General features: G+C 35.5%; 1 protein-coding gene across 1 annotated transcript; it reads left to right on the top strand.

Moving 5' to 3' along the window:
• The first annotated feature begins 35698 nt into the window (after window positions 1-35698).
• On the top strand, window positions 35699-143678 carry LOC145668607 (3-hydroxyisobutyryl-CoA hydrolase, mitochondrial-like). Its single transcript, XM_081736640.1, has 5 exons — window positions 35699-36087; window positions 59419-59948; window positions 62095-62517; window positions 122526-122668; window positions 142445-143678. The coding sequence occupies exons 1-5, from the start codon at window positions 36074-36076 to the stop codon at window positions 142523-142525; spliced, it is 1191 nt and encodes a 396-aa protein (XP_081592766.1). The 5' UTR covers window positions 35699-36073; the 3' UTR covers window positions 142526-143678.
• The last annotated feature ends 501 nt before the right edge of the window (window positions 143679-144179 follow it).

The following is a 144179-nucleotide window of genomic DNA, read 5'->3' as shown; positions in this document are numbered from 1 at the left end:
TTATTATTATTATTATTATTATTATTATTATTATTATTATTATTATTATTGTTATTATTATTATTATTATTATTATTATTATTATTATTATTGTTGTATGATTAGTATTATTAATATTAGTAGTATGACGAGTAATAATAATAATAATAATGAGAAGAGGAAGAAGACAACAAAGGTATTCTTGGGCCTGTTCAGTAACGAAAGACTTCGGCCCGTCTTGATTGTCTTCTAGCACTGCTATGATGGGTGTAACATCTACAAACAATCATACCCCAGCCGGTACCTCGAAATCACTGGCTTGACTCCTTAACCAACACGATCACCAAGACGAAGACGAAGACAATAATAATAATAATAATACCTTTGTTGTCTTCTTCCTCTTCTCATTATTATTATTATTATTATTATTATTATTATTATTATTATTATTATTATTATTATTATTATTATTACTCATCATACTACTAATATTAATAATACTAATCATACAACAACTAAAATAATAATAATAATAACAATAATATAAATAATAATAATAATAATAATAATAATAATAATAATAATAATAATAATAATAATAATAATAATAGAAGGCCAATTTTGCGTTGTTGTTTCAGCATGTCCGTTTTATCCACCGGGTAAACGTGTTCGTTTGGAAGTTACGGTCGTGTATTGTGTTCCATTCGACATCGATTCGCATTAATAACGTACCAGAGATCACAGTCACCATCGTCTGTTATCGTCTTGATTTTGCAACATTTGCCTTCGTGCGAAAACAAGTTCCAAGTGTACCAGATTCATATCCTATCCAAGATATGTATGACCAGAATACATAACGTGCAGGGGCTATGGGGGAAAAAGTCATTATATTTCTTGTTCAATTACGGTGCGAATCGTCGGAAGTAGCATGTTTTCATTTTTCAACATGTGTTTTCACTTGTGCACGTTTCAATGCGATACTCGTCGAGGAGTTGGATAGCTTCCCTTGTAAGAGAGAAATCTTTAGGTGCGATTCAAGTGAAACAAATTACTGGCGTACATGAAGTCAGAAGAAAAAAAAACCGTCGGCATTACAAAGAGGCTGAGTAACATTTGTATATACAAATACAAAATTAATAATATAATTACTTTGTTAAAGAAAGTTGCATACAATTTTGAATTCTAAATTTGGTGATTCTAAGGAAACTGAAGTTGTTCAGATTTTCTTTAGCAGAATTCCTATGAAGCAGGCACATACATATAAATTTATTTTGGGATTGTCCAAATTCAATATGAAGATAAATTATATTAAAATTTGTAAAATCGTCCCTAAAATTAGCCTAAAGTTACACAAAAGTCAGGATTTCGGTGCACACCCAGGACCTTCCCTCTCCTGTAATTCAGTCTATAAGTAGATTTTTGAGGGATGTTGTGCAATAGTTGTGCAATAGACCGATTTGTTGACGCTGAATACTTTGAAATAAATTTGAGTATTATTGTTCATATTATTATTACTATTTTGTTGTAAGTTGAATATACGCGTATTATCATGAACACATCTCATTCTACCATGAATCCACTCCAATATAATTCTATAATTGCCTCAATAATATTTTAACAGTTTACGCTATGGCACGGTAATTACACTACGTCCCTTCGAGTATAAGATCAGAGAATTGAAATTAGTTTTTCTTTTTAAATCAAGTTTTATTTTCTATTTTCTATGTGAACTAATTCTCCCTTTTTCTTCATTACGAGTATATGATTAATGCTCTCAAATATTTTTGCATCGAAACATCCCTTACAGCCAAACGTTCTCCCACCGAAACGTCCTAGACTCATTTGGAGTATGTTGTAATAGAATCGATATGTATAAGCAAAATAAAATCAACATACTGTATATCGCTAGACTTACAACACACAACATATGCATGAACGAACATATATTCATTCAAGCCAAAAGTTATCCCATGGGGACGCGACTCAATGTGTTACTAATGAAGAAAGAAGAATGATATATTTCAACTTTGAGTAACTTGACAAATAGATATTCAAAAGCTGTTAAGAAAACAAACTTATATCAAAGAAAAAAAAATACAAAAAATTCTAAAAATACCATTTCTACAAGTATGTAATGATTTGTTTACATTCTCCAATTTTGGCCAATCACAAACAAACATTTGTTTACACCTTTCAGATGGACAATTCTTTTACCATTGAGCAGTATATTTTCTTCTTGATGGTAAAATACTATATATGGTAACACTTAAATTCCACGTAACTGAAGAGATAGCACCTTACTGTGCCTATAGTAATAATTGTTATTTAGGTACGGACAGAGTTCGGTAAACTAACCATACAGTAAAAGAATGGTTGTCAGTAATTGCTTATGCAGCCTAATCTGTTAGGCCCTATTGTTCCAATTTATATATTTATGTTACTATTATTCTTAATCCAATTTCTGCACAAGGAAATGTTGACTGAATTACTTTAATATCAAAAGTCACTTGTTTTTTAAATATAATTTTTTAAAATTTATTTTGGTGTGATGTAGGTATTGACGCCTTAACCTGGCATCCAACAAAGAACAAGAAATCTCTTCCAAAACAGAATGTTTCCAATCTTAAGATTATAGAAAACAAACTTGCAGATGGTGACATCCGTGGAGCAGTCCGTCTACTAATGTCAGATGATACTGTTGCAAGCACAGACATTTCTGTGTCTGAGACGCTATTGGAGAAGCATCCAGCCCACCCTGGTGAATTTATTTTACCGAATCTTCCTGATGACCCAAAGAGCTGTCAAGGAGTTTCGATTAATGAAGTTAACGTAGCTATTAATTCTTTTCCATCTGGTAGCGCGGGAGGTCTTGGTGGTCTTCGCCCTTCGATCCTCAAAGATCTCCTATCCTGTCAAGTACTTGAATCGAAGGAAAAGCCCGTAAAATCATTATGCGATCTGTTCGATTTAATTATTTCAGGAAAAGTCCCCTTGGAAGTTCGGCCATTGTTTTTCGGAGCCAAACTTACTGCTCTTAAAAAGAAATGTGGTGGAATTAGACCTATCGCAGTTGGTAATGTCTGGCGCAGAACATCAGCCAAAATTATATGCTTCAGAACACGGGAGCATTTTAAGAACTTTTTGTCTCCCCACCAACTTGGTGTTTGAATTCCCAACGGAGCCGAAGCAGCTGTAATGCAACCCGAGTTTATTTTTCCTCCATTCACAATGCTCCTAAGGCTATCTTAAAGCTGGATTTTCGCAACGCATTTAACGAGCTTCGCCGGGACTCCATGCTCACTACAGTGTTGAATGAATTTCCTTCAATCTATCCATATGTTTACCAATGTTACGCTCAACCCAGTGATCTATTCTTTGGTGAAGACACTATTTCATCCCAGAGAGGAGTACAACAAGGCGATCCCCTGGGCCCAGCACTCTTTGCTATTACCATTCATTACTTAGTGAAATCAATTAACACTGAATTAAACATCTGGTACTTGGATGATGGGAGTATTGCTGATGAACCTGATATAGTTCTTTCAACTCTAGCACAAATAAATGAGAAGGCATCTGCACTTGGTCTACATTTGAATTTTTCAAAGTGTGAAGTTGGATTTCTTGGGTCAGACGAAGCCAAGTTTGACCTATGTTTTAAAAAATTTGACGAATCTGCCCCAGGAATACATCTTCTAACTAACCAGGATGCTTGTCTTCTAGGCGCTGCTCTCACAAAGGAAGACTTTACCAATGTCCTCTTAAGCAAAATATCGAAGTTAAAATATTTTTTGTCTCGCCTCCCCTCGATTTCTTTCTTCTACATGCCTCTTTATCGTTCCCTCGTTTAAACTACTTCTTAAGATGCTTTCCGTCTTGGAATGAGACTCCACTACTGGAAAAATATGATCTTATCCTTAGAATGGGTCTGGAGTCAATTTTGAATTGTTCCTTGAGTGACGACTCTTGGATGCCAGCATCCTTACCTGTTGGATTAGGAGGTCTTGGTATTCGACGAACCGTTGATATGGCGATTCCTACCTTTTTAGCGTTCTACCACGGATCTCTTCGTTTAATCGAGGCTCTCTTCCACAAGATTACCACCTGGACCCAGATGAAATAGTTCAAGAAGGCTCAAGTAAATGTATAAATATAACAGATACGGACCTTCCAGAAATCAGCAAAAGAGGTTTTCAGGCATCTTGGTACACACTAATAGCAGCACATTTTCATGAACTTTTTTTACAATCCGTTACTGTTCCAGAGGATAAAGCTAGACTTCTTGCTGCGTCATCCCCCCATGCTGGGGCATGGTTAAATGCGTTACCTTCCCCCCAATTAGGTCTTCACATGTCTAATGAAACCTTTCGAATCGCAGTAGCCTTAAGACTAGGTTCAGATGTTTGTGAGCTACATCGCTGTCCAGCTTGCGGGGATCAAGTTACCCAACGCGGCCTGCATGCCTCTCATGCATGAAGAGCATTGGCAGGAACACCAGACATTCATCTGTTAATTACATCATTTTGCGAACCCTCACAACGGCAGGAATTCCTTCCATTCGTGAACCATCAGGCTGTTGTCGTTCTTATGGTAAACGACCTGACGGCATGACATTAATACCTTGGATGAGAGGCAAATCACTAGTTTGGGATTTTACATGTTCGGACACATTTGCCTATTCAAGCCTCCCATTGACTATTATGAATGCTGGAGAATTTGCTAGACGTAGAGAGGCAGAAAAGTAAAGGAAATACAACAATCTCCTCGACAAATTTATTTTTGCTCCAATAGCCATCGAGACCAGTGGGGCATGGGGTTCTAGAAGCCTTGATTTTATCAGAGAGGTAGGCAGACGCATATCTATCGTTTCTGGAGATGTTCGTTCAGCATCCTTCTTAATACAACGTATAACCATTGCGGTCCAACGAGGCAACGTTTCGTCAGTTCTTGGTACGTTGCCGCCTGCAAGGGAACTGGAGGAGATATTTCTTCTCTAGTAGAGTAAAGCTGGGCAAAAGTCCGCACTTAATAAACAGCACAGTTATTGATATAATGCAACCTGCAGCAACATAATAATTTCAGATCATAATAATATTGTGTGGATGATAAGGACGCCACGTCTAAGACGAATTATTAGTAATATTATTTTTCTATAATGACAAATGTTTAAATTAACAGACTAATGTATGTATAATAACGTGAACTATTTTTAAAATTGTTATTTTTAAGAATTTTTCATTAGAAGAAAGTTTCAAATTGCAACATTAATAAAACACATTGAATTATAGGATGAACTAAATTTTGTTTTCAAGTAACCAAAGAGGTTACCATTTTCTAGTCTTTTCCGAAGATGTATCTGTTCCGAACACTCAGCATTGTTTTCATCTCTTTCGGATATAAGGTGATTTGCACAGATAGAATGCACACGTTAAGAGCTCAAACGGATCATCGTGTCAGTCGGATAATGTAGAACACCACTGGGTAGAGGATTGAAATCCGTAGTGACCCGGTAAATCGACTGAGACTCGGTAACCCAGAGAATAGAAAAGACATTTTACTTATTTCCTTGCGTTTAAACAGCATTTCTGTCAGAGATGACCAGGACTGGGGATGTTATCCCCAGAGCACGAAAAACACGACGCCGAAGTACCCAGTTAATTAGATTCTCCAGACCAGCTCTTGCTCCGTTTTAACTTTGGGACATGAAGTGTGTGTGTGCGTGAGAGATAAAGAGGGGGAGAAGTAAAAGATGCAAAGACAGGATAGAGAACGTCAAGAAAGAGAGAGAGAGGGACGAATGTAAATATGAAACACATTTATCATTGCACTGTATGATGTAGAACGCACACGCTGTTTACTCTAATTATCGCCAGTGATGCTTTCTAAGTTCTCCATCACAAGATGAATCTCTGTTTGCAGTCATTATTTTATGCGAAAAAAATCATACTACCTGATGGGGAATCGATCCAATATTTTCCACTTGGAAGTCTAGCACGCTACCACTACAGCACCGATTGCTGGAGCTAAACTTTGTTTAACAAATGGTATAGTGTTTCTTTCTGAGAAAGATAACACGAAAAGTGTATACTGCAGATCAATGATGTTTTTCGAATGATCTGGTAATTCCCTTGTCCTTTCCTAACCAGCATTCGTTAATAGTCTCTATCATGATACATGTGTTTGTTTCCACATTCTTACGTATTGCTCATCCAGTATGATGAGTCGAATCTTCACAATCACTTTGTAAGAAATTTACTTTGGCGTGAACAGGATTTGAATCTATGCTAGATAGCTGTATCATTCATAAGGCCATTACGTTACCGCTGCACTATCATACCACCTGAAACTAAAAGTTAAATATTACTTACTTTATCCTTGATCTTTGGTACGAACCCGCTTCTTCCTATAACGTTATTTGCACCAAAGTGAACAACGAAATTCATTTATTCGACGGACTAGAGAGAAATTAGTGCCCAATAATAAAGGAAAATGAAAAACATACAATTGAGGAAAAATAGAGAAATAAAACATACTTTGCAGTAATTTCACGGTACGGCCCTGGCGCTCATGTACGTGCCTGGGATTTTCACTCACTTGTTGTCCAGCAAGTTATTAGCGGTTGCAGTAATTAAAATGTAATTTTGTTTCATATATGATAAATATGTTTCCTATACGCATAAATTAAATATATTTACTGCTTTTCGTGAAAAGTGTCGTCTTTTTTCTTCTTCATAATTTTAAGTTCGTCTTTCACAAGATACACAGGTGCTCCATACAACGTCATTGAAATTGCCTTAGCAACCACCATAACAACAGATTGTTTGTAACCAATATGGCTGCGCCCAGTAAAATTCACAGCAGACGACTTCAGTAGCGTATTGAATATATGAAAAAATGATAAGAGACAATTTTGATTGCCAAGTGTGGATTGTCAATCTAAAATGGTAGAATTTTTGTAATCGGACCAACCATTTAAGCTCGACATTAGTATAGCACCCAATAATAAACAAAAATGCAATGTTGCCACGTCAGCGTACGACAAGATGGAATGAAATAATCTGGAGCATGAAATAACCTGGGCCAAGGTGAATAGAAAGGGGAACAATTAAAGAACAAAGGAGCAAAAGACCTATTGGCAGGGCCCACGACAGTGGCGTCACCATCACAAGGGGGAAGGGGCAGGAGAGAGGAGGTATACGAGGAAGACAAACAAACGAAAATAAGTCGTGTCGTTTTCTGACAGGTTTACTGTGAGAGGTGAGCGTGCGGAAGCCAATATCCCAACTGAAGTCGCCTGTTTCTATGGCCGGTTCCTACCCTTGATTTGTTGATTTAGATATGTGTGAAAGGAAAGGGCTAAGTGAATGGTTCGGGCCGCAAATGCCAATTTCACAGCAGCTCTGTTAGGTAAGATGAGGAGTGGCGAAGGCAGCAGCCCTGGGCAGTGTAGAGACGGTAGCATCCCGGCATTCGCCTGGTGGGACTGCGGAAGGCCATGAAAAATCGCAGTCGGGATGACTGGATCGTGTCATTTTTTTGTGTCCATGTAATTGTCTATCACTGGTGTTTGCTTATATATATTTTTCTATATGGTTATTATTATTATTATTATTATTATTATTATTAGTAGTAGTAGTAGTAGTTTTAGTAGTAGCAGTAGTAGTAGTAATAGTAGTATGGTTATGTGAATTGTGATTCAGGTCTAGCCATTGATTTATGCGTTGCTGCTATTGATTCTACGCACTAAGCTCTGTCAGAGCAGTATATCACTGTTCTTTACTCAAGAAAAAAAAACAACTGGTCAGCAAATCCAATTAACTGGTGGTATGTGATACACTTGAACAAAGTTGTCAAGGCCGCAACCTGTACGTACACAGATCATTTGTCTGAGTGAATTTGATATATATTATAACCAGAGTGCAGTGGTGGAATTAGTACATACCAATCGGAGCTACCGTGACACGCGGCTATTTGTTCGTGGGGTGTCTAATTCGACCTCTCTGGATGAATTGAGAATAGTTCTGTGTCATCGATTTCATCTGTGATATTTGTGTTTTGAGAACTTGAAATGTATTCAATGCAAGAAAAAGCTGAAATAGTGCTCCTTCGTGCAGCTGGAATGAGTCAACGGGAAGCAGCAGCAGAGTATCATAGACCTCATTCAAATCAGGTAGCACCGTCCGATCAACTCTTTTCGATACTCATGGCACGCTTTAAAGCCACAGTTAGCGTGGCGGACAGGCCCTGTAGTAGACGACCACGAACTGCAACTTCCTGTGACATGACTATTGATGTGCTTGCAATGGTGGTAGTTAGTCTTGAAAGATCAAGACGAAAGATTGCACAAGAGGAGCCCATATCTCAGAAGTCGGTATCCAGAATTTTAACACGTGAACGGTATCATCCTTACAAGATACATTTGGTACAAGCGTTACATGGAGATGACACAGACAGACGAACAGAGTGGTTTCACCGGACACGAACACAACATCCTATGCTAGAGGCTGACATTCTATTCAGTGATTAGGTACTTTCCACCTCAACGGCACAGTCAACAAACACAACGAGAACCCCCACATAGTTGTTGAAGCGCATAATCAAGCCGATCCGCGAGTGAATGTGTGGTGTGGAGTACACGGCAACGCCATATTAGGGCCCGCGCTTTTGCCCGACAGGTTAACATCAGACCAGCACCTACATCATCTGCACACCACATTACAGCCGTATCTGGATGAAATACCTTTGGTATCGTGGCGTGTATTTTATTTCCAGCACGATGGAGCACCGCCACATTACGGACGCACAGTGTGACAATGGCTCAACGAGGTGCTTCCTGGTCGATGGATCGGTCGAAGGGGTCCCGTGAAATTGTCGCCCAGATCACTTGACCTCACGCCATTAGACTTTTACTTCTGGGTATATCTAAAGCCCGTTTTGTATCAGAATAAACCCAGAACCGTGAAACAGCTGCAGGAGAATATTCGGAACGTGTGTAGAGCAATAGCACACCAAACACTCCGGCGTGTGCGTGGTAGTGTGCAACGCCATATCTGTTTGTGCCACCAGCAGGAAGGACACCAATTTGAGCACCTATTGGCATAATGCCCAGGACTATTGTATCTGGAAGCAAGTGCCGTGCCTTGCATGAGGTATGTACATTTCTTCTCACTAACATGTACAGTAAACCTGTCAGAAAACGACACGACTTTTCATTTGTTTGTCTTCCTGGTATACCTCCTCTCTCCTGCCCCTCCCCACTTGTAGTGGTACGCCACTGTCGTGTGCCCTGCAAATAGGTCTGCTGCTCCTTTGTTCTTTAATTTGCTCCCCTTTCTATTCTCCTTGGCCCAGGGTATTTCATACTCCAGATTATTTCATTCCATCTTGTCCTCCACTGACGTGGCAACGTTGCATTTTTCTTTATTATTGGGTGCTATACCATGTCGAGCTTAAATGGTTGGTTCGATTACGAAAATTCCATCATTTTAGATTGACAACCCACACTTGGCAATCAAAATGCTCTTTTCATTTTTTCATATCTTCAATAGTTACCGAGTTGGCCTATGGCAAGGGACTTTTGACTAACCTGGTATATATATATATATATATATATATATATATATATATATATATATATATATATATATATATATATATCGATAAATAACATCGACATAAACAAGCAGAGGTGAACCGTACTCAGAAACTCCCGTCGTGTAAAGCTGTGGAACAGCCTCTGTTTGCGAGCCGAGCCTGTCCTTGGCCGAGCTCAGCCACTAAATGTGGCTATCTCTTTCCTTCATACGATGGGCTACTTTCCCTCCAAATTTCGTTCAGATCCAGACAGTAGTTACCAAGAAATAAAGTACCACATACACACACAAACACCCTGGACTGAATCTATGAGGTCCCGTATGCTTATATAATGGCATACTTGAGGGTAAATTTCATGAGCCACATGAGGAGATATAGCTGTTCTGCAATTTTACCAAGTCAGTCGACGATCGAATCTCTGACTTGATGCACTGACGTCAGCGGTTTTCTCTTTTTTACTACTCGCGGATGGCCGACGAGTAGCTGGAGTGATAATCCTGTACAGCAGTGTTGGGCAAAATCAATTGAAATCAATTGCAATTGGTCAATCAATTGAAAGTAATTGCTCTGAAAATCAATTGCAATTGATTTCAATTGCAATTGATTTCAATTTGTAATTGACAATTAATTTCAATTGCAATTGAATTCAATCATAAAATTTGCAATTAATTTTTCGTCAATTGTTAATTGTTAATTGGTCACCAGGCAATTGAAACTTTTAATTGTTAATTGTCAATCGCAAAGAGTGCAATTGAAACATTTAATTGTTAATTGCAATTGACAATTGAAACTTGTAATTGTTAATTGTAATTGTTAGTTGCAATTGAAATCAGCAATTAAAACTGAAGATAAGAAGATGTGTGTATATTGTGTTGTCCACTTGTTACTGTTTTACATATTTCAAAAAAGGTACTTATAAGAAATGCTGGATAACTACCATCCCTTCGCCCCCCTGGGAAGAAAGCCGTGAAACTAAGCATTTTTAAAATATATTATGTTTATAATTCTATCCCCCTCGAAAGAACTCTATATGCCCGTCATGCATACAATAAGGATGGGCACGAGCGAGTTCGAGCGAGTTTTTTTTAAAAACTCGACTCGACTCGAAGCAGATATCTTTGAGCTCGACTCGAGAACTCGGCTCGAAAAATTTCCCCCAACTCGACTCAATTCGGATCGAGTTTCCAGTCGAGTATAGCCAAAACAAGCCAATTCGAGCTAAATCTTTTCTGTAGTTCCAAGTACTACTGTCTTCAAGTATCCCACATACACAATATAATTATCCATGATATTACTACTACTACTATAACTAATTATTATTATAATACCGTGTATAAACATGGAATATAGGCGGTTTGTATCTGAATACTAAAAATTAGTTGACTGTCGAACTCGGTCGTCAAGAAATCTTCAGGAGGCAAGGACATCGGTCACGGGGTTCTAGGTTTGAGTTGAGAAGGAGCAAGTATTCGGGCTCGAGCCAAAAATTGTTAAAAGTTATAGGACTCCAGCCAAACATGTTCAAAACTGCTCGACAAGGGTTTAGGGTTGTTAACGACTCAAGCGGCTCTCTCACAGCTCATTAACTTATGGAGCCGAACAGAGAAGTGAGCCGAGCCAACAGCTCATCCACCGAGCCAGCTCGAGCCGGTGGCTCACACGAGCTGATTGCTTACCCCAACTGAGCCGGTTCGAGCCATCGGCTCAGTTGAGCTGACTCGAACCCAGCCTATGGACTCGTCTCAACGGAGCTGGTTCGATCTATTGGCTCCAATCGAGTCGAGTCGATGACTCGTCCCTACCGAGCCGGCTCAAGCCATCGGCTCAATTGAGCCCAGTCGATGGGTCATCCCAACCAAGCCAGCTCAAGCTGTTTGCTCAGTTGAACCGAGCCGAGCCGGTTGACATCACTATCCCGTTTGAGCTTCTACTTTGGCTGAAAAAAATTAGACCGTGCAGTTCTCAGCCTTGATGGTAAGAACTACAGACTTATATTGGTGCTCACGGCGTCATTAACTTGTTCCGCCATCAACGAATTTCGAGGTACTTTGTTTTGCATTTTTGTGCGTGTTTTGTGTCGCTTTGTGAGCCTATTGCCACATTTTGTGCATCACCGGAAGTGGGTCAAAATGGGCCTACCAATATGGCGGAACAAGTTATTGCTGTTCCGCCACCAATGAATTTCGAGGTCGTTGCCTTCACATTATTTTGTGCCGTTTTGTGTGTCTACTTCCACGTGTTGTGCGTCATGGGAAGTGGGTTAAAATGAGTCCCCAAGGTGGGACGAAAATGAATCACTGTTCCGTCACCAACGAATTTCGAGGTCGCTTCTTTCGCATCGTTTACTGCCAGTTTCTTGCCGTTTTGAGCGCGTATTTTCACATTTTGTGCGTCACCGGAAGTGGGTCAAAATGGGCTTCCAAAATGGTACGAAAATGACCAAGAGTTCCGCCACTATCGAATTTCGAGGTCGTTAATTTCACATCGCGTAGCCTTTTGTGCGCCTATTTCGATGTTTTGTGTGTATCTGGAAGAGGGTCAAAATGGGCCTCGAAGGTGGGACGAAAATGACCCACTGCTCCGCCACTACCGAATTTCGAGGTCCTTCCTTTCGCATCGACTAGTGAATTTTCGTGCCGTTTCGTGCCCCTATTTCCACGTTTTGTACGTCAGCGGAAGTGGGTCAAAATGGGCTTCCAGGATGGGACAAAAATTACCAAGTGTTCCGCCACTATCGAATTTTGAGGTCGTTTCTTTCGCATCGTTTAGTGACTATTTGTAAAAAAGTTTTCTGTGCCTACTTCCTCGTCTTGTGAGTCACCGGAAGTGAGTTAAACGGGCCTTCAAAGTGGGAGTTAAATGACTCACTGCTCCACCACTACCGAAATTGGAGGTCCTTCTTTCGCATTGACCAATGCCTGTTTTGTGCCGTTTTGTGACCCATTTCCACGTTTTGTGCGTCACCAGAAGTGTGTCAAGATTAGCCTCCAAGGTGTGACGGAAATGACCTACTGTTCCGACACTATCGAATTCTAGATCGTTTCTTTCGCATCGCTTAGTACCTTTTTTATTTAAAAAAAGTTTTCTGCATCTATTTCTCGTCTTCTGCATCACCCGAGGTGAGTTAAACGGGCCTTTAAAGTGGGAGTAAAATGGCTCACTGTTCCACCACTATCGAATTTCGGGATCGTTTCTTTCGCATCGTTTAGTGCCTGTTTTGTACGTTTTGTGCGTCACCTGAAGTGGGTCAAAATGGACCTATGAATATAACGAAACAAGTTAATGCTGTTCCGCCACCAACGAATTTGGAGGACGATTCCTTCACATCGTTTAGTGTGTATTTTGTACCGTTCTGTTCGCCTACTTCCACGTTTTGAGTATCACCAGAAATGCGTCAAAATGGTCCATCAAGGTGTGACGAAAAACAGCCATTGTTCCGCCACTATCGAATTTGGAGGTCGTTTCTTTCGCATCGTATAGTGCCTGTTTTGTACCGTTTTGTGCTCCTATTTCCACTTTAGTGCGACAACAAAAATGGGTCAAAATGGCCTACAAGTATAGCGGAATAACTTAATGCTGTTCCGTCACCATCGAATGTCGAGGTCGTTTCCTTCACATTTTTTATGCATGATTTGTGTCGCTTTGTGCATCAGTGGAAGTGGGTCAAAATGGTCCTTGAATGTGGGATGAATATGTCTTTTTCTGCCATATTTGTAGGTTCTCTTTGACCCACTTTCGGTGGCGCACAAAACGTGAAAATATACGCAGAAACGGTACAAAACATGCACTAAACAATGCGAAAAAAGCGACCTCGAAATTCGATACTGTTGGGGGAATGGGTCATTTTTCTTCTCACATTGAATGTCCATTTTGACCCACTACCATTGATTCACAAAACGTGGAAATAGGCTTAGAAAACGGTAGAAAACATGACAAGACGATGTGAAGGAAACGACCTCGAAATCGTTCCTGACGGAATAGCATTAACTTGTTCCACCATATTTGTAGGATAACATTGACCCATTTCCGGTGACGCACAAAACGTGGAAATAAGCTCAAAAAAGACACAAAAATGGAAATTTAGCATAATTACATGGAAATTTTAAGTTTGTACGGTACGCTTAATTATATGGAAAATTTTATACATTTTTCCTTTACGTTGGTCTGTTTACGTTGATTTGGGACTTTCAAATTTTATTCTTTTTTCAACTGAAAAGTATCTATAATTTAACAAGGAAATAATTATCAATGATAATTATAATAATTATCTATATAATTGAATTCATTGTAATTTGGTCCATGACAAACACTTTACCATTTCGTACTAGCTGTTATGCCCGTTCTTCGCACGGATCAGATAAAATATCAACGTAAACAAACTGAACAACAGGAGAACAATTGAGAAACATTTCTAAAATTGGATATATTTTGTGTGAATATATATCCAACAACGTACATGTGTTTTCATTGGGAAGGCCGATGGGGGCTGAGTTTGAACGTAAACACTATCGGGGGTGTCACTATACATCTGAGCAACCCTGATAAATATGGATTAGACACAAATATTGGTCATTTTCTAGCACTTTTACATGTCCTGGTGAACGCCCCCTCAGACCTCCTTGGTTCGAATTGTGAAAAAAATCTCCTCTGGCCCCCAGCCGATACCGCGAAAACTATGATTGTGACACTAACATCTGCCATTTTCTACTACTTTTTACATATCCCGGTAAAAGCCCCTATGATTCTCTGGTTCCAATTTTCAAAAAACAACGCCTTTAGCCCGCAGCCGATGGAGGCTGCATTTAGAAGTCAACGCCTGTGGAAGTATCACCATTCATCTCAGCGACAGCGAAAACTATGGATTTGACACTATCTGTCATTTTCCATTATTTTTACGCCTCGTAATTCTCCATCCCCTGAGACTCCCGGCCCGCATACAATGGTGGCTAAATTTGAAAATCATCGCTAAAGAAAGTATCACCATTGATCTCAGCGACCGTGAAAACTACGGATTTGACACTAATATCGGTCATTGTGGATTATTTTTACATGTCTCTTGATCCCCTTTATAATGCCTCCGTTCTTTAGCTAATGGGAGCTAAATGTGAAAGTAAACGCGGTCTTGAGTTTCGCCATTGAGCTCAGCGACCCCGAAAACTATAAATTTGACATTAATATCGGTCATTTTCGGTTATTTTTACATGTCTCGGAATTCCCCCTCTGGTGACCTAAGGCCCGCATACAACGGTGGATGAATTTGAAAGTCATCGCTAATGGTAGTGTCACTATTGATCTCAGCGACCGCGAAAACTATGGATTTGGCACTAATATCTGTCATTTTGGATTACTTTTATGTTTCGGTATCCCTCCCCCCTCCCCGTTGACCCCCGGCCCGCAGCCGAATAGGGTGAATTTGGAAGTTAATGCTATCGGAGTTTCACCATTGATCTCAGCAACCGCGAAAACTATGAAATCGACATTAATATCGGTCATTTCCTACTACTTTTACATGTCCCGGTAAACGCCCCCCTGAGATCCCCTGGTTAGAATTTTGTCAAAAACGCTTTTCCTTGGTGTGGGACCTGGACCAAGGTACCCGTGACCAAAACTTGGTTACTCTCGGTCAACTTGTCTGTCCCTGTCAACTTGTCCTGAGACCCCCCTTAGTTCGAAATTTGAAAAGAAAAACTCTTCGTCTTGATCTGGGGCCTAGACCAAGCTACCCGTGATCAAATTTTGAAAAGTTTCGGTCTACTCGTCTGGTCCACAGGCCACACAAAGATAAACAGACAGACACAAACAAACTCTTATTTTATTTATACTAGAAAGGTCAGATCCGCCGTTATTGTAATAGAGCGGTGCTTGAGCGATTGATAGTAGAAATTCAAACCGATGAGTGATAATTTCATAGGCTTGTTTTATTACAAATTTAAACTCTTTAGTCAGTATAGAAGAGGGCGTGGATCATAAGTCAGAGTTGATGACAATGGGCTTTGGTAGTTCTGTGGGTCACAGTGGGTGAGAGTGGTTCATGGTGGGTGGTGGGTCAGAGTGGGTCACGGTAGGTCGTGGGTCGCGATGGGTGGTGAGTCAATTGGTCGTGGCTAAAGTTTTCATTTTCCCACGCCCTCTCTGAACTACAGTGTTGAAAATTAATCAGTAAAAATCAATTGCAATTGATCAATCAATTGAAAGTAATTGCTGTGGAAATCAATTGCAATTGAATTAATTGCCAATTAATTTCAATTGCAATTGAATTACTGAATTCAATTGCAATTACTTTCCACTGCAATTACTTTCAATCAATTGATTAATTGCAATTGATTTTCCATTATTAATGGCCAACTGCAATTAACAATTAACCATTACTTACTTCAATTGTTAATTGCAATTAACAATTAAATTTACAGATTAATTGTTAATTGTTAATTCAATTGAAATTTGCCCAACACTGCTGTACAGCAGCGTTTCCCAACCTTTTTCAACTTGCGGCACACTACGGGTGTAACTTGAATTCTCGCGGCACACTCATAAATATTATTATTACTATTATTACTATTATTATTATTATTATTATTATTATTATTATTATTATTATTATTATTATTTGCAAATATAAAATATCATGGTACTTTTTTCTGTGATTATTGATCATCTTCTCACAGAGATGAAAGCTCGATCATTGGTTTCCCCCCATGCTAATTCATTATGCTTATTTTGTTTATTCTTATTTCAAAATAGAAAACGATTGCAATGAAATATAGGACTGATTTTTAAAAATACGCTTTCTTTTTCGAAAAGTGTACCAACATTTCACTAACAACGAAGATTACTAAATAACGAACGAACAAACAAATGACTTGTACTTTTAACTTTGCTGTTTTAACCAAAACCGGTGCATATTATTGCAGTCACACAGCTTGCGATGCGTCGAAGTCAAAACACAGCTGTTGAACAAAGTGTTGTTCTGTCATTGACGTGTGAATGAGTGTTCCACGAACGTTCACTTGACGCGTACCGTACAAGTACTTCCATTTCTCGGTGTTAGTATGACTCTCAATTGAAGCGTAACATAACAGCTAACCGTGGAAACGTGTACGAGCCGAAATACTGTCTGCTACACAGTAATAGATGTAGAATAATATATTGCAATTACAGTAATTTTTTCCATGGTAGAAATTCATAGTAATGTGAAATACAAAAATATACATTTTTTCCTATGTCCTGCAATTTGGTTGCTATAGAATTAATAATTTTGTTTCGATTTCCTCGCGGCACACCGGTTGGGAAACGCTGCTGTAGAGCATTCTCCTAGCTTGGAAACGCACATACCACTGAAAAGTCGTTGCAATGTTCATTGGTGCACTACAGAATTCTACTCGCAACATTTCGAACGGCACGAAACAATGAATCTATGTAGCCGTTTTTTCAAGTTTAGAACAAAATTTAATACAAATTAACTGTTTCGTTTTTCTACCACTCATTTCACTATCCGACATGGATAGCAACAAACTGCATGCAATTATATACTCAATGCTGTTTGAAATCAGACTGTTATATGAGAGATAATACTATAACGTCATGATGTGATAAACCTGCATATACCTTTATTGAGGGTTCCGAAATACAGTTTTTTTTTAAAAAAAAGTCAGAAAATTTAATGAACAATTTTTGTGTTGTCACCCTTGTTACTAAAGTTACTTAACAAAATGAAAATTCCAATTCTAACGAGGAAGTCGAAACAGTTAATGATAACCATATTTCTATAGTTTATTTTCTAATATCGACGTAAAACAATCTCTGTCCTTTTTTACGTACTAACTAGGAACGGACATGAACGTGTCATCCGGACATCCGAATCAAACCTAATCCATTTGATAAACATAACAAAAATATGTTTATGCACAAAAAAATTAGATGCCATGGACAACGGAGTAAGTCCCTGGGGCCCCGTCCCTGTTAGTATAAAGAAAATCGTAGACCCGTAGTGAAATAGCTATTGCATCAACACTGTTCATCGGAAAGTCATGGTTTATAGTTCATTCTCTTCAGCATGAAACAAGCTTTCCTGAGGTGTTATATATTGGCGCTCATAACATACCTGAACAGGGAAAATTGAGAGAATGTCGGGAAAATTCCTCCAAAAATCCTTCCCATCAACTTTGGCCTCCTCAGGAGTGGCCCTGGGTAAAATCACATAGTCCAAATGTATCTCTACAAATACTATAGGGGTTACGAAATGGGTTTATCAAGTTTTTTTTTTTATTTATTGATGGAATAGGTATGAGGGGAAAGGTTGTATACGAATGCGCTCTATACATACAAAACCGAACTTATGACATGACCTATAAGGAAAACATATCTAATATAAAAAATGAAAACGCTTGGAAAGCTTGTTTCATGCTGAAGAGAATGAACTATAAACCATGACTTTCCAATGAACAGTGTTGACGCAATAGCTAGTCTACGATTTTCTTTATACTAACAGGGTCAATGGGCCCCAGGGACTTACTCCATTGTCCATGGCACCAAATTTTTTGTGCATGAACACATCTTTGTTATGTGTATTGAATGGACTAGGTTTGATTCGGATGTCCGAATGACACGTTCATATCCGTTCATTGTAAGTAGAGGGTAACATTCCAACATGAAATACGAGTGGAATGTTTACAAGGATATGGGACCAATTAGATAATCCCAGAGCATTTTTTTTTTTTTTTTTTTTTTTTTTTTTTGCCGAGGTAACTCCATGTTTTGGCACTTTAGTAATTTATCAGGTGCATATTGCAGAAAAATACCTCTTCTACGTATATGGATTTTTTTTAAAAAAATTATAAATCACTAAAGTTAAATGCATTTCTTCATTATATGTATTGTTATTTAAACGACAATACTTCCACCTGTTCTAAAGTCGCATTTTACAACATGTAATTTTGTTTGCACGAACAGAAGTAATTTATTCTCATTTCAGCTTTCCTACAACTACGTCTTTTATCATGTCGTCATCCCTTAGCCTTGGAAGATTAACAACAAAAGGACAGAAGTAAATAGTAATTAGCCTAAGATGAAAAGGAAACTGATAATATGCAGTAGTCATTGAGTAATTTAAACTCAATCATTTCGTTCTTTATATCAAAAAAAGCTAAGTAAGACTAGACAGACTTAGAATAACTGATGTTTATTTGATGTTGCATATCTACTTTACATTAAGCCAGTGGTATCTAATCTTAATTTTTCGCGTACACCCAGGTTTATGTTGATCTTAATGCAAATAATGGGTAACTATACCAAAAATGAATTCTAGAATTCATTATTTCGTAACTAAATAACCCTGTTTTACTATGAACAAGAGAATCATGTTAATAATGTAACTATGTAACTATGTAGTATGAAATAAATTTTTACTATAACATAACATATTAGTTGTATATATTTTTTTACATATCCCTAAAAAGTCATAGCGTACCTCCTGTTGAATACCACTGCATTAGACTATCGTTTAATTCTGACCAAGAAACGTATACTATGTTTGCGTCTTCGTACTTCTTAAACCACCTGACCGATCTCGATCAATTTGAGCATAGATGAAGTTCGGGTCTGGAATGTTTTTTATCATTTCAATTTGACAATGCACCTTGGGGGAGGAGAGGGAGGAAATATTTTAAAATAATCGAAAATAACCGATATTCGTGATGAATCCATAGTTCTCTGGGTTGCTGAGATTAATAGTGACACTTCCGATACCGTTTAAATCCAATCTCAGACCTTTATGACCAAAATAAAACGTATTCTCCCCGTGCGAAGAACGTGTATTCTGCTAGTATAGGATAAAAATAAAACAAATGAGTTTCATGTCACATTGCTAAAGTGAGGAAAACTTCCAAACTTTAGGATTCAAAATTAAAACATACAGCAATTCTATTAGTTAACAGTCAGTAGACATAAAAGGACATAGATGGAACCTCTTATGGTAACGCTCAATCCATAGCCCACGACCACCAGATGGATCACCCTTTATGAGGTTTTACGTTATAAGTGTCTTCCCCAAATCACGAAAAAGGAAGATTACGAAACTCGGAAACAGTGGGACATGTGTGTCAGAACGCAGAATCAAAGAAACAGAGGATGTATTGAGAGTTAAACGTTGCGCTTTTTCTTTCATATGCATGGACAACAACGATACCCATAAGAACTTTAAAACTGTTTCATCGACTTACTGCCGAAGTTGAAAATCGAGACAGAAACTTATTATTTGAAAAAGAGAAAAAGAAGTGATTCCACTGATAAGTCGTTACTTCATGTTTTCCTTCATTACACGTTTCATTTTTTCAATGTTTCGTAGCATATACTGATCATGTCTAATCATTATATCGTCAACACATAAGATGGTGATCTCGCTTTATTTTCAAATTATATGGACGAATATATTTTTGTCTATAGGATTAACGAGCAAGGTAATATTATTTAATGTATGTATTCTCATTTAATTGCGTGTATAGCAGAATTGTTTAATGTAATTCAATGGGTTATAAGTATTTTCCTCATTTCTGAGTGGTACTTGTACCGCTAAGCTGAATGGCATGCGTAATCCATGTTGATCCAGTTCTTTAGTAGATTGCCATACGTTTGGCAATTCCAGATTGCAGCTTATCCACAAAAAATGCTAAATATAAAATACCGGGAAACGTTGCTGTTCAATTAAAGAGAGAGACAGAAGTTCGTATATGATTGAAGAAAGTGGCTGCTCAAAAAGTGTGCAGATTATGAGTACCATTGTTTACGTTAATCTCGTCATGAGAGGTCAATTTTAAATTCGTATCAGGAATATAGATTGACTAATCATACACTCATATTCTAACAACAACAAATGCTGAAATAGAGATCAAATTCTGGAATATATATTTATATACACTCTCTTGTCCTGTATTAGATGTTTGTTATTATTGACGCTTATTTTGAATTCAGAGAGTAGAACTTAGTATTACTTGACCAGCGAACGAGTGCGGGCGGCCGGTTTTGGAACTAAAATGCTAGCAGTAGTGTTTCTAACTGGATTACTTGTAATCAATCTATCACAGTTCTTTTTGTCCTGTTCGTAAAAAAACCACTTCACGCATATGCTCAAGTCATGGGTAGATCCAGGGAGCGGGGCGATTCCCCCTCAGAATATGATATTTTTTATTTTAAAAATAAAACCTAAGAATTTTCACCTTTATATTATAAATTTAAAATAAAACCTAAAATAGGTAGGCCTTTGGTTTTGTTTTACGTTGCGGAAGTCAAATAAAGCAATAAATTGCAAGAAATTACTTACATTGGCGTTCTTGCTAAAAAAAAAAAAAAAAAAAAAAGTCCATCTTCGAAATCGTAGGTGACCATTTCTGTTCTAGAAATTGCAGACAATAGCTACTTCTCCTATTCTAAAGTTGTTTTACTTTTTTTTTTTTTTTTTTTTTTTTTTTTTTTGCAATACACTCTTACCTTGATTTGACTTCGAACGACTGCCCCCCAAACATTCAGCCTGGATCCGGCTCTGGCTCAAGTTAAGACACACAGTTTCAAAACTTATTTGCAGAACATCTGAAGCAACAAGTGAAAAAACAACTACAACAAAAATACACCCTCCATATTAACTTGCGAACAAACTAGCGAGCAGCGTTTTACAGGCTACTCCTGTTTTATAATGACATCGAATAAAACGTAATCATTTTTTATACAATCTGCTTAATACACGGTAGAAGCTCACTGAATTGTCAATTGTGCTATGTTGTTCTTAAATTGGTAATTTCCATTCGTATATCACCATTCACAATACATCTGCATTACTGCAGGAATGGTTCACTACAACCACATAACTTACGGTGTTCTTTATTAAGCGGAAAGAGATTAGACTATGCATAACATCCAAACTGCAACTTTTAAAAACCGTTGGATACACTGCAGATTGAAACTCTCCCCTCTCCTGTCCCACCGCGCTTACCAAGAAACTGATGTAAACACAACAGCAGCGCCATCTTCCCAAAACCGCACTGCTATCCTGGTCAGGTAATAATAAAGTGTTTCCTTTCAAACAAAAACTAAATAAAAAGTGGTAGACTTAATGAAATTGTAATTTTTACCTTGTGTTAGAGATTAGTATATCCTAACCAACTTCGTCTCAGTTTGTGTGTCACGTTAATCCTAATAATAATCAGTCATGCTAATAGATGTCGCTACTTGCGCCATGAGTTGCCCGTCTGACCAGGGGCGGATCCAGGGGGGGGGGCGATCGGGGCGATCTCCCCCCCAGAAGAGGAAACTTTCTTATTTAACATATATAAATAAAACCGATCCCAAAGTTTGAAGCCCTTAAAAGTAGCAGTATGACAACCCACCGCCCCTCCCAGAAGTCGGTCCTGGATCCGCCCCTGCGTCTGACCTTAATAGGTATTACTACCTGCGCTGTCTGCTTAGCGAAGTCTTGAAAAAATCTCCAAAGGCTTTATGAAGTCTACATTCGTTCCAAAGTAGAATATCCAAGTACTATTTTGAGTCCGCTCTTCAAAAGTAATATTGCCAAATTGGAAAAAAATGCAATCAAAATTTTTAAGGTATCTAGTGTACAGTACAAAGCAACACGCATATACCCACAGACAGATAGCAGGGACTTTCTAATCATTAATTTTGGCATCATGAGTTTACAACTAAGAAGAACTCTGATATGGTATTTCTTTATAAAATATTTAATGATGAAGTTGACTGTAACGAACTTACTGCATCCCTTCATATTCATGTCCCACTTCGAAACACACGACCAGATAACTTTGATTTACTGTATTTTATCTCGGAAAACCAAGATCTAATACACTCCAGAAGTCGCCAACATGGAGAATGAGTGCAACTTATAATAGTATAAGCAAAGAAGTCAAAGACATTTATTTAGGTTGTAAGATAGAAACTTTTAAGAAAAATATACTAAAAGGAATTTGTAATAATGTATAGCAACTGTAAAAATGTCGTAAACAAGGCATGAACACTGTAAATAGATTATAACCTGTTGTATTCAAATCTCATAAAATAAAATAAGGATCGCGAAAATTTTCCGGAATCCGAATTCCAGAAAATTTGGAAATTTCATTTTCCAGAATTCGAAAAAATCCGAAATTCGAAAAAAATCAGGAACTTAGAAAATTTTAGAGTTCCGAAATGCGGGAATTTTTCCAATATCCTGATTTTTCAGAACTCCGGATTTTTTCGAAATCTGAAATTTTTCTGAATTCCGGAATATTCTACATTCCAGAAATTTTCCGAAGTCCGTAATTGTCTAAATTCAGGATTTTTTCCGAATTCCGTATTCTTCGAAATTCGAAATTTTTCCGATTTTGTTTTTAAGATTCAGGAAATTATAAATTACGAAATTGGCCATCCCTAGTCTTAAATAAATATGATATGGTGTTTGGGGTGATCGGTGGGCACACTAAAAAATGTTGAATGTAAACAATTAAACTTTTCAGTTAGTAAGTACGACTTAACTTAATGTACAGCACGCCGAAGGCTTAAGCAGAGCAATTAATAATTATAAACGACTATGTGCTAATACGAAACATCCTTTCACATGAGAAAATAAGCATTTTAAAGTCTATTTCTTTAAAGTATTTAAAAACTTAAGTCTTTTCATTAAAAAAAATAGTCTTGAGTGTGCGTAAGTAAATGAATATTCATTTTACTTTCAGAAGCGTTGACGATGTTGAAGGAATTAACACGACTTACCACTTGCAGAGTGATACTTGGGCGTGACGTACAGCTTCATCGATTAGGGGATACTGGAGTAATAATGCTAAATCGACCCGAATCTTACAATTCCCTTACCGTACATCAAGCAGAGTGTATCCAACAAATACTAAAAGCATGGACGGGGCAAATCCCACTGATATTGCTATGTAGCAATGGACCCATATTTTTTGGTGGAGGCGATTTACCTTTCATCCTGAATTACTTACTAAAATACGGAAACTCGCTTCACATGGCGAGCACTACTCTAAAACTGTTAAGAGTTTTCATCCCGGCGAAATTAAAATACCGCTAATTTTACAGTAATTATGTGATATCTTCAAATAGATAAAATATAATCGAAATGTGGAACAAGAGCACCCTACACAATATTATTTTAGATGAGAAACCGTTATCACGACTCACTTATCTGCTTTCGATTTCATGCCATTTTGAAAATCGGCATTTATTTTCGCGTTTCTAAATAGCTGAAAACGGAAAGCCACTAGGTGACTTGTGATAACGGTACCTCACGCAAAATAATATTGTCTAGGGCGCTCTTGTTCCATATTTCAATTATCTTTTATCTATTTGAAGATATCACATAATTACTGTAAAATTAGCGGTATTTTAATAGTTTCGCCGGAATGAAGACTCTTAAGATGTTGAAGGACTACCCAGGAACTGTTGTATCCTTTGTTCACGCACCAGCAATTGGAGTTGGTTTCAGCTTATGTCACTCATCAAAGATATCGCTCGTTCAAGAAGGAGCATAGTTTTCAAAACGAGAATCATTAATAGGGCTCTGTGTAGATTATGGAAGTTCATACGTGTTGTCACGGCTACCATATTGTATTGGAACATATCTGGCTCTCACAGGATTGCCGTTATCATCACACGACGCTTTCAAGTTGAAACTTGTCGACAGAATATACACGAAGAACTCATTTAATACTGTGTTTGAAGCGTTAAGGAACCTTTAATATTATTTTAAAGACAAACTGTCTAAAATTATCTCAGACCAAAGTGAACATTATCGTGATTTAACATGACGCTCCCATGGAGAAAAATAAATGAACATTTTTCTTATTCTTCGGTACCTGAAATAATGGAGTCTCTTAAAAGTGAACCTACGCAATGGGCTCAAGAAACACAATCCCATTTCTCATCTTCAGAAACAAAATCCCATTTCTCTAATTATTATTTCTAAATGTTTGTTGGATGATGCTCGTAACAGGAGCTTCTCAACTTGCTTATATTATGAGACCTTATGCGAAGCTAGGCTGCTACGAAGACAGGATTTCTTGACAGGTAAACGTATTTGTTGCTTTTTCTTTGTATGGTGTCATGAATGTAATAGCTTAAGGATGCTGAGTCATCTTGATTTATTAGCCTATTCATTATATATATATATATATATATATATATATATATATATATATATATATATATATATATATATATATATATATATATATATATATATATTCTATGAAATGAGGTGGAATTTTGGTGTTATGACCGTGCTGATTCCTTCTTCATGTCTAAATAAATATTCTTATTTTGTAAAACTGAGCTTGCATTTGCTTTTCACGAAGAATGTGATATTCAAGTAGTTTTGAAGAAGGGATCATTAAGCCAAGTTACTAAAATTTCAGTTCATTATGAAAGAAAAAGTAACATGTACTTCCCCATACATATCCAGGGGTGTACCATATAAAGGGTGAACCACGTAAACTGACCCCACCCTATTACTTGTTAACTAACTGACAGAAATGGGGACGCGACAGAAGTCCTAAACGGCACAAGTCCTAAAAATCATTTCGCATCACAAGTCCTAAACGGCAGAAGTCCTAAAAATCTCGCCGAGCACATCATATCTCGCTACGGGTAATCTTCAAGCGCTTCGACTTCATGGACAATACCTTAGAATTACGCACACTTATATTGTTGCATATAAGAAACGCTATTGGATTAAAACTTGCAACCAGGGCTAAAAAAAAAAGAAAAAAAAACAGTTATTTTGAAAAAGAGCAAAACATGTGTTTAAAACTTAAAAAAGATGTTTAAAATGTTTTAAACATATTTCAAAACAAACGAAAAAAACATGTTTTAAACATTTTGAACAATTTAAAACATGATTTTAAACATATATTTCAAAATCGTGTAGTAACTTATTTGTTAAGATTTCTTGCCCTTTACTGGCAACCAATGATGTTACTCTATTTTTTAACAACCGGTTACATATATATATATATATATATATAGAGAGAGAGAGAGAGAGAGAGAGAGAGAGAGAGAGAGAGAGAGATAGTAGATGGATAGGTAGATAACTTGATATAACTCTCTTAGGAAATAAACCGTACAAGGTAGACAGAAGCAATTTTTTTACTGGATACCACAAGTGACAAGAAGTGGCCTACACAGAATTCTAATACAAGGTGGTGTGACGAAATTAGGTACTACTGCAAATATCTAGGAAACAAATTAAACAACATAGATGGTTGTCAAATAGTATTGGAAAGACCTTAATATAGCAATGGATCAGCAAGTGTTGATAATATGTATGCGTTTCAAATATACGCCACCCTCATCACTACACTCATGTGATCCCAGTTTTCATTCTTGATATCTGAGCATTTGAGATTAAGAAATAAACCGCTAATACTTTGTTCTACAGAATCATTTGTTTAACCCTTTGAGAATTTTTAAAAACAAAGATAGTGAAACAAAAATTTACTGTTCCTGGGTATAACTGGGCAAAATTTACTGTTATGTCTGGTTATAACAAACGGTTCTGCGAACTCGAAATATTTAACAACCGGTTTTAGCGAACCGGTCGGACCGGCTGAATAGCACCACTGCTTGCAACCGACTTTTTAATTTATTTTACCTGGTTAAGACTACTGTGTTGGGTACAGATTATTTCAGTATAGATTAGTAATTCTCAACTTATTTCATATCACGACCCCTTTTTATTACACCCTCTTGCCAGTAACTCCCATAAGTACTTTCTTGGTTGTAATAAGCTTTTTAGGTAGATTTTAAAATCTACTTACTATGGAGATTTCACACAGTCTATCGATATACATAGTGAAATAAAAGTCCTCAGCATCCTTGTGTGTTGAAAACGGGTTGAGGGAGGATGATGAAACTTGAAAGTGGTCTGATACATCAGATGGTGCGATGGCAAGTATCATTGTGGACATCTTTGATTGCAATTCGAAATGTCAAATGCAAAGGGAGTCATTTTACATGTTTTAGGGCTAGAATTTTACCAGAAATATGCTTGTGCGGCTATTTAGCCCTAAGACAAGTCATTTTGTGGTTACTGTTTCCTAGTCATGCACTTAGGGGCTAAACTCATGTTTCGTGGAGGCGGGTGAGATTTCAGTTGCAAAATGATTACTCTTTCAGAACACTGATGCTAATAAAATTATTTTAAAATAATAAAATTTCGAAAAGTAATATTTGAAGCACATTTCACGTTGTGTTAACTTTAGAATATTTTCTGCAAGCCTATGTAATTGATTGCTTTTTTTCAAGTCAATAATTTGTTGAAGAAAAGTAATATTTGGGGCGTTTAGAGCACAATGAATCCAAGTCCATTTTCAATAAGGTTCAGTTTTACTCAGCACATGAATTCTATTTCAAAACGTAATATCTTCGCAGTCAAGAGTCCGAAATAAATGAAACTAAATCCACGTGAAAGGGCGTGGAATAGTTTCATATGACTGCCACTAGACAGCGGCGTCAGTGGGGGCAAGAGAGCAGCCTACCATAAATCCAGATCTTGGGGACAGTAAACCAGTTTTAGAAACCTTTTGATAAGCAAAGTCCAACAGAACAAGTTTGGGGACCTTACACCGAATAAATACGGATGAAATATAGATGATCAAAACTGGAAAGTTGCTTAGGCCCAATTTCCAGAATTATAAGTAGGCCCGAAATTCGAAACTAGTAAAAAACTTTGGAATCCTAGGCCAAAAATTATACAAGAGAGCATTTTAGGTCTATAGTTCCTTATGGTCAATAGATATGGTGATCAAAGTTCGTATTTGTTTAGTATAAGGATTTCAATTTTTTTTTCGTGGGCTTTGTTCAGGAAATCTGCATTACGCTCCCAACATCTGAAATTCAGGGTAGGGGGCAGATGACCTCTAAACGGACGCCACTCTCCAGCGGCAATCATAAAACTCTAGATTGCACCTTGTCACGTAGTTTTTCTTTCTTTCATTTCAGATTTTTTCTTGTATTCTAAAGTACATGTATGTATGTATGGAAACTGAGAGCCAACATGTACTGTCTCAAGGTCAACGAATGCCTGCGATATTTCAGAAGCACAATTTAGCAAATAACCCTTGGTTTGTTTTCTGAATGCAACACAAAAACTTGTTTCTATGATAATTCTTTTATTTGTTTTTTTAATATCAGTTCTATAAGTAGTCTAACCTTCGACTATGACACTTTCTCGCAGGTTACCTGATAAGCATTTAAACAATACAAGAAACGTTAAGAACAAAAGGAAAAAAAGAGGCAAAATAAATTGTAGATCACCACATTGAGCTGCTGTAGCTACAAGAAATCAAAACATTCACATGGGAAGAAGCACTCAGGCCAGTAGCCAGCCTGATTTCTTAGGGGGGCTGAAGTGAATGCTGAGGGGCAATGATTAAGGAATTAGTCTCAGAAGCGACAGTCCTATTAGCGACAGGGACTGTTATCTGTCCTATGAGCGACCGGTTGATTTACATTGAGATGATGGAAGATGATATGATTCCATCTCGTAAAGTATGTTCTCCTCTGGCGTTATTAGCACTCGAACAACCTTGGTATGAAATATGTACGTGCCAGTGATATTGTTCGTCAAATATATTTTTCCTGTACTGTGAGTGCAAATTAAACTTATTTTAATTTTGAGTTAGATTTGACATAAAACCTATATCAAATAACTTAACGAGACAACAGGGATATTTCCATGAAAAGTATATTCCTATGTGATTATTGAAAATCCAGTTGTAATATCCCCTTTCTTCAAAAGCTCTCTTTTCTGTATTTAATTTGATTCAAATCTAATTACTCACTAAACCCAGTAATATATTTTATTTTGAAAAAAACTTAAGCGTGTAACAGTTTCGCCGTGAATAAAATGAAAAAAAAAAAATGTCAATGACAAGAGACACCTTTTGAGATTCCTTATATCTGATTGGCTATTCTCAACCAATCCCACCAATTACAATGCCGTTCACTCTAAACAATCCAAAAGGTAAACAAACTCTTTAAACTACCTTCTTCCCTATTGTAAGCTACTAAAACGTAAGCTACAGTAATGGATTAATTTGCCTTCCTCTATTGTTTTGACTTATACATAAAAGCTTGTCGTGTAGCAATCTGAAATAATACCTTATAACTAGACGAACTGTTAAGTCCTGCAAGAGATTTGTAACTTGTGTAATAACTTCTTCGAATACACCGTCTTTTTAGATTTCTTTGATATCCTCAATTGGTGAACACCCTCTTTCCATGGGCGCCCGATGGGAAAGCAGGGGTTACCCCCCTGGCTCACAAAAATGTATACGTAATATAGCAAACCACATATATTAAATATCAGATATACAAGACGTGATACAGCAACCATGGAGATGCCCTTCCCTAGAAAATTTTCTTCGAGCGACCCTACCTCTTTCTGATTTCTTTTTCATGCCATAAACATATCCAATCTAAACTTATGCTCCGTATCATTTTAACATGAAATGTTTAATTATATTAGAATCATAGACAAAGGCTATGCTACTCTAATTATTTAGTTAGTTTTTATTCCCTTTTGATACAGTCAACGTATTCATAGAAATTAATTCAAAACTATAATATTAGGGAAAACGTATAAAAGATGGTTAATGTAATGAGAGCATTCTCACGTATTAAATTCAGGTAGAGCGAAATTTTTCATAGTACATTTTGTTAGGTTCTAAATCACATTAGCATGAAACAAGTCAAAGAAGTGAGAACCTTATCTTCTTCCATTATCTTAGTACGAACGAATCGGTGACTCATAGGGCAGTTAACAGTTCCTGTCGCTAATAGGACTGTCGCAAGTGGGAAGACACCATGATTAAGAAATGACACAACACCATAAAATTGCATACTTATTTATTATTCATAGTATCTGTAACAGCTATAGTTTCTTTTATACATAATATCCTGTATTGACAAAATTACAGTACACAAATTCAAGATTAAGAACATTGATCATTAACATACAAAGACAAAAAAAAAAAAAAAAAAAAAAAAGGATGCAATACAATTGAGATGCTTGGAGCAATATAGTGTGTTAACTATTGTTAACAACGTTTAAAAAGATCTATGAAATATTAAAAAGTCGTTCTCTTCGTTATTTGATACATGAATTATACAAATAAGAGAACTTTAAAACGAAGAGAGGGCTATGTGTTAACTATTGTTAACAACGTTTAAAAAGATCTATGAAATATTAAAATTTTTATTATTAAAATTAAAGGCATCAAAAACTTTGATCATGTATGTACAGCAATTTTATATATGGTGTATAGATAGAATGTGAAGAAAACTTTCAAATACGAAAACAACTTAGAAATAGAATTCAAGGATGTATGACGTCCGAGTTGTTTTGTAGTAAAAGCCAGTGAAAGTACTTCATGTTTCATATAAATACTTCCCAAATTTTACTATCGGGGAGAAGCGACGAAGCGACAAAGAAGCTATAGGGAAAACACTGACGATAGCTACGGATGAAACATGAAGGACTTCTGGCTGACGAGATTTGAGAATTATCCGTTCTCGATTTATTTCATGTAAGTTTACCTTTTCTTTATGTTGAATTTGTTCTTGATATGAGAATGTATTTTAACAGTTCTCATGGAGGTCTCCTGATAGGACAATTCATACTACCAGATCCTTCAGATATTGAAATGAAAATGAAATGAAATTTTTGAGTTTTACGTCCCACGGTTATGCCGGTTAGGCTAAAGGAGACGGTGATTATGAGAGATGAATGAAATGGTGGAATGAAGAAAGTGGGAGGAAACGGGAGAACCCCGAGAAAACCCACGCACACGGTGTTTGTCCACCACAAAGTTCACTTGGTGGGAGCAGGGTTTGAACCCGAGACCCCAAGCACCAGAGGTGAACGCTCTACCACTGAGCCACCGCGGCCCCTCCTTCAGATCTTGGTGAAGCTTTATTTAATTTTGTAATTATTGATAGCAGACATTTAGTGTACTAAGTTCAGACAATATACAATTACCATGTCTGCAACTTCTGTAATATTTGATTTGTCATTCAATAAATCTGCATCTATTTGAATTTAATTTATGAGGCATTTAAAAATCTAAAATTAAAACAATGAACCACTACACTACTAATATCAGGTTTCTACCAATATTAAGTCAATAACTCTCTTTAGAATATCATGGAAATAATGCTAACTCCTTTAGTAATCTTTTAGTAATTATATTTAAAGTTAAACCATTCGTTTTAGAAACCAACCCTTAAAGAAACCCCCTTTTAGAAACCGACACAATAGTGCTATGGTAAACGTAGATGAGGAACGCCATTGTACGTCGCACCAAAAAAAAAAGAAAAAAGAAAAGAAAAGAAAAAAAAGAAAAGAAAAGAAAAAAAAGCTAATTAACTGAAAGAGTGAGCACACGTCCCATTAATCAGGATTGTTCCATTTGGAAAACAAAATATCATAAACAGAATATTTTGACAGAAATTTTTGTCACAACACAAAAAAACATACTATTTTCCTTCACATTCTCATTTTGTAGAAGGCCAACTTGTTTGTTTGTTTGTTAAAATTTAGCATCTTTTTTCAGTACCGAGGTTATAAAAAACGCGAAGCTTGCAGTGAAATACGAACCACCACATTGCTCTCAATTTCAAGAATTCCACGTGTATTAAACCCCGAGATCACATTCAAACAAGCGCGCTCTATTCACTAGGCCAGCGGTAAGGGCTATTTTCTAGTATTGTTTTACAAATTATTAATTTCTGGTAAGCCTTTACTGCAGCTTTTTGTTTGTATTAACTCCTAAGAATGATGAGATAAAAATACTGAGACCAAAGCAGCTGCATTTATTAATAGAAAAATTTAAAAGAGAATATTATTATATATGTATAATCGAACGTATTTTTGTTTCATTTTTGTGTGTCTAATATGAGCTCTTTGCGAGGTACTTTGTTTCATATTAATTAAAATTAAAGTATTTATTTTTTAAACATTAGAACAAAATTATATTACAGCAACTTTAGATTATATCAATACAAAATACAATATATGTTTTATTGAACGTTTGTACGCAATTTTCTACATTCCAAAATAAGAGAGACATTACACTTTATTTATATTCACAACTAACGTTGTGGATTATGATACTGTTGTTTGGAAGTGCACCTGGTATTCTTGGATGCTTGTCGTGGTTGCAATAACATGGCATGGTTTCAAATTCTTGAAATGGGAAAAGGCAGTTGAAGATGTTTGGTGCATCTAGCAAAGAAACATATAATTTTACACATAAATGGATAGAATTCGCAAAGTTGAATTTAATTTGGTAAATATAATAGCAAGTATTTCACTGCTTTTGTGTCCGCTTGAAAATTCTCTTCAGCGTGTTTTTTAGAGGGGGCAAAAATAATTTAGAGGGGACAGTGCCCCCTCTAGCCCCTCCCTGGCTACGGGTCTGGAAGCACTTTTTGACCATTTTCTTCCTCTAGCAGATTGTTTTTACAAAAATAAATTAAAATAAAAATAAACATATGTGTAAAACAAGTTTTTAAAAATACGTGTGTTTAAAACAAAATGTTTAAAATGTATATAAAATTTGTTTTAAACAAAATCAATTGTTTAAAACAAGTTTTAATATTTTTTTTTAAACAAAACAACCCTGCTTGCAACACACTTGCAAGTGAATCACACCCTTGTAAATATTGCCGCAAATTCCATCAACTGACCGGGACAGTATCCTGCACCCATACCCCATTGTTCACAATAATAAGGCAGGTATCACTGATATAGATAAAACTAATACGTTTGCTTAATTTTTTGAAGGTATTTTTACACCTCTCCTTGGTTGGCATAAACCACATCATCTATAAAATTCAATAAACCGACGTACAGATCCAACATCTCCTTCTCTGCGCACATCTACCAACCACTCTTTAGAATCCAATAATCAACTTACCACTCCGATCCAACCAGACGATATTCGCCAAACATTGCTCCGTAAACGAAAGATTGCCCCAAGCTTTGATTCTGTGACCTATGTTATCATCAGGCACGCATCACCAGCTTATCTACTTTTTCTCAGCACCATATATACTTTCAGCTTGCGAACTGGATTTTTTCCAATAGACTGGAAATATTCAAAAGCTCTTCTATTTCCCAAACCTAAAAAAACCTCCACCTGACGTACAGTCTTATCGCCTATTCACCTCACCAAATGCTTTTGCAAAATATTGGAACGCATTCTAGTCCGCTGCTTGCACGCTCATCTTGCAACTCGTGACCTACTTCCTATTCATCAAGCCGATTTTCGATCACAGTTTATTACGCTGAATCAGTTATTACGACTATCTACGGCTGTTTATAATCAATACAACACAGGTTTTCTTTCTTGTCTGGTATCCTTTGATCTAGAAAAAGCATTTGACAAAGTCTGGCACCCTGGTTTACTATACAAACTCTATAACTATTTTCTACCATCCTCATATATCAGATTCATCCATTCTTTCTTAATAGGACGATTAGCATATATATCTATTAACGGAACACTTTCTCACCCAATCTTCCTCCAATCTGGCGTTCCTCAAGGCTCGTCACTATTTCCTTTATTATACCTATTGCATGTCGGCGACCTTGTTGTTTCAAACAACATCAAGATATTTCAGTTTGCTGACGACACCGCCTTTTTCACGACGGCCCGCACAGTGCAATCCATCAGTAAAACAATACAAATGGCAATTGACGCATTCGTCCACTGGTGTATAGGGCGATTAAGTATTAATTCTACCAAAACTGAGACTATTGTCTTCCTGCCACGTAGACACCGTTCACGAATATAAAGGAATCCAAGTCGATTAAGCCTCCAAATAGATCATACACCTGTCCTGGCGTCAAATACTCTTACTTATTTTGGTGTCATATTTGACTCCAAACTTACCTGAACTCCACACCTCACCAAGATCATATGCCAAGCGCAAAATAAGTTCAACCTCCTCAAGCGCTTAGTCGGTACAACCTGATGGCTAAAAGCATTTATAGTCCTTAATTGATATACAGCCTTTATGCGCAGTATATTAACATATGGACACACTGCCTGGACATCCGCACCGCCAAAATGCTATCAGAAATTGGCTATCCCAGAGCATCATGCTCTACGCCTAGCACATCATATCAGCTTACCGCAACCGACATGGTAACTTTACGAACTGGTTGATTTTTCAACTTAATTGGATCATCTCGAACAGCTTCGTACTCGGTACATTTGCAAGCGAATTGACCAACAGCATTTTATGTTACGATACGATCGGGATCACGACGCACCCTCAACTTACGTCGATACGCCCCTACAGCACTTCATGACTCTTTATCATTTGTAACTAGATGATGCTGTAGTGGATCCCGAAATCTTTCACATCTACGAATCATGTGAGCTTTTATGATTCATATTCCCATCATATGCACTGTAATTATCTATTAATATGAGCTTCCTCTGTCTTCATCAGTTCCTGAATCATCCCAGGAACAGCAGATAACTTGCATTTGTCAATACTAACAAATCCCTGTGATGTGGCGTTCAGAGCACTGCATTCCATCTTCATCTACTTCTCCCCCACTGCATCCTGTACTATATTCATTCCAGTTTTGCATTCGTCATAACTCAGTACGGCATGCAAATAAATGTATTTTTTCTACAATATTATTGTCACACACTTGGCCACCCATAATATTATGCTTGTACCTCATTATATGTTATTTTTCACCCTTCAATCACCTCTCTGTATGTATATGTACTTAATAAATGAATAAATATTAAATGTATGTACACCTGTTAGACCAACCACATTAAATTGCAATTTAACTTTTATATATAAAGCACTTACCCGAAGAAAGGGTAAAACCCTTTAATCGGGAAGAAGGACAAAAAAAAGTATTACATAGTTAGAAATAAACAATAAACTTAGATAGTTGTTACCTATTCTAATATTGCATTTTTTGGTGTTCTCACATCATCAGAGATGAGATTGAAAGAATAATATTAATTATTGTTATTAATTAAATATGTTATATTAATCAAAGTACGTGATTAGAAAGTTAAAGCACCCTGTATCGTTAACCCAGCAGTCAGTTGTTCTCACATGCTAACTAGGTTACCGGTAACAGGCTATGATCGGTAGTGGTAACTACGTGATCGGTTAGCGTACCCCTGAGAGTTATTACACTGTAACCTAGCAATATTAACCTGTAACGCATGATTGCAATCACCTTTTCTCGTTAACCTTTTTGACTTGGCGGCTGGGACACACGGCTTGGTTGTCATTATATTGACAAACTAACTTGGTTACTGTCCATCTTTTTCTTGTTTTACTAGTAACCGTTATTTTTTTGTGTGTACCCGCTGCACCAGTGGTGGGCATTCTACTAATAACTGAAAGGAAAAATTTCCAGTTTATCGTAATTGTGTTTCAGATAAATACAATACAATATTAATACAGTTCTTAATATATTGGAGATGTTATGCAGAACGTTTTATCGAGAAGAAAATAATATATTTTTCATATGTTAGTCGTTTCAGTGATTTCCAATAACAATACAAAATCAGGTCTAAGAAATAGAGTAACTGAAATATTGATGCTATACGAACAGTGATTAGGCAAAGGCATACTTTGTATGTATTAATTTTTAGTATCATATTGCTACGTCAAATTACAGACTATGCTCTGCGAAGGAATTATTTACAAACAGGTAATATAATCATACTAAGACAATAACCTGTCCTACAGAGTATAAAGGTATTTCGTAAACATGTATTGTTAATTTTCCATCATGTGAATATCACGTTTATACATATATAGCAGATGCCTAATTAATTTGTCAGAAATGATTTCAGTTCGTATCAGTATCAGATTTCGCTTAATACCGGACACGCCACACTTTATACTGGTCATTATTAGCACGGTATATGTGGTAGTGTGCTGCACATGTAAGTCATATGATACACGAGTGTCGTTATGGAATTAGGAGAAGATTCAATTGATAGGTTCTTCCTGCCTAGCACACACATATACAGTATACTGTTATTATGTAATCATTTTCTTTTATCACCCTCTGTTCTTAGAGGAGAAGCAATTATTGGTTCTTGAGGCTTTGTTTTGTTAGCAAGAGACGATGATGCTGTGTGGACGCCGGATCTTATCAGTTTGACCTTACCCTCTGCAGGCTGATAGAGGAAAATCATCATCAATTTTGGTGTCTATGCGTGTGAGTGTAAGTGTGGTTTAAAACGCGAAAGGACATCTTCTAAGCAAAAATTCATTTCTTTAATGTGTGAACACTTCGTCGTTATTTTGATTAAGTTATTATTTTCTTTTTGAAAATAAGTTGTTCATTTGTTCTAGTTGGTTGTTAAATAAGATTATTTATAGTAAGTGCGTGTGGACTTCAATCTAAAAAAAGAAATTTATATCTGGAACCATCTCTTATTTGTTATTCACAATGCAGCTGATGAGGTAAGTGGTAGCTTAATACATTACATCTTTCTAAGTTTGTGTATTGTAGTTTAGTGCCTTTTCAGCACTGAGGCTCTATGGGACGTAAACCTACAATATATATATATGTGGCCGTCTCTGGCATGTTAAAATTGGGAGGAACGACTAGAACGCTACCAGTATAGCCGTAGCTACATACTACTGAGACTAAATATCTTCAGCATTGATTCATTTCATAACTACACAAAATATTGGGAGGAACGTATCCCCCTGTCCCCACCAAGGGTGTCGATCCTGGGTGGCCAGGGTTCCCGGGCCCCCTCATTGTATTTCTGAATATACAATATTTGGCATAATTTGAGTGTAATTTGTCTTAAAATATTCATATATATACCTTTTGCGTCTGAATGCCCCCCTCAAATTTACAGAGAAATCGGCGCTCTTGCCCCCCACCAGAGACGCCGGTATATATATATATAGCACAATATACTTTATATGTCTGTTTTAACGTAGATACGGTAGTAAGTACCGTATATCTATTCAGTTTAATACTGCACAGAAGTTATTTAAGAGGGAGCCACATAATTCCCTCATTGCTAAATGGTTCGAGTCTTTGGTACGGAACATTTGGGTTCAAGTTCGGGTCATAGCTCATGTGGTTTGTTTCCAACGTTAGTTTGTAAAATCCCTGTTTTACGTACCCTCGGCACTGAAAGAGATGTTAAACACATAAAGTTAATTAATAATAATAATAACAATAAAACAAAAATAGTGCTATAGGTTTCAAGTCCTGCACCTGACTGATTATACAGTAATCCTTTATCCAAATTTAAACACAACGACGTTTTAAATATTGAAAAAGAAATTTAATTGCAATATTTGTATTGACAACTCTATAATGCGTGTTGCCACGTTTGGCCTATTGACAACTCTATAATCCTCGTTTCGCCTAACCAATTATCTGACACTTTTATGACAGATAAATGATAAGATTTGTGTCCGCCATTTTAGGCGAAAAAAGGATCCTCGTTTGGCCTAATCCTCGTTATGTCTAAAATGGCGGACAATAAGAAAAAATCGTGGAAATTCAACCAGAGGGAAATTATATAAGAGAAAATTCCCTAGTATATAAAGAATTAAGAAATGCAAAATATATAGATTAATATTATATTAACTACTTTCGAGGAGTTAGGATTACGAAAACTCCTTTATGTATTTATTAGGACCATGGATATATACGAATATATATGAGTAGGTGAATAGCAAAACCCGTTAAATTCACATTTTAAAATTTGTGACAAATCGAGAAAAACTGTTTAAACACGTCATAATTGTAAAATAACATTAGAAACTAGAGAACATTAAAAAAATAAGAATAATGTGAGTTTTGGTCTGTCGAAAGCTGTATAATTATAATCACACTAGTCTGTGAATTGCGTTATTGAAGAAAGTAGTTTGGATTTAACAGGTTTTGCGTATGTACATGGAAATAATAGCTTTTGCATCTGAACGACTGGTCATTTTTGTTGAGGCTCAAGATACAAAACCTATCAAAAAGAAAGGGAGTCAGAGTCAGAAATCAGTATTATGCCTACTAAAATATTGGGGGGGGATGTATTATCAACTATATATTGCACAATATTGGCACAAATGAATATGGATACATAAATGCTACATTAATTTTGTTCTAAATTGAAAACAATGGATCCAAATGTGCAAAAAATTGAATTATGTAACCTCCTCTCCATCATCATCTACTAAATGGAAATCCATTTCGTCGGCGTCCTCTGGTGCATCACCATTTTCTCAGTTTTCTATTCCTCAAAAACCTCTTTGTAAAATGCGAGCTTTGAGCTGCTTTCAATCGTCAAACTCTTCGTAACTACAAGCAGAACTAATTATACCTATCCGTATACATTTCTAAACTGAATGACTATATTTTGGAAGAGTTTGTAACCTTTTACGGATTAACATAGGGTGAATATTAATTTGCCAATTATTCCAATATATGGATTTGAAATATAGCAAAACAAAATGTGCAAATGTTGAGTTTGAGCAAAACAGTGGCAGAAAGAGAATCAGAAATGGTAAATAAGTGGCAAAATTTTTTAACATGTTGTACCAGAAGAATGTTATAATTTTGAATGATAATTGACACGAGACATTTTAAGAAAGAGGTTCTGTTGAAGCTGAAGAACCGTTTAGAGAAGAACCTAATCCAACAATGTTTTGTTCAAAGTAAAGACTTACCCTGAAATACAAAACAAACGACTTTTAACCATAGATAGTCCACTCACCTTGTCTTTTTGGCTACATTTCGTTTCCAGTTTTCCATGTGTCTTGTACGTTTTCTAGACAAATTTGGTGTTGTCTGATAACAAAATTATGATCATCGCTGCTTAGAGTATAGTTTTATTTGTGCATTTGTCTAGTAATTGTTAAAGAAAAACAAATAAGCAGAGAAAAGTTTCACGAACAGTTAGGCTAAGACGTATAGTGTCTCCATTTGCAGTCCAGGGTGCGCGGTGGCTCAGTATTAGAGCGTTCACCTCCGGTGCTTGGGGTCCCTGGTTCGGTCCCAGCTCGCGCCATGTGGACTTTGTGGTGGACAGACACCGTGCTTGTGGGTTTTTTGGGGTTCTCCCGTTTCCTCCCACTTTCTTCATTCCACCATTTTATTCATTTCTCATCATCACCGTCTCTTTTAGCCTAACCGGCATATGCGTGAGACGTAAAGCTAAAGATTTCCTTTTTTTTATTTTTCAGTCCAAAAATTAAAAAAAATAATGAAAGCACACACGTCAAATTCTGCCAAATAAAATTTCGAATGATTTACGAAGAGTTGCAATAAATATTCAGATTACTAAACTAATCCTATACAGTACGAAACCTCAAATTGTTTGAAATATGGAATTAACCGGGTTTGATTTTACTTTTCTCATTATGTTATTTGCAGGTTTGGGATTTAACAGTTTATGAAACTGAATATGGAAGAGGGATTTAACTGGTTTTGCATCTGTATTTCTCAGTTCTTCACATAGTAGGGAATATTTTTTTTTTCGAAAAATGTCCCTCCAGTTTTATCTCACCATATAATCCACCATCTTAGGCAAAACGAGGATTAGGCCAAACGAGTATCCTTATTTCGCCTAAAATGGCGGATATAAAGCTTATCTTTTATCTGTCATAAAAGTGTCAGATAATTGGTTAGGCGAAACGAGGATTAGGCCAAACGATGCAAGGTCCTATAATGACAACCATAAGCTTTGAACGCATTCTTCCCTGCAGTGTCGCTCCGGAGAGAAGAGAAACTTGTTAAGGAAAAAAATACAATACTAAATAATAATAATAATTTATAATAATAATAATAATAATAATAATAATAATAATAATAATAATAATAATAATAATAATAATAATAATAATAATAATAATAATAATAATAATAATAATAGCAGAAATGGCTTAACTTTGAAATATCCTAGCTCTACTAGTTTCGTTGTGTTTTGTGATACAATTATTTTAGGAAGTATAGTTTGTATACACAGTAGGCGAACAGGGAAGAAAGTATCTCCTCCAAACTGTGAAAATGAATTTAAATGAAATCTTTCAATTTAATATCTCACAATTCGCTCTGTTAGGATAAGGGAGATTATTAAGGGAAATGAATGATGGCTAGAAGAATTTGTGGAATGAAAATGTGGGAGAAAACGGGAGTATTTCGAGAAAACCCAGGGACACGATGTTGTCCACCATAAACTCACTTGATCTGGGATCGAACCAGTGACCTAACGCACCAGAGGTAACCGCTTTACCACTGATCCTCCTGTTCCCCTCTACTATTGTGGCATCGTACAAGAATCATGTACAGCACAAGTACAATTTTAAACTCAATCAAAGCTTTTTTTATCTTTCTTTTATTTATGGAGTTTGAAGCATAATTAAATTAAATTTTTTATTTTAAAGACAACGATTGTGCCCTTTAGGCTACTTAGGTTAAAGGAGACGGATAATTAATATAACTAAATAATGACAAAGTAAATCAGTAGAATGAGAATGTTGGACGATATGGGAAAATATATGGACACGATGTTCCACCAACCATAAACTAACATGACGGAGATCGAACCAAGGACTCCTTGCAGTAGAGGCAAGCACTCTTCCACTTTAAGAAACATTTATTTCAATTAACTATTATAGTACATTGTAGTTTATAGCCTAATAATATTATTCTAGAATAAACATCAAATATAATAAATAAAAGTGAATAATATACAAACATCATAACACATGAATCATAAAAGATATTATTACTCAAAACAACTTTGTGGTTCGTGATGAGTTTTGGATTAGTGATAGTTCATAACTTGAGTTATGTTTACACTTGTGGAAACTTTGAAAATTCTACCCCGAAGGAAGTCTTTATTGAATTTTCATTTCAAAGAGTATGGCTAAATCTGTCAGTGTATTTACATATTCCGTTGAGTGATGAGATGAGCAAATGCAAGACCAAGACCAAGACCCGGGTGGTCTTGGTCTTGGTCTTGCACATCCAGTCTCGGTCTTGGTCTTGCACTGCAATCCTTGGTCTTGGTCTTGGTCTTGATCTTGTACACCCAGTCTTGGTCTTGGTCTTGGCCTTGCTGCAAGAGTCATGCAAGTCTTGCTTTTAAGAAATTTTATGCTTTTCATAGGTAAATTTTACTCTGGATAAATTCTACAATGCGTCAATAGTAAAAGAAATACAATGTATGTTTCTAAATGTAATATAGTTTAGCTTCGTGTAAGTATGATGAAGTTTCTCTTCCAATTAAATATTGAGATTTTGTTTTACTGATTCCAATATATACTCTATGGAACAGAAACATGGACATTACGCAAAGGCGATAAAAAAAAAAAATAGAGGTTTTCGAAAAAAGGAGAGAATTAGCTGGGTTGCACGGAAAACGAATGAGAAGGTGTTAGAAATAGTAGCAGTAGGGGAGAAAAGAAGAATTTTAGATGTAATTAAGAGGAGAAAAAAGAACTGGTTGGGACATTGGCTGAGGAGGAAACGTATTATGAGGGACGTGCTAGAGGGGAAGGAAAGAGAGGGAGGGAGCAAAGGAGACTGTAGTTGAAGGAAGGTATTAAAACAGAAAAAATGCTACGTCAAGTCGAAGAATCTATCTGAGGACCACCGTACATCGAAGTTTCTGAGTTGCAACAAGTAACCTGACAATAATGGCAGAATAGCTATGATGCAGGGGTGGATCCAGGGGGAGGCGATCGGGGCGATCGCTTCCCCCAGAAGAGGAAACTTTCTTATTTTATATATATAAATAAAACCCATCCCAAAGTTTGGAGCCCTTAAAAGTAGCAGTATGACAACCAACCGCCCCCCCCAGAAGTCGGGCCTGGATCCGCCCCTGCTATGATGATGATGATATGCTAGCAATATTGGCCGACAAAGAGGAGAAAAATTAGAATAATAACGATTATAATCAAACATCTTAATATTTTAGAATAATTTGAGTGAAAACTGAAAAAGACCCAACTATCCATGTCTTTTGTGTAAATTCAATTTATACAAATACTTTTGACCTATATTAGAAATGCAAAAACACAGCATCAAACTCCAAATTATTTGAAATAATTGTATAAAATCACTCACGCTTGTGAATATGGATTATTTATTGTTGTATAATGTTACCTCGCTCAATTCCCGTGTGTCATATACCTGAGGAGGACTAGCGGTCACATACAGTAATTTTTTGTCAATGTCATGAAAATGTTATTTCAATATTAATTTTTTGAGCACACATTAAAAATGTCTAACAGATGCTTGATCCTTGGAGCCAAGGCCATACCCATGTACTTCGCAAATAAACCGGTGCGCCCTCTGAAATATCACAGTATAAATAAAGGTACAAGTTTTTAGTAATAAATTCTTACAGTTTTATTGGTAAAGAACCCGTGAACGGTGCAGTGCGCCCTTTACATTAGGCGCCCTTCCGAGACCACATCAAAGATGAACGATTTTATTTGCTCTTCTGTATAGCACAGTTCTGTATAATAAATACACACAGTTACTATTGGCGAAGAACCCGTAAAAGATACAGTGCGCCCTCTACATAAGGCGCCCTACGAAACATCACATTATATATAAGTGGTTTTGGTTATCCTGTATACCAGCTTTGTATAATAAATTCAAATACTGACTGGTAGTACAGAACCTGTGAAGAATACAAGGCGCCCTTTTTTACATCAGATGCCCTGCGAAATATCACATTATTTTTTAAAATTTTATTCCTCTGTATTTCAGTTTTGTATTATGAATTCATACAGTTGCTATTGGCAGAGAACAGGTAAAGATTATAATCACTTAAAAAATATTATGAAGTTATATATCTATAAAACGAAACAATGTGATACATCAAGAACAGTTCGGATAGTCAAACGTATGATGCATTTATGTAATACTACACTAACACTATTCTCTAATTTACGATTTTTATGGCATCGAAGCTTTCACAGTCTTAATATGCATCCATATATCCGAGCATATTGATTGTTATAGTGTGTTTTAAAGCAGTGTTCGGATAATCAGTACCTGTTGTATTTCTGAAATATAGCTGTATTAATTTCCGTAAAATGTGGTCTTCCTGTCACCACGGCACGGCGCGTCCTCAGGTTGTGGATCGAGGAGGAGGCGTCTGGGATATAGAGGTTAGCTGCGAATATACTGAGCAAGCCAAAGGGTGATAATCCAACTTGAGAAATTGGTGTGAGGGTAACAACCTCATCCTGTAGAAAAAAGGATTGTTCAGATAAGTTCGCAGAATCCTCGGATCAGAACTGATAACTTGGCACGAACTCAGCAAAGTAAAATCGACATGAGATTTTGAACATGGAATATAAGAAGACTCTATGGGACAGGCTCGTTAAAATTTGTAAAAAATGAGTTTAGAAATAGAGGTTGGACCTAGTGGGATATCAGGAAATTAGATGAGAAGAAATGGAGGAGTCAAGTCGGGAAATTTTAAGTTTTTTTACGGGGAAGAAATTAAAAATTACCAGAAACAGGGCTTTCCATTCACAAACGAATACGTAATATCAGCAGTTACATAGGTTGAATTTGTTAACGATATATTTTCTTTTACTTCTCTTAAGGGTCGGTGGTGTAATATTATTGTTTTAAATGCACATGCCCCAACAGAAAATAAGGATGGCGATAAAGAAATACAGTTTTTACGAAAGAATAGAACGGGTATTTGATCATCTCCTGCAATACCATATGAAAATTCTGTTAGGCGGTTTCAATACGAAGATAGGACGAGAGGGTATTTTCAAACCGATTATAGGGAATAAATGATTGCATAAGGAAGGTTGTGACAACGGCGTTACACTCGTGAACTGTGCAATATGCAGAAACCTTATCGTGAAGATTACAAAATTCCAACATCGTGAAATTCATAAATATACTTGGACTTCATCAGATGGAAAAACACATATTCAAACTGATCATGTTTTAGCAGACAGAAAAGAAGAGTCTCGCACAACTGATGTTCGGTCGTTCAGAGGAGTTGATTGTGATAGTAAGAGAGAGACTATCGTTGAATAAAGGAAATATTCAATATCTGAAAACAGAGCGGTTTATTATTTTTTTAAAATAGAGGAGAGTCAGGTGAGAAGGGAGCCAGATTGAAGTGTCGAATAGATTCTCGGTTTTAGAAAGTTTGGAGTGCACTAGTGTTCAAGATACTTAGTTGAAATTAGAGATAACATTAAAATTTCAGCAAAAGAAATATTCGGGCACGCAGAAATACGTAGGAACAAACCATTGTTCAACCAGGAATATACTAAAGTCGCAGAGAAGAGAAAACAGAAGAAACAGCGTTGGCTACAAAATCCGAACGAAATAACTACGTAAAATTTTATTGTCATCTGGCAGAAAACTAAAATTTTTAGAACAAAGAAACGCGACTTTTGAAAGTTAAAATTAATTAACTTGAAGATAATAGTAAAAACAAAAAACATTCGGATGCATCAATAAAAACATTCGGATGTATAAGTGCATCAACGAACTTAAGAAAGGCTATCAACTTCCTGCTTACATATTAAAGAAACCTAAAGGAACAGTTCTCACTGATACAGATAGCATCTTAAATAGATGGACAGATTTCTTTGACGATTTGCTTAACACATAGCTAAAAACTAATGCACGTGGAGAAAGTGAAATGCATGCAGCATAACCGTATATTCCAGCATCTAACCAGACAGAAACAGAAATCGCTATTTAAAAAATTAAACACATATCTCGTGTGTAGACGAAATTCTGGTTGACTTAATTTTAGCTAGAGGGGAAAAATTGTATACCAAGATACACAAACTCATTCTCCTTATCTGGAACAAGGAGGAATTGCCACAAGAGTGAAGAGAATCATTTCTCTTCTGTCAACATCCAATAAATCCTCTTAAACATTGTATTAGCAAGATTGACTCCATACGCAGATGAAATTATTGGAGATTATCAGAACGGATTTAGGTAAAATCGATCAACTATCGACCAGATATTTACCATTCGACTAGTACTTGAAAAGAAATGAGAGAATACAACATCCTGGCACAACAATTACTGACTTTAGACTCTGGTAGAAGGGAAACATTGTACAACATGCTTACATAATTTGCAATACCGAAAAAGGTAGATTAATTAAGATATGTTTAAATGAATCCCAAAGTAAGGTTCGAATAGAGAAAATCTTGTTCACGAGCTTTCACGTTGAGAATGACCTGAAACAATGAGATGCGTTGTCGTCATTATTATTAAACTTTATTCTGCAGAACACTTTAAGGAAAATAAAAAGACAGCAATCAGGTCCTAGAGCTGAATTGTATTTGCCAGGTTATGGCGCATGCTGATGATGTAAATTTAATAGGGAATGATAGAATAATAGAAAGGAATGCAGAAATCTTAATTAATGCTAGCAGGGATATAGGCTTAAAAGTAAGTGCAGAGAAAACTAAATAAATGGAAGTTTGTCGGGATCGTAATAGTGCATTTTATGGATGCGTTAAAATGCAAAATAATATTTTCTTTTGACAAAGTGGATACTTTCAAATATCTAGGATCATTATTAACAGACCAAAACCATAATCACTAAAAAATTTGATGTCAACTGAAAGCAGGGATTTCGTGCTATTATTCAGTTAAAAAACTTTTGTTGTCGCTAATTCTGTTGAGGAATTTGTAGCTCAAAATATAAAACGATAATCATGCCTGTTGTGCTGTATGGTTGCGAAACATGGTCACTGACTCTGAGGGAAAATCCAGACTGAAAGTATTTGAAAACAAAATTCTTAAACCAATATTCGAACTCCAAAAGGAACGGGAATTTGGAAAGGGGGTAACTTCATAAGGAGGAACTGCATAATTTTATACCGTTTACCAAACATTGCTAGGCCATCAAGTCTAGGAGGCTTAGGTGGGCGAGTCATGTAGCTAGAATGGAAGAAAGTAGAAACGCTTTCAAAGTCTTGACTGGAAGACCAATCGGAAAACGACCATTAGGAAGACCTAGGCGCAGATGGGAGGACAATATTAAAATGGTTCTCAAAGAGATCGAAGTATAAAGTAGAAACTGGGTTCAGTTGGCTAAGGACAGAAATCAATGGAGAGCTTTTGTAAACGCGGCAAAAAACCTCCTGCGTCCATAGGCGTGCTATATTAAGTTGTTGATACATTTAGCTTCTTTTTATTAGACAGAAATGTTATTACAGGAACTAAAAAGTTTTTCTGTAGTAAAGAGGATTTCGATTCGAGGTTAGCTATTTACGTTAATACTAAAACAAATTTGGTGGTGATTTTGATATAAAATGGCCTATACTTTTTGTCAAAGTCTCTCTCTCTCTCTCTCTCTCTCTCTCTCTCTCTCTCTCTCTCTCTCTCTCTCTCTCTATATATATATATATATATATATATATATATATATATATATATATATATATATATATATATATATATATATATATATATATATATATTCCCGTTTGTACGGGCGCCCTTTTAGTAGACTTGTCCACCGCCCTCATTAGTATCCCAGCACGGCCCTGATAATATATATAGTTTAAATGCTGTTATGTCGCACTGTTCGTGGGTCTCTCGTGAAGTACAAGAATTCTGATAATTGGTCAATGAAATTAAGTGGCAAATCAGGGCATAATTTTTATATATAAATTTTCCGAGTGAGAAAAGTAAAATTTCCAAAGACGAGAAAAGCGTTGCGAGAATTCGACAAATATTTATGAGATAAGATGAGAAAACTTCATAAATTGAGGACGGTAGGAAAATATTAAAGGTTGTATGTAAATTGCATAGTGCATACAACGAGAAACAGGTGGTATTCTTATATTGCGCTTTGTTTTTTCGTTTTTTTTTTAAATAAATGATGCCAGATCGTGAAACGTGATTCAATAATTCTTAGGCTAATTAGTACATAACTAGTGGGGAAAATTTATCTTAACGAACTTAGTATAACTTAACTAGCTGAACCTGTGCTCTCTACACAAAGCATCATTCACATATGAGCATGAATCTCCTTGTCATTTCTCACAACATATGTACATGTACCTTTACAGACACAAGTGAAAGACGTCTTGATAAAAAAAAAAAAAAAAAAATCGACAAGGGGTATCATAAACGGGAGATTTCTTAGATTATTTTTTTTCTATATCTCGCACCATTTGCAAGATGTGAGAATACTTCCTATTGGAGTTTCTAATTCATGTATGATCAGTGTTTTCTTTCTTCTTACATGCAGGATGTAATAAGCAAATACATTACATACACTATTAATTATAATGTCAGTGATATGCGGTCTTTATTGGGCAAAACACTCCACAGAATGAAGATTCATCTTAGCCTGAAGAAATGGTTATTCTTCGTTTTTCATTATAATTTGACCATGAAACAAACGCCTGAGAGGTATGCAACCCATGTACACAACTATGTTGTGTTGGATGTGTAACTCATATGATATGATGCTTTACTTTTTAAAAAATTCAACATTTCCAGTGTACCCCTAGAAATGTAATAATGAAATAACTTCCATGTTTTTTAAATATTCAATTAGAACTGGACAATCTGCACAAAATTTAGAATCGACCAGGAAAAACTGAACGATTCTAGCACTTGTGGTTTTCGAGATCTCATTGTCGAAAGAATTGGAGATGAACATACAAACTTTTCTTTGGTGACCCGGCGGGAGCTCATGTGGTTGGGATTCCACGTTAATCAGTAGGTCCACGTCTCATATAGCCTCGCTGCTGAAAGGGACGCTAAACTAAAATCAACTCAACTCAACTCAATTTTCTTTGGTGACAAACATATAAACGTAGCATTTTAATATATAGTAAATAGTTCTTTTTAATATTAATTCCCTTTTAATGCAAATTAACATCTTTAGCCACTAGCATGTATTAAATCTCTTGAGAGAAAAAATTATATTGCAAGTAAGAAATTTTCTTAATACAGTAAATCTAAAGGCTTTATACAAGGCTTATGTATTGCTTAGTCTATCTATATTTGTATGATCACTGTGCTCATTGAAGGTCAAGCTTTATTTTCTATCTTAATAACCTTTGTAACGGGACGTTTTGCTTTGACACCAGGACTTTCACCTTACCTTCATAACTTATCTTGCTATGTTGTTTATTATCCTTCTTTGATACAAAACAGAGTGGATTAGGATTCAGGATTTTGCATTGACAAATAATTTGTAAATTATGCTGAACAAGCGTACTCAGAACAAACATGTCCAAACTCTGGAAACAGGGTCTTGGGCTAAATTGAGCTCTAGCTCAGCAATTGAGAGTGAGCCAGTTTTCACACATTTCTAACAAGGTTCATGTGTTTTTTGTTCTCAAAAAATCAATTCATAATCTCTTTTAGGGAAACATAGGCTTTCATTAGCTCTTGAGGTGAGATTCTCTCCGTCCTCCTTACAATTTTCAGCCCTTGGAACACTAGATTTTTAACGGGATAACGATATGTTGCAATTTTATTCGTGTATTAGGTTAAAATTCGGTGTTATTGTGACAAATCGTCCATATTTGCGTTATTTCAGATACAGCAGTCAACTACTGATCAATGTTTCTAGACGCATTTATAAAGTTTATTTTGCTTTCTGCAACTTTTCGTTATTAACGTTTAAACGAAAAGTTCAGGTTTTTAGTTATAGCTCATTAACCATACGATGGCGTGTCGTCATGCTAGTGTAATATTGAAGGGTATATTTCAGTATTAGGAAGACATTGTCTAGTGGTTAGAACGTTGGGCTCAGGTCCACGTAGTCCTGGGTTCGATTACCAGTCGGTGCTTCCCAATTTTCGGTGTTCATCCATCGTCGTGAGTCAAACTGGGGAATCACGTGAATAAAAGACGTGACGGTCACTATGTCTAGAAAGCTCTCGATACGCCTTGTTAGAGACAGGGTGACGCAGCGCGCTGACTACGTGAACGTAGTTCAGCCAGTCGCTAATAGATGGCGTTGAAGTGACTCAAGCTCATAACTACTCTTATGCCAGTGGTTAGTCATATTTCAGTGTTAAAGCCTGTTGCAAACATCTTGTGATTTCAGCTAAACGAATAAAACGTAAGCTCTGATGCGATGTTGCCGAGTGCTAAGGAGTGTGGCTATGGCTAAACAGATGAACTACAGCGCGATCAGGTGGCAAAGGATAGACGTGGATGTGTACAAAATAAACGTGGCAATACCGCTGGACTCTCATTTGCTAGCAGCATTTAAAGGGAACTTGGAGCGCCGCCTTCAAATACCAAGATGTTTGTCACGCCGTTTACTTTCATCGTGGTAACTGGCACGGTTTTTTGTACAGCATCAATCTTTAGATTTACAAAGAGGTCCTCGATTTTCTCAAAAACTACGCATGAGATTTTACACTTATTCCTGTAATTTTATTTAACTCAAGAAGATCTATCACATGGTATTTGTATCATTTTTCGACTTTTCTCGTTAAACGCTAACAATGTTGTATAATTGTATACGTAATAACTCATTTACACATCTATCATATATAGAAAGCGTAAGTTGGTCTTCCTGTGTACGTACAGCACTTCACTGCTAACCTTTGACTTCACAATGTATGATCATGACACCAGTTGAATTGGCATTCACAATTAAGACACTATGCCATTCGACAGTACATGACTGAATCACATGTTACAGATGCAATGATCTTTAAACGTGAAATGGTTGTTAACCAGTTAGAACGTATCCATGAACCACTGCCATGAACTAAGCACGAGTAATTTATTTTTATGTGTAAAAGGCAATTATCGATTCTTCAATGATAATGGAATTAACTGGGGAATTATCTTACACTTCAGGCACTTGTATGCTATCTTTAGTATTTGTGAGAAAACTAAGCGGCAATCATAGCACTTTCTGTTTATTTATTTAACAAGGCTGATAATTAGATAAGTGTTTCGTACTACATTTAGTTGTTCAAGTCAGACTCAACAGCTTCCTAGTTGATGGAAGTATTATAATTGTCACAGTGCTGTCGACAGATTGACACTATCCAGAAACCTTTAATTGATTGATAGGTGTTTGGAATAACAGCAGGTTTGTTTAAATCTTTGCTAGCTACACAATATGATAATAGGTAACTAGTCCAGATAGAGATGTAAAATATAACGATCATGTTTAGTTATTTAAAATGTTTATTTTACAATGCTTTTATTAGTTTTTTGTTTGTTAAACTCAAATCTTGCAACTTGGATTCCATATACAGGGTGTTTCAAAACAACACCGACAACGTTTGGGAGGTGATTCCTGACTAACACCAAGATAAGATAAGAAATATATATATATAGACCAACCTCGGAACACAAATGCTTCCTTTCGGAGTTATGGGCTGCCGAAAACATGAGAAAAATAACTTTAAAGGTATATAGCTCCAAAACTATGGGACATACCGATGTCGGGTCAAGATTTCACTTCGGAACTAGTATGTAAACTATCCAAATATTCAAGTTTCAGAATCCTCAAGTACTTCTGCAACAATTTTTATAGAGGTAGTTGGTGAGTACTTCCAACTAAATGCCCATAGCCAAACTGCCGCTATAAAAATTTTGTGTGAGTTTCTTAGGATTCTGAAACATGAACGTTTGGGTAGGGTACATATTAGTTCTTAAGGAAAGTCTTGACCTGACTACGGTAGGTCCCATAGTTTTGGAGCTATGGATCTTTAAATTTAATTTTTTCATGTTTTTGACAGCCTATAATTAGGAAAGGAAGCATTTGTGTACCCAGGTTGATCTATGCTTATCGTCTTATCTTGGTGTCAGGGATCACCTCCAAAACGTTGACGGTGTTGTTTTGAAACACCCTGTATATAGGGCATATATATATATATATATATATATATATATATATATATATATATATATATATATATATATGGTATATAGTGGTTTTTACACAATCCTATAGCATTTTGTAACGTTAAACCTTCGAAATTATATAACAGACACTATAAGTAGGTTCATTACTTAATTAATAAATATACTCTAAATAAATCTATCGTAAGCGAAGAAGTTAATGACAACATTAAATCGCGGAAAATGTTTTAAGTCCTTGTCCTTTATTCATTTTATACCACCTCAAAAATATTTTCTTCTTTTTAGTGTACTTTTTTAAATAATTAGTTTTAAATATTTTTTACGGTTATTACCTATTTTTTAGTAGTATTTCAGTATCCACCAACCAATTATTTACGCCTAACTTCCTTAAGTTGAAAACATTACCTGATAGACTACCAGGAAAATTGCATAATTTCAGAGATAGGGGTATCCTAAATCGTGGAAAAACTAAATTTCAATACAGCCTATTTCGAATTCGAAAAACCGTGGAGTGGCGGTTGTTATCCATAAAGGAAGTCATACATACATTATTCAATACTACATATTACTTCAATGTGTAATGAATATGCATCTGCTTCTCTACAGCGTATGATTCCCGGGCAGGTTCTCAACAGAATATTCCGATCTTATTCTTATTTTATGGTTGGTTCAAAGTAGGCAAAGAAATCAATACGGAATGCTTCTTCAGACGGGGTGCTTCTTCAAAAAGTGTTAGGGGTTCGCCAACTCCATGGTCCCTTGTGTTGAGAATACTGCATGCTGCGTTGTTTTGTTTCATGTTTATAGTCTAGATCCTACGTGGAAAAAAAAAAGTGAAATGTACCGTGACAAAATACATTCCACGAGGAGCCATTTAGCTGGTGGTTCCTAATATTTCCGACTACCAGCCGAAGCATTCCGCATCCATTGTTGTCAGGGCTTACGTTTCGTTTACTTTGGACGAACCTTCAAAATAGAGCATATCTGAAAATTCTGTTGAGAGCATGTCTTGAAATTATACCTTGTAGGGAATACCTTTCAGACATTGTACATTGATGAAATATACATTTTTGGTTTGCAATGTAGATTTCATTTACGCTGAAATGAATTGCCACCTTCACAGTTTCTCGAATTCAAAATAGCGTGTGATGAAATTTACCTTTTCCACAATTATGGGCAGCCCTAGTTCTGAAACTATGCACTTTTCCCTAAATGTCCATATGAGCTTATTTTGCTGATGTGAGGATGCGCCTCTCACAGTTCGTCGGTATAGTTTATTAATACCCTGTACCGGAGCCGGCTCTACTATATGTACAACACATGCATTTGCACGAGGCGGTAAGTTTCGAGGGATGGCCAAATTTGTCATAACTATATTATTTAAGATAAATATTTCTTGTTGAAAACATACTTGATGGTAGTTGGATGATGGATGGAAACTACATGATGGTAATTAAATGTACTAAGCTGACTTTCTATTTGAATACTACATTCATAAATCCTGTTTGGGTCGCATTAGTTTAAAGTCATATGGAGAGTGCTAAAGCAAATGATCAAACAAATCCGAGCATAAATTGCTTGATTGTTATCAAATACAACAACTCAATTCTCGAACAGTAGCTAACACCTGTTCCGTGTAGTTAGCTATCATACTTTTGTTATGAAAACTAGTCTTATCTTTGTCACAAACTAGTCCCTTACCATTGAAGGTGGAAACAAGTTTTTTTTTGTTAATATTTTTTAACAGATGTAGAAGGAAAATCAAGAAATAAAGATAAAAGAGCTAGTTGCACTGGAACTGCAAATTGATATATTGAGATTGAAGCTCGATATGGAATTCTATAAAAAGGATTACCATCTTTCCTGTGGAGGTGTATTTGCTTTATGTTTCACTAACATAGTAGATTATTTTTAAAAGAAAGAAAAAACACACAACAAGATTCTATTTGTAGTGTTTATACCTTTCTGAGTGCAAGTACACTTTCCCTCCCCTTCATTGTTCATGATGGGATAACATATTTAAAATCGTGGCTTTTAGGATTTGTTCTTTCTGGAGAAAGGGGCAGGGAATGATGCCATTGCGCGGGGCAGCCAATTGGGTAAGGGGAGTGGGTGGGGGTCAAAAAATTTTTTGAGGTAGTTTTAGGTCAATGGTAATCTTTTGGGTCAATAGCGACCCAATTTGGATCAAGGGCCGATTTCACTATCTTATTAGGAAAGATCCTTTGCAGTTAATTGTTCAAGTCCCTAGCTTATATACTTACAAACAACAAACTCCGTTTTAGCTTAAATACTGATTGTCAGATTATATTTACATACGTGTAACTATGATATAGTTGCGAGTTACATTACACTATCCGAAAAAGGCAGTTGATAATCATAATGTCGGATTCCAGGTAAAATTAAAGTAATAATAATTTCTGTAGTATATCCCACATGGAACGTAAACTCATCTCACAAAATTACAACGATAACTAATTATCTAATATTGATTGATCATGAGAGCCACCTATTCCCTACATAAAGTGAAGAAGAAGAAAATTGAAAATTGAAAAAGAGTATTCATTTGATAGCGTTTCATGATAATCTTGTTCTTCAGAAGATATTTATAATATATAACTTACATGATAAACCGTCAGGTTCCTCTTATAAGATATTTTTAATCTGTGACCTTCAATCCTGATAAAGACTCTGTAAATAATTTGTGAACTTAAGTCTTAAGTGGAAGTTATTTATTTTACAGTTTAGGTCGAAATTTATGCTATCACTATTTAGGGTGGAGCTCTATTTAATAGGGTAAATGACCGGTCATCATGGTGGCCAGTGGTGGTTCTTGAGGGAAGTCACACCAGTAAAAATTTAAACTTTGTTGTTACAAGATAGGGGAAAAAGATCACCTAATATATTAATTCTTGTATACAGATCTCTAAATTTGTATGAAGCTTTCTCCTTTTTTCTTGCAGCAGCGATTATATATATATATATATATATATATATATATATATATATATATATATATATATATATATATATATATACAGTGGACTCCTTTTAATTGGAAGTCCAAAGGGACACGAAAAAACTTCGAATTATCCAACAACATTCATTTTCACATATGTAACAACAAACAAATCAAAGTACTGTGCATCAAAAACATATTCATATGGTGTAGATTTTACTTAAAGCAACTTATTATTTGCGTGATCGAATAACGCAAACTAACAAACGACATTGACTCCACATAATTTAAACTACGTGTACAATGGAAAATATATTTACGTACAACACTACGACATACATTGAATAGCCCAAACAATTAAACACCAGTAACAATTTGAATATTCTGTTCTCCTTTTAAGAAGTCGTAAACCTCATTTGCTTAAATTTGATTGTTTTTGTACGGTCAATAAATCTTGAATTTTATGTATTGCGTGGAATACGATATCAATAACATTTGGTTGACTTTATCAATAATTTATCTTAAATTTTCAATCAGTTCTGAAACAAGATGAGATTGGCACACGTTCTCTATCTTTACTTCTTCCGCAATTCACCTTCATCTTTATCATTACATAGATTTTCTATTTATCTTTTGTCTTACTCTTCCCTATGGTTGCATCTGGATAACTGAAAACACATTAAAACTGTATTTCTCTGTTTACATCTATCCAACATTAAAAATTTTCAACTGTACTTACTTCGAATTATCCAAAACATAGGCTCAAAAGTTCGATTTATCCACGATTTTTTACTATTGTCTTCAGTACAGTTTTCAAGGGAATGGACTTCTGTTCGAATTACCCAATATTTCGAATTATCCAAGTTCGAATTAACAAGACTCCACTGTATATATATATCTATATCTATATCTATATCTATCTATCTATCTATCTATATATATATATTGCTGTTAAATTTCCTCAAGAGTCGTCACTGATGATCTTGAAGTCCGCCATCATATTGAATTCCCTGCCTCTTTCTCCAGAAAGAACAAATCCTAAAAGCCACGATTTTAAATATGTTATCCCATCATGAACAATGAAGGGGAGGGAAAGTGTACTTGCACTCAGAAAGGCATAAACAATACAAATAGTAGATTATTTTTAAAAGAAAGAAAAAACACACAACAAGATTCTATGTTAGTGAAACATAAAGCAAATACACCTCCACAGGAAAGATGGTAATCCTTTTTATAGAATTCCATATCGAGCTTCAATCTCAATATATCAGTTTGCAATATCAATGCAACTAGCTCTTTTATCTTTATTTCTTGATTTTCCTTCTACATCTGTTAAAAAATATTTTTTTTTTTTAAAAAAAAACTTGTTTCCACCTTCAATGGTAAGGGACTTGTTTGTGACAAAGATAAGACTAGTTTTCATAACAAAAGTATGATAGCTAACTACATAGAACAGGTGTTTGCTACTGTTCGAGAATTGAGTTGTTGTATTTGATAACAATCAAGCAATTTATGCTCGGATTTGTTTGATCATTTGCTTTAGCACTCTCCATATGACTTTAAACTAATGCGACCCAAACAGGATTTATGAATGTAGTATTCAAATAGAAAGTCAGCTTAGTACATTTAATTACCATCATGTAGTTTCCATCCATCATCCAACTACCATCAAGTATGTTTTCAACAAGAAATATTTATCTTAAATAATATAGTTATGACAAATTTGGCCACCCTTCGAAACTTACCGCCTCGTGCAAATGCATGTGTTGTACATATGGTAGAGCCGGCCCTGGTACAGGGTATTAATAAACTATACCGACGAACTGTGAGAGGCGCTTCCTCACATCAAAATACGCAAAATAATGTCGCAGCTCCAGTGCGCGAGCGGAACGTACTTTATAATTTCAACTTTAGGATTAACAATATGCGAGCGGTCACACGTGAATAAACAACAAACATATTAAATCCCTCTTATTCTTTAGCTGCAGACAGATCCGGGGGTGCAAGTACACTTTGAATAATAGAGACGAATTATCTTGCACAGTTTATTGTTAAAAAGAAAAAGTAAAGTTACAGTTGAAGTCCGTCGGTTAATTTGGAGTTACAATTGCCGAAAAAGAGATTGACCGACGGACTCCCGAGCTACACAGTACGACGTGTGTCTACGAAGTTACAACAGTTTTTGGAGACACATCACATTTATAATAAATGCTAAAAACGTGACAAGTTTCTGCAACTTACGTCAGATCTTATGACTATTTTGTACTTTGGTCACCAATGTTAACTTTCCATATACACCCTTTTGTGCAGCCAACACTATAGCTGCATGCGCACATAGACTCTAAGTATTTTCCCTTTTCGTACACAGTTTTTGTTTTGTTAAAAAAAATTGACACATTGATATTCAGTGCTTAAGTCCTCATCACGTGTAAGGCCTGGTGACCATTTCCTAACAAACATCTCCAAAAACCTTTCATATCCTGTTCTGAATTACCCCTTTGACTTTGTCTCACCCTTGAAGTTTCTCCTACAATATCCACTGTTAATAGGAATTTTCCATTGAGAATATCCTATTTGGATTTAGGAACACACAAAACACACATATTGAACAGATGAAATAAACGAAACAGACATATATATACAATATAAACAAATGGTAACTTCTCAATTAAGAAGGGGAGATCGGCCGTCCTTTTAACATCCCATAGCATAATTAAATATGATTAACCAACAATAACAATCACATAATATTCAGTTAAAGAAAAAAAGAAAGATACAATAATAAGATGTACGGCTGTGACAATAAGTTCATATGGACATTTAGGGAAAAGTGCATAGTTTCAGAACTAGGGCTGCCCTAAATTGTGGAAAAGCTAAATTTCATCACACGCTATTTTGAATTCGAGAAACTGTGAAGGTGTCAGTTCATTTCAGCGTAAATGAAATCTACATAAACCAAAAATGTATATTTCATCAATGTACAATGTGTCTGAATGTCTGAAAGGTATTCCCTACAAGGTATAATTTCCAGACATGCTCTCAACAGAATTTTCAGATATGCTCTATTTTGAAGGTTTGTCCAAAGTAAACGAAACGTAAGCCCTGACAACAATGGATGCGGAATGCTTCGGCTGGTAGTCGGAAATATTACGAACCACCAGCTAAATGGCTCCTCGTGGAATGTATTTTGTCACGGTACATTTCACTTTTTTTTTCACGTAGGATCTAGACTATAAACATGAAACAAAACAACGCAGCATGCAGTATTCTCAACACAAGGGACCATGGAGTTGGCGACCCCCTAACACTTTTTGAAGAAGCACCCCGTCTGAAGAAGCATTCCGTATTGATTTCTTTGCCTACTTTGAACCAACCATAAAATAAGAATAAGATCGGAATATTCTGTTGAGAACATGCCCGGGAATCATACGCTGTAGAGAAGCAGATGCATATTCATTACACATTGAAGTAATATGTAGTATTGAATAATGTATGTATGACTTCCTTTATGGATATCAACCGCCACTCCACGGTTTTTCGAATTCGAAATAGGCTGTATTGAAATTTAGTTTTTCCACGATTTAGGATACCCCTATCTCTGAAATTATGCAATTTTCCTGGTAGTATATCAGGTAATGTTTTCAACTTAAGGAAATTAGGCGTAAATAATTGGTTGGTGGATACTGAATAACTACTAAAAAATAAGTAATAAAAGTAAAAAAGTATTTAAAACTAATTATTTTAAAAAGGGCCCTGAAAAGGAGAAAATATTTTTGAGGTGGTATAAAATGAATAAAGAACAAGGACTAAAAACATTTTCCGCGATCTAATATTGTCATTAACTTCTTCACTTATGATCGATGTATTTAGAGTAAATTTATTAATTAATTAATGAACCTGCTTATAGTGTCTGTTATATAATTTCGAAGGTTTAACGTTACAAAATCCTATAGAATTGTGTAAAAATCACTATATATATATATATATATATATATATATATATATATATGCCCTATATACAGGGTGTTTCATAAACAACACCGTCAACGTTTCGGAGGTGATCCCTGACACCAAGATAAGACGATAAGCATAGATCAACCTGGGTACACAAATGCTTCCTTTCGGAATTATAGGCTGTGAAAAACATGAAAAAATGAAATTTAAACATACATAGCTCCAAACCAATGGGACCTACCGTAGTCATGTCAAAACTTCACTTAAGAACTAATATGTGCCCTTACATACAGTATTTGAGAATCCTAAGATACTCACGCAATATTTTTATAGGGGGAGTTTAGCTATGGGCATTTAGTTGGAAGTACTCACCAACTACCTCTATAAAAACTGTTGTAGAAGTACCTGAGGATTCTGAAACTTGAATTTTTGGATAGTGCCCATACTAGTTCCGAAATGAAGTCTTGACCCCACAACGGTTATGTCCCATAGTTTTGGAGCTATAGACCTTTAAAGTTATTTTTCTCATGTTTTCCGCAGCCCATAACTCCGAAAGGAAGCATTTGTGTTCCGAGGTTGGTCTATATATCTTATCTTGGTGTTAGTCAGGAATCACCTCCTAAACGTAGTCGGTGTTTTTTGAAACATCCTGTATATGAAATCTAAGTTGCAAGATTTGAGTTTAACAAACAGAAAACTAATAAAAACATTCTAAAATAAACATTTTAAATAATAAAACATGATCGTTATGTCAAGGTGATCGTGAGATCGAGGAGTTAATGATCGTGATGTCAAGGTAGACTCGCCCATTTTGATTGCGTTTTCCTGCTAAACGTCAGGAGTTCAAAAATTGGGATTAGAGTAACTAATTTGCCCATAAATAGCCCATTATTTTTTAGATATGTTTCGGTTGTTTTAGTGTTGGTGGTTGGCCTAACTTGACACACGTCAAAAACTTTGATTTGCAAATTAACAATGAACAACTGATTTACATATATTAGTGCAACGCAATTTCTATGTCTATTTATGAAACGATACCCCTACTAATAAGTCTTGGCCTTTGTAAAATAAACCTTCCACTCAAAGAAGCCTTAAAAAATCGAATCAATATAGGAACAATTTCTAAGATACTTATTACTGTGGAAATAAACAAGGTACTCTTCAAGGTTTAACAATTACCAAAATCTAGTGGAATAGTTTTCTTCTGTCGAGAAAAGATGGACGTGGCATCTATTATGTTCCCTCTACCAATTACCGTTCAGTACAATGAAACAAAGTTATAAAATAAAATTCAGTCCCCCATAAATAAATTCGTCCTTGCACACCATTATTTCATTTGCTCACAAAATTGTAAATGCTTTCAACATGACAGTTACTAGATACTACAAGAATGTATTCGTTACATGACTCATTACTGGAAGCAGGATATAACTTCGATACTTTTTTTTTAACGAGGGAGCAAAAAATTAATAGGGTAAAAATTTAAATAATAGATGATTCTAGGCACTAAGAAATTACAATGAGACATCAGTCTAACTCGTAAAGTTGATAATAAAGGAAAGCCTTGAAGAAACCGTGTTTCATGAGACGTTCCAGTGACACAGGTGACATTTTAATAAATTCGCTAAAGCCAAAATAACATTGCTTAGCATGTGTCAGATTTAGTGCATATTGTAGCGAAATGCCCATGCATTTGGATGTGCAATAACTTAGCAAATAAGACTGGGTCACTGTTCGATATTCTTTCCAACCCAAGGAACCCAATTGTACTTCAGCAATTTTCAAAATCTAAGGAACAATTTAGACAAATTTCGTATAGAGTACCAAACACGAGCGACAAAGTTGAAATTATGGTCCCCCGAAGCTGAAAATTTCTACCTCCAACTTTTATATATAACTTGTCGTTGCTTATATAATCTATTTTTTCCATAGTTCTAAGTTTTTTTTTTCTCTAAATGCTGCAGTACTTTTTGAGAACTGTTTCAGATTCCAAATTGGAAACATGTTAACTCACATTTCTTTCTTTTTCTTGCAGTATGATGGCCGTAATGAGACCAATGTCTAGAACATTGGTCCGTGCTTTCAGCATGACTTCTGATGTCATCACGGAGCGTATTGACGACAAAGGAGTTATAACGTTGAACAGACCAAAATCACTGAACGCTCTAACTCCAGCCATGATGGAACAGATACAGAATGCTCTAAAAATATGGAGGAAAGAAGTGTCGTTAGTAATAATCAAAGCCGAAGGACGGGCCTTCTGTGCCGGAGCAGATCTAATATCCATGAAGACGATAGATAGAAGGTATCATATGCACATGGCTTCACTCTTGGCAAAGACAGTTCTTATGATTAGAGAGTTTCCAAGACCTATTGTTTCTCTTGTACAGGGCCCAGCATACGGTACTGGAACAGGACTTACCATCAATTCTCATTGTAATATCATGGGTCCTCGCTCGTTCTTGTGCTACCCAGAAGTGTCCGTTGGAATGAGCCCAGATGCTGGTAGTACATATTTGTTTTCCAGAATGCCACCGCCATTAGGAACATACACAGCACTCACAGGTATGATATTAGAAAAGGAGAAAGTGGAAAGGAATTAAGGAAAACCAGGCTTTAATTTACTTTTTCCCAAGTCTTAATCTACCTTCAAATATTCTTCTCCAGAAAGTCAACTAAAATTTTCTTTTTACTTTGAAATGTATTATTACTATTTGAGAAGTAGAAGTAAGACCTATGTCTTTGTTTCACTAAAAGTGTGGTACTGACATAATTACTAAAGAAAATAAAAGAGGATGACACGTCATATAATTCATATTTACAAAATATATTAAAAATCTATATTAACATATTATTGACATTAGCAATCCTCAAATAATTCACATATTATTGATAAAAACCATAAACTTAAGTGCTGACCATCTTAATTAAGTTTGAAATTTATTTACATAGTTATTTACTCTACTAGGAGATTTTTAGTTGATATAATTGCTACACTAGATCTTCGGAATACAACATTACATAAATCCGCTACTTTTCATTTTATCGTATTAAATAAATACGATTAAGAAGTATTTTTTCAGTCATGATTGTCAGTGGCGGATCTAGGCCAGGGCCGGGGGGCCTAGATCCCCCAGTTTTTTCAGTGACAAAATAATTTAAGCTATTATTTATATATTTTTGAAAGTTTATATATACCTATCATAGTCTGTGTACTTGCTGGCCCCAAATCCGCCACTGATGATTGTAAGATAGTGTGATTTACAACCGAGAAAATATTAACACCAGTCATTTAAGTAAATCGAGGGCCCAAGAGCACGTGGTATGTTCTGTCAGAATTCTGGGGTAAAAATTATTTGAGTGGGGGCGCACTTTTATCTGTATAATCTTCAAATACACTCTAAATAGTTTCTCGTTCAGCAAGTCACTATGGTATATCACACTTTACATCTCTCCACAACTGGTAGCTCATGGTTGAGTGAGCTTAATGCGAAAAATTCTTTTATTATTACCGGTATATGTAATGCAGAACACAGCATGATTCAAAAAATGTGTGAAATTGTTCCAAGATATTCGTAGTTTTTTTTTCCTTTTTATCAGATTGAGAAGACGATATTAAGATATCGTTTATTAATGATACATGGCATGCTACTTCGATCAATTTTAAAAATAGATTAATTTAGAGTATATAAAATAGTATTATTTATTTAAAAGGATGTATTTTGATTCCATTTACAACTGTCCATTTTGTTAATACATTTTTCAAATTTTTCCAGTGTTGTAGTGCTGTAGAGCGTAACTCATTTTCGAAACATAAGTGTCTTGTTTTTTGTGTATTCACAGTTAGGCCTATTACGCTTAACGTTAAGTATGAGTGATTTGAAACGAATTAAAGGAAAGCATTCTTTAAAATGCAATTCAAGATAAAATATATTTCTGTCCTTTAAACTATATCTATCTAACTTTGCACTTCTTATTTGATAATAATAATAATGTAATTGCATTTTTATGATTAGATTATGTAAACTTTTGAATTACATTAGGTGTAATCTTTAAGTTGATGGTGTGTTGTAACTTTCGATAACAGTACAAGGTCCTTGCAGTGTCCAGGTATACATCACAAGCAGCGATAGGGATTTTTCCTAACCTTCATCCTTATCTGACTCAATTTTTTCACACTTATACTCACTTACCCTCAAATATTATTTGTGCACTCAACCTTACCCACACTCAATTCCCTCACCCTCACACTCAAATAATACAGAAACCCTCAACCGAACTTACATACCCTCTTAGTCACACTCACGCTTATTCACACTCAAGTAACTCACACTCGCTCTCCAAATATATTATTGACGCTCTCACGCTGATCTTCACTCACACTCACTGATCCTCACTCTCATCTCCAGTCACTCTCATCCCCACTTAGCTTTCCTCATTATCATGTATAGGAGAGGACAATATCATTTGAGATTGAGGTTGAAGGTAAATTATCTTTGGTCAGGGCCAAAGCTGATATTTTAAGAAGTTATGATGTAATGTTTCTATGCTATCATCCTTGCACAGGGACTAACAAATCTTCCTTGAAGTGCACTAGTAATATGATCTATAATCCTTATTAGCTGCCTTCTTACTAGAGAAATATCTTGTAATTTTTCATTTTTATGTGAATTATTGTGTTGTAAATTGAAGTATTAATGTTCCCTTGCAGCTTACCCAATTTATCCGACGGACGCAAGGCGCTTAGGTCTGGCAACTCACGTGTGCACCCAAGAAGTATTTAATGATATTTATGAACAACTGTTGATGCTTACTAATCCCCATGAAGCTGCTATTCGAGACTTGTTACGTAGCTACGCCAGTATAAAAGAGGACTCAAGACTAGAACCAGTATCGGATGAAATCAAACTTCACTTTTCCCATCGCACAGTCGAAGAAATTATGAGAAGTTTGGCCAGAAGCGAAACAAAATTTGCATTTGACACTTTAAAGCGAATGCGAGCTATGAATCCTTTGTCCTTAATTGTAACAAAACGACTGATTGACGAGGCCGATAAGTGCAGCTTTTTAGCCTGTTTATATAGAGAAGCTTTAGCCTTGGGAAGATTTGGGACTAGTTCAGACTTCGAGCAAGGTATGTTCATAAGGCTTTATTTCTTTGATTGTTATTAGTTTCTTTATGTACGTGTTCTAAACAGTCGAATATTATCTATAAGCTATATCCAAATATAATATAAATTAGTAATATAATAGCCTTAGCAGGTGAGAGTCAAAATTATAGTTGAGTGAAATCAGTATAAAATGCTTTTTCTAATCCTTTGTAACACTTTAGGAAGGTGAATGATAGAAAGTGATCTTATTGTAACTGCTTAGTTCTTCACTTGAGGAATATTACTTGATGACTAGCTAGTTAAGCAATGAAGCGATCAATACTAACAAGGAATGGACATGAACATCCGAATCAAACCTAGTTCATTCGATAAAAATAACAAAGATATGTTTATACACAAAAAATTAGGTGCCATGGACAACGGAGTAAGTCCCTGGGGCCCATTAACCCTCGCGGTGAAATAGCCATTGCATCAACACTGTTCATTGGAAAGTCATGGTTTATAGTTTATTCTCTTTAGCATGAAGCAAGCTTTCCAGAGGTGCTATGTATTGGGGCCAATAAGGTACTTGAACAGGGAAAATTGGGAGAATGTCTAGAAAATTTCCTTAAGAAATCCCTTCCATCAAATTTGGACCCCTTTGGAGTGGCCCCAAGTAAAAGCACTCAATCAAAATATATCTCTAAAAATAGCATAGGGGATAAGAAATGTGTGTACCAAATTTTGTGTTGATAGGCGGAATAAATATGAGGGAAAACTTTCTAAACCAATGCACGCTTTCCTCTCATACTTGTTCTGTCTATCAATACAGAACTTGGTACACATATTTCTTATCCCATATAGTCTTTTTATTGTGTGCTTTTACTCGGAACCACTCTAAAGGGGTCCAAAGCTGTCATAAGTTTTGATAACAGTATCAGTCAGTTCGAATCAGACGGTCCTAAGCCACCAGTTTGTTCCTTTCAATACCTATACGTAGTATTGTCCACGGGGCGAGACGGGACGAGTCGTCTCGTTCCATAAGGTTGTGTAGAAAATTTATGTACAGCTTTTTCCTTAGATAGATAACTTTTATCTCGAAATTATCAGAATTCTTCCGACACGAGAAGTCCACAACAGGTATGATATAACAACGTTTATTTATTATTGGAGTGATTTGCGTATCTTTAAACGTTGATAAATGTACTTCATTGTACATCATTTTATCAGTTTATAGTTTCTCTTATGAACTACAATAGAGTCACGCTAATCCGAACTAATTGGGACCGAACCCTGTTCGGATTACGTGATTGTTCGCATTATCCAGAATAACAGTAAAATCACAGTTTGAAGCGGGTGAACGGATCTATTGACTTGTAATACGCAGCGTATAGTATTTCAAAACACGTTTTCTGACTACAGTATATGTACTGTACTGGAAATGTTTTACAAATGTTCGAAAAACTTGATGCCGTTTGACTGAAGGCCTAAATACAGGTATTAAAAAAATTAGATTTAACGAAAGTTTACTTTGTTTCCTTCGAAAACATGCACCCAATTTTATCCTTTTAGTTATTAATTTCCTAAAACTGCGTATTTTAGCCACAAAAAGTATATAATTTTCCTTCCAGACATGTTCGAATTAACTGGATGTTCGGACTCCACTGTATATAACACTAAAACAGTGTTTGGGGTCTAAGACTTGTATGAGTTAATATTCCCCACAAAATATGCGAAAACGAGACGAAAATTGTTGTTTCCCGCCTCATCTCAAATTCAGAAAGATACTTCTTGTGTCTCGTCTCATTTTCGATACAAGAATTGAGACAATATATATATATATATAATATTTTATTTCGTGTATATATATATATTTTATATTTTATTATAAATATATATTTTATTTCGTGTGCAACACTACCTATATGTAGCAGTACCTATAGCATCCTTATGACACACACAGCTGTTTCGAGTTGTATGTCCTTCCTTATCACAGAGGCTATGTAAGAGGAGCTTACCCTCGGATTTAATCCGAACTATGTCTCCACAAGGTATCGAACCAAGTGTCAGAATCACATTCTTCCCAAGCGTATTTTTACCGAGGTAAAAAATATGACAGCACATTTTTAGCCCCCGATAAAAAAAAATATGATAGCATATTCCTACTCCCACGATAAAATTTATACCAGCCCACTAAAAATGTGATGCTCCAATTTCATGTAACAAAGAGAAAGTTAAATGTTAAAATAAGATTTGATCGTGAAGACCCACATTATCTACATACATAATTACAAAGTAGGACTTGCGATCTCAAAAAGCGCGGAATACATAATATACAAAACCAGATTTTTAACAATGCACGATGAAACCAGCATACATTAATTTATATCAACAAATTCCATAATCTATTATATAAAAGAGAACGCACAAATCCTTTGTTCCCTCATCACGCTAATACGGCTGAACCAATTTCTTTTATTTTTGGGGGGTTATTAGGATTTGGACCCTAGATGGTTTTTATCATATCACTTTAATTTTTAATTACCAGTGTCTTGAGATAATTGACCATTCAAGTGTCCATAACGTACAAATCCTTTGTTAGTTCATCATAGGTAAAAATAAACGTATTTATATGCAACCCGCATGACCGTGTCACTCGGCGGGTTAACATAAATGACAGGCGATATACAGCGGAAAATAGCTTGAATCTTCTGTTTAAAATTTTTTAATTGATTTGCTTATTTTTACAGACACTTTTACAATATGCCAGCACGTAAGACCAGTAGATTAGGGCGAAGAACAAGAAAGGCTTCATACATGCGAGCATCTCGACAGTTAGTTCATGTAAAAAAGTTACCAAAGTTATACGTGGCCCTATGGCCAAAGTTATAAATAAAAACTTTTTAACTTTTTGTAGTCTATGTTTCATTAATAGATATTTAACGCAACTTTCGATGCTAAATCGTTTGGTGACCCAGGGCCAGAGGGGCAATTTCGCGCTCAAGCTTCAAAGCGAAAAAGTAAAAATTATCTAATTAACAAGGTTTATTGCGTTACGGGGTGACCCCAGCGAAGCGGGGTGAACGCTGCTAGTATTAATATAAAACCTGAAACTATGTCGAGCAATCTCTGAGAGAGATAAATAAATAGAAACATTTAATTACTTTTCAGAAATATTTAAACAAATTCTATCATATTCTTACTTTACATACGTTTCTCCCATACTATGCATAAAAAAGATACACGAAAAGTTAACTAAACGTCAGGACGTGATCAAATCATTCCTTTTTTATACACAACGGTCATCTATTGGAAATAGATGGTGGGTTAGATATATTTCAAAAACCCCTATCATATTTTTACTCACATTCGTTTCTCCTATACTATACGCAAAAAAAAAAAAAAAAAAAAACACTAAAACCTACAAAATATTAGTACGTAGTACAATCTTACCTATTTCATATAGAACGGTCATCTCTTGGCAGCAGATGGAGTATTAGAGATATTAAAATCGTCTATCATATTCATATCCTCCACCGCGTTTCTCCTTCATCATATTTTAGACGAACACTACAAGTCACTAAAATTTAATACCTAACAAATTACTCCCTTTTTTACACAAAATTGTCATCTTCCTGCAAGAGACGGCGAGTTGAAGATAGTTCAAAAACTTCTATTATATTCTTACACCATATGTTTCTCCTGTAGGGATGCACGCGAGACGAGACGAGAGGATACATAGAAAAGTCTCGTCTCGTCTCGCAGACTCAAATGTTGGTCTCGTCTCGCAAGTGTGAAGTCTCGTCTCGCGTCTCGCATAAAATTTTGAGTCTCATCTCGCGTCTCGCGCGAGACTTTCTCGCATGGTCTCGCAGTCTCACATATATTCCGGATCAAATTTTGAAATGTGTTATTCTATGGCTGTTAAGGAATGATGATGTGATATTCTGTCCGAAGGCAGGTATTTGACCTAAAAGTCCCTTGGCAAGGTGAATGCATGGTGGTTTGTCATTGCTTTCCATGGGATGAATGTTCATAACATCCTAAAGAGACGGAACCTACAGTTCAACATGGTATCCGAACTTGTGTACCCTCCGCTCCAAATTAAAAGAAAAGTTGTGCTGAAATTTGATTGCTGGACCATTAATTTTCGTCAAATTAATAGCATAATTTACAGCAAAACTAGCATAAATTGTTGCTGGATTCAACATTGTTTTCCAGCTTAGAGGTCTCCAGCAATATTTTCCAGAATGCCATGCGGGCACATTTTTGCCTCGAAAAAAAGTCGCCAATGTAATTAGGATATAAAGAATATAACGTTTTCGTATATGTTTTTCTGAACTCATTGAACCAAACCCGGATCCTTTTACTATATCTATATGTAAATTTCTTCGTCTTTATTTAACTGGATTTCGACCTTGTCTTTGCCTGCTTCTAGTCCGAGGAATGCTCTAACGTCACAATATCCAAAATTGACACTGATTGTTCCCTTCGAATAGGTTTGAACTTTCTTTTCAGAAAGTTCAAACTCTCTAGCATTAAATTTGTGGAAGCAGCAGAGAAAATATAAAAATACGTTACTTATGTAGAAGAACAGTGCTGCCATCTATTGTCGCCTATCTCCCTTTATACCAACCACCAAGGAATAACATTACATGTGTCAACGGACTTGTGGATAACGCAATATGTTAACAATTGCGAGAATCAAAATATCCAGCAAACTATTCTTGATACGAAAAATGCTTTCTGGATTAATTTCCAGATCATACAGTTGAACTAACTGCAGTGTTGCCAGAATTCGCATTTTATCAACTTTCGCTTTCAACTTATATAGTGTTGCCAGATCTAGAAAATAAAATTACTGACAGATATAGGGCCATTCCTAACATCTCCCACCAAACCTATAGGGCCATCCTACCAAACCAGTGTTTGAATTAAACTTCCGAACTAGAGGGGGATGTTTTTGACAAATATATAGAAAGAAAATACTTATTCCATGTGAAAATATCATGTTATTTCTGCGAGCCAGGCCGGGGATAAACTTTGACGAGAGGGGATTTCCTCGCCATCCCCCAACATTAATCGCTAGTAGTAATGTGAAAAAGACAGAAACAACAGGAATATCACATTTCGAAGCAATAGGGGGTCTTATTCGCTTTTCAGACCAAAAACAGAAATTCATGTATTCGTGCGCGCCCGCGTGTATGTGTTTGTGTCGCAAAATAAAGTCCTAAATCGATGCTGTAATAAATTTCTAATTTACAAAGCTTTCCTTCTTTAATGATGTTTAGAAACTAAAAAGAAGGCTTTAATTCTGAAAATCAACCTTGAATAATAATAAATCTCATAAAATGTCTATTGCCCCAATCACTTTTTTGTTCCTGGAGGTATTAACGCTCAACTTAGAAAACTCAATAAATGTAAACTCACTAAATATACAATTAAATGTAATTCATATGTGTTGCGAGACTGCGAGAAGTCTCGCGAGACTTAACCGAGTCTCGTCAAGCGTCTCGTCTTGCGTCTCACATAAAATTTTCACTCTCGTCTCGTGTCTCGTCTTGCAAATGCGAGACGAGACGAGACTTCTCGCGTCTCGCGTGCATCCCTATTCTCCTGTACTATACATCAGAACGATATTAAAACTCACACAATATATTAGCACGTGACAAAATTTTCCATATTTGATACAAAACGGCCGTCTCTTTGCAAGATATGAGAAATTAAAGCTATTTTAAAAAATGCCATCATATTGTTATCCCATAAATGTTTCTCTCATTCATTACTCCAGAAGAACATTGAAACCCACAGAATGTTGGTACATGAAACATAAAAAGCCTCCCCTTTTCATAGAAAATTGACATTTCTTTCAAACAGATGACGTGTTAGAGATATTTCAAATAATCCTATTATTACCCCAGCCCAGCACGTTTCTTTTACACTATACACCCACTGAACATTAGTACACGATTAAATCTGTCCTCTTGTATATAAAACGGTCATCTCTGAGCAATAGACGGTGGGGTTACAGATATTTTATGAAATTCTATCATATTAAAGCTGCCACACCTCTTCCGCCATACTATATACCACAAGAACAATGAAAGCCACTAAAATATGACCAAATAATTCCTTTCTCAAGCAAAAGTGCAATCTTCATATGTCGGGTTAGAGATATTTCAAACAATACTGTTATATTCTCATGCAACACAGGAATACTAAAAGCCTGCAAATTTTACTACATGACAAAATCTTTTCTTTTGTGTGCAAAACTGTCATCTGTTTGCAACAGATGGTGGGTTAGAGATATTTCAGAAACTCCTATCATAACCTTACTTCAATACATTTCTCCCGTACTTACGCCACTAAATCCCACTAACAATTACTGCATGACAAACTACGTTTTCAGTTTATAAAACGTTTGAGATATTTCAAAAATTTCTGTCATATTTTTGCGCCCCACAGATTTCTCCTATACCATACGCCAGAGGAATACTAAAAGCCATTAAATTTTACTTCATGACGAAATCCAATATTAATATCTAATCGATACTTTTCGAAGTTGTTGAAATGAATAATGAGACGAGACACAGAAGTTTCTTTTTGAATTCGAGATGAGACGAGAAACAGCAATTTTCGTCTCGTTTGAGAGATGAAACGATAAATTTCGCAAATTTTGTGAGTAATATTAGTTCATACAAGTCTTAAACCCTACGCGCCTTTGGCGTGGGAGACCCGGGTTCGATTCCCGGCAGGAGCTCATCTGGTTCGGATTCCAGGTTAATCAGTAGGTCCACGTCTCATATAGCCTTGCTGCTGAACGGAACGTTAAACTCAAAATCAACTCTTAAACCCCAAACATTGTTTTGGTGTTATATACAGTGGAGTACCGGTAACCCGAACACGTTTAATCCAAACATCCGGTTAATCCGAACATGTCCAGAAGGAAAATTATATACTTTTTTTGTGGCGAAAATATGCAGTTTTAACAAAAAGGATGAAATTGGGTGCATGTTTTCAAAGGAAACAAAGTAAACTTTCATTAAATATATTTTTTTAATACTTGTATTTAGGCCTTAAGCCACATTACGACAATTCACAAAGTTTGAAATAGAATAAAGGCAACAAGTTTTTCGAACATTTTAAACATTTTTTCCTGTACAGTACATATACTGTAGTCAGAAAACGTGTTTTGAAATACTATACGCTGCGTATTACAACTCAATAGATCAGTTCACCCGCTTCAAACTGTGATTTTACTGTTATTCCGATGGTGTTTAAGTGTAAATTGAAATGGGTCCGTGGGATAGGATGAGAGGTTGAAATCATTTTTATCATTACGCCTACAGATTTCTATCATTATAACTACTTTAATTGAAATGCGCATCCTAAGGTAATAAATGCAAAATAGGATTTGCTATAATGATAGTGATGCTGCACGTTATACAAACAAACGACCTCCAACTTTGCCCTCTCTAATTTCAACCTTATATATATATATATATATATATATATATATATATATATATATATATATATATATATATATATATATATATATATGGGTTGTATTTAATCTCGAACAATACACTCATTATATTTCCATAAAAAATATTAGCATTTTCATTTAATTTTTCGGAACATATTTAAAATCCGTGAAAGTATTCACTTCCTCAACATTGACATATTTCATTTCGAAGCAGTAAAAAGAAAATTGGAGATTTCTGGAATACCTTATAGAATTATTATTGTTATTTTTTAAATTGCAGCAATAATTCTGGAACATAACTTTTATACTACATCATGTAGTAACCGACTTATTTTAGAAGTTTGGAGGAAGACATATACCGCGCTTCATTATTACCGGGTAATTTCATGACCTCCCTTACTATAGCGCGTGCCCTCTAACGTACATGACCCTGGATTCAATTCCCGATAGGAAAGCACACAATTTTAATTTTACAATAATATTTTCATTAACCATTTTCCTTTAGCTTAGCCTAAAGGACATAACCCTGTAACATCAAACTAAAAAAAGAAAAAGCATTTCATTTTTTCGGATAATTCTCATAAGAGTTATCGTGCAAGACATAGAAAAAGAACGGATAAATGAACACCCGAGCGAATGAACAAAGAAATAAGGATTGAATTGAACGGTAAAGGGTCTAGAGGCTAGTTACCTTAACAACAACCACCTCCGATTGTGCAGCCCAAACGACTGAAAAAGTAGGTTGCATACTTTACGCAAGTTTACTTATGCCATTATTACCGGAGGCTAAAATTATGACACATTTATACCTCCCGGTAAAAATATGACGACTTATAAATATCTCACGAATATCTGTAACAATCCTTCCCTATTTTATACACTGGAGGAACACATACACAAACTTTAAATATAATAATAGACGAATTCTTACATTTTGCATACAATGGTAGTTTCTTTACAATATGTGGCAGATTAAACATATTTCTAAAACTTCTATAATATTCTTACCCCTCATGTATATCTTACATATTAAACGTCAGAAGGTCAGAAACTACTGAACGTTAATATATGACAAACTATTTCTTTCTGCACAGTAACCAGTAATCTCTTTCCAATAGATAGGAATCACCTTTTTAGTTTAACGTCACACAGTTATGAACCAAGGCTAAGGGAGATTATTATGATGAAGTGTAATCACGAAAATGGGAGGGAGCGAAAGTACCTCGAAACAACCCACGCACATGATGTTTATCCAGCACAAAATCCACTTAGCGGGAGCTGGGATTGAACCAGGGACCCCACACGCAATAGGGACAAAGATATTTTCGAAATTCCTATAATGTCTTACCGCCCACCCGCTTCTCCTATACTATAGGCCAGATGATAATCTAAAACTAATAAATAGCTATAAAGACACGACAAGATTCTTCCTTCCCATGCTAAATGTAAAATTTCTTTCCAATAGATAAGGAGTTACTTTCAGAATCATGTACATTCATTATTACTTCCATCACTCCTAAAATAATCTTATCCCCACCACTTTCCCCTATACTAAAAGCAGGGGTGCCCACAAAGAGGGGCTATGACGCAAACTGCGTCATTGAAATATTTGGAGGAGTTAAAAATCTATATAAATATGTTTGAGGAGGTGTAAAAATTAATCGCAAAGATTTTTTTTTTCATGGAAGAACACCTAAGGATAGGCAATTGAGGGGGGGTTGCGTCATGGACATGAGGGGGGTTGGGCACTACTCCTAAAAGTCATTTGAACACCAACCAGCACTAAAAATCACATTGGACAAACTTGTTTCTTTTGTATACCCAGTGTTCATTATTTCTGGGAGCCGAATAGAGATATCTCTGACACTTCTGTAATATTAGTACCCTTGAAATACCTCTAATCCGCCATCTGTTGCAAAAAGATTATTATATATATATATATATATATATATATATATATATATATATATATATATATATATATATATTTTATGAAAAAGGAAATATTTAATAGGTCTTAGTGTCTCTCTGCCATGTAGTACAAGAGTAACGTTTGGGGGGTAAGAATATAAGAGGAGATCGATGGTGGAATCCACCATGAGATCTTTAAATATCTCAAACCCACCATCTGTTACAAAGAGATGGCTGTCTTGTATGTACATGAAGATTTTGTACTAAAATTTAGTGCGTTTAAGTGTTTCCCTAATGTATAGGTCTAGTATCATAGAAACTTGTGGAGAGTAAGAACATGATAAGAGTTTTTAAATATCTCTAATCCAACATTTTTTTTTTTTTTTTTTTTTTTACAAAGAGATGATAGTTTTGTATAAAACGGAAAGATTTTGTCGTGTGCTATACTTATTAGGTTTGTGTGTCCATGTGGCGTATAATATGAGAGAAACGTTGGGTATAAAAGGATATTTTTAAATATCTCTACCAGCCATCAGCTTCAAAAAGGTGCCAGTTTTGTATTACAAAGGATAGAATTTATAATGTACTAACCTTTACTGGATCTGAGTAGATGTGGAGTATAGTAAGGAAAAACGTGTGGGAGGTAAGTGTATTAATTTAGTTCCTCTTAATATCTCTAATCCTCCATTTGTTGCAAAGAAATGACCTTTCTGCATAAAAGACGAAAAATTTTGTCATGCACTAACATTTAGTGGGTTTTAGTGTTTTTTCTAGCTTGTAGTATGGTGGAAACGTGAGGAAAATTAAAAATATGATGAATATGGGAGTAGTTGTTGAAATATGTCTAACCCTCCATCACGAGCCAAGAGATGACAGTGACAGTTGGCTATAAAAGATGAAATATTTTATCATGCATTAATATTTAATGGGTTTTAGTGCTTTTCCTAGTGTGTAGTATGGTAGAAACGTGAGTGAAATTAAGAATATGATAAATATGTGAGTAATTGTTGAAATATCTCTAATCCTCCATCACGAGCCAAGATATGACAGTTTGGTATAAAAATGAAAGATTTTGTCATGCTCTAATATTTAGTGGGTTCTAGTACTTTTTCTAGCGTGTAGTATGGTAGGAACGTGAGTGAAATTAAGAATATGATGAATATGTGAGTAATTGTTGAAATATCTCTAATCCTCCGTCACGAGCCAAGATATGACAGTTTGGTATAAAAATGAAAGATTTTGTCATGCTCTAATATTTAGTGGGTTTTAGTACTTTTTCTAGCGTGTAGTATGGTAGGAACGTGAGTGAAATTAAGAATATGATGAATATGTGAGTAGTTGTTGAAATATCTCTAATCCTCCATCACGAGCCAAGATATGACAGTTTGGTATAAAAATGAAAGATTTTGTCATGCTCTATTATTTAGTGCGTTGTAGTGCTTTTTCTAGCGTAAGGTATGGTAGGAACGTGAATGAAATTAAGAACATCATGAATATGTGCCTAGTTGTTGAAATATGGATAACTCTCCATCACGAGCCAAGAGATGACACTTTGGTATAAAAGATGAAAGATTTTATCATGCATTAATATTTAATGGGTTTTAGTGCTTTTCCTAGTGTGTAGTATGGTAGAAACGTGAGTGAAATTAAGAATATGATGAATATGTGAGTAATTGTTGAAATATCTCTAATCCTCCATCACGAGCCAAGATATGACAGTTTGGTATAAAAATGAAAGATTTTGTCATGCTCTAATATTTAATGGGTTTTAGTGCTTTTCCTAGTGTGTAGTATGGTAGAACCGTGAGTGAAATTAAGAATATGATGAATATGTGAGTAATTGTTGAAATATCTCTAATCCTCCATCACGAGCCAAGATATGACAGTTTGGTATAAAAATGAAAGATTTTGTCATGCTCTAATATTTAGTGCATTTTAGTGCTTTTTCTAGCGTGTAGTATGGTAAAAACGTGAAGGAAATTAAGAATATGATGAATATGTGATTAGTTGTTGAAATATCTCTAATCCTCCATAACGAGACAAGATATGACAGTTTGGTATAAAAGATGAAAGATTTTATCATGCACTAATATTTAATGGGTTTTAGTGCTTTTTCTAGCGTGTAGTATGGTAGAAACGTGAAGGAAATTAAGAATATGATGAATATGTGATTAGTTGTTGAAATATGTCTAACCCTCCATCACGATCCAAGAGATGACAGTGACAGTTGGCTATAAAAGATGAAAGATTTTATCATGCACTAATATTTAGTGGGATTTAGTGGTTTTTCTAGCGTGTAGTATGGTATAAATGTGTGTGAAATTAAGAATATTATGAATATGTGATTAGTTGTTGAAATATCTCTAATCCTCCATCACGAGCCAAGATATGACAGTTTGGTATAAAAATGAAAGATTTTGTCATGCACTAATATTTAGTGGGTTTTAGTGCTTTTTCTAGCGTGTAGTATGGTAGAAACGTGAGGGAAATTAAGAATATGATTAATATGTGAGTAGTTATTGAAATATCTCTAATCCTCCATCACAAGCCAATAGATGACAGTGACAGTTTGGTATAAAAGATGAAAGATTTTAACATGCTGTAATATTTAGTGGGTTTTAGTTAGTTTTGTAGCGTGTAATATGATAGGAACGTGAGTGAAATTAAGAATATGATAAGTATGTGAGTAGTTGTTGAAATATGTCTAATCTTCCATCACTAGCCCAGAGATGACAGTGACAGTTTGGTATAAAAATGAAAGATTTTGACATGCTCTATTATTTAGTGCATTTTAGTGCTTTTTCTAGCGTGTAGTATGGTAGAAACGTGAGTGAAATTAAGAATATGATGAATATGTGAGTAGTTGTTGAAATATCTCTAATCCTCCATCACGAGCCAAGAGATGACAGTTTGGTACAAAAGATGAAAGATTTTATCATGCAGTAATACTTAATGGGTTTTAGCTTCTTCTATCGCGTAGTATGGTAAAAACGTGAAGGAAATTAAGAATATGATGAATATGTAATTAGTTGCTAAAATATGTCTAACCCTCCATCACGATCCAAGAGATGACAGTGACAGTTTGCTATAAAAGATGAAAGATTTTATCATACACTAATATTTAGTGGGTTTTAGTGCTTTTTCTAGCGTGTAGTATGGTAGAAACGTGAGTGAAATTAAGAATATGATGAATATGTGAGTAGTTGTTGAAATATCTCTAATCCTCCATCACGAGCCAAGATATGACAGTTTGGTATAAAAATGAAAGATATTATCATGCACTAATATTTAGTGGTTTTTAGTGCTTTTTCTAGCGTGTAGTATGGTAGGAACGTGAGTGAAATTAAGAATATGGTAAGTATGTGAGTAGTTGTTGAAATATCTCTAATCCTCCATCACGAGCCAAGATATGACAGTTTTGTATAAAAATGAAAGATTTTGTCATGCTCTATTATTTAGTGCGTTGTAGTGCTTTTTCTAGCGTAAGGTATGGTAGGAACGTGAATGAAATTAAGAACATCATGAATATGTGCCTAGTTGTTGAAATATGGATAACTCTCCATCACGAGCCAAGAGATGACACTTTCGTATAAAAGATGAAAGATTTTATCATGCACTAATATTTAGTGGTTTTTAGTGCTTTTTCTAGCGTGTAGTATGGTAGAAACGCGAGGGAAATTAAGAATATGATGAATATGTGAGTAGTTATTGAAATATCTCTAATCCTCCATCACGAGCCAATAGATGACAGTGACAGTTTGGTATAAAAGATGAAAGATTTTAACATGCTGTAATATTTAGTGGGTTTTAGTGATTTTTTCTAGGGTGTAATATGATAGGAACGTGAGTGAAATTAAGAATATGATAAGTATGTGAGTAGTTGTTGAAATATGTCTAATCTTCCATCACGAGCCAAGAGATGACAGTTTGGTACAAAAGATGAAAGATTTTATCATGCATTAATATTTAATGGGTTTTAGTGCTTCTTCTATCGCGTAGTATGGTAAAAACGTGAAGGAAATTAAGAATATGATGAATATGTGATTAGTTGTTAAAAATATGTCTAACCCTCCATCACGATCCAAGAGATGACAGTTTGGTACAAAAGATGAAAGATTTTATCATGCATTAATATTTAATGGGTTTTAGTGCTTCTTCTATCGCGTAGTATGGTAAAAACGTGAAGGAAATTAAGAATATGATGAATATGTGATTAGTTGTTAAAAATATGTCTAACCCTCCATCACGATCCAAGAGATGACAGCGGCAGTTTGCTATAAAAGATGAAAGATTTTATCATACACTAATATTTAGTGGGTCTTAGTGCTTTTTCTATTGTGTAGTATGGTAGAAACGTGAGTGAAATTAAGAATATGATGAATATGTGAGTAGTTGTTGAAATATCTCTAATCCTCCATCACGAGCCAAGATATGACAGTTTGGTATAAAAATGAAAGAATTTGTCATGCACTAATATTTAGTGGTTTTTAGTGCTTTTTCTAGCGTGTAGTATGGTAGGAACGCGAGTGAAATTAAGAATATGATAAGTATGTGAGTAGTTGTTGAAATATCTCTAATCCTCCATCACGAGCCAACAGATGACAGTGACAGTTTGGTATAAAAGATGAAAGATTTTGTCATGCAGTAATATTTAGTGGGATTTAGTGCTTTTTCTAGCGTGTAGTATGATAGAAACGTGAGTGAAATTAAGAATATGATGAATATGTGAGTAGTTGTTGAAATATCTCTAATCCTCCATCACGAGCCAAGATATGACAGTTTGGTATTAAGATTTTATCATGCACTAATATTTAGTGGTTTTTAGTGCTTTTTCTAGCGTGTAGTATGGTAGGAACGTGAGTGAAATTAAGAATATGATAAGTATGTGAGTAGTTGTTGAAATATGTCTAATCTTCCATCACTAACCAAGAGATGACAGTAACAGTTTTGTATAAAAATGAAAGATTTTGTCATGCTCTAATATTTAGTGCGTTGTAGTGCTTTTTCTAGCGTGTAGTATGGTAGAAACGTGAAGGAAATTAACAATATGATGAATATGTGAGTAGTTGTTGAAATATGTCTAATCCTCCATCACGAGCCAAGAGATGACAGTGACAGTTTGCTATAAAAGATGAAAGATTTTATCATGCACTAATATTTAGTGGGTTTTCTAGCGATAGCATGGTAGAAACGTGAGTGAAATTAAGAACATCATGAATATGTGCGTAGTTGTTGAAATATGGATAACTCTCCATCACGAGCCAAGAGATGACACTTTGGTATAAAAGATGAAAGATTTTACCATGCACTAATATTTAGTGGTTTTTAGTGCTTTTTCTAGCGTGTAGTATGGTAGAAACGTGAAGGAAATTAACAATATGATGAATATGTGAGTAGTTGTTGAAATATGTCTAATCCTCCATCACGAGCCAAGAGATGACAGTGACAGTTTGCTATAAAAGATGAAAGATCTTATCATGCACTAATATTTAGTGGGTTTTAGTGGGTTTTCTAGCGATAGCATGGTAGAAACGTGAGTGAAATTAAGAACATCATGAATATGTGCGTAGTTGTTGAAATATGGATAACTCTCCATCACGAGCCAAGAGATGACACTTTGGTATAAAAGATGAAAGATTTTACCATGCACTAATATTTAGTGGTTTTTAGTGCTTTTTCTAGCATGTAGTATGGTAGAAACGTGAGGGAAATTAACAATATGATGAATATGTGAGTAGTTGTTGAAATATGTCTAATCCTCCATCACGAGCCAAGAGATGACAGTGACAGTTTGTTATAAAAGATGAAAGATTTTATCATGCACTAATATTTAGTGCTTTTTCTAGCGTGTAATATGGTAGGAACGTGAGTGAAATTAAGAATATGATAAGTATGTGAGTAGTTGTTGAAATATGTCTAATCTTCCATCACTAACCAAGAGATGACAGTAACAGTTTTGTATAAAAATGAAAGATTTTGTCATGCTCTAATATTTAGTGGTTTTTAGTGCTTTTTCTAGCGTGTAGTATGGTAGGAACGTGAAGGAAATTAAGAATATGATGAATATGTGATTAGTTGTTGAAATATGTCTAACCCTCCATCACGAGCCAAGAGATGACACTTTGGTATAAAAGATGAAAGATTTTATCATGCACTAATATTTAGTGGTTTTTAGTGCTTTTTCTAGCGTGTAGTATCGTAGAAACGTGAAGGAAATTAACAATATGATGAATATGTGAGTAGTTGTTGAAATATGTCTAATCCTCCATCACGAGCCAAGAGATGACAGTGACAGTTTTCTATAAAAGATGAAATATTTTATCATGCACTAATATTTAGTGGGTTTTAGTGTGTTTTCTAGCGTTAGCATGGTAGAAACGTGAGTGAAATTAAGAACATCATGAATATGTGCCTAGTTGTTGAAATATGGCTAACTCTCCATCACGAGACAAGAGATGACACTTTGGTATAAAAGATGAAAGATTTTATCATGCACTAATATTTAGTGGGTTTTAGTGTTTTTTCTAGCGTTAGCATGGTAGAAACGTGAGTGAAATTAAGAACATCATGAATATGTGCCTAGTTGTTGAAATATGGCTAACTCTCCATCACGAGCCAAGAGATGACACTTTGGTATAAAAGATGAAAGATTTTACCATGCACTAATATTTAGTGGTTTTTAGTGCTTTTTCTAGCGTGTAGTATGGTAGAAACGTGAGGGAAATTAAGAATATGATGAATATCTCGAATCCACCGTCAGTTGCCAAGAGATGTCCGTTCTTCATAAAAGAGGAAAATATTTTGTCCTGTATTAAAATTTAGCAAGATTGGTGCCACAATCGATCAACCATCGACAACTTATTTACCGTTCGGCAAATACTCAAAAGAAATGATAATACAATACCCCGGTACATAAATTATTAATTGATTTTAGAAAGGCTTACGACTCAGTTAGGAGGGAAAGTATTATATAATATTCTTACAGAATGTGAAATACCGAACAAAACTGATGTGATATAGCGATTTGTTATATGTTTAAGTGTGAAAAAAAAGTTCGAGTAGAAAATTTCACGTTGAGAATAGTCTGAAACAAGGTTATGGTCGCCATTAGTGTTTCTTACAAACATGTTTTCGGGAGCACTGGCCCCCTGAAATAACGAAAATACAATATAGTAATAAATAGAATAGTATCATGTGAAAATATGTGCCCCTCTGAATATTAAGTGTGCCCCACCGGCACATTCTTTCTGGAAGAAACACTGGTTGCCATTATTATTCAACTCTCTTCTGGAGTATGCTACAAGAAAAGTCAAAAACAGTAACTATGGCCTAGAGCTGAGTAGTATTCACCAGTTATGACGTATACTGATTATGTAAATCTGATAGGGAAAGATAGGAGAACAATAAAAAGAAATGCAGGGGGTGTTATTAAACGCTTGTATTGACGTGGGTTTAGAAGCAAATGCAGAAAAACCTAAATGCATGGAAGTTCGCCGGGATTGTAATACTACAAATTATGGATGCAGTAAAATATCAAATAATCCTTTCGACAAAGGCCCTACTTTCAAATATCTAGGAGCAATTTTAACAGATGAAAAACATATGTAGGAAGTAATTAAATGGGGTTACATGCGTAGGATCGAAACTGCGTAGCATCGAAACTGCGTACGATCGAAACTGCGTACGACCGAAACTGCGTACGACCGAAACTGCGTACGATCGAAACTGCGTACGATCGAAACTGCGTACGATCGAAACTGCGTACGATCGAAACTAAAACCGGCGTAGGATCGAAAACAGATAAGGTCTTATGATCGAACAATAAAAAAACAATTATTTTATAATCACAGAATATTAAGTAATAGTATTTTTTTGAAGTTATATAGGGAAAAATCGGAGTAGGATCAAAACTGTATACGACCGAAACTGCGTAGCGTCGAAACTGCGTAGGATCGAAACTGCGTAGCGTCGAAACTGCGTACGATCGAAACTGCGTAGCGTCGAAACTGCGTAGGATCGAAACTGCGTACGATCGAAATTGCGTACGGTCGAAACTGCGTACGATCGAAAGTGCATAGATACGAAACTGAGAAATAAAATAGTGACAAATATAATTAAATAATCATACAGGGGTGTACCCAGGAAGTTTTTCTTGGGGGACTATGACTTATTCAGGAGGACCAAAAAAGCTAAGTCTTGTCTCAGCAGGGAGAAAGGAGAATCCTCCCCCCAAAAGCCATTACTTCTGATCAAGTTGGCAAATTCCTTGTTCAGAAGATTGCCGTTAAGTTCAATTGACTTAGCTTAACATTTTCTTAGTTACCTAGTTGCTGTGAATTGTCACTTCTTTTATAGACTTTGCAGGTGGCACAATCGAAGGTTCATGTAATTAGTTCAAGTTTTTGCTAGTTTGGGCTTCGTCCCAAATTTACTAACTTCCAGGGTTGTTTTGTTTAAAACAAAATATTTAAAACAAATGATTAAAACTTTTTTTTAACAATTGATTTTGTTTAAAACAAATTTTGTTTATGTTTTAAACATTTTGTTTTAAACACGTTTATTTTGAAGACTTGTCTTAAACATATGTTTATTTGCATTTTATTTTATGTTCGTAAAAAAAAGAAATCTTCCAGAGCAAGAGAACTGTCCAAAAGTGCTCCCCAATCAGAAGACTATTTTCTTCCCATGTGAATGGTTTGATTTCTCGTGGCTACAGCAGGTCAATGTGGTGATCTACAATTTATTTTGTCTCTTTTCCCCCTTATTTTTAACGTATATTGTATTGTTTAAATGCTTCTCAGTTAACTTGCGAGAAAGTGTCGTAGTCGAAGGTTGGACTACTTATAGAACTGATATTAAAAAATAAATAAAATAATTATCACGGAAACAAACTGTTGTGTTGTATTCATTGCGACGTTGAGGTTCTGAAATTAAAATATCGCAAGCATTCGTTTGTACAGTACATGTTAGTTCTGTCTCCGTACAACATGGAATCGTTTAACATGGATTATGCGTGAAGAAAAGAAGGACATGATTTGATACAAATTTATTAGAGTAACTCAAACTCAATCAGGTAAGTAAACGATCAAACGAGTTTGTCACAAAACGTGTAAGAAAGAAATGGGTGGTTTAGTTCCAAGAACGAAAATCATTATAAAAAATGCAATGCTTGGTAAAAATGGAAACCCAAACAAATGGTAAAAATGTTGATCCGAAAATTGCTTCTGATGAATCTAACGTCAGTGGTGTGGCTGAGATGCAACTGGAAACTTCAGGTAACAACTAATTTTGTATCAACAATATCTTTTTCATTATATTATGAAAATTTTATTTCGTACCTCTTCCCCACCACAGTTCTAAATTTTCTTTCAAACTTTACAACTTGGCATAGCTTGTATGAAGAGACCAGGTGAGAAACGCAAGGTATGGCAGTCGATCACGTAACTAACCAAGTGTGATACTTATTATAACGTTAGTGCTGAACGTCAAGGTCTGGGACAATTTGATCTCAATTTGTTTGTTTGTATGTATGTACCACGCTACAGGGTGCAATATTCAGTCTTTTAACATTAATTTTTGAGGATAGAGACACGAGGCGTCGGAATTTGTTGTATAGATTTTGACTGCGATCCCACGTAAAATTTCAAAATTAGTGGGTCAGATCCCACTTTAAACAAAAAGCCCTGTCTAATATAGCCTTGCTACTGATGCAAGATGTAATCAATCAAACTAAACAAACTAATTTTATATGTTTCGAACAAACTTGGGTTGCAGGATAAATTTGGCTTCAACTCAACATTTAGAGCACAAGGGACCCAAGTTCATTTTCAGAAAGGTTCACTTTTGCTCAGCAAACGTAATATCTTCGTAGCATAGGGTATGAAATAAATGAAACAAAAACCACGGGAAAGCGTGTGGACTAGAGTTTCATAGGACAACCGCTAGACAAGGGCGTTGACGGAATGGGGAGGAGAGCTAATTTTCCCTTCCCCCTCCTTGCTCATACATTTAAGATAATAACATTATTCTTGTATTGTGTATGTTGCAGCGTTGGAATGATTAACAAGTCAAGCTCCGAATGTCATAGTCAATGATGCATAATTACGTTACATAAATGCAGAATGTGTCCAAAAGAATACATCGACGTAAAATGTCATATTTTCACAACCACGAATCCGAGATGAAAGAAAGAAAAACTACCTGAAAAAAAGGAATCTAGAATTTTGTATGATTGCCGCTAGATAGGGGCGTTCGTTTAGAAATCATCCGCCTTCTACCCTGAATTTCAGATTTTTGGGGCAGTAATGCAGATTTAGAAACATTTTGCTTAGCAAAGTCCAACATTTAAAAATTGAAGTCCTTGCACCGAATAAATACGGATTTTGATCATTGGCCGTAAGGAGCTATAGGCCTATATTGCTTTCTTGTATAATTTTTTTACCCAAGGATTTCAAAGGTGGCTCTACTTTCGAGTTTCGGGCCTGCTTAAAATTCAGGAAATTGGACCTAAGCAACTTCTCAGTTTTAATCATCTGTATGTTCTTCGTATTTATTCGGTGTAATTACCTCAGGCTTATTCTGTTGGACTTTGCTTATCAAAAGATTTCTAAAACTGTCTTACCGTCCCCAAAATCTGAAATGCAGGGTGCGGATGAGGGTGGTTGCCCTCCTGTTCCACTGACGCCCTTACTAGCGGCTGTCATATGAAACTATCCCACGCCTTTTCGCATGGTTTTAGTTACATTTGTTTTGGATTCTTGACTGCGAAGTATTATTTTTTGAAATAGAATTCATTTGCTGAGGAAAACTGAAGTTTATTGAAAATGGATTTGGATCTATTGTACTCTGAACGCCCCAAATATTACCTTTCGTCAATAAATTTTTGACTCAAAAAACAACCAATTACATAGACTTGCAGAAAATATAAAGTTAGCACAATATGAAGTGTGCTTCAAACATTACTTTTCGAAAACGTAGCCCTATTATTATAACATAATTTTATTAGCACCAGTGTTATGAAATAGTAATCAAATTTTGCAACAAAAATCTCACCCGCCTCCACGAAACGCTAGCTTAGCCCCTAAAGGCATAACTACAAAACTTTTAGAAGCGGTAACTCGAAATGATTTTCTTTATGGTTAAAATAACCGCACAACAGCATTTCTGGTAAAATTCTAGCCCTCATGTAACATGACACCATTTGCATTTGAAATGTCGAATACTAAGCACAGATGTTCGCCATGATGCTTGATAGCACCATCTGATGTGTCAGACCACTTCCAAGATTCATCATTCTCCCTCAACCCGTTGTCAACGCACAAGGATGGTGAGGACTTTTGTTTTGCCATGTATATTGATAGATTGTGTGAAACCTCTATAGTTGGTAAATTTTAAAATCTACCTTAAAAGCTTACTATATCCAAGAAAATACTTACTGTATGAGAGTCACTGGCAAGAGGGTGTAATAAAAGGGGTCGTTATATGAAATAAGTTGAAAATTACTAATCTATACGGAAATGTTCTGTACCCAACACTGTGTAGTCTTAAAGAGAATAAAATAAATGAAAAGATCGGTTGAAAGAGCAAAAAGTCTTAATAAATACGTGATTACACGATTTTGAAATATGTTTAAAATAATATTTTAAACTGTTCAAAATGTTTAAAACATGTACTTTTACTTTTTTGTGTGTTTTTAAAACATCTTTAAAACATTTTAAACACTTTTTGCATGTTTTAAACACGCGTTTTGTTCTTTTTTTTTTTTAAAAAAAAACTGTATTTTTTCCAACCCTGCTAACTTTTGACCAAGTTGGAAAATTAGAATGCGTTGCTGCCAATATTTACTTAAAAGACTTCCGTTTCTTTCAATTGACATTTGGATTAGCATTTTCTTACTTACCCAGTTGCTGTGATTTTCAATTTCTTTATGAACTTTGGCAATTGGCAAAATTGAATGTTTATATAATCAGTTTAGTTTTAAGTAGGTGGGAATTTGTCGCCAGATACAAAATTTCTCATCCTACGGCCTCGCGCCTCATAAACCTACTAACATACCAAAATTCCTAGTTTTTATTCCGATTTCAATTACGGTACCTAAAATATGAGATTTTGTACATCCAAAAAGTCTATTTAAATTACACAGTTTTTTGTCTCTTTAAAGCTGCTAAAAATGGAAAATATTCACTTTTGGAAATTTTCTATATAGTCCCAGGAGGCTAAAAACTTTGCCAAATTTAATCCTTGTAGTTCTACTGGAAGGGCCTATACTGTAAAAAATCGTTGTATTATTTCAACGACATGCCTATGTGTTAGCACGATTGTGTTAAAATATAACACAAACAAGTGGTTAGAACAACTCACTCTCCGTTTGGAGTTGTGTGTCAAATGCCGCTAGTTGAAATGACACACAGCCTGTGTGTTAACACAAGTGTAGAATCTTCGGTGTTGTTTTCTGCGTGATTGCCATATATGTTGGGTACCTAATTATAAAGGCTTATGAACTGAAGCTACAGGCAAACACAGTAGAAAGAAATACTTAAACAAATCCAAGTATACGCAAAATTTCAAAATACAAACCGCGCGATGTGTTTTCAATTGTTTTACAAAATGTTTCTGAAGAAACCCTAACAGCACAAGATGTGCTAGGCATGTATCCTCGTCGCCATAAGTGCCTTTACATCGCAGTGACGGGTATGTGACCGCGCAGTACTCCAAGGAAGGGATGGTTGTATAAGAATTTTTTATTAATTTTGAAGAGTTTTTATTTTGACTAGGGAATTAACATAGGTATAGGGAGTAAAGACACAGATTTGAAGCATCAGTGCACGAAAAGATTCATATTCTCAGTTTTTCTATTTATTGTTTTATATGTTAAGTTAAACACCACAATATGTATCACTGATATCGCAGATCGTATTATTTTGTAAAATCGTGTCTGTAACCTATTGTCAAAACATTCATCTCAAGACATGATGTAGAGAAAAGAGAAAGAGATAAGGCATCTGTAATATATGTATAATTACTCAATAAGTAATTATAAGTAAATTAGACTCAATAAGTAATTGTAGAAATTAGTTAAAGGACACGTAAGAGAGCGAAAAGGAGGTCTAGAAGTCTGAACTTTTTAGAAACGTCCTAGATAGGTGAAAATATAGTTAAAAATTGCAAAAGGTATCATGTAATTTATCTTTCTTTTCTTATATCCTAGTATACTTTTTCTTTCACATCCAAACATCTCTATTCAGAATTACGAGATAAAGATGAAGAGAGAAACATTTCAATCTCAAGAATTATATCAGAAAAAAACTTTTGACTTAGGCTAGATTCGAACTCGTAACCCTTGAATCCATAAGTCTGCGCTCTACCGATTGAGCTAACAACTTCTGTTGTAAAGGCCTGATTTCTACAACTACCGGTTGCTGAATGGTGTGTATTAACGAAATTGGCCGAGATAATTGCTTCATATAGCTATTGCAATAATAATAATAATAATAATAATAATAATAATAATAATAATAATAATAATAATAATAATAATAATAATAATAATAAAGAAGATGATGAACAGAATTTAAAAAGTCGCATTGTTAAAAGTTTGGTGTGCGAAGTTAGTCCTAATATGAGATTTTATTAATTATATATAATAAATGTAAGCGTGGTTTATTCGTGCGTGCTACTCAAACTGCGCAACTCATAAGGGTTGTACGCGTATGGTACAGTAGCATTGCGTCCTCCAACCGTGAAGAAAGATTCGGTTTGAACCTATGCGTGTCCTAAGAGGAAGGAGGAGATTCAAAGAAAGAGAAGTGGTTTAGAAATTATGCAAAAATAGAATATCTCACGAGGTGAGGTGATATAGAGTTCAGCGTGTCTTTCAGCTGTGACTCTATACAAGATATGCATCTACGACGTAACGTGGAACCCGAACCACACGACTCCTGCCGACACAAGGGCGCCCATATTGTGGTTTTCAAAGGGGTAAGTATAAGCGACATTTCAAATATAGTTCCAAATTTTGGGGTAAATATTCAAACAATTTTTGGGTTTTTGATCTTGCAAAGTATAATTTCCTCTAGAGGGGGCAATCGCCCCCTCTTACTCCCTTAATGGGCACCCCTGGAAACACAGGGACATGCAAAAATAATCGAAAATAAACAATATTAATGTTAAATCCATAGCTTTTGAGTACATGAATTATGAAACCTTCTATATCGTTCACATCAAAGTTTAGCATTATCGGCATGGAGGTTTAATGGGAGGGGTGAAAATTTAATAATTCTTAATTGAAACATATGAGTGTCTATTCAATAGTTTTCGGGGTTGCTGAAATTAATAATTACACTCCAGATACCATTAAAGCCCAAAGCTTTACTCTTTCGTTAGCAGGAAGGTTATTCATTTACTTAACTCAGGAGACCTTAAAGTTAAGGATATGAAACTCGATGCATATATTTCTAATTCAAAATTATTAGATACGTATTGTAGCTTAGACTTCTAAGGAGGAGAAGGGCCAATTTATGCAATGATTTCCTTCACATTCGAATAAAATACTGTTCCATTATATTGCGAAAACTCCTTTAGAGTAGTGTCATTGCTAATAGTTTTCCGTATTTGTTTAGACCCCTACTCATTTATAACAGAATCTCACTTTTCCTCTAACACCTAAACAAGCACTTAGTAAGTAAATGCCATTAAAATCTATATTCATAGGACAGTGGTGCAAATGCAGTTGAGCTCTTCGGCAATCTTTAGCATGGAAAGAGAAAAAAGCCACCACATTGATATTGGAAAAGTAGCTAATGAATTCCTCCCCGAAAAAGATCACCCGCACATTTATTTTACAGATGGTGGTTTATAGCTATACGTAAGTTTGTTGAAATTGCTCCATAGTTGTGGGGGCGAGACACTGAAGCCATCCGTAATAAGGGGGGAAGTGGCATGTAAAAGTACTCAATATGAACAATATTAATATCGAAATCGTTATGGTATTAGTTTTCGTGGTCGCAGATGAATAATGACGCTGTCGGTGTTGCTTAAGTTCAAGTTAAGCCTTGGTTGGCATGGAGGTCAGAGTGGGAGGGTGACAGGCAAATAAATAAATAAATAAAATAAAATAAAATCGAAAACATCCTTTATTTGTGTCGAATATATATTTTTCGGGATCTCTGACATAAACGGTAATATTGCAGATGTGGTATATGACCAAGGTTGGCCCCATTCGCATGCGGTTTCAGAGGAGAGAACCGGTGAAGATTTCAGAACAGTTCCTTTGACTTAAGTTTCAATACACTTAGAGTGAGGAGTGGTAATACACAAATACTGGTGTCACATCCGGACCTATCAGAGGTATGATTTCTGGGGAACTGTCGTTGCTCCAGGGAGGCATTACCCCATGATCAGTCCCTAAAATTCTTACTGCTTTACAGGAGCGTAGGCAGGAATTTATTTCAGTGATCGAAAGCATTTTTAGGGTAAAATTGTTCAGATGGTAATGTATACGTATACTAAATTCGTTTGAAATCCCTCCAGGAGCCCATGTTGCATCGTACGTTCAACTGTACTTTTTTCTGAATCAAAACTTTCTCTCTCTCTCTCTCTCTCTCTCTCTCTCTCTCTCTATATATATATATATATATATATATATATATATATATATATATATATATATAAAACAGTTAACAGGATCGGTTGTAGACATTTTGTAAGTGTAAATAAACAATATTTAGTCGCCCCCGCCTAAATGATAATAAAAGAATAGAATGCTGTAATGGACAAAAATTCTTCAGATAATTGTTACAATTACAAATTTCTTCAATATATAATAATTCAGTCTTCCTGTGAGTATTAAAGGAAAATGGCGAAATTAAACCTAATTAACTGTGGATGAATCATGACCAAAGTTCCAGTTTTAATAATTTATATATTTTTTTATTAAATAAGCACAGGAAACAACTAAAATGTATACCTAAGATGTATTTTGACAAATACAGTTGAAACATAAAAGTCGAAACAGAATAAAACTAATGAGCTTTAAGTTTAACATTATCACAGGTTTGATTTTGACAAAGAGATATGCTCTTACACTTCATTAAAAGCATATTTAAGTAGTGTTTTCCAGTGATACAAATATGGTAGTTAGCTTAATTTCTCGTTTTCTTTGTTACTGTAAAGTTCATGTTATAAAGACACTTTTCTGGCTTTCAATTTGGCAAAATCTCTTATTATTGCATCAATATCAATTTCATTCAGAATGTAATTTTCAATGGCCATCAAAGCTAATCCATTTAATCGTTCTTGAGATATACTTGATTTCAAATAATTCTTTATTAATTTTAGTTAAACTAGTTCAATACACAACAAATGACAAAAGTGTGTGTCTTAATTGATATTTAATTTGTCCTCGATCCCGTGGCAGCACTTTAAAATCAGGTTCCTTCGCAAAAATTCTTTTCAGGGCCCTTTAGGCCTATAGAACAATTCAATTCTTTCATGTTTCTTTCCAACATAAACGTACGAAATCAGGCAGTAAGACAATGTAAACACAAGCAAAGATGCACCCAAGATTTTTCTTTCGGGTTCGAAGATTTTTCGGAATAGCCTACAAATGCAAATAATTTTGTGTATCTGCCCCTGAAATTGTGCTAATTGAAGGATCCAGACTCTCAGACTACCTGTGCAGTGTTTCGTCCACACATATTTTTAGGGGGCCACTTTCCCCCGGGAGGAGATCAAAATAATACGTCTGTAATATAATAATAAATAAAAGAGTAGCAGCAGTGGCCCTCTGAATACTAAGTGTACCCCCCGGAAGATTTTTTCTGAAAGGAACACTGCACCTATTAGGGATGCCCACGAGACAAGATGTGTAGCTGTCTCGTCTCGAAAATGTGTTGTAAAAGTGATGTCTCGACTCGAAAAATATATATTTCTCTATTGGAAGAACCGTGTCGCGACTCGAATTTTGTCTGGAAAATCCTGTCTCGATTCGTCTCGTGCGCATCCCTAGCACCTATGTCGGTTCATCCCTGAACACAAGTAACTAATAATCAAAACTCTACTTTGCATTAGAATTATTACTAATTTAAAATATCGCTCCATCTAAATTTAATAACAGAGAATGGATTAATAATTATTGTTATACTGTTATAATAAAACAAGCATCTGTATATGCTGCTGTGATTGAAAGTGAGAGTACAAAAAAAAAAAAACTACTTATCATCCAAATGACCGTTCATCGCTTTCGATTATATCCTTTCAAGTTCTATACTTATATGCCACGTGAAAACTAATTGTAATCAAACATATTTTGAAATACATGAAATTTAATTCAGACCCGTAACAGAAATGACCGTATCGTCCCATTTTAATTCAACAATTAAATTACTGCAATCAGGTAAAATAACCTTACAGTTTCAAAAGAATGTCGACCTGCAAATGCTTCGTTAACAGTGACTGGTATTGACAACTCCCCACCTCAACATTTGTATGATTTTGTCCAGAACGCGAAAGAAACCTTTTAGAGCCTTCGGTTGCCTCTTATCTTCTTTCATGTTTTGTAGCTTTTTTTTTTCGATAAAATGCTCACTTGGTTTTATATCGTTGCTCATTATTATTACATGAAAAACAAAGTACTATTAAAAAGTGAAAGCACACATCATTATAAATTTAAAAAATAAAACAAAAACGAAATGACTTAGGATAGAAATGAAAATCTTGACGAACGACAAATGAACTAATAGATATTAAACAAAGGGAGCATTAAGCAGTGGACAGCGATTTGAGCCATTAGGAACTTAAGTTAAAATTTCCCTCATAAATGATTTAAAAAAAATCCATTTGTACCGCCCGTCTTTTCTTAGTATTCGCTCCACTCCCTGGGCGAATGGACAAGAAAAGCCTACTTGCTTGCATGGGGGCCCGAAGAATTTTTTAGAGGGGTCATCTTCCTGGATGGTATATTACGTTTGGTATTTTTATTTGTATTAAGAAAATCTTAAGAAATTATACATATATATTATACTTGTCGTAAGCCAGGTGGGGCCAGGTGGGTAGTGTAGGAGTTCCTTACACTAAGCATTCATCTACTATATTTTGTTTACTAAAAATATTTTCCATGCAGCAAAATGCCATTTCACACTGAAACATTAACAACATAAGAACAAAGATTTCAAGAAAATTTGCCAAAGCTTATGTATTAAAGGTATCCTGGTATTCGCCCAGTGGTACTGCAAAATCACTAGTCAGGATGCCTCGTATCGAAATTTGAACCGGGAGACTCTCAATTACGAAGCGTCAACACTAACCAGTAACCTTCGTTCGCCCAGTAAATGTATTCAAATTACTTTTCTGTAATTATTTTTAAAAAATGTTTATTATTTTCATGAAGCAAAGAGTGCATCTTCTACTTGGGTTGAGAACTATATCTACTATCCTTCTAACAGTCAACTAAAAGTTGATGTTCATTATTTCTATCGATTTTCTACGTCTACTAAGTTATTTCAATTTTTTATAAGTTTTCCCTTCCGTTTATGACAATGATTAGAAATGAAGGCTCCTCTTCTTATACAAATCTTGATCATTGTAACATTTTTAGTCAAAATTCTGAATTATTGAAAATATTTAAATTAGTTAGAATGAAGAGGATAATACTAAGAAACATGGTTAGAAAAAAAAGAAACATTGTTGTTTAACGAATTGATAGAATCAAGCTTTTTCAAAACATAAAAAAATACTGTATGGTATGGGATGATCATGGAAAAAGTAAAAATAGCCATCGAGGACACACTAGCCAACTACTGTACGCGGATAAGTCTAGGTTTGTTAACTTGGTAGACGTATATGAAGAAACCACTAACAGAAAATAGCTGATAGCTTTACGCCTAATCATCTCAGCGACCTCGAAACTATGAACTCTACATTAACACCGGTTGTCGTTTTCGATCATTTTATATGTTAGTCCTTTCCATTGTCCGAAGGTATGCCTTACGCTTACCCCTTATCCCAATACATGAAAAGCAAATAATATTTTCGCAAACACCGCGAGGGGCAGGGAGGGAGTAACAGAACGCACACTGCTCGCTGTATGGCTTTAGGGCAAATACCTAAAGGCATAAGCAATAGGCCACTTGACCAAGAGCAATGTTGCCAAACGTAATACAATGTAAGCCCACGCGCAGCCTGTCTCTTCGCGTGACATTACCTTCGACACAAAATCACTGACCCGTCGAACAAGATAACATTGTTGCGCTCTCAGAGTCAGGTTTTAATTGCATTTGTGTTAAAGAAATGAAATGAAATCTTTAAGTTTTACGTCCCACGATTATGCCGGTTAGGCTAAAGGAGACGGTGATGATGAGTAATGAATGAAATGACGAAAGTGGGAGGAAATAGGAGAACCCCGAGGAAACCGACGCACACGGTGTTCGTCCGCCACAAAGTTCAATTGGCGGGGGCTGGGATCGAACCCGAGGCCCCAAGCACTAGAGGTGAAAGCTCTGCCACTGAGCCACCGCGGCCCTAAAGGAAAAGAAAAGAAAAGAAAAGCGCACCCAAGACAATACCTCTAGAGTTGTGGGGAAACTTGTCCAAATAGACTTTTCTTTTTTCCTTTTATCTATACAGGATTATGCGCGATCAACATTATAACTGTTACATTTTTCATTCTCTGTTGCAAGAAAATAATTGACATAAGGATAGGACCTGTACTTAAACGCAAAATTACATAAACGGTCTGGTAGTTTTAGTTAGAACGATCCGTCAAGTGGAGGTGGGGTAAGTTCTCAAACATTTAAATATACGACGTCTTATATATTGTAGGTGCACTACGCAACCAGTTACTAGAGAACAAACCCCGAAGTAGGACTGCTATCAAAACGAGACAATACGAGACTATTTACAGTATTAGTCTCCTTTCAACCGACAAATAGCGGTCTCAGTCTCGTCTCGATAGTTTCGAAATAAATTATTTGAAATTATTCCACACTAAATTCGACAGTAGATAAATAAAATACACCTCCAATAGTTCACCCTATTGCTTCAGAATATATAATGGATGCACCATTTTCTACTAGATAAAGTATGAATTAGCAATTCATATACAACATTCAAAAATACATATGTCTGTTTCCATTAAATATACTCATTGTTTCTTAAATTACTTATTTACTAATTGAAATACCCGGCGTTGCACGGGAAGAATAGGTTTATATTTCAAAGATATATTTGAGATTAGTTTTCCCAGTAGAATACATATTTGAATCGGAATGAAATAGTACGAATCCATTTCCAGCAGGAGGAAATGAATTAACTTGCCGCTAACGAAGAATAAAAACTTTGGCTTTTATGGTATCGGGAGAGTCATTATTCACTTCAGCGACCCCGAAAACTATTGAATAGACACTCATATCTTTCAATTAGGAACTTTTAGGACCAGGAAAGCTATGGATTTAACATTAATATCGTTTATTTTCGATTATTTTTACATGTCCCTGTGTCTCCCATGATAGAGCTAGAGGTGATATGGGTTTCGATTCCCGGCAGGAGTCGTGTGGTTCGGGTTCCACGTTACGTCGTAGATGCATATCTTGTATAGAGTCACAGCTGAAAGACACGCTGAACTCTATATCACCTCACCTCGTGAGATATTCTATTTTTGCATAATTTCTAAACCACTTCTCTTTCTTTGAATCTCCTCCTTCCTCTTAGGACACGCATAGGTTCAAACCGAATCTTTCTTCACGGTTGGAGGACGCAATGCTACTGTACCATACGCGTACAACCCTTATGAGTTGCGCAGTTTGAGTAGCACGCACGAATAAACCACGCTTACATTTATTATATATAATTAATAAAATCTCATATTAGGACTAACTTCGCACACCAAACTTTTAACAATGCGACTTTTTAAATTCTGTTCATCATCTTCTTTATTATTATTATTATTATTATTATTATTATTATTATTATTATTATTATTGCAATAGCTATATGAAGCAATTATCTCGGCCAATTTCGTTAATACACACCATTCAGCAACCGGTAGTTGTAGAAATCAGGCCTTTACAACAGAAATTGTTAGCTCAATCGGTAGAGCGCAGACTTATGGATTCAAGGGTTACGAGTTCGAATCTAGCCTAAGTCAAAAGTTTTTTTCTGATATAATTCTTGAGATTGAAATGTTTCTCTCTTCATCTTTATCTCGTAATTCTGAATAGAGATGTTTGGATGTGAAAGAAAAAAGTATACTAGGATATAAGAAAAGAAAGATAAATTACATGATACCTTTTGCAATTTTTAACTATATTTTCACCTATCTAGGACGTTTCTAAAAAGTTCAGACTTCTAGACCTCCTTTTCGCTCTCTTACGTGTCCTTTAACTAATTTCTACAATTACTTATTGAGTCTAATTTACTTATAATTACTTATTGAGTAATTATACATATATTACAGATGTCTTATCTCTTTCTCTTTTCTCTACATCATGTCTTGAGATGAATGTTTTGACAATAGGTTACAGACACGATTTTACAAAATAATACGATCTGCGATATCAGTGATACATATTGTGGTGTTTAACTTAACATATAAAACAATAAATAGAAAAACTGAGAATATGAATCTTTTCGTGCACTGATGCTTCAAATCTGTGTCTTTACTCCCTATACCTATGTTAATTCCCTAGTCAAAATAAAAACTCTTCAAAATTAATAAAAAATTCTTATACAACCATCCCTTCCTTGGAGTACTGCGCGGTCACATACCCGTCACTGCGATGTAAAGGCACTTATGGCAACGAGGATACCATTTTGATGTTCTAAATTCATCTCCCACATTTGATGCATTTATTGCTTCTTTTTCAAAGCGGTTGTGTACTAGAAGCAACAAACGCATCAACTTTATTAGATGGCAACTGGCGCCGATCATTTGAAAGTGAATATGGAAGAACTACAAAATAAAGTAAATAGACAGTCGTCATTTTTTAATAAAATTAGGTCTACATGGCGAGCAGATTTTATCCCGAACGGTTATCGTCGAATATACGCGGGTTAAAGGAGCACTCTGATTAGCCAAATTCAAAAGACCTTAAGAATTTATCCCTCTACAAGCGACGGTTTACGTGTTATAGGCTGCCAAAAACATGAAAAAAGGAATTTTAAAGGTCCATAGCTCCAAAACTATGGGACCTACCGCAGTCGGGTCAAGACTTAACTTAGGAACTAGTATGTGCCCTATCCAAAAATGCGTATGTCAGAATCCTGAGGTGCTTCCACAACAATTTTTATAGAGGGAGTTTAACTACGGGCCTATGATATAAAGTATTCTCCAACTACCTCCATAAAAATTGTTGTGGACATCTTAGGTGAATTGAATTTTGGACATCTTAGGTGAACTTTGGACATCTTAGGTGAATTGAATTCTGTATGGAAATGGAAAACATTTCAGTTTTATTTAAATCTTGAAAAAGAAACATTCTCTGTGTGCAAGAGGTTAATCTATACACATGACGATACATCACTCCAAATGTTTTAAACATATTAACTGGCAGAGTATATAGTTATCCTGGGGGCAAGAAAACAAAGGGATTTTTACTGAAATTAAAAATCGTAGTATGGTGGTACGTACCATACGCATGAACTTACTTTGGAGGAGGGGTCCAAATTCAATGCGAAGATAAAGTATTTTCAGATTTGTCAATTTTCGAAGTTTATGTTTATAATTCCGTACCTATACGTCCGAGCGCAAGTGAACTACGTCAGTCAAACATCGGTCCTTACTGAACAAACTTGGGCACAGATCGTTGCAATTGCGTAATTAGGAGGCGCACCATAAATTCGTATTTAGGTTCTAAACATCGTGTGTGTGGGTTTTATCGGGGTTCTCCCGTTTCCTTCCACTTTTTTCATTCCACCATTTCATTCATTTCTCATCATCAGCGTCTACTTTAGCCTAACCGGCATAACCGTAGGACGTGAAACTAAAAGATTTCATTTCATTTCATTTTCGTATTAAGGTTGTAATCCTTGATTTTTCTCACTTTTATATTTACCATAATCTATTAATTTTTAATTACTAGCTTCGTTTATTCAATATCGACATGATACTTTCAGGATATATTAGTGGTGGGCTAAGGTTTATTTGAAGATAGTTGCATCTGTCTCTTAGCAGTATTTCCAGCCATAGAACTATTTATTTCCAGACTTTTTTTGGTAAAAATTTCCTTTTTTCCCTTCTAAAATTTGCCTCTTATTTCCTTCTCTTCTATTGGCTACATTGGAACGAACATACCAGATTCTGGAAGCCTCATCCTTGACTTACACAACGCACTATAAAAAGTTTCACTTGGATAATTGGGGACACTACAATTCCGGTCTTACAGTATACCATATTACATAATTTTAAGGATAATAGTGACTTTCTAGGAAAAATGATATACTTTTTAAAATTACATGCTTAATTTGAGAGATATCATCATGATACTAGCTGAATATATTATTGGTGGGCCAAAGATTACTTTAAAATTGTTTGCTTCTGAGTGGTAGCAATGTTGCCAGCTACAGAAAATGTTAATTGTAATTGTTTGTAAAAAATTTGGGAAGTTTATCCTTTCCCCCCTATTATTTCAGTGTCCTTGGCTATATTCAAACCAACGTACAACTGTCTGGAATCATTCTTGGCCTACAAAACGCACCATAGAGGAGCACGATTGAATAATTAGGGAAGACGGTGAACCACCATGTATGCTGATTTTTGCTTCTGACGCGTAAGAAGTGCCAAAATTTGATGTGTATTATGAGAGAGTTTTTTTCTTTCTCTCTTTGTATGGCAGCCAGCGACTTCAGGTTTTTACTGTACCTTGTCAACATACCAGAAAATTCTTTTTAGGTGACTTGAACCCCTGTGGCTTCGGTGTTCCCAGCTAGAAAAAATCATGAAATTCGGCTAGGGATTTTTTTTTTAAATTTCACTCCTACATTTTTTCAATAATCCCTCCCGTTAGCAACACTGCAATCTAACTTACACCAAAAAATAGCCATGTCCCTCTTCTAAAATACAAGACGTAAACGATATCAATCGGGATAACAGTGTTTGGGCAATAAATCATTAACTGAAAGTCTACCAAAAACCCCAAAATCGATTTTGTCCCGAAAGGGTTAATGAGATATGCGCGCCAAAGATTTCGGGCTCTAATTTAACGTGAGCCCCCCCCCCCCCCCAAAGTTTCTGGGCTGGTCCAGAGAATGAATGGCCTACATAGTACTGTCTACGGGCTGGATAGGCTACCAAATTTCAGCTTTCGTTCTCCCATAGTTAATGTGATATAGGCGCCGAAAATTTGGGGGCTAACTTCACCAGAGCCTCCCAACTTTCTGGGCTAGTCGAGATAAAGATCGATGGGTTAACAAATTTCATCTTTTGGGCCAATATAGTTAATAAGGTGTGAAAATCAAAGTTTTGGGGCGTTAACTTAACGTGAGCCCTTAACTTTTTGGGCAAGTTGAGATAATGAGTGTACCAGGTACTAAACTTCATGGGCCTTCCAACCCATTATTATTTAGCATTTGGGGCACTCAAGGAACACAGATACAGGGTCTCCAAATGTGAAAATGAAAATGCAATCTTTAAGTTTTATGTCCGACTGTCATCCTGGGTAGACTAAAGGAGACGCAGATGATGAGAATAAATGGAATGGTGAAATGAAAGAGTTGTGGGAAAGGGAAACTCCAAGAAAACCCTCACACACGGTGTTTGTTCACCACAAACCCCACTTTGCGCAAGTTGGTATAGAACCAGGGCCCCGCAGCATGTGTGAACCCTCTGCCACTAAGCCACTGCGGCCCGGAAGTCCTCGAGACGAGACACATAGGCGTATACCTAACGTGTAATTTGTTCGTAGCGGGAATTTCTGTTATGGTATAGTTAATTACATACAATGAAAAACCGAAAATGTGATGTGGACAATCGCGAACAAGCAATAAACAATCTGCGTGATTTGTTTTAGATTTCGGAAAATAGGTTCTGCCAGATTTACGCTTATCGACTGTAATCGTTTATTTATTTATTTGGGAGGGAAGCAAAGTATAATACATTTCAGTCATTACACATGCAAAGAGATGTTTTATGGTAATTGTTTTTTGCTGAAATATAACTTCGGTATCTTTTATACGTGTTTAGGAGCTGAGATTATTATCTAATAATTATAAGGAAGATACAAGTTTTTTTTTTTTTTTTTTTTTTTTTTTTTTTTTTTTTTACGAAGATACAAGTTTTTCACCTTCGTACAACAATTCATGTTTAATAGGCGTATAGAAGGGGCTCATGCCCAAAACATTGGAACTCCATTTCTGGGGCCCCATGTTGGGGGCCCGGTTCCTGACCACCACTGTGCTGAGGGGAATCGGATCTTTCCAACGTCACCATCTGTATGCAACAACTCCATGCTGAAACGAGAAATAGAGTGGACTCAAGCCCAACATTTCGGAACCACATTTTCTGGAGCTTCGAGGTCAGGGCCCAATTTCTGACATTACCGCTTTCGTTAATCGACCCCGACCTTTCAAACGCTAACACTATAGTACAACACCATGTTAAATAGGCAAATAAAAGAGACCTGAACCCAAACTTTTGGGATCTCATTTCTGGAGTCTCAGGTCCCGGAGCTTTCCAAGACCACAATATGTATCCAATAACTCCATGCTTAAAAGAAAAATATAATGAAGCCAAGCTCAAAATTTCGGGACACCATTTTTGGACCTTTGAGACAAGGGCCCAATTTCTGACGTTAACACTGTGCTCAGACGACCCGAACATTTAAAAACTTCACCACCCACCCACATACAATTCCATGTTTAATAGGCGTATAGAAAGAACCCGCGCCCAAAACTTCGGGACCCCATTTTTCTGGAGCCTCATGGCTGGGGCCCGGTTTCTGATATCACCACTGTGCTCGGGAGACCCGGACTTTTCCAATGCCACCATCTGCATCCACTAACTCCATGTCTAACACGGCTTCCCCATTGTAGGAGGATTTTGACGAATTTTCTGCAGGTTCTTTACAACTATTTACAACGTTTCAAACTATTCATAAGAAATGAAATTTCAATACATTAGAAACTATGTTCTTTTAAAATGTTCAAAATGGATGACAGCATTGATTTCCAGTAATAGTTGTAAACTTTCGTAATTTTATTCTCTATTTGAATAGTAGTTTAATTTCGAATCTTTTACGGTTAAAAATATTTTTGTGAAATGTAACGGAATACATTGAAATGCTCCTACCCCCACGGGTACGTGTTCCAATTATAAATCGATTTGAGGTTCAGCGTACAAATGAGAAACTCCCAAAGCGAAGTACAATATTGTAACGTTGTTGACATACATATGAATAACTGGTGATTAGGTCGTTAAGCTGTACATAAAATCATATAAATTTTCATTCATATTACGCAGACAAGTACACACAGAACAGCATATGAATCTTTATCTGACTTTTGTTTCTCTAACTTTCTGATAGCCTTTAGAAATAATATCTTTACAATCGAAATATTCGTTAAACATTATTATTATTATTATCCTTCAATATTCATTATACATCATATTCTTCATTACTTTAAATTCTTCATATTACATAACTATTTTACATTATATTCCGTCGAAGCTGTTTCAAAGTTAGTATTACACTTCTGACATAGTCATCATTACAAATCATAATTGATTCTCAATCCATACGCCTGTAACTTGTCCATCCTACCTGCAGTGTGGATCCTACGCAGTTTCGATCCTACGCAGTTTCGACGCTACGCAGTTTCGACCGTACGCAGTTTCGATCGTACGCAGTTTCGACGCTACGCAGTTTCGACCGTACGCAGTTTCGATCCTACGCAGTTTCGACGCTACGCAGTTTCGACCGTACGCAGTTTCGATCCTACGCAGTTTAGGTCATGTGGAGTCCATGAATATAACCCTAATTTATAGCTGCACAGGTTAAACAAATTAAAGAGAGAGAAAAAAAATATTTTTTGAGCGCATGATTAAAACTTAAATTATTTCAGGGCAACTGCGTAGGATCGAAACTGCGTACGGTCGAAACTGCGTAGCGTCGAAACTGCGTACGATCGAAACTGCGTAGGATCGAAACAGGTTTTGAGCTGAATTTTTCGATCGTACGCAGTTTCGATGCTACGCAGTTTCGATCCTACGCCGCATTCCCATTAAATGCCGATTAAAAACAGCGAATTCATGTTATTATTCATATCAAAATCTTTTGTCGAAGAGAATTTTATCGAGAAATTCGAACTTTAAAAGGATATAAAAATATAATCATGTCCGTTGTATTGTATGGTTGCAAAACGTGCCCACTTACTTCGAGGGAAAAAAAACTCAGACTGAAAGTATTTGAAAATAAAATCCTAAGATGAATATTCGGTTTAAGAGGAACAGGAATGGGGAATGGCGGAAACTTCGTAGCGAGGAACTGCATAATTTATACAGTTTACGAAACACTGTTAGGGTTATCAATCTATTAATAGAAGGCTCAAGTGGGCAGGTCATGTAGCCAAAATGGAAGAAAGAAGGAATGCTTTCAAACTTTTCACTGGAAGTCCAATCGGAAAACGACCATTAGAAAGACCCAGACGAAATGGGAGAACAATATTAAGATGGATCTCGCAGAAATAAGAATACAAAGTAGAAACTGGATCCAGTTGGCTAAGGACAAAAGTCAATGGAGAGCTTTTGTGAACGCGGCATTGAACCTCCGGGTTGCATAGGCCATAGAGTTAGTTAGTTAATTAGTGTCCCACAGGTTTATAATATAAAAGAAATATGTGGGGTTAAGAATATGATAGAATAATTTGAAATATCTCTGACCCACCATTTTTGTAAGCAGACGAAAGTTTTGTATGAAAAAGAAAATATTTGGTCATGTATTAATGTTTTGTGGGTTTAAGTACCATTCTGACATACAGTATTAGAGAAATGTATGGGGATAAGCACATTGTAGGCTTTTTGAAATATCTCTAACTCGCCATCTGTTGCAAAGAGATGACTATCTTGTATGAGAAAGGAAAGAATTTGTAATGGGGAGTTTGTAATATTTAGGGAGTTTCAGTATCCCTCTGGCTAAAGTATGGAAGAACCGCACGGCGGGTAAGAATATGATAGAAACCTTTGATACATCTCTAACTTGCCATCTGCTGCAAAGATATGACCGATTCATATGAGAAAGGAAAGATCTTGTCATGCACTAATATTTATAGGGATTTAGTCTCCACTTGGCGTTTAGTGTGTAGAGGATAAGAATACGACAGGAGTTTTGGAAATATCTCTACGACCCCGTCATATGTTGCAATCAGATATGACTAGTCTGTATGGAAAAAGTACTAATATCATGTACTAATATAATTTGTGGGTTTTAGTGTCTCTCTCGCGTATAGTGTGGGAGTGAGAATATTACGGAAGTATTTGAAATGTATCTATCCCGTCGTTTCTTGCTAAGAGATGACAGTTTTGTTCATGTATTGTAATTTAGTAGTTGCTTTTACAGATGTTCGAATTATTAGACTCAACATTCAGTTTCTGAATAGTTTACTGCTCTTGCAATATTGCGTGAGAAAATACATTCGAACTTAGTCCAAATTACTATGTCCTAATTTCTAATGGGTGTGGCACATGCTTTCCAATATCAATAAAACAAATGCGTAAGTAACATTCAAATATAATTACTATAAAGTGTGTATATCCAAATTAGAAACAAAAAATGAAATGGAATACTTACAAGAAAATTATCTCTCACACAAAGATCACTATTTCGTATAAAATCCGTTATTCTTTATTAAGTCTTTTATCCTTTGTGGCATTCTATGTACGAGTTTAGCACATTTTGCTTTCAATTCAGCATCGTGATACTACAAATTGTTGATCCCCTCGATCAATTGATGTTTGGTTGTAATGTGCTTCTTCTTTAGCTTTTCCTTCACGAACCTCCAAATGTTTTCAATCGGGTTCATATCAGGATTATTGCCCGGCCACGGAAGAACAGTGACTTCGTTGTCCTCGAGGAATTTTGTCACAGCTTTGGCCCGGTGGCATTGGGCCTCGTCATGCATAAAGATGAATTGTACATCAAACTAATATCCGTAAACGAGTCCAATGGATAATTTTGTGACGATGTGCAGTCTCTTTCTGTTTACTTAGCTCGTTTTATTTCACCATAATGTAGAGATCTACTCACGCTAATACTGTAGCGATGTCACAAAGAAAATATAATCAAATTACACCATGATTTTCATGGGAAAAGGTGGTTTAATCTAGGTCAATGACAACATTAATTCTAAAAAGTAAGTTTATTACATAACTAAGATTGTAATATACAACAACATATAATTGAATGATTCAACAAGAATAATTTGATATTTGATAATTCATTTGATAGTTTGATATCTTAATATAGATCGATTGACAGGCAAGATATTCACATATTTAAGTTATTGGAGATGGAGGATGAAATACAAGTATGCGACAACAGTTCTTAATCTTGAGAGTTTTACGGTAGGTAGACAAATCATTTTGAAGTACTACATGACATTTCTAAACTTGAAATTACTGATACAACAACTGCACATACATACCTTATAGTAGTATTCTTGTAACTCTTAGAAACTTTGGCGATGATTCTGTCAGCTCACAACCTGCGTCTCGAGTCTCGACTCTCAAATCTCCGAAGCTCCGAATGAATAATTTGAGACCTTGAGGTCCCTTTTTATTATTTTGCGAGGGACATACCCAAACCTCGTATCAGTCAGTACATCCGTTTTATCATCTCCACAAATATGGAAACTTATTGCTCTTTTGCATTCTGATTGGCTCTTAGAGACTGCCGCACCCACGTGACACACATGTACGTGCCGACATACGTGGCGTGACACACATGTACATACGTGTACTGTCACAGCCGGAAGAATTCAATAGCATGATTTCTAGACTTATCTATAGATTCTTAACTATTTAACCAATTTCCGCTTATTAATGCGGCGTCACGTTGTCAAAATCATGATTAATGTATCCTGTATGATGATTATGAGTGATCTTCGACAAGTAAACTTCTCACAAAATTGCGCAACAAAAGCAACATCAGTCACCTTCAGAAAGTTTTACGTATTTCCTTTCTCTGTTACTAGCTTGCGGCAAGGCAAGAGAGAAAAAGTCTTTTAAAATGCATATTAATTCAAAATGATCTTTTCAATTCCTTCAATAAAGAGCAATATAACCATATTTTTGGATTCAGCGTCACGTTTTGTGAATAGTATAACAATTAAATGAGAAATCAAAAGATGAAAACGGTTCCTACGAAAATCAAAATTTTGACTTTTGAAGCTTATTAGCACAGAAAAATGTAAATAACATTCAGCCAATTTTTTCATGGACTGCAATCAATACCAGAACAGTTCTATCAGTCCTTAGTAAACTGAAACCTTTAAACAATGAGGATTTCTATGGATTTTCTAATAACTTGTTAAAAAAATAAATGATGTTATAATTGAACCTTTAATTTACCTATTTAACTGGATACTTTTAGGGAAAATCTTCCCTGACTGCCTTAAATTGACAACAACTGTAGCCATACATAAGAAAAGCGATAAAAGTAAACCTAATAACAATCGTGCTATATCCTTAGTTCCAATTATATCCAAAGTTTTTGAGTAATGCATTAAAAATCAATTATTAGACTATCTAGGAATAAGTAAACTAATCCACACTTCTCAATTTGGATTCCGACCGGGGTTTCCACGACTAAGGCTGTGAAAAATATAGTAATACATATATTAGACAATTTTGAAAGTAATTTATATATGTATGCTGTACAACACTGCTAGATCTGACAAGGGAGGGTCATGAAGTTGCTCCGCTGAGATCTGGAACATCTTTGACAGTAAATTTTACTATTTCTTTAGGTAGCAATATGAAGAAAGTTAACACTTTCTTTTAATGAGTAGGTTATATACCAAGTTTCATCTCCCTAACTTAAGAGCCTCGTGAAATACAATTTTTGACATACAATTTAAATAGGTGTGGAATGACTCCATGAAATGAGCGGTGGTGCATATACAAGGAGGGTTACACACCAGTAGTCGGAGAAAGAGGGAGGATAATGTCATTTATACATGTCTGTTGTTATAGGCATCTCATAAAATGCCTATAACCACATATACATAACTTTAAATACAAGACCAGAGTTGGCGTGGATCAATGAAAAGTTGACCCACTGACCCACCATGACCCACTCTGACCCACCACCCGCTGTGACCCACTCTGATCCACCATGATCCACCACCCACCGTGACCCACTGTGACTCACCATGACCCACCACCCACCATGAACCACTCTCATCCACTGTGACCTACTCTGATTCACCAAAATCCATCGTCATCAACTCTGACACATGATCCACGGTCTCTTCTCTACTGACTAAAGAGTTTACACTTGTAATAAAACAAGATTGTGAAATTGTCACTAATCGGAGTTTGAATTTTTACGGTCAATCGCTCAAGCACCACTCTATTACCATTCTGTGGATCTGACCTTTACGATATAAAATAGTAAAGTGTTTGTCAGTGAGGAAATTGAAGCATTTTGAGGTGGGGGGAAATTAGTGTGTGCCTAAAATATACTTGTACTAAGAGAGTATTCTTGCAAGTGTTAATTTCTCAACGCATTCCGAAAGAAACTTCTATTCGCAGGAAAATAACCCTGTACAATATGGAAAAGGTTATGATTTCTCAGTTCACAGTATTTTTCTCCAAAAGACGAAAAATCAGTTTTTCATAGCATATAAAAGTGTTCGGGTAACCTCTGTGAGAGCATCTCCACAAAGTATGCTCATAATTGTAATTTGTGTAATCACTAAAACACCACGGTAAATTTAAGCTACAAATATGCATAATTGCAATTATTATGAATATTTATTCAAAGTAGTTTACCTTTTAGTTTATAAAAAGGAAAGAAGAGACTTATGAAAAATTAGGTACAAAGTTGAATAACACAATAAAATTAGTAATACAAGTATACATTTTCCATAACTCGTAATTTTCCACCTTAAAACAAATCTCAAATCGGGTTTATTTCCTGTTGGCCTCCAGGACTTTTTCGTGGTAAATCATCCGCAGCGGAATGATGTCCATCCTTCAGCCAAGAAATAACTAGCTCGTCTACTTTGAGCTTGTCTACCGGTTTGCCATTAACATTGATGAACAACAAGTTAGACAATGTTTGAGCACTTAGTGTGTTTCTAATATCAGTCATCTGTAAATTCATACGGGAAATCCCCATTTGTTGCACTCTGTCGTGGAAATTGATAATACTTCTACCCGATTTCTGCAACTCCTCATCGACAATCTGCTTGTTAGACTTACATCTGATAACGATTTTTCTCGGTCAGTTTTGAAATACTCGGCAAGAAGTATCACCTCTCTATCACCATACAACATCTTTTCTATATCGACCATTTCAGTTGGCAATGTCGACTCATGGAAAACAGAAACTTCATCTACCACACCTTTGATAGGGAATCTTGTGCTTAAATTATAAATTAAAACCTGATAAACTCATGATTTCTTATTTGTTTATAAATTTAATTTTTGTAATTACACATGAAGGTTTAATGTCATCACCAAGTTCCCTTCCCCCTTAGGAGGCAAAAGGGAACAAGGTTCCAGGGAAGTGTTCAGAGGTGCCTGGGAATTTCCTCCTTCTTCCCCTTCAATTACCACACTGCTGTTTGTCATGGGCCAAATTACGATGTCTATTTAAATTAAATTATCATAGTATAATTATTTCCTTGTTGAATTATCGATACTTTTCAGCGGAAAAAGGGATGAAGTTTGAAAGTCCCAAATCAAGGTAAGTAGACCAACGTAAAGGAAAAAGAAAAGTGTAAAATTTCCCATATAATTATACATACAATCCAAACCTGAAATTTCCGTGTAATAAGCTTACATTACAAATTTTATGTCTATTTTTCTCACAACTTTATGAGTTGTTTGCCCTGTGCTATAAGCGTTCCACATAATGTTACTTTCTAAAATAAAATAATGTTACTTCCTTAAAGGGTATTTGGCTAGTGTTGGTACATAAAATAATAAGTATCTTAAACTATCTGGAATTGTACTATAAATCAAACTAATGTGTTCACTCTGATGTATAACCAGAACTCTTTATTCTACCTTTTAATCGTATCCCTGTTATTAAATCTTTTCACATGAATCTCTTTTGAATCCAACTAAGTCATATACTTATATAATCTTTTTACTCTGTGTCCTTACGACATATATCTTCATACATCTTGTTTCTTGCTAATCTTGTTTATCTTAACCACCTTCGACTATTTGACATTAGCCTTAGGTACATCGGCATGTGCAAACTTTTGTGACATTTCCTGCCAATACATAATTAACATAAGCTTCAGCAATTATTATAGTAGAAAGCAATGGATATATGAAGCAAAGCACCGTATTTTTTGTTTCTGAATTTTTTTAAGTAATATCGATCGTTTTTGATCATTTTTTGGAAACCAACTCACTATCAATTTTCCATATATAGAATGCCTCCCCCCATAAAGGAAAATTTAAAAAATGCTAGGACACATTCTAACGGCTTGCGAGATACTCAAATTTTTTTCGCAAAAATTCGGATCCTCACTACCTCCTTAGGATATTAGTCTTCTCAAATGGGTCGGGTTACGGGTCGGGTCGGGTCAGGTCAACTCGGGTCGGGTCAGTCGGGTCAGCTCGGGTCGGGTTGTCGGATCGGGTCAATCGGGTCAGATCGGGTCGGGTTATCGGGTCGGGTCAGTCGGGTCAGCTCACTTTGGTCAACTGAGTTTAGATTGAGCTTAAACTCGGCTGGAGTCGAAAGCAGCTGTTTTTCACTAGCTGCCTAATTAAAAATAGCAATTTTCAATTGATTTTATAGAAGCCATAAATCTATTTTGAACACTTGCAGCTAGTGTTTTTATGGTAAATGCTTATTTTTGTACTTGTGTGTACTTTACTTTGTAAATGTGGAAGATTGATTTTACCAATCGACTGTAATATTAATATCTACGCCAATATGGAGTCTGGATTTAGAACAAAACTAGAAGTTGTATAACACGTTGCTGCCAAGGGTGAATTTTGTTGTTCACCGGTAGAGTGCCAAGCGTACTTACTTACATTATTCTTGTTTTGTTCATATTTTTTAAACATAATATTAATATTGAAACATAATCTAAGGCATGGTAGTGAATCCGCGTGCATAAAAGTTGGGGGTCCGATCGGACCTACCTGTGTATATTTTGTTTATGGGCAAGGGGATAAATTACAGTTGAACTGGCAACTCTGTTAGAAAGTTATTTGTTTATTAGGCCTACTACATGTGCAGAAGTGAGAAGTGTGGATATATTCATCTTGCTTTTAGTACTAATAAGTAATATCTTTGTGCAATGAAAAACGAAGAAATATGCGCAGAACTCGATCTCATTAGTAATAGCAGTGTAGTGATCTAGACTTTTCTGAAAATTCAGCAAATGACAGGGACACTGACATCTTGTGAAAATAAATTAGAATAAATAATGAATCCATTGTTAAACTTTTTAACATGTCACTGAAAAAGCAAAACATAGGTCCGATCGGGTCTACAAAAGCAACAAATGCTTGTTACTTGGTATTTAGCGCCCCTAGCGGCGTTAATAATCAATAGCAAAGACCAAAACCTACATGTGTAATAAAAACACTACAGTTCAATAACAGTAGAGACAGGATTTAACAATACAAGTACTCTAACGTCAATTCGACGAATTAGAAATTGTGGGTCCGATCGGACCTACAAGAACATTTTCTTAGATCACTCCAGTAGGTCCGATCGGACCCACATGGCAGCTATCGTGTTAAGCAAGGCTAAAAGAAAGATTGGATATGGACAACCAAGCCCAAGCAGGGCTGCGGTGGCTCAGTGGTAGAGAGTTCATCTCTGGTGCATGGTGTCCATGGTTCGATCCCAGCTTGTGCTAAGTAGGATTTGTGGTGGAGAAACGCCGTGTAGTGGGTTTTCTCGGGGTTCTGTTTCCTCCCACTTTCTTCATTCCACCATTTCATTCATTTCTCATGGTTACCGTATCCCTTAGCCTCGGTGCAGAATCGAGGGACCTTAAACTGAATATTTCATTTTATTTCACCAAGCCCAAGGACATCGATACAAGACCAAGATAAAGATTGGATATGCAAGACGAATTGCATAGTAATCTTGCTCTTGGCCTTGTTTTGGTGATCACCAAGTAGCGATGAGCATATTTTCTTGCTTTCCGTATAGTATGAAAGACCATAATCAAAATCACACTTGGTCTTCATTTGTACCGATGAGGCGAGCATTCTTGGCTCTTGTATAGCATGAAAGACCACCAAAATTACGAAATGCAGGACCAAGACTTGACTGCAAGACAAAGAATAAGACGCAGTATTGATGACCAAGACCCAGGGAGCGAATTGTTTGAATTTCATTTGTTGGGCTGAAAGTAATGAAATAAAATTAGTACTTTGTAATTAAATATCATACTGTATTTTTAAATTTTAAATTACAAAATTCGTATTATGTATCTTCTTACGTGCAACTATATATACTGTAAAATACGTTGTAATTACCAAGAAAGAAAAATCAAAGTGGCATGGGTCCCGGAATCATAAGAACCTATTTTGGAATGAAAGTTGAAGGCTTGGAAAAAATTACAGGTGTTCTCCTGTTTCCTCAACCCTTATCATTGTAGTTAAACGATTTCCTTTTGTCTCGCCAAGAGACTCTTGCTATTGCCTTGCGAGAAGACCCCCTGCCGTCTAAGCAGGTGAGAACACTGACCTTGAATAAAAAATTCGTCACATAGAACTAAAGCAAGAAAAAAAAAATAAACTTCTCCCACGTCGGACATTGGTATCAGTTATAAAAAGAAATAACCAAACCTCAAAAGTGCCAAATATTCATTAAGATGCATATACAAATCCACCTCTTGATCTAGCTAGTGGTTAACGTGTAAGACTTCGGTACACGTGGTCCGGGTTTATTTCCCAATGGGAGTGCATTTTGGCGTTCACCCAGTGTCGTGACCTAGTGCTCTCAAACGGTTCGGGTTGACCCTACCCGACCCGACCCGACTCGGATCGGGTCAGATCGGGTCGGGTCGGGTCAATCGGGTCAGCTCGGGTCAGGTCAATGAGGTCGGATCACGGTTCGGGCCAGTCGGGTCGGGTCGGGTCAGTCAATTCGGGTCACGGGTCGGGTCGGGTTGGTCTTCAACCCGACCCGACCCAATCCGTTGAGAGCACTATAGGATATGTATTAAAATGAAAGCAATATAACATCCCAGTCTGGATTAAGGCCTAACTATATACCAAAAGTTATTTCATTTGAGTTTGCAATTTGGCCGTGATGATCAGGCATAAATAGTTACATGCAATTTTTTATGTAATAATTTATATATTACAGTGATTCAAAAATGTATTTTTCCAGTAGTTAGCTCCTCTAAAAACTTACAGGTCTCGAAAGCCAAGTAGTAGTATAAGTCCTATTGTTACAATTACACATATCAATATCCAAAAGTGCATGAAGTTCTTTTCTCACTTAGATATAGTCTACTCACCTTAGGTAAATAGACAGAAACAAATAGAAAAGGAAGGGAAATGAAGGTCTGAAAGTAAAACGCAAATTTACCAGTCTTCAGAAGATACTGTCTACAATGCAGTGAGCAGAGTGAGTCGGTAGATCAGACTGAGTCGGTGGGTCACAGTGGGTCATGGTGGGTGATGAGTCACAGTGAGTCACGGTAGGTGGTGGGTTGCTGTGAGTCATGGTAGGTGGTGGGTCAGAGTGGGTCACATGCTGTTGACCCACAACCCACTGACCTACCCAGAAAACTTGACCCACTGACCCACTCCATCTCTGCATAAGACATAATTTTGAAATTAAAATACTTGAAACAAAAGCGTTGCTTTGTATATATGGATGGATTAGAGTTTAGCGTCGGTTTTGGCAGCAGGAAGCGTTGTTTTAGGTTTGATTCTAGAAGACAACAACGGTGTTTTACCAGTATATCTGTAATTTCAGGTGAGCCACGTTAAACACACCTTGAAAAGTTACTAAGAAAAAATGTACATATCGACAAAGCTTCACATGATATGCAAATTATTTTGAGTATTTTGAGTATTTGTATTTGAGTATTTGTTCACTTATTTTCGTAATAAAATAAGTTTTTTTGGAGAAGAACTGACACCTTGAAACGTTTGTCCGGTTGCCCGGCGGACCAGTCCAACCCTGATTGAAACCTTCTTCCTCAGTATTCTATTCGTATTTTCATAAATTTTGGAGAGGTATGTGCTAACTACGTTCAAAAACCCATTTCAATCGGTTTAACCGTTTCCTCGTGCAAAAAAGATTTATAACGTTCATTCCCTTTCATATAGAACAGGGATTCTCAACCATTTCCACTGACGCACCACCATAAGTCGTACATACCACCCAGCAGCGGCTGGTGTACCACAGGTATAAAAACCATGATATATATATATATATATATATATATATATATATATATATATATATAGAGAGAGAGAGAGAGAGAGAGAGGTATTCTGGGATAATTATGAATTGGTTGGAGATATAATAGATTGACATTAATTTTTATCTATTAATTGACTAAACTTTTAATGAAATAAGCTTTTAAATTAAAGTGCCAATCGAGCGCTTAAATTAAAATCTACATGTAGTAATGATGATTATAGCAGGTGATTGTTTTTGTGGTGAATTATGTTTTAGCTGTGGTTATAGTTGTAATAGAACTGTCTATAGGGAGCTAATAGAGTGCCTAATAGAACAGTTTTTTATTAGTATTATTACTCAATATTCTATTTATTTATTTATTTATTTTTACGTATCAGTTAACTATCAGTCTGAATACCAAAGTTCAGTTTCAATGTGAAATAAATTCAATACATCCTCAAAGGATGGGTTTGAGTGTTTGAACACCTGTATTTATTCAACTGTTATGGTAGATGCATTATGTTTGAAGGATTCTTCCTATTCAACTGTAACTAATTTCTTCTTTCATTCAATAGGCGAAATAACAATGAATTTCTGTTTATTTCTTTCAAAATATTTGTGACTGTGACATTTTATATTATCTTGTAACACTGTACTTTGGTCCTAGTTCGGTTGCGCCATTTCTTGTTACACTGTGGGTTCCGGTATTGGAAGCCAAGTTTGGTAATGATAATGCTATTGTCTCGGGCGCTAAGTTTTGCAACGATAGAAAATTACTAATAATTAAAGGAAAATTTCTGCTCGGGCTGCCAAATAGAATTACTGCGTGATATTACGAATAAGCAGATCTTACGTATTTGGGCGACGAAGAATATGAAACGTATTGTTTTAGGAATTCGATTCCTTATCTCTAATTTGCATATTTAATCTGAACTAGAATGAATAATTAAGGCACTCACGGATGAGCCTAATATGCATCAGAGAAATGAATACCTGACCTTGTACTTGAAAAGTGAATGGTATTGATGAGCGACAACTCATCTGCCTATTACACAAATAAAAAAAATGAATGAGAGTTTGGAGAATTGAAGTTGACTCCACGGGGCTCGAACTTCAGTTCTCCAAGGTAAAGATACAGTTTTGCTAAGATGGTTAGGAATTAAAAAAAAATGATATATATAACGAAAGATGACCTAAGTCTAATCGATCCTGTTTTCCCCATAACGGTGTCTCCAAGGCGCTAGGAAAACAGGTGCGTAGTTAATAGTTAAGTGATTTAAACATGCGGAGCAAAAATCTCACAAGCTGCAAAGCTGAAAGAAAGATTTTTCGCTAATGGCTTGTTCAGTTGGCTACACTGACTATCACTCTGTCACCGAAGTGTGTGGAGATAGCAAAAATAGTTTAAAAAAAGCAACAAATAAGGAAAGTTTAATTTAAAGTTAAAAAAAAATGAGTTAATTTAGATAAAAAATTTCTGATGGTCAATGTAACCGTATTTCAACTTTTTCAGTTCTTCTAGGTATGCTAATACCGGTTAAAGAAATAGGCATATCTTTGAAATAATAACCACATAAATGCTTTGGTTCTAACGTCAAATAGACTTTTAATAAATTTAACGAGAAATAAGGTGATATCTACAAAAATCAACAAGAAAGTTAATTTGGATTTACAAAAAAAAAATGAATTAATTGACTTTACTGAAAATGAATCAGACTTTTGACTGTTTTGACCAAATAATATGATTTCTCTTAACACATTCTTCACTGTACAACGTAATATTCAAATTATTCAATCTTGACTGTAAAATTTAGCAACAATCTATTTCTACTCAACTAAACTGACAATATTCGATTCTTTATAATTACTATGACGTAGTTATACAAACAAAAATTTCTATTAAACTGAATATTAATTAGCAAAATGATTTATTGTTTTCCCCATAGACATAAACGACTATTAAGTAATTCGCCCACAGTTACTCCTCTTTTTATTAATAAAAGAAATGGAAATAAGTTTAAGAATCGGATTGCGGAATGAAAGAATTAATGGTTTATGTTGCTTGCAAGACTTACTGGAGAAATAGTTTAGAAGCGATAGTATGCTTTTGAGAAAATTTAGTGCACTGTTTCTAATGAACTCTACTGAATTTTCAATATTAAAAAATTTGCATAAACCAAACATAGCTTTGTATACATATTATATCAGTTGGAAAATAATACCATTCACAATAAAAATCGTTACACAACACTAACTACACAAATATTTCATATCCAAATGCACTACACAGAAATATATATATATATATAGTACTACTATTATTATAATTTGGCCAATTGATCAAAATAATTACATTGTCGACGCTTTCTGATTTTCTCAGTGATTCCTTCTTTTGCAAATAAACGTTTCTCCATAGCTATGGACCCTATCTGCGTTCGTTGCTCAGATAGGTACCTCCGAAGGGATTTACTCGAGTATCTTAAATTTGTTTACCTTATTTACGAGACTCTAACGATATTACGGGATAAGAGTGTTTACACTTATTTGTCTGAAACTTACTCAACATAGCACGTCTTTGGAACCTTTATATTGATTGTTTCTTTTAAGAATGAGTATAATAAAAATTGACAAGTTACAATAAAATCATATTAAGCCTGTTTACCGCTCTGACACATATTTCCCTAACACAACCTATACAAATGTTAAAATTTGAAAAACTAGACTTTGACGCTAAATCATAGTTTACTCAAAACAGAAATTACATTACATTCACACATCTTAAACGCGATTTATGTTTAAAAGAGAAATAATTCATACTTGATATAAATAAATACTGGATTGCATATAAATGATTATAATGACGGCTTCAAGGATCTAAATATTGACACATTACGATTACAAATAAATGCATGATTGAAGATCAAATCAATGTATACAAATTTCACTAGTAAAATAATCAAAAATTTTATGGTACTTATTCAAGAATGAAATTAACAGTTCCTATATCAGTGAATTAATTTTGGAAATGCAACCAAGGCATTAGGCTATTTGTTTACTTCTTTTAAAAAGAAAGAAAAAAAAATGCTCTAAATGTTTACGGACAGTTCCGTATGAATAAACAATGTCCCGAAGTTTCTAGAAAAAGGTGAGTATGGAGATCACGAATCACGGAAATATTGGCCATAGTCCTTCTTCAATAAAGAAAATAGCAGAATACTTTGTCCTACCTTAATAAGTCCTTCCGCTTATATTTCCACACTTCAGAAGAAAACTGCACTGTACTTAACTGACCGTCACAATGCTTCCTAATGTCCCTTCTCAGACCCCGCTGTCCTCTGGATTCAACTCCCGGAGAAGAGGTCCTCGTTTGTCTGAAGCGTCTGGGTCTTCCTGTGGCAAGGCATCTGTCTCGAGTATTGGGGATCGAACCCGTGTCTCCGTCCTTCATCTCCATGTTGTTGAAATGCAACGATGCGTCACTTATCAAATCCATCTGCACTTAAATTTCACTCGCACAGTTTATATATATATCCGCCATACATCGCACTACTTTTCCTGTCTTTGCACTTTATGCGGGAAATCAACGTATATAGAATCACAGACTCACTTCAACATCACCATTTATGTAGCGTTACCGTAAGATGATAAGAATTATCTGTCGATGTTTTAAATATTTGTATAAATAATCTTGTAACGACGAAGTTGCTGTGGATAACGCGTGATTTAAGTAACTGGCTGCTAACGGGTGTCTAGCTAGCCATTTTTCTGAAATTTAAACACTTAAATATATATATATATATATAGGTACATATGAGTTGACGTACGCTTATGAATCGCGTGTTGGTGATGTTTTCACGATGAAGTGTCGACTTAGAGTAACCTCTCTTCCGTGTAGGCGTTCTCCCAGCTTTCTTTATTTTTTTAAAAAAAATAGACGCTTCATTCTTCTCTTTGTGAATTTTGAATTTCGGATTCTGATTCGCCGCTTTAAGTTCGTGACACCATTTCCCAAAAATCGGTTGATAATTTGGCTTGGGTTTCTAGCGTCTGTTCTGGGCTCGTACGTGATGTTAAAGAGTTTCATAAGCACTTGCGAAGATTGTAGATAAAAAATTTTGGTTCCTGTGTGTCTGTGACGTGATATTTGCGATATCGAGGTACTTAGGTAGTGCGACAGTATGGCTGGAGTAACAGTAGCAAATTCCATTACCGTTTACTGGCGAGGTAGAAAACTGGGTGGTCTATTAGTGCGGTTACCGTCTTATGTTTTTTTTTTCTTTCTGAAAAGCAGAGAAACTTCTTTACCTGGGACAAATGAAAGAGGTTGCTTGGTTGCTAAATGAAACAAAATAAAATTTTCCTTGACTTTTTAAAAATAAATTGAATTTACATATAAATATGTTTTAATTTGAATATAAGAACAATTAATTGAGTGTGTGAGCGTAATTGTCACAATACCCCCCTCCCAAGATGTAGCAAGTGCTGCAACAGAGTGAAGCACGGCTGCATCTAAGGAGAAGTAACATTTGATAAATATAAAAGTTCAAATTTTGACAAAAAGTACAAATACATGAAAATCCTAACCCTAATCTATGTTGAAGAAGAAAATTTATAAATTCACCATAAATCCGAACCCTAATGTTAAAATTTCGTGCAAGCTGAGAGAGATAATCTCAATCTAGATGAGAGGTCTCAGGTATTGAGTTGTTGGTCAGTTCAAGCTGCTGGACACAAGCTTATGAGGCATGTTTTAAATAATATGACCTTATTCTTAATTGTCTCTTGGAGTTCTTCTTTATTTTCTCTGCGCGGTATACGACTTCTTATATTTCTTCCAAAGTGCTGGCTGCCCTAGGTAACAAAACAACAAAACAACAATATTAAATAATCTTCAGCGTCTTGTATCATCGGAAAAGAGAGCATTGGTACAGAGGGTGGCATGGAGCTTCAATTCCTCCATGTGCGAGGGCAAGGCCACTGCTCGCACTTTTGCTTTTATTCTTCGGCCATGATTTTTCTTCAGTAACATAACTTTAAAATATAAGGAGAGTAAAATGATAAAGGCAAAGTTCCATGTCGCGAACATCCAATTGTGGGAACTTGCAAACATCTTGGTGGAATTGTCATCTGCTCGCAGCTCGTAGCTCACTATTCTTTGGCTCGGCGCGTTTTCGCAGGTATCATCACCAAGGCGAAGGGGTGCGTTGAGTCTCTGCTCTAAACGCAAAACTCCACTTCAGAGAGCTCAAATCGGGAATCCATCTCTACCGATTGCTCCGTATACAGGCACTTCTTCGTGCATAACAAAAATTATATCTCCTGGGCCGGTTTCAATGCTGGGTTGCGCACATTGGTGAACATCTTTTTCCAATCTTCCTCTGTAATTTTGATTGCCTCACATCCGATATCTGAAATAAAGTTAAAACAAATGCTGGTAAACAAATTCATTTCTGGGCATTATGCTTCCATATAGTACATATTCTTATTCTTTATATTTAACTTCTAGGGTTAGCCGCTTGGACAAGAGATGCAGGTACATTCAACTGGGTTGTGCCATAGATAAAATTCTCTTATATTTCTTTCATCAGTTTCCTGCTAAGTTTTCTTTCTTCGCGCTACTACTTTATTCTTGACTTATACTTTTCTTGCAGTATATTCTCGCAATTTTTCTTTACTTCTTGCCTACAATCATTGTATTTCTGTACTTCCATTAGTTTTCATGCCATTGTGTATCTTAGTCTGTTTTCCAGCAAGCTGTCACGTAACCTCGACTCGAACCTGGACCGTTGGAGTCAATTTTTAGTATGCAACTGTCATAGCCGGGTGAATGGTGACAATGCCGATACCATTCTTGTCATTTTCCAGGCTTTCCTTGATACAATGTGAATAATACCAATTGTCATTGCTCATTTCCTGAGTGCTCACCACTTTCCTATTGGCAATCAATGTATCCTGTTGGCCACTTTTACATTCTGCTTCTGACTTGTGGTCTTCTCTGGTGCCTTCATCATGAAAATAACTTCTTGGCGGATTTGCTTCGTTCTGCCAGTTATCGTCACTTATCTCCTGTGTCTCTACTGCTCTGGCCTGACTGTGTATATCTTGCCGGTCACATGGACTTCTCTGGCCGTTGTAAGTTCTCCATGAATCTGGGTCCTCGAACTCAAGTACTCCTTTTCCTTCTGCATTTCTGGAGTCTTCTGCCCATTTTCTCCGTGTCTTCGGGTGATTATTCCTCCTGACATAGTTATGGCTGCGTTGCCATCCAGCACGTTTGTCGTGGAAACCTTTCATTCTTGTATTTTTGTTTCGTCTTGGTTGTATTCTTGTCCTCCCAGGGATCATTCTTCCACGCAGTTTACGTTTGCTCTTGAATTTTGGAGCGTTCACAGCGTTGGAAACACTTGTGCTTATCTTTACAGGTGCGGGGGTTTGTTTGGCTTCCTGGTGTGTATCCTGCACAATTGCTTCTGATGGAAGTTCCTCCAGTACTTCCGTGTTCGACTTCTCGTGTTCGTCCAGCCTCCTGGCTTGCTCCTGTCGTTTCCTCGAGAGGTATTCTGCCAAATGGTCTTGTTTTTCCATGAGCTTGTCAAGTTTTCTATTTTGTTTTTCTCTAAATTCTTCGTTTTTCTTGTTCTGTTCTTCTATAATCTTCCTCAGTTCTTCTCTAAATTCTTCGTTTTTCTTGTTTTCTTCTTTTTGTTGTCTCATTAACTCATGTAACGCTGATTGTAACGCTGATAGAAAAGATTCCTGAAAATCGCCATTAGTGCTGTTCGGCCTGTGATGCTGTTGAATGTTGTCTCTACTTCCTTGAGTGACATCATTTTCCATAACTGGACTTGTATCCCTCTGGTCACCACATTCAGGACAATTTCGAGCCTCATCAGTGGGATCCAAATCCTGTTCCCATAGGTCACGTCCACACGTGCGACAACGTGCTTCTTCCATTGCAGACATCCTGTTTCTTGGTCGTTGCCTCAAGGTAGATGGCCTCAACTGTGGCATCTGCAAGTAGACTTAAATAACTGGATTGTCAGAATGATTCTTATTAAAATTTGTCTAAAATTAATTCTAATTATCTGACCTATGCTGTCAATCACTCTAAACTTCGTACTCTAAGTTCACCTTAATACGCAAAAATATTACTATTTCATCAATGTAGCATGCCAAGCTACTTTAGCACCACACGTTTTCCACAACAACTTAGTTCATTCTTGTTTTTTTTTTTTTTTTTTTTTTTTTTTTTAACTATATTCATATGGATATTTATGTGTATATACAAATAGTGTATTAATTAACAGATACCATGTCTAAAACACAATAATATGTAAGTAATAAAATGCATGTGTAAATAAAAGTATTAAATCTGACCTATTCTAAACCTATATCTATATATGAATATATAATTATGTTAATACTAATGTTATTCACTAGAAACACACTTAGCTAAATTTATGCATCAATATGCCAAGAATTTGCATGTTCACTTATATTAGTCGCTTACCTGGTGCATTACCTTTTTGTTTTCTTCTTTCCTTCTTTTCTTCTCTTTTTTTTTTAACAAACAAAATGGTGTATCTCTTTTCTCTTCCAATCACATAAACCACCAAACAAACATGAGGTAAGAACAATTATTATTATTATTATTATTATTATTATTTACGCATGTGCTGAAATGAAATAAAATTGGTTGCGAGGGGGAGTAGAACGCTTAATCGTTCCCTACGGGTAATCTCGAAATAATGATTCTTTGAATACAAAGTTACCTAATTTCCTATCACGCTTCCCATTCTTAATTTTAGTATTACGTAATAGACTTGATTACTGTTTTCGTTCGCTGTTCGAAATTTACTATGTATGCTTCTCCAAACTAAATTTCCTACTTTTTTTTTTTTTTTTTTTTAACGCTTACTACGCTTTTCGGTCCTGAAATAAAATTAACTACGCATGTTGGTCCTTCAAATAAGATTAACTACGCATTCGGGTCCTTTAAATAAAATTAACTACGCATTCGGGTCCCTGTTCGGGAAGCCATTTCTTGTAACATTGTACTTTGGTCCTAGTTCGGTTGCGCCATTTCTTGTTACACTGTGGGTTCCGGTATTGGAAGCCAAGTTTGGTAATGATAATGCTATTGTCTCGGGCGCTAAGTTTTGCAACGATAGAAAATTACTAATAATTAAAGGAAAATTTCTGCTCGGGCTGCCAAATAGAATTACTGCGTGATATTACGAATAAGCAGATCTTACGTATTTGGGCGACGAAGAATATGAAACGTATTGTTTTAGGAATTCGATTCCTTATCTCTAATTTGCATATTTAATCTGAACTAGAATGAATAATTAAGGCACTCACGGATGAGCCTAATATGCATCAGAGAAATGAATACCTGACCTTGTACTTGAAAAGTGAATGGTATTGATGAGCGACAACTCATCTGCCTATTACACAAATAAAAAAAATGAATGAGAGTTTGGAGAATTGAAGTTGACTCCACGGGGCTCGAACTTCAGTTCTCCAAGGTAAAGATACAGTTTTGCTAAGATGGTTAGGAATTAAAAAAAAATGATATATATAACGAAAGATGACCTAAGTCTAATCGATCCTGTTTTCCCCATAACGGTGTCTCCAAGGCGCTAGGAAAACAGGTGCGTAGTTAATAGTTAAGTGATTTAAACATGCGGAGCAAAAATCTCACAAGCTGCAAAGCTGAAAGAAAGATTTTTCGCTAATGGCTTGTTCAGTTGGCTACACTGACTATCACTCTGTCACCGAAGTGTGTGGAGATAGCAAAAATAGTTTAAAAAAAGCAACAAATAAGGAAAGTTTAATTTAAAGTTAAAAAAAAATGAGTTAATTTAGATAAAAAATTTCTGATGGTCAATGTAACCGTATTTCAACTTTTTCAGTTCTTCTAGGTATGCTAATACCGGTTAAAGAAATAGGCATATCTTTGAAATAATAACCACATAAATGCTTTGGTTCTAACGTCAAATAGACTTTTAATAAATTTAACGAGAAATAAGGTGATATCTACAAAAATCAACAAGAAAGTTAATTTGGATTTACAAAAAAAAAATGAATTAATTGACTTTACTGAAAATGAATCAGACTTTTGACTGTTTTGACCAAATAATATGATTTCTCTTAACACATTCTTCACTGTACAACGTAATATTCAAATTATTCAATCTTGACTGTAAAATTTAGCAACAATCTATTTCTACTCAACTAAACTGACAATATTCGATTCTTTATAATTACTATGACGTAGTTATACAAACAAAAATTTCTATTAAACTGAATATTAATTAGCAAAATGATTTATTGTTTTCCCCATAGACATAAACGACTATTAAGTAATTCGCCCACAGTTACTCCTCTTTTTATTAATAAAAGAAATGGAAATAAGTTTAAGAATCGGATTGCGGAATGAAAGAATTAATGGTTTATGTTGCTTGCAAGACTTACTGGAGAAATAGTTTAGAAGCGATAGTATGCTTTTGAGAAAATTTAGTGCACTGTTTCTAATGAACTCTACTGAATTTTCAATATTAAAAAATTTGCATAAACCAAACATAGCTTTGTATACATATTATATCAGTTGGAAAATAATACCATTCACAATAAAAATCGTTACACAACACTAACTACACAAATATTTCATATCCAAATGCACTACACAGAAATATATATATATATATATAGTACTACTATTATTATAATTTGGCCAATTGATCAAAATAATTACATTGTCGACGCTTTCTGATTTTCTCAGTGATTCCTTCTTTTGCAAATAAACGTTTCTCCATAGCTATGGACCCTATCTGCGTTCGTTGCTCAGATAGGTACCTCCGAAGGGATTTACTCGAGTATCTTAAATTTGTTTACCTTATTTACGAGACTCTAACGATATTACGGGATAAGAGTGTTTACACTTATTTGTCTGAAACTTACTCAACATAGCACGTCTTTGGAACCTTTATATTGATTGTTTCTTTTAAGAATGAGTATAATAAAAATTGACAAGTTACAATAAAATCATATTAAGCCTGTTTACCGCTCTGACACATATTTCCCTAACACAACCTATACAAATGTTAAAATTTGAAAAACTAGACTTTGACGCTAAATCATAGTTTACTCAAAACAGAAATTACATTACATTCACACATCTTAAACGCGATTTATGTTTAAAAGAGAAATAATTCATACTTGATATAAATAAATACTGGATTGCATATAAATGATTATAATGACGGCTTCAAGGATCTAAATATTGACACATTACGATTACAAATAAATGCATGATTGAAGATCAAATCAATGTATACAAATTTCACTAGTAAAATAATCAAAAATTTTATGGTACTTATTCAAGAATGAAATTAACAGTTCCTATATCAGTGAATTAATTTTGGAAATGCAACCAAGGCATTAGGCTATTTGTTTACTTCTTTTAAAAAGAAAGAAAAAAAAATGCTCTAAATGTTTACGGACAGTTCCGTATGAATAAACAATGTCCCGAAGTTTCTAGAAAAAGGTGAGTATGGAGATCACGAATCACGGAAATATTGGCCATAGTCCTTCTTCAATAAAGAAAATAGCAGAATACTTTGTCCTACCTTAATAAGTCCTTCCGCTTATATTTCCACACTTCAGAAGAAAACTGCACTGTACTTAACTGACCGTCACAATGCTTCCTAATGTCCCTTCTCAGACCCCGCTGTCCTCTGGATTCAACTCCCGGAGAAGAGGTCCTCGTTTGTCTGAAGCGTCTGGGTCTTCCTGTGGCAAGGCATCTGTCTCGAGTATTGGGGATCGAACCCGTGTCTCCGTCCTTCATCTCCATGTTGTTGAAATGCAACGATGCGTCACTTATCAAATCCATCTGCACTTAAATTTCACTCGCACAGTTTATATATATATCCGCCATACATCGCACTACTTTTCCTGTCTTTGCACTTTATGCGGGAAATCAACGTATATAGAATCACAGACTCACTTCAACATCACCATTTATGTAGCGTTACCGTAAGATGATAAGAATTATCTGTCGATGTTTTAAATATTTGTATAAATAATCTTGTAACGACGAAGTTGCTGTGGATAACGCGTGATTTAAGTAACTGGCTGCTAACGGGTGTCTAGCTAGCCATTTTTCTGAAATTTAAACACTTAAATATATATATATATATATAGGTACATATGAGTTGACGTACGCTTATGAATCGCGTGTTGGTGATGTTTTCACGATGAAGTGTCGACTTAGAGTAACCTCTCTTCCGTGTAGGCGTTCTCCCAGCTTTCTTTATTTTTTTAAAAAAAATAGACGCTTCATTCTTCTCTTTGTGAATTTTGAATTTCGGATTCTGATTCGCCGCTTTAAGTTCGTGACACCATTTCCCAAAAATCGGTTGATAATTTGGCTTGGGTTTCTAGCGTCTGTTCTGGGCTCGTACGTGATGTTAAAGAGTTTCATAAGCACTTGCGAAGATTGTAGATAAAAAATTTTGGTTCCTGTGTGTCTGTGACGTGATATTTGCGATATCGAGGTACTTAGGTAGTGCGACAGTATGGCTGGAGTAACAGTAGCAAATTCCATTACCGTTTACTGGCGAGGTAGAAAACTGGGTGGTCTATTAGTGCGGTTACCGTCTTATGTTTTTTTTTCTTTCTGAAAAGCAGAGAAACTTCTTTACCTGGGACAAATGAAAGAGGTTGCTTGGTTGCTAAATGAAACAAAATAAAATTTTCCTTGACTTTTTAAAAATAAATTGAATTTACATATAAATATGTTTTAATTTGAATATAAGAACAATTAATTGAGTGTGTGAGCGTAATTGTCACAATCTTCTCTGTTACGTTTATTTTTCATCTGTGTCAATAAAGTGATTTCTTTTTAAATGCTGTAGTCTTTGAGATTTTATGGATATGTGTGATATTAACGTATTATTACATTCTTTAGCATAATTAAACATTCTTGTGATACATGTATGTAGTTTACATAAGAGTTTCATAGTCATATATTTTTTAAAAAAAATCCTGAAGACGCAATTCCTTAGAAACTCTAGCATCTTATCTATTGGAAGGATTTCGAGAAACCTATTATATGAATTCTGTCTTGCGATCAAATGTGAAAGAACATAATGGGCACAAGAACAAATTGGAAAGTTGGAAAGAAGTTTGGAATTCATTTATTTTTCTTCTTTTTCAAACATTACCATACCACGAAATATTTCTAATTACGGTTACTATAATCAAAGAATTTATATAATTAAAAACAAAAGAAAAAAAGTTCTTACAAACGAATTATATGACTCAAGGCAGCAGAAGATTTCTTGTAGCAGAAACAAAACCTGTGCACTGAAATTTGTCCTGTTCCAAATGAATTCATCTGGAAAATTTTCGGTCACTTTCTTTAAGATTCTGTTTCACGATACTCTTCCACTTTTATGTTTGCTTATGAGACGAGTGAGAATTTTCATAAGGTACAAGACAGAACAGAACTCTTCCAATAGAAACCAATATGCTTTCCAAGACAGGACACAGCTGCTGTCATAACTGTCATACAGTGTTGTCAATCCTACCGGTTTTTCAGCAAATCTCAACTTTCAACTTTCAACTTACCTACTGGTCTATTGGTGAATTAATATATATATCCTGATATTTAAGCAAGCAGCCGTAGAAGATAGGCTTTCTACTGCAGAAACGTTTCTCCAGAAACTAACAGACATTTAATATATTAATAGACAACTGTTCATGTAATATAAAAATAACACAAAGCTTCTGTGTAAAACGCAATGTTTTTATTAAAATAGCGATATGTTGTGCTTCGCTCAAAGGCTTCGTGTTATTTCTATTTGAATTACTGTAGCAAAGCTAACATGAACCAAATAGTTATAAAGATTTAGTTTCGTCAAATAACTGCACGGATTAGCTGCCACTACTACTATTACTACTACTACTACTACTACTACTACTACTACTAATAATAATAATAATAATAATAATAATAGCTAAAATCACTAAACATTGTTAAATGTAGATGCATATTTAGATTTTTAAAGGAATTTGTTTTATTAATTTGCAGGTGTTAAAGCAGTTCTAATTCAGAAAACAAGAAACCCAGAATGGATATTCTGTCACCCTGGAGAAATCCCTGAAGCCCTTGTTAACCGAATATTAATGAGAGCAAATGCTGAAGAAGCTAGAATTCTGCAAATCCTTAAAGAGGTATTTTAAAAATGTTTTCCTTTAGTCTTAGCGTTCATTTAATTGTTTTTATTGTTATAATTCTTTGTAAGTGTTAATATATATTATATAAATACAGCCAGATAAAAATACATGCTATTCAGAAGCATATTACCACAGATCAACAAGATAGTTAGACAGAAATCTGATGCTCTAACGTCATCAAACTACACTAAGCTTTCATATTATGTTGTCACGATAAGCACAGTCCGTAATTTTTTGCGTTCCTCGTATGTTTATAATGAGAAATTGGGCCAGGAACACAATATTCAGTGTTAAGGTAGATTAAATACCATAAAAAGCCATTCAGTACTTTTTGCAAGTTAGCCATTAAACAACAACAAAAAATTCATTACCTCTACTATTTTGGAACGATATATTTCATACTTTTATTTATTTTCTTCTTATTCCCACAACTCTTTCTAGTGCTTAAAAATAAATAACAATAAAATTCGATGGCTATAAGTTTATATTAACAAGGGTCATCTCCAATGATGTGATAAAACCTCGAGGTGTTCGTACAGTCCTACGGAAGAAATTGTGTAACTGATTACTGTAATAATCCTTTTTAAAAGACATAATTTTTTAAAAAATATTTACCTCTTTCAATAAAACCGCTAAGAAACAGGAAACAATAAAAGCGCTAAAAAGCAGGAAACAATAAAAGCTTTAAAAAGCAGAAAATAATAATAGTAATAAAGCGCATAAAAGCAGAAAATAATTCATTACTATTATCTATAAAAAAATCATGTCTGTGCCAAGCTAAGCACATTATTGTCTAATATAAAATGAATTTGGGTAACAATTTTATTGAACATTAAATTTATTTGGCTCAGCATGGACTTCAAATTTTTTATAGATAATTTTAATAAATTGTTTTCCGCTTTTAAGCTCTTTATTATTATTATTATTTTCTACTTTTATATTTGTTATTTTTTCTTGGAAACAGTCAATGTTAATTTTTTGAATCATTTATTTTCTTCTTTCTAGTGCGATAAAGCACTGTCATTTTTTAAAGTTTATTTAATTTTTTCCATTTTTTCGTCACCTCAGTAGTTAAGTTAGATACGTAAACTAAAGATAATGTATTAATTTCCTATAAAATGGATCGACCTAACCGGAAAAGTTGTAAAAAAAAAAAAAAAAAAAAAAAATACAAAACTTCGACAAAGCTTGTGCTTCTTTGTTATTTTTTGAGGTGCCCGAGAATTATTATCAGATGGACCTGGCACACCTGCCCCGCAAACAGAACGCTGGGAAACAGTAAAACAAGATGGCGGCATCTATGCAGCTTTTGCACCAACGTGCAGTAACGGCGTGTCATTAGATTTCTGTCAGCTAAAGGGTTGAAACAAATCGAAATTCACAGTCGGATGGCAGGGTTGCCAACTTTTCTTAAGAGAAAATCGGGACGGGGCGTTGGAGCCCCCCTCCCGGAAACGACTATAATTACGGCGAGTTGTTGAAAACAATGTATACCAGAGATGCAAATAACCACTCGCCCCGTGCGAGTGGTTCATCAGTGCGGGCGAGTATTTAATATCATACCGAAGGTAAGTCAATGATTTCTATTGTGGGATGTGGGCTAGAAGCTTTTTTTCTTGGGCCAGTAAAATTTTGTTGCTTATTTGCATCCCTGATGTACAGCTGAATAGCACGAACCTGAATGAACCTATTTTTTTCTCACCTACTGGTCATCACTAGGTATAAGCAATATAGGACTATGCAACATATTCAAACGAAAGCAACTGCAATTTATTTAATATAAACAAAGTTTAGAGAGGAAACTGTATAGATTTTTTAATCGCAAATGAATGCTTAAATTGTTAAGAAATTACTGACAAAAAGTATTACTAAAATCAAGTCTTATTCTTTGGCTATCATCATACAACAAATTCAAGCCAAAACAGTTGTACTCGTAATTTATTTAACATAAGAAAACTATATGAAATGTTTGGTTTTCTCAGAAACAAATGAGTTCCTTTAAAGAATGACCAAAACAGACTATCAACTAAATAGGTCCTTTCCTTGGCTATTCCCTTTGGGAATAGCTATAAATTAAAGACAAGCTGCTATTTTTTCATGGGTCAAATTAAAACACGTATTTGTTAAACTGATTCTATACATAAAAGTGTGAGTGTAAAAAAATAAGTTATTGGTTTGTAAAAATATTAATTAACTTTGAAAATCGATAAATCGGGACAATATGCGTCCCGACGAGTGTCCAGTCGGAACGCGGGACAAATCAACCAGAAATCGGGACGGTTGGCAACCCTAGATGGCAGTTTAATATGATGAAAGTTGTTTGAATCGAACACAAGTGTACTGTAATATCACTCACCGTAATACGCCTGTTTTCCTGTATCAACTCATCAACTCTCGCAATGTTGCTCTCCATGACTGCACAGAGCGTGCTGGGCGTGGTGAATCTTCAACACTTGTTACATCCTGTTTGAACTTATCTGCCCACTCGTACACTTGTGAATCGACACAAACAACTTTCACCATATTGCACTGCCATTCGACGATGAATTTCGATGTTTTATTGATTCCTAGCATCTCTTTCACGAGGCAAGTGAGCCAGGTCCATCCTGAGACCTGCACGGGTCGGGCTCAGCCCGAGGCCCGGCCCAGCCCTTGTAATTTCTTTGGGCCGGGCCGGGCCGGGCCGACACTGATTTATGTTCAGGTCGGGCCGCTGGGGCCGATTAATTACAATTCTTTAATAATTATTGACTTTCGTTAAACGATAATTAGAGTAAAGGCAAACATTGAAGAAGTTTGCCCGTGAAAAATGTTACAAAATGAAACTTTTAAAATTTATCGGGCCCGGGCCGAGCTTGGGCCAAGAATTTTAAAAAATTTATCGGGCCGGGCCGGGCTCGGGCCGAAAATCTCAAAAGTTTTCGGGCCCGGGCTGAGCCGGGCCTAGGTACATTCGGGCTGGATTGGGCTCGGGCCGAAAAATTCGACCCGTGCAGGTCTCTAGATCCGTCTAATTATAGTTCTAGGACACCACCAAAAAATAATAAAGAAGCACAAATTTTGTCTAAGTTTTGTACTTTTCACACAACTTTTTAGGTTATTTATTGAATAGCCCTTATACTTATATAATCGGTTTATGCATTACGGAATTATACGTGAACAAATACACTATATTAACGCTATCTTCTGTAGAGGAGTTACATGGTCAAACTCCGAGAACTATAATCAAATTGAATTAAGACAATCCCTTTTTTCTCCCTTGAAGTGAGTTAAAACGGAAAACAAGATTCCTGAGCTTTTGTCACAAACTGAAAAGTGGTAAGTAACTTTAATAGATTTAGAAAGAGCTCTTTATTCTTTAAATTCGATTCCAAAGTGAGATAGACAAACAAGGGAGGTGTTTTTCGAAAGCTAAATGCATTTAATTCCCTTTTTGGAAGCTAAGCATACACACACACAAGCTAAGTTTACCCTGAAGGGCATTATGAAAACTTGATTGTTATGTTGTTCTATAAAGGAAGTTCAGGGTCTGAAATAATAATTTTCGAAACATTTAACGAAATTGTGCACCCAACGAATCCTTTCTTTCTTTCTTTCTTTAATCCACTTGTTCGCATTAACTTAAAATAATAGTAATAATTGTGTTAATTTATAGAGATTCAATACATCGTATGTAGATTGTACAGTAAAAACAGAATAGATCACAACAAATCTTTCACCATAAGGATCTATACGCAGCGGAAATAAAGAACTGTCAGTGTCGTGACCTACTTACTGTAGGTAAGTTTAAATTTAGCTTATAACAAGGTAAATTGATACGTGTGATGGGAAGGTCTCTTTCTAATGTTTCATACGATGCCATCTAGCGATTAGAAATGGAAAATAAGTGAAAGTTAACAATGAAGTTGTTTTCAAAGGCGCTAGATGGCACATATGTATCAAAACCGAGAAGGATGGGAACTGGGAAGTTTGTATTAGCAACACAGACACACTGGGCTCGATCTACTACAGCAATTTTTACAAATCATTTCGATTCTTTTCCTTCTTCGTATTATTATTATTATTATTATTATTATTATTATTATTATTATTATTATTATTATTATTATTATTATTATTATTATTATTATTATTATTATTATTATTGGTAGTAGCAGTATTAACAAGATCATTTATAAAATCAATTGATGCAGCTTTACTGTTCTCGAGACTCATTGTAGCTAAATGGTAAAGCGCTCACATTTGGTGTGTAGGATCTCTGGTTCGTTTCCAGCTCAAGCCAAATGTGCTTTGTGGTGGACAAACGTCATGTGTGTGAGTTTTCTAGTTGTTTGCCCTTTCCACTCATTTTTTTTTTCATTCTACCATTATTATCATCACCGTCTCCTTCAACCTTCGTGCATGATCGTGGGACGTTAAGTGTGTGTTACCATTTTTGTTGTATCGTGATAAACGTTGAAACAGGTACTGAAACTGTAAGTAATAATAAATTTGAAGCACTTCTGGTTTCGGTAGAGTATTGTGGTTAATCATGATATTTTGTCTTGAGTCACTGAAACGTTCACAAAAAATCGCTTCTCGCTATCTGTTACTGTTTTGTTCTATGGCGATAAACGTTGAAATCGAAAATGACTAATTTGAACCACTTCGAGTTGGAATACAGCGTTAACGGAGGAGCTGAAACATATTCTTGGGACGCTGAATCGAATGCAAAGAACCGCATCTCGATATATCTTACCGTTTTTGCTTTGATACTTGCTAACAGGTGGACGGACGAATGGTCCAAGCCGTCCTGTAAGACTTCCGACATTCATGCACAGAATAATTTGGAAGTCTAAAAGGGAAATAGGTCTATCAAGAACTATAACAGACACACGGATGCCCTCAACGGGCAGCAGGAGAGGCAATATCCTTTATGGATTTTCAAAAGGGGTTCGGTTTCTCGATACACATGCCAAAACATATTAGATTTACTTTCACACAACTGTGGTGTTTAATATTTAGTGTACTCAATGAAATTATGCAATGTGCGTTAGTAATAATTGTTTTACAGGAAGTATTATCTGTATATTAAGATGTGCATATTCATTATTTCACTTGTTGACGATCTTTTGTCCCCCTCCCCTTGGAAGAACCCTGCGGCCGTTCTTGTGCAGATGTTTTTATAACACAATTAAAGTTTATTCAAGGAACGTTCAGTACCTCATGTAAACAAATACACGTGGTGATTGTTTCATTTTATTGGTTAAAGAGCCTTGGAACATCCATGCGGCAATAGAAAATAGTCCATTGTTAAGTAAGTTGTTTTTCAATGTTTTTGTTGCTTATAAGTAGACTTCGGATCGATATGCACTAAAAAACGGCAAAATATGCATGCAAATATGCGCTAAAAATCACGAAAATATGCACTGAAAATATGCAAATATGCACTAAAAATTGTAAATATGCACCAATCAAAACCTAAAGTTAAATGAGGAATTTTATTATGTTTAAAAAAAAAAGTTGTATTACTTGAACTACATATACTTTGTGTATAACTATGATGCATTCATGATATAATACACAGCTATGTAGTTTTCGGTGTTTTCTGACGAAAAAATGCATTTATCAATCAAAACTTGACTGTACATGGAGAATGTTCCTTCTGTATCACGGGTCTTTTAAGGGACAGTATTTCAAAGAAGCAATGTTACTTGCCGACAAATCTGAAATTCGTGCGTCGTTGTTCCCAGGAACTCACACACTCACACACTCACTCTATGGCCTATGGAACCCGGAGGTTCAGTGCCGCATTCACAAAAGCTCTCCACTGACTTCTATCCTTAGCTAGTTGGATCCAGTTTCTACTTTGTATTCCTATCTCTGCGAGATCCATCTTAATATTATCCTCCCATCTGCGCCTAGGTCATCCTAATGGTCGTTTTCCTATGGGTCTACCAGTCAAGACTTTGAAAGCGTTTCTACTTTCTTCCATTCTAGCTACATGACCTGCCCACCTAAGCCTCCTAGACTTGACGACCCTAACAATGTTGGGTAAACCGTATAAACTATGTAGTTCCTCGTTATGAAGCTTCCGCCATTCCCCATTCTCGTTCCTCTTGGGTCCGAATATTCTTCTCAGGATATTGTTCTCAAATACTTTCAGTCTATGTTCTTTCCTCAGAGTAAGTGACCATGTTTCGCAACCATACAGAACAACAGGCATGATTATCGTTTTATATATTTTAAGCTTCAAATTCCTCCACAGAATTCGCGACGACAAGAGATTTTGAACCGAATAGTAACACGAATTCCCTGCTTTTAGTCGACATTTAATTTCTTTGTGAATATGATTTTCGCCTGTTAATATTGATCCTAAATATTTGAAAGTATCCACTTTATCTAAAGTATTATTTAATATTTCAACGCCTCCACAATTTGCCGTATTACGGTCCCGACGCACTTCCATGTATTTAGTTTTCTCTGCATTTACTTCTAAACCCATGTCCCTGCAAGCGTTTAATAATATCTCTGCATTTATTTCTACTGTTCTCCTATCATCCCCTATTAAATTTACATCATCAGCATATGCCATAACCTGGTGAATGCCGTTCAACTCTAGGCCCTGGATGCTATCTTTGATTTTCCTTATGGCGTATTCCAGCACAAAGTTAAATAATAATGGCGACAACGCATCTCCTTGTTTCAGGCCATTTTCGACGTGGAAGCTCGTGGACAAAAATTTTCCTACCCGGACTTTACTTTGGGATTCACTTAAACATATCTTAATTAATCTAATTAGCTTTCTCGGTATTCCAAGCTCTGTAAGAACGTTGTATAATGTTTCTCTCCTAACCGAGTCGTAAGCCTTTCTAAAATCAATAAATAGTTGATGTATCGGGGTATTGTATTCCCACTTCTTTTCGAGTATTTGGCGAATGGTAAATATTTGGTCGATAGTTGATCGATTTCGTCTAAATCCGCACTGATAATCTCCAATAATTTCATCTGCGTATGGGGTCAATCTTGCTAATAGAATATTTGAAAGGATTTTATAGGATGTTGACAGAAGAGAAATGCCTCGATAATTATTACAGTCAGTTTTGTCGCCTTTCTTGTGAATTGGAACAATGATTGACTCTTTCCACTCTTGTGGCAATTCTTCCTTGTTCCAGATAAGGAGAATGAGTTTGTGTATCTTGTTCCACAATTTTTCGCCTCCAGCTAAAATTAACTCAGCCGGAATTTCATCTACACCCGGAGATTTGTGTTTCTTTAATTTCTTTATAGCGGCTTCCACTTCTATTCGATTGGGTTCTGGAATATACGGTTCTGCGGTGTGTATCTCCTTTTCTCCACGCACATTAGTTTTTGGTTGCGTGTTCAGCAAATCGTCAAAGCAATCCCAGGAACACTTTATTTATATTAGCCAAGAATTTTATGCCAGGTTTCTCGCGTCTATTGACTGTGTGTTTCGAAGAAATGATTGTCCGATTGATCTTGGTGGCGTCTGTTTCGTTATTGAATCAAACAGCTCAAATGCACTACAAAGTCCTAATCATCGCTCTTCTAATCTCGTTATTATTTTTGAAGAACTGAACTGAGTATTGATAAACGCAAGGCCGTTTTTAATGTTTTCAGCTATATATATATATATATATATATATATATATATATATATATATATATATATATATATATATATATATATATATATATTAATTTACAAATAAAAAAGAATGCGCCAAGTATCTGTAAATAAAGAATAAATATACTCAGAGAAGTAAATAAACATTTCTGGCATAAGCATATAATAAAATCTGCCTACCGAAATTGAACAGAACTCGCAAAAATTTCCGTTAAGGATTTTAAAGTTAACCCAAATAGATCTATGCTTAAAAAAAAAAAAAATAATAATGTACAATCCGCAGTAAAAAAACCTGCAACATGAGCATGTAAGTTTATTGTGAAACGACGAAGTCTTTTGCTCCAAAATAAGTGTGCAGGGGAAGACGCCGAGGTTTCTCCTGGCGTGATTCGTGCCACTTAGACGCTATGTTGATTCCTTGTTCTGTTAGTCGTAGTTTCACAATAAACTTACATGCTTATGTTGCAGGTTTTTTTGCTGCGGACTGTATATATCTATATCTAAATATATATATATATATATATATATATATATATATATAATGGACATAGTGAGGTAAAATGTTGTACATAGGCCTACTGTATTCAATTACAGTATTTATTTATGCTACGAATTAATACACATAAAACTTACAGTGAACAAAAAGAAGCCTACATACGGTTTCAAAGGCCAAGACAAAAAGTAGATGCTATGCCTTTTTCAGCGCTTCTCCCTCTACTTTTGGATCCCTTTTGATCTATTGTGTCTATTATGCTCGTTGTTCCATGTTTCTAGACGAGCTAGAGAACAAATTATTGGTATTTGGAAATAACTATGTAAATTGCACTTCGTTCAAAACTCTCACGGTATCTAGAGCTTTATATGGGGGTGGACTGAAGGTTAAATGTGTAAGGTAACAAGCAAACGAAGACCTTTACAGACAACATAGTTCATAAACCTAACCTCTCACAGAATGTCTAAAATTTTTCTAAACGCTGGATTCCGGAATTTGAAAATTTCCATTGAAAAGTATATTTTAACATTCGTTGTTCTCAACACAGGTTCCACCTAACCAAGAGAATTCAACACATTTTTTTACCTTTAAATTCATGGGACCGTGAATTATTTTCGTTTAATAAGGGGCCTGTTGAATTTACTTTTTACTTTATTAAAAGCCTGTATTCAAAAACCTTTGTATTCTTGTTTAAAAGAGAGTATATCCACTTGAGATTACTTTTTGTATTCAATTATGTGTAAATCCTAGAATATTTTCTGCTAGTGTAACATTGTCCGTTTCAAACAGCAGTAATTTACAATGTATAATATCGATACTTTAAATGGAATAAAGTGATTTGAGCGAGAGATGGAACATGAATGGGAAGAAGGTCAAGTTATCGAAAACATAACAGAAGACTTAGTAAGAAAGTTACGTTTCGAGAGACCGAGGTGCGTATCAAAGTAACAGAAGTTTATAGGGCCTATATATTTTTTTAAACACTCTCAGAAACTCCTTAAACGAAAACTTGGGAACTTATCTCCTTATCTTAGAAAGTAACTGCTGCGACAAGTTTTGGATTTTGTAAAGCAAATATTTTAATTAATTGTAGAGCTCATTTTCAAAAGGGTTGTTCATTTCTTCCCGAAATACATTTTTCAATGGCTCCTTTTGAATGAACTCAGTCGATCAGTCGAGTATGCAAAAAAAAAAAAAAAAAAAAAAGCCATATCTGGGTTGTTTCATAGTTGTATAAAATCCTTATCACACTTGAAACTGCTATGAAAATATAAGAAGGCCAAAAATAGAGCGCTGCTGAAGTTCGAACTTTTGCTGTCGAACACAGTAGAAATGTCCTCTTCTGAAAACAAAGTTACTTTGAAAATAATAATAGTTTAGTATACATTTTGCAATATATATATATATTTGAATTGTTAACTTCTCTCAACTTCAATCCATTGTTTCAGAAGATTTTTCGGGTCCAATTAGTTGTAGTGCGACATCTTTGTCCAATTTTTCTCCATTTTTGTCCACCCCCCCAAAAAAAAATGTACCATTCAAATTTACAAAGGAGAGCCATTTCAAAATTTCGGCCACTTCGACCCCTGTAGTGCGACATCATCAAATTTGAATTTTAACTAGCTCAGAATTTTGTCCAATTTTTGTCCATTTTTGTCCACCCAAGAAAAAAATTGTATCATTTAAATAAACGAAGGTGGGCCATTTCAAAATTTCGACCACTTCGATCACTCATAGTGCAACATCTTCAAATTTGAATTTTAACTAGCTCAGAATTTTGTCCATTTTTTGTCCATTTTGTCCTTCGACGAGAAAAATGTACCATTGAAATAAACGAGGGAGAGCCATTTAAAATTTCGGCCACTTCTATCACCTGTAGTGAGACAACTTCAAATTCGAATTTTAACAAGCTTAATATTTTGTTTAAATGTGTGCATTTATGTACCGCAAACAAAACATTCTGTACCATTAAAATAAACGAGGGAGGGTCATTTCAAAAATTGGCCACTTCGATTGCCTATAGTGCATCTTCAAATTCGAATTGTAATTAGCTCAGAGTTGTGTCCAATTTCCGTACAGTTTGGTACCATTCAAATTAACAAAGGAGGGCCATTTCAAAATTTTGGCCACTTCGATCACCAGTAGTGTGACATCTGTAAATTCGAATTCTAACTAACTTAAAATTTCCCCCACTTTTTGTAGACTTCTGCACCACCAAAATAGTTGAAATTCAAATTTGAAAATGTCTCACCACAGGTGATCCAAGTGGCAAAATTTTAAAATGATCGTCCTGGTTTGTTTCAGATACATAATTTATTATTAAAATTCGAATTTGACGATGTCACCCTACTGGTGGTGAATGTGGCCGAAATTTTAAATAGCTCTCCCTTGTTTATTGATTGGTACAAATTTTTTTCGTGGGTGGATAAAATGAACAAAAATTGTACAAAATTCTGAGCTGGTTAAAATTTGAACTTGAAGATGTCACTACAGGTGTTCGAAATGGCCAAATTTTGAAATGGCTCTCCCTCTTTTATTTGAATGATACAAATTCTTTTCTTGATTGGCAAAATTTCTGAGCTAGTTAAAATTCAAATTTGAAGATGTTGCTCTACAGGTGATTGAAATGGCAATCCGTCGTTTATTTGAATGGTACAAAATTTGTTCTTGGGTGGACAAAATTCTGAGCTAGTTAAAACTGAAACTTGAAGATGTCGCACTATAACTAAATGGACCCAGATTGTTCTTTTGGTATTCTTATACCGCAACGAGACCACACAATTTCAAATCTACACACGCAATAGTAGGAACTTTAACTTCCAAGATAGGTGACGTGAAAATTGTGTTGTAGATGATTTGACATCGTTCTTTATATCTTCTTTCAAACAGGTGACAGTCATGCATCATTGCCGGGAAGATCAATCACTCCCCCTTTTCTTATTATTCTTTCACATGACCTTGGAAGATATTCTAAACTGACAACAATGAACCATTTAAAGATCTTGAGTCTATTTGTATTAGTAACTTGAAATTCGATTTATGAGGAAAGTTGCTGGACGTTAAAAATTATCATTTTGGTCGTTTCTTTAAATATGCATTTATATGCAGTAACGACATAAACATGCACTAACCTCCGAAATATGCAAAAATATGCACTATAAAACTCTGCTTATTTACCTCAAAACACCTGAAACGAATTTCTGTTTCAAGAGCATATCAATATCACATCAGGAAAAAAACATGCAAATATGCAAAAATCCGAAGTCTACTTATAAGGCTTACTATCAGAAATGCAATTTCCGTACAGTTAAATAACAGAAATAACATTGTATCTGAGAACTAAATTGAATTAATGCAATAAAAGAGAATACGCATGCGTAGAAGGTGGCTTTGACTCATCTTACGCAAGAATCACAGTTTACAATATGGCCGCGTGCGGGAAGTATGTAAAACACGGACAGGATACAAGCACGTGCTTCTCGAAAGAAGCGCTGACCGGTAGCCAATCATCCGATGACTGACGAAGTAATATCATTCTGCAATGTTTACTTCTGGATCAGAAGGTTCGTTGAATGAACTTTAATGTTTCTGTTTGAAACTTAATTTTAACTCTGAAAAGACACCCACAACTTTAAGGAATCGTAAAATATAATGAATACTTTCCTCCGATAAAGCTAGGGTTCCCAAACGTCTGATTGGGCGGCAATAACCAGAAATTTTACGTCTTGTCCTGGAGATTTTTTTGTTCAACAAGACGGTTAAAATCCCAGAATTCATTTTTCCCTCTCTTGAATAATGAATATACGTTACGTACTAAACAATAATAAATAAATCTTCTTCTTGTTCACCTCAACCATAGGTTGGTGGGCAACATGGAAATTTTAAAACTTTTCTCTCTCTTGGGAGAGATGTTTTATACTTTAATAAGGCCTCTTTTTCGTAACTGCATCTAGATATTCTATCCTTGGTCTTCCTCTTCCTGCTTTTCCTTTTTCCTGCTTTTCCTTTATCAGCACAGTGATCCAATCGAATGCCGAATAAGATGACCAAGCATGTTGTTTATTCCTTTTCCTATTATCTTCATGATGTGTCATCCTTCATTAGCTTCCTTTAGTACGTCTTCATTCTTTTTCCTTTCGGTCCATGTGTGTAGCATTCTGCGCCAACACCACATTTCAAATGCTGCCAGCTTGGATATTTCAGCTTCTCTCAATGTCCACGTCTCTGATCCGTACAGCGCCACGCTCCATACCAATGTCTTACTAAATCGTTTACGAACGTCCAGCGACACATTTCTTGATATTAGTAGTCCAGTTTTCCTATTGAATGCTTGTTTAGTATGTGTTATTCTGGAACTTACGTCTTTTTCACTTCTTCCGTCCGAGGATATTAGACTTCCTAAATAGGGGAACGTCTTAACGTCTTCGATTTTCTCTTCCTCTAGCCATAAGTTTGCCCCTTCCTGTCCTGTTCTTGTGCACTTTATCATTTTGGTTTTCTTCTTATTTATCTTAGTTTTGCATAATAAATAAAGTTGAAGTTTGCAACTATCGTAATTGCAAGTCGTAGGATAAATACCAATTTAAAATTTCAATTGAGGTGACGACCACTGATCTTGACCAGCAACAGTGGTTGTAAGAAAATAAAACATTTGCAGCCTTATTCAGAGACGTTTTAAATGTGATTAGCATCGTACTAAGAGGTTGACTAACGTGTCATGGTAACTTCCGCATTTCGTGAAACATTGGTGATGTTATCCACGATTTATATCGAAAAAGGCGAGCTACGAATATTTACGCAAGCATATTCAAACACATTAGGAGTAATTGAGGTAAGAGAGAACTATTCGCCCTTCCATGATTTCCCCTAACGTGTTTCCTCAATTCTTTGAAAAGTCGAGGCCGGTCTCCTTCGATATAAAAGTCGTGGATAACATCACCAATGTATTAGCATCACACGTTTGTCATACCTTCGTACGACGCTAAACACACGTGAAAATGTCTCTAAACACGGATGTTGGTGTTCCTGTCTTTTCCGTGTATGTTCATTACTTTCTTTTCTTCTTTGCAGTGAAAACAAAGACATTCTTTAAAAAATAACTTGATTTAATATATATATGAACCTAAACATTTTTTCGAATGGAATACACCATAAGTGAAAACTGTTTTCTGTGTGTGTGTTTGTGATGATAATAATGATACTTTTACTCGTATCGTTACGCTTTAGAAATAGAAATAACAAACCAAGGTATAAAAATATCAACTACGATAGAAACTAATTATATGTTCTTTAGAAATCTAGTTTTATAATTTAAGTTGTAACAGATAACAAATGAGTATTCACAGTCGTATTGTCCAATATTTGTCCTGGAATGCGTAATCCCATAGTATACTTGGGAATCTCTGAAAGAGCACAGTTGTTAACATTCTTGAGAGCCATATCTGTCAACAGTATGAGAGCAAAGACAAAAAAACTTACTATGTTAACTTCCTGCAAATTGCGCTATCCTGTGAGCAAATGACGAAATTTTTACACCATGAGGAGAATACAGAGAACATCCTTCGCCGAATATGTTGGTTAACTTTTGCTTCCATTGCGTTCGCTTCTCTTACACAAAATGAATTTTCATATCTAGTATGCTTTATTGATTTCGTTTGCAAATTTGCAAGAGACTATATGACCTAATGCAATATTTTGTCTTAAGTATAGTGGATAGGCTAGTGATTTTGAAATGAAAAGAATTATGTAGCGAAAAATCAGTCCACTATTGCCAAAAACTGTTTGAAACAATGTGACACCACAGTAATAGATTTTGTGAGCTTATGATATACATTTTATGCCACGATCACACACAGCATCTTGGTTGTGTACTCCCGGCCTATGGCCATGAAAACTTACTGTCCCTTTTTCAGTCCGAGGTTATATAAGACGTGGACCTAGAATTTAAAGTAGAATTCGAACCACTGTAATGTGTTTAATTTCTCCACCGAGAAATCAACCTGGGATCACATGCACAGTAAGTGCACGTGTTCTACCACTACATCAGAGGAGAGAGTTCTGGCGATGACCAAATGTTGGTGTATGTAAACTTTTTAAAACTTATTTACAATATATATATATATATATATATATATATATATATATATATATATACAGTGGCGGATCCAGGATATGATCAAGGGGCTAAACCATAATTTGCCGTTTTATCCAGTGTAAAGCAGAATTAAAGCCCATTTTATCCAGTGTAAACCTGAGCGTCAAGGGGGGGGCTATAGCCCCCCTTAGATCCGCCCTTGTATATATATATATATATATATATATATATATATATATATATAGAGAGAGAGAGAGAGAGAGAGAGAGAGAGAGAGAGAGCAGAGAGAAAGAGAGAGAGTATTTCCAGTGCGTTCGGAAAGTAACTATGCACCATACACACCGCCCTTATGACGCAGGCAAAGCAACTGCAGTTTAACAACTGCATACAATATTGTAACCAACTGTTACATAAAGATTCCCTCACATCGGTTAGAAAAATATCCTACCGCATAAGCGTGTCCATTTTGTAATTGTGCAAGTGCATAGTTACTTTCCGAACGCACTATATATATAGGCCTACATAGTCCGACGCATAGAAGTATATATACTTCTATTGCACTATTTTTCCCACTTAACCTTCTTAGTCTCTTTCTCCATTCCAATGGACGTGTTAAGTTCCAAAGTTGGACTCCGTTTCCAGAAAATTTATAAAATTTACAGGGAAAATATGGATAATTTGATCGTTTGTGTGCTTGATAATATACATAAGGATCTCGAGAAATCTGTTTATTTGTTATATATAAGCGGTTATAAACATGGGACTATTCGGCGAGCGGAGGGAACTACTTCGCGCAAGTTAACGGAATAGTTGCATTGTGGGAAAGAAATGAACATTTATATTATCAACATGGCGGGTAATAAGTCCAAGGGTACCTCTGTTCTAGATCCTAACCTAACCTTTCCCCCACCTCGCGTTGTAACGAAAGGAAGCCTAAAGTCAGTTAAAAACGTAGAAATTCAAAATTATAAATTTTAATAGCTTTTATTAAGATTTTGGTAGAAAACTATCGGACGTCCAACTTCGGAATAAATGCCCAATGGACACGTAGTTTATTGTACCATTTTTCATGCTTATCACGAAATATTTCAGTTGATAATATCTGATAGGGTGGATGGACACCAGATTGTACTGTCAATAGGACAACTTGACTTACGGCTTTTAAATCCCTTCTGACATCCTTAAATGTGGAAAAGATCTTTATTGTTAAAAAAAAAAATTGATGCTGCTTTAAGCAACAGTTATAACCATGAGTGCAAGTTGCACCATTATAATTGCTGAAGAAAAAAGCATCACACATAAAAACGCATCATATTTTGTGTATCATATCTATTACTCGAACATCGCGACAAGTAATTATTAATTATGGTTATCATCGTTTTGCGTTTTAAAAATGTACCCAAAACAGTATTCATACAATAGTCATAAACTGAAAAAATTGCGTTACATTAATGAGAGCTCTTGAAGGGAGTCACATTGGCAATAATAAAAATGAGTTGAGTTGATTTTGAGTTTAACGTCCCATTCAGCAGCGAAGCTATATGAGACGTGGACCTACTGATTAACGTGGAATCCGAACCACATGAGCTCCCGCCAGGAATCGAACCCGGGTCTCCCACGACAAGGCAATAATAATAATAATAATAATAATAATAATAATAATAATAATAATAATAATAATAATAATAGTAATGAAATAGCCAATAAATGTTTTTACTACAAGCTAAGGGTTGAACGTTGTACAAGAAATTTAGTACTTTCTTCCCTTGGATTGGTTGATTGGAAATTTAATGTCCCTTTTCAGCAGTCAAGCTATGTGCAACATGGATCTATAGCTCAATGTGGAATCCGAACCACATGAGTCTCCATTGGAAACTTTTCTTTTCTCTTAGGTTATATACTATATATACAGGGCCGGATCCAGGATTGTCTGAGGGAGTGCACCAATAGCTACCAAAATAACCAATCACACTGAAACTCTTCAAAGTGACATGTGACAATATTCTTTACCCAGGGCGTCGATTTCTCTGTAAATTTCGGGGGGGGGGCCAGCATTCAGATGCAGAAGATATATATAGCCCCTATAGCCCTCCCCTTGGATCCGCCACTGTATATATATGAAGATTTTAAGACAAATCGCACTCGATTCGATAGGATTACATGGTCTTTCACGCAAAAAAAAAAAAAAAAAAGTGCGGGAAGACAATCTCGACATCATATTGTAAACGACATTATTTGTAAAGCCCTCGTTTCAGCGGGAGTTCCTTCAATAAAATAATCAAATGGTTGTTGCCGCTCTGATGGTAAAAGGCCTGATGGCATGACCTTGGTACCGTGGAAAAATGGAAAAGCACTAGTCTGGGATTTCACATATTCCGATACGTTTGTTCCTTCCAACTTATCCCATTCTTCAATTCAGGCAGGTCTCGTCGCCGCTCATAGAGAATCAGACAAAAGACTAAAATACTCAAACCTATTGGACAAATATTGGTTTGTAACAGTAGCAATAGCAACCAGTGAGTCTTGGGGTCACGAAGGATCTAATTTCATTAATGAAGTTGGTCATCGAATAGCAATCAAAACTGGTGACCCCCGAGCTACTGCATTCCTTTTCCAACGTATCAGCATCGCCATCCAGCGCGGGAATGTGTCATCGATCTTAGGCACATTACCTCCTGGTAAAGAACTGGACGAGATTTTTCTTCTATAACACACAATAAGACGGAAATAGGAGACATCCTATGAGGCTGACAACCACTTTGACTATGTTCATGAAGAATGTTTTGAATCCAGTTTGGATAAATATAAATTCTTGGAAGTCATGGCTAATACCGGTAAATTTGGGAGTGGTAGCAACATTATCTACAGATTTTACTTTGTTGCTCAAAATCGTTAAAGACCCGAAACATATTGTTGTCAAGCTGTCCGATGTTTATTTTGGAACAAATATGCTATAAATAAATCAAAATGATGTGTGCTATCAAATTCACTGAAATGTAGCAGTAGTATTGCCATTCCAAATATACGTCGTCGCTGCATGTATCTGTTTATAGCTTATGGAAAATTCTGAAGCTAAAACCACTAAATCTATCCTGATTGTGTGAAAAATATACACAATTACGATTTAATCATAAAATGATCAAATAAATTATTATTTTAAAAAAAATTGCACTCAAATTAAGCCAATTATTGTACACTCATAAATACAATAGGGGAGCCCACATAAGCTTTGGAAGGGGGGGTTGGGCCTCCTCGGCCCCCCAGGATTGGCGCCCTTGTTCTTTACACCTGACAACACTGATGCATAGAACGGAAGAAAGTATTTTAAAGAGGGTTGCAAGTGTTATATAAGAAAAAAAAATGTTCTCTCCTCCTGGTTTCTGTTTTCTTCCCTACTTTACAAATGCTATATTGTTCTGCTTTGCGAATCCTTTTCCTTCAACCTTTTGGAAACCCTTTTCCTTAAACTTTTGCAAAGCTCTGTTTTCTTTTAAACCCCAAACGGAAACATGATGGCAGAAAGTTTCGGAAAGTGTTGGTATTTCCATGGCTAGCTTTTCATTTTAGATAGTGTATATTTGCAACGAAGGGGGGGGGGGAGTGTGCAGTGCACCTTTGCACCCCCCCTAAATCCGACCCTATTATATATAAGATATAGATATAGATGTAGATATACACCATTCATTAAGTCCTTGGAAATTTTCCGAGGAATTCTTTTCATACTTGATTTCTTGAGAAGATAGTTGCTAACAACTTGTTCTAAATAACTAATGATTTATTACCTCAACTTCTGCAGGACAACTTAAGAAATCCCTATCAATATAAAGAGTTATGCTGTAGCACGACCTTAACAGGAAATTACTAATGTTAGCTGAGATCAGCATAAATTTTCCTTTGTCTTTCAATGAACCAAACAGAATACACAGAGCAAAATGGCTAATTTGGCTTCCAAATTTAAGCTCTGAAGGCATGTAACCAGAATACTTTGTTTGGGGGGGGGGTCCACTACTACAAGCCACTAGGTCTATGTAGTATTGAATGGGTACTAATCTGCACCTGAAAAGACGATAGAAAAATTGTAAAATACTTATATTTTTTTAAAGAAACTTCAGATGAAGTTTAAGATCACATTTTCATGCTTCATCAATCATTCCCCTGTTAAGTATAGTTTTATTGAGAAAGTGTAGAGAATATGTGAGAAAGTGAGAAAGAAAATATGTTAACTTACGAAGTTTTGGGAGGGGTTCGGACCCGATGAACCCCGGTAGATGCGCCCCTGTAGCTCTGTAATCCCCCTCTAACTTCACAAAAGATCTACTCCTAAAGTCCTCGACAATTTTGATAACATTATATGTCATACTTCCCAAACTTAACTTGTATTTGCGGTTCATGTGAAATCTTTTTCTTCTTGTAACCTTATGATGTGAAGAAAACTTAAAAATGCATAGTTGTAAGTCCAAGGTCCGCCTAGATCCTGAAATATTTTCATATATAATGAAGTTAATTCATAATCTTGTTTCTAAACGAATTTCACCGTAGTCAATTGTGGTTAATACTAAAATACAATCCATCCGTAAATCATAAAACAACAACCGAATTACAAAATCTAACGACACTTTCTTTGTCCAATTATTTCACTTTTGTAGTCCAACATTTGTATAATTCGGAAAATCACCTAATTATAGTATTACACGTTGTTGAGGTTATGTACTTTGAAAGACAAGATTTCGATCATTAAATACTTGTGTACCTATGGTCTTGCGGCAGTTATATAAGTCCAAGTAGAATATACAACGTTGCTTAGAATTTACATTGCATACTTCTTTAACCCTTGGGCTACTTGGATGCCAAGTAACTTAGGTCCAAAATTTAAATTTTCCAGAAGGAAAAATAGAAGCTCAACACCTCATGAAAAATTCATATTTCTGCTCTGTCCGCAACCTTAAATAATAATTATATAGTAAATAGTATAATAATTTATTGCTTACAAAAACATTTTAAGAAAGATGTTCACGGCAGTAGTGAATGACGGCATTCATCCATTTTTCTATTTGTTCCTAACGATCGTTTTCCTAATTCACACTATGGTATAGTGCGTTAATGGGGCGTTTACACTTGGTCGATTTAGTCGCACGACTAAATCGATTCAGTCGCACGACTAAATCGACTCGCTGCATTTGCCACTAAATCGAAGCAGCTAGGCCGAATCAGATCGATGGATGTGTTCAATTATTTCAACCACAGAAAATAGAACGTCTTTTAATTCAGTTGCCAGTCGATTAGTCGCTTTCGATCAACAAGCGATTAAGTTGAATTCCCGTTTACACGGTCGATTAAGTTGAAAGTGACGTCAATTCAACTGAATCGAACGCAAATCGACTAAGTGTAAACGCCCCCTAAGTGTGATCACAATTAAAATGATATAGCCTATTACCACATCCTAGAGGTTGATAGAAGTAAATTTAGTGAAACGAACGTAGAGATAATATACTAATAAATAAAGTACATTTAGTTTTCATCCAATGAAACAAAGATATTTATGAATCCTTTTCTTCCTAGGATGATATCTGGTCCGAAGATACAAGCATCTATTGGCGAGAATATCAAGAAACAGAAGCCATGGAAAGTCTAGCAGGATGAATAAATTCGAATAAATTCGTCCGTCTGGTTTATCTTCCATAAAATGTATTGTCATCAACTTCTGTGTTTGATGTAAACATCGCATACAGAGTTCGAATTTGACAACGAACAAAGAGACTTTGTTGTGATACCTTTTGTTAAGAGGATTGTTCACTCTTCTATCTAAATCGTCTAGTCTAATATAAAGTTTATTTGACAGTGATATGTTTTGTACACAATTGTTTTGAACATCCAATTTAGGGATTTAACTCATATTAATTTGAATGTTGATATTGTTGTGTAAAACTTACACTTCAGAATTTCAAGTACTTGAATTTTGATAGACTGGGCAGATTCTTTAAAAATGTTATATACATTTAAGCTGTAACAGTTTTCGAGGGATTGTAACTTACCTAAACTTCTGTATATAATATTTCGACACATTATTGTCGAATTACGACTTAACTTAAAACAGTAGTGCTTATAATTTTTCTACCAATAATTCACCGTAACTTCTAAGTTTTTTGCTGTTTTATCAAGATACAACAACGGAAATATTTCGAAATTCACAGCAAAAGCTAAAATATGGAGCAGTGAAATTTATTGATACCAAACCAGTAAGTAATAGTTAACAATAAACACAATTTGTTACAAATATGAATTATTGTTATGCTTTTCTGTAGTAAAATTTAGCGTTTCTGTATTTGAAATTTAATTTTTGCGGTCAATGACAGTGATTTTGTTGGGAATGCATTTGACAGAAAGAAAAATGTCACATCAAGTACATAATTGTTATTGGTCGAAAATATATTATTCTAGTTACTAAGATAAGAAATTTGGTTTACATCTAGCTAAATGTAGTAATCACATAATTTTAAATTGTAACTGTTTGTAAATGTTTTCACACGCAATTTTATTTTTGACAGCCTTTTACTTGAATCGAAAACATTAAGTTTTGAAGTTGGTATGTATGATTTTTATTGAAATATTCTCTCACAGAAAGGGTAAATACAAATTGAATTTTTTTTTTAAAACAGAAACGCACTACTGATAGCATATTTTTATTTTACCTAATTTTATAAAAAGAGACAAATATGTGTACCGTTTTTCCTATTTCCATAACTAACTTATACGGATTTATTTGTTCGTTAAAATAGAGTACATATTTTTAACAGTCTATTCTTATCATTTACAAGCACATACCAAAGTTGATGCTAGTTAAAAAAAATTATATAAAATTACATCTATCTCTTTGTGCAATATAGTGAAAACATAGAAAGACTAAATCAATTTTCACTAATTTTGAAAATCACTGGCTCACTTATATAAGTTTTTCACAGATTATTATAATATTGTTGTTAGTTGCAATATGATTACACTATGTAATCATATTAATATGTGTATGTCTCCCTCTTACCGTGTCAGGAATACTAACAGCTTCAACTAGATTGATTCGATAAAGCCTTACTGCGTAAGCTTGTAAGGAAAATAAAGATACAAACATACGTATTGCACGTTAGAGGAAAATGTTTATGGAAGTTTCCAACACTGGACAATTTTTATATAGTGAGGATTGGAAATGATTCGTCAGTGCTTCACTGTGTCTTGTGTGAGAAAAACGTATTGGAAATGGCAGCTGCAATACCGGATCCCGCAAAGGTGTGAAATGTACAGT

This window comes from Thermobia domestica, chromosome 13 (assembly GCF_964235325.1).
Source record: "Thermobia domestica chromosome 13, izTheDome1.hap1.1, whole genome shotgun sequence".
In the NCBI taxonomy this organism is placed as follows: domain Eukaryota; kingdom Metazoa; phylum Arthropoda; class Insecta; order Zygentoma; family Lepismatidae; genus Thermobia; species Thermobia domestica.
The sequence above is the reverse complement of the archived record's forward strand: the minus strand, read 5'-3'. Positions and strand labels throughout refer to the sequence as shown.

Excerpts from the sequence above, each read along its gene's own strand:
- LOC145668607 (XM_081736640.1), top strand. Across the intron at positions 59,949-62,094 it reads AACATACACAGCACTCACAG|CTTACCCAATTTATCCGACG; the intron begins GTATGATATTAG and ends GTTCCCTTGCAG. Across the intron at positions 122,669-142,444 it reads TTCTGCAAATCCTTAAAGAG|GATGATATCTGGTCCGAAGA; the intron begins GTATTTTAAAAA and ends TTTTCTTCCTAG.